The sequence below is a fragment of the Sphaeramia orbicularis genome, chromosome 22, assembly GCF_902148855.1.
Source record: "Sphaeramia orbicularis chromosome 22, fSphaOr1.1, whole genome shotgun sequence".
Lineage (NCBI taxonomy): Eukaryota > Metazoa > Chordata > Actinopteri > Kurtiformes > Apogonidae > Sphaeramia > Sphaeramia orbicularis.
The window spans coordinates 11,372,569-11,507,930 of record NC_043978.1 but is presented as its reverse complement, the minus strand read 5'-3'; the positions used below and the strand labels follow the sequence as shown (position 1 = coordinate 11,507,930).

The 135,362-nt window shown below is 37.8% G+C and overlaps 2 protein-coding genes and 1 long non-coding RNA gene across 8 annotated transcripts; 1 reads left to right on the top strand and 2 right to left on the bottom strand.

Moving 5' to 3' along the window:
• Positions 1-5,105: 5,105 nt before the first annotated feature.
• exd2 (exonuclease 3'-5' domain containing 2) lies at positions 5,106-24,261 on the bottom strand. Of its 2 annotated transcripts, none has more exons than XM_030127384.1 (10): positions 24,150-24,261; positions 20,998-21,069; positions 20,455-20,899; positions 17,815-18,071; positions 13,976-14,102; positions 12,646-12,956; positions 10,643-10,749; positions 9,019-9,154; positions 8,135-8,503; positions 5,106-6,304 (listed from the first exon to the last, which is right to left on the bottom strand). In XM_030127384.1, exons 3-10 carry the CDS (start codon positions 20,863-20,865, stop codon positions 6,088-6,090), a joined length of 1,935 nt encoding a protein of 644 aa, XP_029983244.1. In that variant the 5' UTR covers positions 20,866-20,899; positions 20,998-21,069; positions 24,150-24,261; the 3' UTR covers positions 5,106-6,087. The 2 variants fall into 2 exon arrangements, with proteins under 2 accessions (XP_029983244.1, XP_029983245.1); XM_030127385.1 differs by having other exon boundaries at positions 20,470-20,899.
• Positions 24,262-27,292: 3,031 nt separating this feature from the next.
• On the bottom strand, positions 27,293-130,447 carry numb (NUMB endocytic adaptor protein). Of its 5 annotated transcripts, none has more exons than XM_030126109.1 (11): positions 130,292-130,447; positions 70,432-70,568; positions 55,725-55,799; positions 42,953-42,985; positions 42,184-42,258; positions 38,368-38,508; positions 37,747-37,951; positions 36,553-36,852; positions 34,382-34,525; positions 31,064-31,210; positions 27,293-29,526 (listed from the first exon to the last, which is right to left on the bottom strand). In XM_030126109.1, the coding sequence occupies exons 2-11, from the start codon at positions 70,555-70,557 to the stop codon at positions 28,709-28,711; spliced, it is 2,064 nt and encodes a 687-aa protein (XP_029981969.1). In that variant the 5' UTR covers positions 70,558-70,568; positions 130,292-130,447; the 3' UTR covers positions 27,293-28,708. The 5 variants fall into 5 exon arrangements, with proteins under 5 accessions (XP_029981969.1, XP_029981965.1, XP_029981967.1 ...); XM_030126105.1 differs by having other exon boundaries at positions 130,288-130,417; XM_030126107.1 differs by lacking the exon at positions 31,064-31,210 and having other exon boundaries at positions 130,292-130,417.
• LOC115413334 (uncharacterized) lies at positions 40,892-64,519 on the top strand. The gene is made up of 3 exons (XR_003934451.1): positions 40,892-40,930; positions 41,895-41,896; positions 64,396-64,519. It is a non-coding gene; the product is annotated as an uncharacterized LOC115413334 (long non-coding RNA).
• Positions 130,448-135,362: the final 4,915 nt, after the last annotated feature.

Here is a 135,362-nt window from a genome sequence, read left to right as displayed (position 1 = left end):
GTGTTAAGAATACTGATTCTTTCATTCCAGTGGGAGCTGTGAGTGGGTGATGATGACCAACGTCAGGACCTGAGTGACCCAGACCGGGTCCAGAATGGAACGGTGATGACTGGGTCAGAACATCTCCACTACAGCAGCTGTGGATGGTGGGCTAACGCTGCCTTCATGTGCTATAGGAATTGTGGTAAATACTAGTTACAAACTCAAAAATCGGACATGAACGCCCCCTTGTGTCGTATTTTCCACTGGAGAACTTTGATGAAAATAACCTTTGACCTTCTCAACACGGCTGAGAGCAATGAGGGATTCATTGCGAATTACAAACAATGATTTTATTAACGTTCTGCTGCTGTTAGATGATGGTTTTCTACATTTACAGAATACACAATTTGGAAAAGAAAATTGCCAAAAAAAATAAATAAAAATAATTAACACGTCCAAAACTGTTTTACCCAAGTAGCAGGTTCTGATAAATTATGTGTCAGCCATATTTCATTTCGCTACGACAACAAAAGCACTTGAACACAACGCACTTAGATTTCGAATTCACAAGAGGAAAGGATGATCTTCCCAATAGCACCTGAAGGCAGCATAAGGAACCACCATAGAACATCAGTGGAACGAACTGATAAACCCGTCCCATCCCTCCTCTGTCTGGTCCCACGGAGGCCGGACTGGAGAAGATCTGCTTCTGTAGATACTGTTGGTCTGTTCTAAACACTTTACCCTGGAAATGAACCAGATCTGGAGATGAGCTGACCCAGTGATCTGTATCTGAGGCTACGTTCACACAGCAGGTCTAAATGCACAACTTGGATTTTTGGGTGAATTACAATTATTTTTGTGTGCGCGTTCATATTACGCATTAAATGCGACTTCTGTCAATTTTCAGTATGAAATGAATGTGACCCTGAAGTGACCCACATGCACTAAAGAGGTCCTGACGGAATACGTGACCACGCAGACACGCACTGTGTTTACGGAAGTAACACGGAATTGTAACGTTTGTCGCATTTCAATGACGTAAAGGTCGGATAAATGCGACCTGGCCGTTCAGACTGAAGTTGTATTGCAAAATATCAGATATGTTCGGAAGAGGATTAGGGCCACTGGAAAAAAATAATTAAGGTCCAATATATTTTTTTATTATTATGAGAAAAAAGTCTGAATTCTGACTTTTTTTTAAAATCAGAATTCTGACTTTTTTGTCAAAAGTATTTTTTAAAAATATATTGGACCTTAATTTTAATTTCTCAGAATTCCGTTTTTAATTTTTTTTATTATTGTTTTGAGATTAAAGTCACAATTCTGAGAAAAAAAAAGTCTGAATTATGACTTTTTTTCCTCAGAATTCTGACTTTTTTCCTGAGAATTTTGACATTTTCCTCAGAATTTGGCCTTTTTTTAATCAGAATTCTGACTTTTTTGTCAGAATAATATTAAAAAATATATATTGGATCTTAATTTTAATTTCTCAGAATTCTGTTTTGATTTTTTTTATTATTGTTTTGAGATTAAAGTCAGAATTCTGAGGAGAAAAAAAAGTCTGACTTCTAACTTTTCCCACAGAATTCTGACTTTAATCTCAAAATTTCTGACTTTTTTCTCAGAATATTAATACTAAAATATATTGGACCTTCATTTTAACTTTCTTTTCCAGTGGGCCCTAGTCCTCTTCTGTAGATACGCATCAGATTTAGGACCACATATGAAAGTGTCCGGGGTCAGATTTGAAAAAAAAATCACATTAGTGCTGTTCAAACTGTTTAACAGATCGGATACGGTCACATATGGGCAGAAAAATCGGATTTGGGTGACATTTACCTGCAGTCTGAACTGTCTCTACTGTTGAAGGTTTTCCTGTTTCTAACACGTCGACTTGGTGTCTTTTTTATTATTTATTCATTTATTACATCTGGTGTCTAATATCTCCGCCCGCTGACCGGTCCCAGTGGAATCAGATCATCTACATTAAAACCACTTGTGTCACTTATTTATGGCTGATCCGTGAACGTTGAATCACATTTGTCGTTTTTTTCTTTCTTTAAATGTGAAATCGTCTTTTGTCGGATTGAACAAAAGCAGTTATAATATGCAGTAACTTAGTGTTGAAACCTCCGCAGTCGATCAGGGTGGACGCACGCCAGGGTTTTCAACTGAATTTGTCTGAGATGGAACTGATTGAAGCCAAATCTTCGGGTGCGTTTCCGCCCTGACGGAGGTTTCGCTGTGATGCAGTAAAGATGTCAGAGTGTCGTTCACGACGCGGGATCGCACTCAAAGGGGGGATCGTCTCCACACGTCGCCATTTGTAGAATTATTTTCACGTGTTTCCCAAAGTTTAACGCTCGAGGTTTTATCTCCAGAGGTAACTTCGACCGAGTCCCCGTTGGCGAAGTCGCCTCACGTGCCATTTGTTACCATCGTGTTCTGCGTAAAGACGCCGACGAGTAGGAAAAGCGCTTGGATCACTCCTGCATGTTGAGCCATTTGGGTATTGATCACTCTTATTTGTACCGTGTGTGTTTTTGTTTCTGTTTCTGACTGAACTGTGAAACCAGGGGAGCTCATCCACCGATCGTAACTTCAGCTACGAAAACATTTGACTGACAGATTGTTCTGATGCCAAAATCAAGAGGCCTTAATTCAGCAAAACTAGATTGTAAAAAAGAAAAAAAGAAAAAAAAAAAAAAAAGAATGGAAAAAAAAAAAGTCATTCCTGACAAAAAAATTCAACTTAAAGACTCCTGAAAGTCACGAGTGATTCATATATGAAATGTTAAGAAAACCGCTTTTGTACTCATTTTTACAGACTATTTATTAAACTGTGATTTTGTAAGAAATAAAATAAAAGAAAAAAGAATCGTGGTCGTGTGTTTAATGGATTTGACTGTTGAACTACATTGGTTTCATGTGAACTTGGTCAAAATTAATAGCGAAGAGAATTAGTAATTTCAGCTTTTATATACACAGGTATTTGTAGTAACTTTTTTCACTGTGTTTTTTTTTTTACTTTGTTTAAATGCAGTGACAACAAACTGCAAAGTGTAATAAAAAAAAAGTGGTCAAAGTTTTCACACCAGTCAATTGAAATTTTTTTTTTTTACAGTTAATTGACAAATTTTAGAGTGAAAGTTGAAGAAACTAGTTATTTTGTTTTAAGACACAATGAGATGAATATGACATAAAAATAAATATAAATAAAACCAAGATTAAACCAGTTGAAACCACCGTAATGTCGGCTTTTATAATTTAGTGCTAAACTTCTTTTTCCAGTGCAGTTTAAGCTGTTTTTTCAAGACTGAAACCACATTAAATCTGGTTATTTGTGGTTCTCAATTAATGGAAGAAGATTAGGGCCACTGGAAAAAAAATTAAATTAACATCCAATATATTCTTTTTATTATTAATCTGAGAGAACAATAATCAGCCTTTTTTTGTCAGAATTGTCAGGACAAAAATAAAAAAAAAAATTTAAAAAAATTGAAAGTCAGAATTCTGTTTTGAATATTTAGGCCCGAGCCGAGTAAAGCCGGCGCAGGGCCGACTGAGTCTGCAGTGGGCGCATGGGGACGAAATCACCAGTGACGCAGCCGCCTTTCTCCACTGTCACCACTCTCACACATGTTCACATTCACGGCAGTCAGACCTTCAAGAACATGTACATGACATGAGCACAAACCACATATTTACACCTGCTCAGAATGAATGGGAGTTAATGGGCCACACCCAGTCGGGGTCAGTCACATGTATGCAAGTGAGACCCTGGACCCCACAGACCTGTGTGGGACCTCCAGAGCTGTCAAAGTCAAATATGTGGTTTCCATGGAAATGGATATATCGTTCCTGCTCAGATTATTAATATTTTTATAATTTTTATGTTTACTTTTCTTTCTCCTACCCTTTGAGCTCAAAATTTGACCCCCTGAACATTTACGAAAACTCACCTAATTTTGCGAAGTTTTTTCAGAAATTTGCCTTTACAAAAATTGCCTCAGTTCAGACATACGAACACTGATTTGGTGTTTGTATGTCACTCAGACGTCCATCTCCCAGGTCTACATCAAGGTTATCGTTAACAAAAACTAACGAAATGACAAAAACTAGAATTGTAGAAACATTTTCATTAACTGAAATAAATAAAAACTATAATTAAAAGAAAAAATAACTGAAACTGTATTGTGTGTTTACAAAACTAACTAAAATGGATAAAAATTATGGATAAAATTCCCTTCGTTTTCGTCTTTGTCAGTGTCGGATTGATATGAAATCGATTCATTTCCCTCAAGCAATTTTAGCTGCTGGCACCATATGATATTTAATGGTCCATCACTTCTGGTCACTTGTGGTTTCCAGTCGTCTTCTGGTCCCCACTCTACCTGCAAACATGGAGACTAAAGTTGGGAGAAAGCAGAGTCCTGTCTGGGATTTATTTGAATATGACAGAGAAGAAGAGAAAAGATATAAAGAAACTAAAACTAAACTAAAACCAAGCATTTAGAAAATAACAAACTAATAAAAACTAGCAAACCTGCTCTAAAAACTAATTAAAACTAACTGAATTAATTTTGACTTTTTTTTCTCTAACTAAAACTAAACTATAATGAAAAATCCAAATTATAACCTTGGTCAACATCCTTTCATTGGAAAAATATTAAATTTTGCTCCATAACGCCCCCTACAAAATTACCTTTACTAAAATTGCTTCAGTTTGGACATACAAAAAAACAATTTGCAATAACTGTTATTTTATGACTTTCCTTTAGACCGTCACTGCTGTTCAAGTATTTAATGAAGGATACTGAGTTTTTATTTTGTCTATTTTAGTCCAAATTGTTGATATTATGTGATTTCTGTGGTTTGGACAAACATCCAGAGGTGATGTTTTATTTTTACTGTGTCTTCCAGGGGGTTTAGTTGTAGGTTTGTAGCTTTTCCTCTGGTACAGACTGGAGTACACTGTGTGAAAACACCCTTAAGGACCATCACATTTAAGTCTGTTCTCTTTAAGGTCTATTTAAGACTAAGGATCTGAACACATAGAACCATCACCTCTGACCTTTGACCTCTCCTGTTGAATCTAACAAACCACCAAACGACACATGAATAATACAAATATGACTTTATTTCTTTTTTAAATCACAATTTGAAAACAACCGTTCGACACATTCACATGAATAAAGCAGCAGCTGTTGGAGTTCCGTTAACCTGCTCTGTGAACACAGCGCCGCCCTACTGTCAGAGTCGGCTCAGCGCTGGCGCCTCGTCATCACGGTACAGGTTGGATTCTGGAAAACGACGTCATATTCAAAGCTTTGAGCTGAAGCGAGGCTGCGTCGTCGAGTCTCTGGTCGGGTCGGGGTTTAAGAGGCGCATTAGAACATGAGCCATGAGGGAGCCCCGCCCACCGCGAGAAACGGCGACGCAACGGCAAAACAAAGAAGAGGGAGGATGAACGAAGGCGGCCAGCGTTAGTCCGTCTCTGCAAAAATAAACAGGAGATGGGTGGCGGCGTTCTGGACAAGCGCTCTGGCCCAACGGCGCCGCAGCACCGGACTCAGTTACAGGTCGGTGTCAGGGGCTTCTGGGAAAAAACATCAGTCACGTATCGACTTAAAACAGGAGCAGAAAGAACGGCGATGTGAGGTCGAAATGAAACGACCTCATCTCCAAAGCAAATCATTTCATGTCACCATGACGATATGAGCCACAGACCTGCAGGGGGCGGAGCTTCATTCAGTTCAGGAAGAAGGAGCAGGTCGCGGCGTCTAAAAAGCAGTTCAATATTATAACCATTTCATAAATAATTATACGTTTAGTGTCATAAAAAAGTGTCTGTACATGATCACATGAGGTCCAGTGGGGCAGGTTCTTCGGGGTCAGTGCTGGTTTCAGGTCCAGATCTGGTCCTGGGTCCATCAGTCGGACCAGGTGAGTGCGTTCCCTCACACACTCGTCGTGGTTGTGTCTCCACAGGACGTCGACGCCCACTGTTTGTGTTTGAGCTGATGGACCCGAGCCTCCGCCGGTCTGGGATCTGGACCGCCACCTTGGTTCTGGTTCCGGTCCGTCCTTCTTTGTTTGGACTCATTTCAGTTCGATGTGGACGTCCTCGCTGTACCTGCGGAGGAACTTCTTGTGGTTGTGGTCGACGGACCAGAGGGGGGGGAGGTGGCGAGGCCGCATCGTGTTCAGGAAGTGCTGCCTCCAGCGGCGCTCCAGCTCCATGAGGCCCCGGAGACCCTGGTTGGCGTGAGCCTGGACCACCTTCAGACCATGGGGGACGTAGGCGTCGTTGAAGATCCTTCAGAGGAGAGAGACGTGGTCAGACGGAGACTGAAGCGGCGAGGACGTCATTGGCCGATAACTATTAGAACTACTTATTGGGTTTACATCGAACAAAAAACTAGGATCATTAAACAAACAGATGGCGTGAAGGTCGACATGTGACGTCTAAGAATTTAACGAGTGTAAAAGAGTCACAAGTTTGATTTGGAAACTTGATAAAGTAATAACCTGTTTAACTCTTAAAAATCTGTGTATCATTCGTTCTTTTCATATTTAATTGAGGATCCACAATCGGAAAACGAAAAAATGAGTCATTTTATTCTTAATGTACAAATTAAAAATAAAAAACGAGTCGTCATTCTTTCGATTGTACGCACAAATGAAAAATTGGAAATTAGCAAATGGACCAAATGTGGGGTTTCATGTTGACATTTTTGATATCCAATTTGTTTTGACCCAGAAGTTCCTGACTTGATGGTGTGTTGTTCTGGACAGTTGTGGGTTTGCTAGTATTCTGTCTAATGCATTCTGCGATAATGGAGAATTTGGTGTTATTCAGAGGTAGCAAACGTGTTACTGTGAAGGAGGACGACATGACAACTGACAAAGTGTCCAGGATCTTCCAGGTATTGTTGTTTTGTCTAATACAGTGGATCCATGGCAGACAATCTAAGGAGAAGACACTTCAGTAACACATGAAGAAGTCAGGAACTTCCAGGTCAAAACAAATCAGATATCAAAAATGTCACCAGGAAACCCCACATCTGGTCCATTTGCTTATTTCCAATTTTTAATTTGTGCGTACAATCAAAAGAAAGAAAAACAACTTGTTTTTGATTTGTACATAAATAATGAAATATAACACGTCGTTTTTTCGTTTTCCTATTGTGGATTCTCAGATGAATATGAAAAGAATGAATGATACACGGATTCTTACAGACCCACGGGTATTTCTGTAGTGAATTCCACATTTTCACATCTAACATTAAGTGATTTATCACCATTTATTATACAATAACCCTCTGCATTTTTCAGCATAAATCAGGTATTTCCTTGTATTTAATTCACTGATCATATAGATGTTCATTAAACAGAGTAAACTCAAAGGTTATTCTATCAAAACTGTAGAAAAACTGTAGAAAAACTGACTTTTTCACTAAATCTCTCATTAACTGAACATAAACCCAGTGTGTCCATCCACTGGCACTGATCCAACTCCATGGGTTTTACTGGTGAATCAATGTTTCCATTTGTTTATTCATTTTGTTGCTCATTTTCTCCATGTAATGTATTATTTTGTACAGTTTTTTTTAAGTTAACTTTTGTTCATCTTAGGGTTTTTTCCTTCAGATTTTATATTCGTTTTTGTTCTTCCTACATTTCAATATCACGAGAACATCTTTCATTAATGTTTGTTTAATGTATTAGTTCAATATTCAGACATTGCTGTTGTTATAATATATAATAATATACAATGCTGAACTGAAGTTACAGCTAAAATTAAAATATTGACTACACACCCAATTCCAGTTTTGATCATTTTATTTCTAGGAGCTGAAACCAGAACATAATCATTTTGGAATCTGTTGTGTTGCTTTATGTCTTTGACACTAGTTTCAATCATTTATTTTCACGTTCAGCTTTTCTTTCTTGGAGGTTGAGTCGTGTTGTGTCTATTTTCTGTGATTGTAACTGAAGTGTTACATATTTCAGTTTCAGTTCAACTCATGTTGGATCCTGGTTCTTTTCAGCCTTGTAGTTCTGGGTTCAACTCAGACTCACATCCCGACTTGAACTCCTGTGTTTCCATCAGATGACCTCAGTGACCTTTGACCTCTGGACTCACCTGGTCTCCAGCCCTGCGACCTGCTGCAGCGCCTCCTTTGTCAGCTCCTGCTCCTCGTTCAGGTTCAGGAAGTTCTTGATGGCCTCCTGCAGCTCCTGCCGTCTGGCTTCGGGGAGCCCGTCGCCGGCGGTGAGCAGGGCCCGGGCCGCCGACCGGACCCGGCGCCGGTCCGGGTCCTCCAACAGCCGCACGCCCTCCTCGCAGCCCTGGGGGGCGGCGAACTCGTCGGCCAGCTGCTGCTTAAGGAAGCCGTCGTGGACGTTGGAGGCGGCGTGGCAGCTGGAGCAGAGCAGCAGGATGTCGTGGGAGTTGTGGTCCTTCATCTCAGTGGGGAAATGACGGCGGTACTCATGAGGAACGATGTTTTTCCTGTGGAGTCGCAGGAAAATAAGATTCAAATCAGAGTCTGTATACGGAGTCGTAGATTACTCCCATGGCAATTTACCCAGGGTGCACCTGGGTAAAAAACAATGTGACGATTGGCTAAGTGGAGGAAGAAACACACCAGGTGGCTGGAATGATCTTCACCGTGGTGTAATTTATTTACAGTGTTTGTCCAAGTAACAGAGCCGTTAGAGCTGTATTAGTAGAAAACAAAAAAACAAAACAAAATGAAACCAAAAATAAAAAGATGAGATGGAGTGAGCATCAAATATTTAAGTAACAAAAGGAACAAAAGAAAAAGACTAGGAGACACAAAATGCATTCTAATCTGTAGGCCCAATATGTAAATATTTCTAAGGATCCAAAAATAATGAAAATACTGTGTGTGTGTGTAAGTATATATACACATACACACAATCGATTTGAAGAAGGAATGTATAATTTTCTCCAAATGTGAAGGAGAGAATGTGAGCTTGAATGAACGGTGGCGTCGTCCTCACCTGATGTATGAGTCTGCTTTCCCACAGACCACACACAGGTTCTCCTTGGCCGTCAGGTAATAGTCCTGCTGGGAGTCTGGACGTCCCGATGGCTCGAACAGCAGCCGGACCACAAACGGGTCTTCACTATGAAGGACTAGAACAGACAGACCGACACCAGGTTATAGACAGCACCGATTCAATGGAAACCACAGCTGTCCAACTCCGGTTAGTTCAGGTTCCACATTCAATAATAATTAAAAAAAAAACAAAAACCCAATATGACCTGAAGTGGATCAGACCAGTGAAATAATAACAAAATCACCTATAAATAATAAATATAAGCTTTTCTCTTATGTTTAATAGTAAAAAAAGTAAAATTATATTATGAAAATATTTCCATCTAAAAACTATTCTTTAAAATAATGTGAATAATATGAACCTGAAGTTTCAGAAAAATCATTTTAACAATATTCTGCCTCAGTTTATCATTTACACATGTACATTAGTTATGGACGGATTTGGATGAAAATTTCAGGAAATGTTGATACTGGCACAAGGAACAAATGACTAAATTTTGGTGGTGATGGAGGGTGGGGTGGTGGGGGTGACTGATCTGCCTTGGCGGAGGCCTGTGCTCTCCGAGTGCTTTTCTAGTTTGTAAATGCAATGTAATGTAAGGTCATGTAATTCTGCTTTAAGATTAAAACACAGATAAAGTTTTGTTAAATTGTGTTGTTTTTAAGTTAAGATATGCCTTTATTTGTCCTACAAGGGGAAATTCCAGGATACAGCAGCGAAGCACAAAAAGCACACAAGAGCAGAAGTGCAAAATCAAAAAATAAAGACAAATCGACAAAGCTATATATACCATTTACAGTTGTGCGTATGTTGATTTTGCTGATTATCATTTTGTTGCTTATTGTGTTCATTTATAGAGTTTAGTTCATTTTTATTCATTTTGTTCCTAATTCCATTAAATTTTTGTTCATATTGATTATTTTGTGCAATTTTAACAATATTTTGCCTCAGTTTATCATTTACACATGTACATTATAACTTACAGATGACAGTGGCTCTACAAATTCATAAAACGCATAGGAACAAACATAATATTGATAAAAAATTGCATATTCCTCTTAATACATTTCAGGTTTTTCATATTATTAATGTTTTGTGACAGTTTGTAAATGTAAACACTGTCACATAATTTTACTTTTTTTATACTAAAACAAAAGAAAAAAAATGTGTATTTGTCATTATTCCTAGGTTTATTATGATGGCATTTTACTGATTTGACCCACTTTAGACCACACTGGTCTGCAAGTGGAACCTGAACTAAGCCGAGTTCGACACCTTTAACTGTTAATGCCTTCAGTGCAGGTTTTGCCTTTGGACCCTGTGGTGGTCTGGTTTTGGACCTCGGGCCGCATGTTTGCCATCCCTCCTCTAAACAACAAACTCTAGTTTGACGAAGTGGACATTTACAAACTCTGAAACACCCCACTGAGTCTTTGCTACAAATGTGTTAAAGCAACAAGTTGGAAATAAATAAACAGAAAAGTCAAACTCAGACTAAATCCTCCTCCTTCAGATCCCTGATGTGTGGGCGTTCACTGGTGTCCTGTTCTTTTACATCATTCACCTCCTATTCCTTTATCCAGGTACCATTTGGCCTTCTTCTTGTCACAGGTGCACAGGGGTTGGCCGTCGGGGGCGTACAGGAAGCAGTTATCGTAGAGAGGGGACTTCCTGTAACGAACCAGAGGAGACACTTTAACATCTACAGTAGCGGAAAAACTTATTAGACCACCCTTGTTTTCTTCAGTTTCTTGTTCATTTTCATGCCTGGTCCAACTAAAGGTCCATTTGTTTGGACAAACATAATGATAACAACAAAATTAGCTCGTAGTAGTTTAATTTCAGAGCTGATATCTATCCATTTAACATGTTTTCTTGATAATAACCAAAATCACTTCAGTTCTTCCATCAATATCTGTGGCATCGTACTGACAAAAACAGTGCTTTTAGACACGCCACGTTTTCTTTTCTTTCTGTTTTAGTCACATGATACACACAGGAGTTAGGACTGGATTACATAACCATTGTTTTTGATGACTTTGGATCTTCTAATAATTTTTCCCGCGACTGTATGTTACACACTGAAATTCTGATTAGACTCCTGTATTTATGCTGCCTTCAGGTGCTGTCGGGAACATGAGCCTTTCCACTTGTGAATTTGAAATTACAAGTGTGTTGTGTTCAATTGCTTTTGTAGTCATAGTAAAATGAAAAATATCCATTTATCATGACCTGCTACTTGAGTAAAACAGTTTTGGATGTGTTAATTCATCTGAAACAGCATTTAAAAACATTTTTTGCACATTGTGTACACTATGTACAGGAAGCTCTTTTAGAGGTAATTCTTTAGCAAGTGTCTTTTAGAGTATATACAGGGTGGGGAAGCAAAATTTACAATATTTTGAAGCAGGGATTGAAAGACAGTGTATGACCAATTAGTTTATTGAAAGTCATGAGAATTTATTTGCCACAAGAAAATGTACATAATAGAAAATGTTTTTATTCTATGTGTCCTCCTTCTTTCTCAATAACTGCCTTCACACGCTTCCTGAAACTTGCGCAAGTGTTCCTCAAATATTCAGGTGACAACTTCTCCCATTCTTCTTTAATAGTATCTTCCAGACTTTCTCGTAATAGTTTTGCTCATAGTCATTCTCTTCTTTCCATTATAAACAGTCTTTATGGACACTCCAACTATTTTTGAAATCTCCTTTGGTGTGACGAGTGCATTCAGCAAATCACACACTCTTTGACGTTTGCTTTCCTGATTACTCATATGGGCAAAAGTTTCTGAAAAGGTATGGATAATAGTGTTAGGTATGATTATGACATCAATATATGTTTGGTTTCAAAACAACTGACGTAGTGCCTGCTGAGAAAAAACAACTAAATGTTCATTGTAAATTTTGCTTCCCCACCCTGTATACTAAACTTAAAGTCAACCTGGCTACTAACCCACTGTTGTGTTGTGGTCTGTTTTTTGTCTTGCTGTATGTAAAGCTGCTGAATACTTGAATTTCCCTTAGGATTAATAAAGTATCTATCTATCCATCTATCTATCTAGTGTGTTATTTTGTTCCATATTTTGTTCATTTTTTTCTCTACCTTTGTGCAATTATTTACCTTTTTAAAAAAAACATTTTTAAAATTATCTATATATCAAGCTGACATATTTTCCATTATTTTGTCCATTTCTATTAATTTAGTGAGTTAATTTTGTTCTTTTTGTTGCTTATTTATGTTTATTTTTGTTCCTTTTCCCATCTCTTTCTTAGCTATCTATCCTGTCTCTCTCTGTCTTTCTCTCTCTGTCTCTCTCTCTCTCTATGTAATCATCAGCTACAGCAGCAGAACGTTAATAAAACCATTGCTTATCATTGCCCATGAATCCCTTGTTGCTCTGCCATGTTGAAAAGGTCAAAGGTTATTTTAATCCAGTGGAAAATATGACATGAGGGGGCGTTCATGTCCAATTATTCAAGTTCCTCACTAGCATTTACCATAATTCCCACAGCACTTGAATGCAGCATTAGACTCTCGGGTCTTCGTCTGTCCGTCTGTTCTAACCTTGTGGAGTACCCGACGCCCAGCGGTTTCCTCTTGTTATTCTTTCGAGGGTCTGGGACTTGCTGATCTCCAGACTCTTGGTTTTCACATGTTGCCAGTTTCCTCGTCCTGCGTCTCCTGTCCCCGTCGGCGGCCTTGTCGCCTCCGTCTCCTCGGCCCCTGAAGGGGACGTCCACCAGGCCCTGGCAGCGCGACGCCAACTCCGCGTAGGAGCGTCCGCTGGAAGAGGCGGGACCGGCTTCGGAGCCCAGGCCGAGGAGGCGGAGGAAGAGGGCGATGGAGACTTGGGCGTCTCTTGCGGCGTACGTCATCTGGACGGAAAGAAAACCAACAACGGTAGAGTTAGACTGAAGATAAGAGCATTTCACACAACACATATGATGAATGTATATTAGATACACCATGTGGACAAAAGTATGTGGACACGTTGAATTCAGGTGTTTCTTTTCTGACAGGGCTCTGGGATATGAAACAGTAATGACTAATGTCAGAATATAGTTTTACATTATGGGATAAATATCATTGCATTGGTTTGTTTGGTTTGAATTGTTACCTTTGTTTCCAAAATGCCTCAGAGATGGTTTGGACTTAATTTATGTCAACATTGTTTTTTTTTTTTTGTTTTGTTTTTTATCCATGACTATGATTTTAAATGTTCAACTTCTAAATTTCAAAAACATATTTAGTTTATTTTTAAACCACATTTTTACTGTTATTAATGAAGTATAAAAACTAAAAACATTTAAAAAAGCCTCTAATCCTGTGCATTTTTAATACGGATAATGTTATTGGTTGTTTCATCTCTAATGTCAATGTCTGTGCAAACTTAAAATAAATAAACTTGGATTTTCTATAGAAATTTTACTTTTAAACTGTTTTTTTAATTTCAATTTTTTTTAAATCCATGACTATGATTTTAAATGTTCTTCCTCTAAATTTCTAAAATATTTTTCATGCTCTGACTCAATAATAATTTTCTACCACAACTAATCATCTACTTTCTTCACATCTCACTGAGGAAGAAAAATCTACCATTAAACTTTAAGGAAATATTGATGTTTTTATCTTAAATCATCATGAACAGGACATCTAACAGCTGTAAAAATGATGTGTCCCAATATTTATGTTCATATAGTTTATAAACATCAATTCCCATCTAATAGTGAACAAAGGCTGAGGTACAACTGTTCTGAGGCAGGTGGAATTATGGGATGTGGAGGGTAATGAACAGTTTAGTCCCAGTGTGAGTCTGACAGGAATGACTCTGTAAAACCTCTGCGTTCATCTCTGTTGACTGAAGTTCTGAACCGACAGTAAAACCACCTCCTACCTGCTCCACCGTCAGCTGATCCGCCTCCCAGTCACTGCATCGCAGCTCCATGGATTTATCCAGAGACACGTTCAACAGATCCGCCGCCAGGGACTTCAGACTGAGGCCGTTAGTGACTGGAACCTGCCTGGAAACAGAAACAGAACAGACATCAGACGGTTTATGGAAGTTACACATGAAGAAACAGAAGATCCAGGCTCTGACACTGAGGTTTTATGTTTCTAATACCTGATTTTTTTTTTTTTTTACTTAAACTTTTATTGGTTTTTCAACAAACAAATCGCAGCGCCTTCCGATTTGCTGCAGCCAACAACTGGAACGCTTTACGAAAAACCCTCAAACTCACTGTTCTCACATCTCTCAATGTCTTTAAACAAAACCTGGAACAAATTTTAGTTGACTGTTGCACCTGTTGAGTATTTGTCTCTCACATGTCTCACTGTTATTGTTGTAATGTATTAATTAATTTATTTGTTTCTGTAATTGTTTAACCTTGTTTTTACTTTAAGCTCCCTCACCCCCTTCCCCTCAAAGAGCCATTGCTCTTTCATCAGGCTGCATTTGTAGATAATCTGTTCTTAAATGCTTGCTTGGGTAAATAAAAGTTAAACAAATAAAATAAAAATAAAAAAAGAGGCCAATGCTTTGACTTACATGTCGATATATATACCTGTTCAGAATGTGTAGAAAAAATGTAAAAATTTAATTAAGTAAAAAAAATTAATAATAATAATAAAAAATTACAACGAGAGAGGGATTCATGTCACTCCGTGAGGTGAGGGTGCAAAGGATAAAATCAACAAAATCAAGTCCACTGGGACCATCTATGGAACATGGGCCAAAGGAAACATAGACCATTCATGTTGCTCCAGTTTGTCCCAAGTTTCTGGCGTAGTGCAGGGGTTTTACAAATAGCGTCCATTATGTTCGTCCACAGTTGTTGTTCCTTATTACGCATTTCTGAAAGATTAGACGCAGCTCCCTCCACAGAAATCGTCTTCAGAAATGTTTGAAGCCAAAGTCCCTCTGTCAGCTGATCAGCACCCTTCCAGTTCGTTGTTATCAGTCCAGTCTTTTAGCAGTCATGTATCCAGGTGATAAAATTTGTGGAGTTTGGACCAGGTTTCTGCACCAGTATAATTCAAGAGGCGCAGTACTGGATCACAACCAACAGTACATCTAAAAATCTTTCCCAGTTTGTAACATTTTCCTAAAAAGTTTTTACCTTAGTACAAGCCCGTACCATGCGATAAAAAGTACCTTTCTCTTTTTTAAAATGCCAACAAAGATCAGAAGTAATATCTGGATCTAATAAACCTCTGCATGGAGTTATGACAAAAACTAATGAACCTGAGATACGAAGAGTCAAAACACAAGAACTAAATGTCATCAGCCTCCACCTCAGACAGTCTTATTTTTAATCACCTCAGTCAAACCCAGACCTAGAATTATAGAGTTTACAGACGCAGATGTTATTATTCATATTGGAGAATCTAGTCATTTGCATTTTGTAATGAAACAAATATGTAATAATGGGTTGGCTAATTTTAACTTGTATTTGTGTTTTTGCAGTGCTAAAAAAAACAACATTGTTTTGTATGTAACTTTACCTTCACATTCAAACTTTTTATCACCAGGTTTAAACTGAAGAAAAATACCCTCATCTTCAACACATTAGAAACTGTATTTTATATATGCTCTCATACACACATACATACACTACAAACAAAAAGTTAAGGATATTTTCAATTTTTGGGCTATTTTTTTCAGTTGGGATTCTTGCACAGCGCTTTTTACATTTTTGTGTGAATTGAAACATTTTTTTTAATGACCAGACATAGTTTTATTTAGAAATGGCAAAAACTACAAAAAAAAAAAACTACAAAAAAAAAAAAATAAAAATAAAATAAATATCCTTAACTTTTTGTTTGTAGTGTATATATACACACACATACACACATATATGCTTTTATCTCCTCATGTTTGGACAGGTTTCATCTATACAAACCTGCATAAATACACCATAGAGCGCCATCATGTGGTTAGGGATCATATAAAAAAAAAAAGTCACATATGTCATTGATACATTTTTTGTTGCATATTGTGACGTTCAGTTCCTAAAACTCACTGTACACACACAAGAATGACAATGGAGTTTTAGAAAATCTACACTTTGGAGTTTTGAGAAATAATGGCATTTACTGACTTAGACTAGAGTTTTCATGTGGATGAAAGACAAATGTATGAGAGTATCTGTTTTTCCAGATATCTGATACGTATATAGACGGCGTAAGACCATCAATTAAACCTCGATCACGCCAGGAACTTGGATTCTTCTGTCAACGAACATGATTGTGTGACATTGGCAGTGAAATAGGCCAAGCCTGTTTTTAGTAAAATGACCTAAATCTCCTTATGATGGCTCGACTCTACTGTTTATAGAACACAATGATGACTTGGGAGATATTTTAATGGTTTTCTGGATATTTTAATGGACTACTTCCAAGGCTCTGGAACACGCTGCACAGTCCACTGACAACTATAAATCCCTTTAAAGATGCACCTATTTGCACTGACTTTTAATACAAGGTGTGTGACTTATATTCGTTTCATCCTCTGGTTGTGTTTTTAGATGCCATTTATCCTATTATTGTGCATCTGTTTTTATCTATGTTATCTTATTACTAGTTTTATCAGATCTTGTATTTTTACCTGTAACCTTGTACAGCACTTTGGGCACTTTGCGTCATTTTAAGTGTGCTAGAGAAATAAACTTAACAATTAAAAAAAACAGACATACAAACACTCAAAAGGAACACATTGTGACATCCACTGTTGTTTAGCTACTATTACTGTCATTTGTATTATTATCATCATTATTATTATTTTAATGTTTTGTTGTTTTAAAAGAAGGGGGGAAAAGAAATCAAAAAGTGAAACACTGGAGACATACATTAAAAACAATTGTATAGTTTTGTTCTTTTCTGAAAATAAAATGTAGAAAAATATAGAACAACATTATAAAATGTTATATGTGCATGTAAAACACAAATTCTCCATTACAAAATGAAATAAAAACTTGAATTATAAAAAAACCAAACAAACAGATGAAACCTCTTGTTTTTACCCACATGTACCCCCACCACCACCACCTTCTATATGTCCTTTTATTACATACATATATCCTTACATGTTGTACACATTTCTCATCTGTAGTCTAGAGTTAGCTTTTTGTATATTCTAGTAGTAATTTGTGCACATTTAACATTTGATCTCTGTAGTTTTCAAATATTGCCAATATTCTAAGTATTTCATGATACTTTTTAAAGTCTTTTTTGCACTTGAAGCGTTTGGTGCTAAACAGATTTTCATCGTTCCTGTAACTGTGACAATAAAGATCTGTTCTCTTCTTGATTTGTGTATTATTGTCCTGAAATGGACAGTTTATTTTTGTTTTAAGATGTGCATTATTACTGCTACCAAAGGAACAGAGTTTATTTTGATGTGAAATGCTGTTGATATGTATAACATTTTTGGGTTTTGTGCTTAATCAGAATTTAGTCTGATATGTGTAGATGTATTTTTCAGATACTTATGGGATCTGACATAAGAATTTAGGGTCGGTAGAAGGATGGGGGAGGGGGCAGGAGATTATAAATTAAACTTCATCCCGCTCCTTTTCGAATGTTTTCCTTTCTTTTTATATAAATCTTTTTGTCGTCTGGTTTTAATGTTATATTTGAAATAAACAAAAAAAAAAAAAAAAAAAAAGTTAATTTTAGTGCTTGTGTAGATGCAGTCAAAGGAGTGTGTTGTTCCCAGTGCAGAACAGACTGTACCTCTGTCTTAAGGCCAGGTAACGCAGGTCGACCGTACACGCCAGCGCCAGGCCGTAGTCCCGCGTCAGGCGTTTTCCGTCTTCGTAGCACCCGACGCCGACTTTCAGGACGTGGGGGTCACGGAGGACTTCCATTAAACTGAGAGGGAAGAGCTGCTGGCCGCTGCGAAACGACGGCAGCCTCACCAGGACGGTCAGACCGGAGTAGGACGCCATCTGCAGGAGGGAGACGGCCGACGCTCTGCCCTTCACAGAAACCTGCAGGAAACGGCAGCTACGTCACACCACAACGTCGACCATCTGCAAGGAGTCATTTAGGATTTTTAAAAGGAAAACTCCACCCGTCTGACACCCTAACACTGGTCTGGATCATCAGATTTATGAGTCAGCCTCCTCTGAATTCTTCTCAGTGTGACATCTATGTTTACATGCACACTGATATTCCTCCAATATTCCACATCTGATATTCTGAATTTAACAGTGTCAAACAAAAGGCACAGTCTGAACACTCAAATTATGCATCTTCTGATTAAAACGTGTAATGTACTGATGTTATTCTTTATAATGGGGATGTCAAACTCATTTACTTTCAGGTTCCACACACAGACCAATATGACTGCAAATGGGTACGACCAGTAAAATAATAACATAACAGCCTATGAATAATGACAACTTCTTAAGCAAAATAAGTTCAGTTTTAATATTCTGCCTCAACTTACCATTTCTACATGTGTATTATACAGATCTACAAAAGGCACAAAACATTTAGAAACGGGCAGAATATTGTTAAAACTGCATTTAATTTTCTTTACACATTTCAGGTTCATTGTGAAAAGATAGTTTGTCAATATAAATATTCTCATAATTTAACTTTTTTTTCCTCATTAAACCAAGAAAAAATAACTAAGTAAATGAAACCCATCTGGCTATGTTTATTCTGGGCAAACCAGATCATCCTTTGGAGGATAATGTATATCCATTGTGGTTACCTGAATGCAATTGCTGTGAAATTTAAGATATTGAAGGAGAATGGTCACTCCAAGGACAAACAAACTTTGTTCCATGATCTGAGTCTTTTCATTTTTGGGACTCGTTTTGCCTTATGGGCTGGTGAAGTCCATCTTTTGGACTCAAAACAAAAACCGGAATGACATTTATGTCTGTTTTTTTAACAATGTTGATCTGCTGGTGAATTTACCTGTTCATTCCAAATAAAGATACAATTTAAAAAAAAAAAAAAAAAAGAAAATCTGCAGTCATTATTTATAGGTTATCATGTTATTTTACTTTAGAACATATGGTCTGAACGTGTCCCTTCAGCTAAAACTAGTTCAACCCCTTGACTGTTCTTATCTTCAAAGTAATTTTTGCACTTTGCAAATTCAACAGGCCGGATTGGAACCTTTGGTGGACCGGTTTTGGCCCACGGGCCATATGTTTGACACCCCTGCATTATAGGAACATTACCTGAATAAGTTTACAGCTCATTTGTTTCTCTGTTAAATTTGTTCGTGGCCCTTCATCTGAGAATAAAATTAAAATCAAAATATAAAACTAAATGTATAAGTAGGAGGAGGAAAAGGAACTGAGGATATAGAAAGACAAATGAAAAGAGGAGGAACTCTGTGTTGTATAAAAACCAAATAACCACCAGTTTACAAAGTCAGAAGGAGGAGAACACCTACAGTTAAACACCAGGACAGATTTGGTCATTAACATGTTTTGGGTGTGAAGCAAATGTCACAAAACTGACCTCTGACCTTAAGAACGTGGTTGAAAGAGTGAAAAAGTGTCAGTCCATCAAATTCCACCAAAAAAACAAAATGGCAGAGAAGCACCACGAACTACACTAATCAGAGTATGTACGACATCATAACTGGGAATATTCCTGAAATATTCGGTTTCACTTCAAATATCAGTGAGTCCATTTACATTCACACTAAAACTCCGATCATTATCTGATTTTTGGAGTTATCAGATTATTATTGATTATGTAAACAGTATAATCTGATCTGTTTTATCAGATAACAGCAGTAATCTGATTATGAGAGATCCGATTAACCCAATACTCCGATGTCTTCCTGCATGTTTACAGGTTAATCTGATTTATTTAGGCCTTTTACATTTGAAAATGTTGAAAAAATATTAAAACTGTAGAACACGGAAGTTGCATAGTCAAACATGAGTAGAAGACAATAACAGGAGGTTAGATTCTACCATCTCTATGTATGTACGAACTCCAAAAGAAATCCCATAATAGACTAGAGCATCTAAACCAGGGTTTTCAATTATTGCATTTCTGAAGTGCATGTAAATGTATCAGATCTTATCATTACTATTATCTGATTACGAACAGTTATGAGATTTTTATAGTCATGTAAACAGACTCACCTGTTCCGGAATAAAAGTACATCTGAATATTTAGTGCATGTAAACGTCGTCAGTTCTGAAATGAGCAAAAAATGCTGAAGTTGAAAATGACAAATGTTTTTCTTGACCAAATGAATTTATGGTTTGTAATTTTAAGTTGTGTTGTGAGTGAAGATCAAAATGTTCCAAAAGTATCTGACTTTCAACAGTGTTCTGTGATTGAGGGTGGGTTTTTCCTCCTTATATGTAAGAACATGCTGGTATTTCTTACGCCGTTGCTCTTTACCCATTCACAGTCCAGTCCCAGAACAGGGAAGACTGACAGCTCCTTCTGCATCAGCGGCCACAGCTGCTGCCATTCCTCCTCTGAGCTCACCATCACCGGTTCCACCCCCAGCAGCTGCACGGAGGAGGGGATGAGGATGGGGGAGGGCAGCTGGGTGCTCTGACTCTGCACTGCCTTCAGCTCCTCTGCTGGATGATGCGTTGGCGTCGTGGGTTGATGTTCCTCAGCGTTTCGCTCCTCTTCCACAGGATGCGGAGCTTCCACAGGTTCAGCCGCCTTCTGGATGGAAGGCAGCCTCTTCCTTTTGGTCCGGTACACTCGCCATGCGATCAGCCCTCCTAAGGTCACGCCCAGAACTGTGGTCACGACAGCAGCTAAAGGTCCTCGATGAGACATGACGACTTCTCCTCAGCAGCGTGAAAAGTGATGACTTGCAAAACAGAACAAACGACACCGGTTCTGTGACGGTACATTCCCAAAAGTCTATCGGTTTAAAAAAAAAAAAAAACAAACAAACTGATAATGTACCTTTTTCTTTGTCAGTGAGTGGTCATGTAAACTTGGCTCTAGTCTGGAAACATGGACAGGAAATGCATTTCTCTGAAACAAAAGAAGTAGAATAGAATAGAATAGAATAGAATAGACTTCATTGTCATTGTGGGTTCAGTGTTACTCCAGTCAGTGCAACAATATGAATAAAAAAACCAATACGTCAGAAAATAAGAATAGAGCGAATATAAAATTACAACATAACATGCCCACACTTTAAAACCCTCGGCCTTCAGTCCATTCCAAAGTTTTTGCACATATGGAGGATGGACAGACAGACGATGAACTGATGACAACACCCTGTGGCAAGGGCCGAGAGTAAAAAAAAAAATGTATAATATGAAAATAAAACTTTTTACATGAAGTAAAACAACAGAACTAAAGAATGAAAAAAAAAGTACATAAAATATGATGAGACACAATATTAGCAGCGCATAAACAATATTAACAGTGTGCATAAAGTCTACATTTATGCAAATATTCTACCTCTATTGACAGAGTAAAACCTGGAAAATATGCCATTTGTTTGGACTGTTACAGCTGTGTGATATGGGGATATATAGATGTACATTGTGTGAAATAGCAGAACCACTGAACCCCCCCCACACTGTCCAGGCCCAGCCTCAGGCATGTGAGTTTCCAAGCTGACAGCATGACCCACATGGATCATTCAGATCAGTGTATGTCTTTAACTTCTGAAGCTGTAGTTCCTCAGGTCCTCTCCTGGACTCACCACCCCTCCCAACAACAGATACAAGCAGAGTAATCAAGGTGAGGAGGACAATGTGACCCAACTGCATAATGCACAGGTCGAAAAATCCAGAACAACCACCTGCCTGGGGTGTTCTGACTTATACCATTCTGTTGGTTTACACCATCCACTTGTGCAGAATATTCAGGGCTCAGGACTAATGGGTGTCAACCTGCCAGAAACACCTCATCAGGATGGAAAATCTAGAAACTTGTGGTTAAAAATATTTCCACATATATAATTTTAGAGTGCAGAATGCCGATCTCATCTCTGTTGGGAAAATGGCAGCAGGTAAAGGTATTTATGAGCTCAAGTGCAGGGTTGTCTAAGGGTAGTGTTAGAGGAGGTGGGCAAAAACAAAGCTGTTGTCTTGTTTGAGAGCAAAACAGGAACAATAGAGTCACATTTCTTAAACATGTCAAGATTCTGAAATGTGTTGCTTGAGTACCATAACAAATGACACAGCTGTAGGGGGTAAGAATTTTTCTGAGCCCCAGAGTTTTTCATACACTGCTCCAGAGGATGATCAGGTGTTAACTGTTGAATTGTACTAAATTAAATCTATATGGAAACATCTCAGCTCAGTCACTGTCACCTGTCTGTATGATAAGGTCCAGCTGGAGGATCATCCATCTCCCTGTCCTCATCTGTCCCTTCATCTTCTCACCTCCTCTTTTATTCTCTCCTCTCAGGCCCGACACTAGTTCACACCTACAGACCACACCAGTCCAGATGCGGATCTTCAACACATCCATAGCACTGTACTGTGGGAGAGGGCAGTCAGTACAGTTGTAAAATACCTTAAGTTTTTCCCTAGTGTAGTACTTAATGTCTTGTGTACAGGGATGTAACCTGTTTATGTTTGTGTCCTATTGCTTTATGCATATTTATGGTACTTGATAAACCTGTTTCTGTCTTCTATACCAGAAAATATCAGGTCTGCTGAGAGTCTGAGTTCTCTTAAGTCAAGGTTAAAGACCCCCCTGTTCACTGCTGCCTTTGTCTAAAAGGCTTTTACTTTTTAAATTTTATATTCTCCTACGAAACTCTGCACTGCAACTCTTACTTTAATATGTGTGTGATTTTATATTTTTGGGTTTTATGTGTTGTTTTCTTACTTGCTGCTTTTAATCACCATTTACATGTTTCTTTTATAATGTTTTAAATGTGTTTCTTTTCCCCTTATCATTGTATTTCCTCAAATGGAGACTGCAAGGTGCCGTACAGTAAAACTGCCTTTGCTCGGTCTGCATTCTCAGTGAAAGGAGCTAATCTGTGGAACCTCCTCTCCATTTAAATAAAATCTTTGACAACCTTAGGTTTATTCAAAAAACTTACAAAAAAATGGATGTGCCAGAAACAGCAGTGTACTCCTGTTTAATGCTTGTATAATGCTTATCTGTTTCTTTGCTTTAACCTGATTATTTTCTTTCCTATACCACAGTTTTGTATGCAACATGTCATTGTCTCTTCATTCCTCTCTGTATTTTAACTTTTCATAAAAGCCCATCCAGGAACCGGTGCTGCAAATGAGCTTTTGCTATAAGCACTATGATGCATGCATGGGATTGCTGTGTTGCAGTTGGTCTGTCTTTTGTATCTGTCCCTATCAAATAAACCAAATAAATAAATTTCAATGTCCTGTGTGAAGCACCTTGAATTGCCTTGTTGTTGAAATGTGCTATACAAATAAACTTGCCTTGCCTTAAAATTTAATCATGCTTTTAGATGTAAAGCACTTTGGGCTTCTTTATGTTGTTGTAAAGGGCTACCATAAATAAACTTTGATTTGATTTTGTACAACTCCAGACTGAACACATTTCTAAACACCTCTATCGTTGCTAATTAAACACTAATCTACCTGTCACATGTCAGGTGTGCAGGTTAGCATCCTCACACGACCTGTTCGGTAAACCTTTAAATTAGACACCCACCCTGCTCATGTCTACGTCCTCTAACAAAGGCGTCAGCTGTTGGAACACTGTGCTCGTTAATTGCAAACCAAAGCGTGACAGTTCCACTCCTTGGGCTAATTAATGAGCTAAATAATAGCATCGAAGACCCCAAAACCAGGTTGTTATCATGCAAACCTCAGGTGTTCAAGGTTTTATGTCAACTTATACAAATGTTAACGCCTATAAAATGAGACACAAAGGATAAATCCCATCATCTCCTTCTCTCTTTACTCGGTGTTTATTTTTCATTATTCGTTTCTTTATCACGGCTTTCCTGTGGCTAGCTTGTAAAGTTGGGTTAGCCAAGTTAGCTACCACTAAGTTAGCCCATAGCTCTGCTGCTAACGGTACAAACGGCTTTTCTGGCCTCGTTTACACGTATTTTTGACTCCTTTGTGATCTATGAGAAGTATTTCAACTCTTACCTTTAGGTTTACATCCAAAAGCACACCGGTTAAACGCTCACAGACACTTGTTTCTCTTTAATGAGCGGATCCACGTCTTCCGGCCCCTATTTATAACAAGCGGCTGCACCGGCTCCGGAGCCCCGCCCACAGCGCCACCTGGTGGATGGAGGCCGCAACTGCACCCACTCATTTAACAGGAAAACAGGATCCACTGGAAAGATATAGGTTTTACTAAGTTTTAAGAAGTTCTAGTAACTATACGATTAAAAAAAAAATATATATAGTAGCTTTATCTTAATTTGGACTGCATCTTTGCTGTGTTCACTGATTTAATGACTGTATCTTCTTGCAAACAGCTCAGATGTAGATGTTGAAGAATGAAAAAAATAATGTGATAATTTGTCTGACACCCTACACCAGGGGTGTCAAACTCATTTTCATTCAGGGGCCACATTGAGCCAAATTTGAACTGAAGTGGGCCGGACCAGTGAAATAATAACATAATAATATATAAATAATGTCAACTCCAAACTTTCTTTTATGTTTTAGGGCAAAAAAAGTAAAATTCTGCGATGAAAATGTTTACATCTACCACCTATCCTTTAAAACAATGTGAATAACATGGACAAACTGAAATTTCTTAAGAAAACTAAGTGCAATTTTAACAATATTATGTCTCACTTTATCATTTACACATGTAAATTACAACTTACAGATCACAGTGGATCTACAAATACACAAAACATTTAATAACACTGGTCTATAGGGAAAATGCTTAAATAATAAAAGTAATGAAATTTTACCACATGAAAGTCACTGATAAAGAAAAATCAAGTCAAAAATGCTGGTTGGCTGAACTTTCCCAGATACAGCCTTGGGTCAAAATGTGAAATTCAAGAATTAACGAGAGAATGGGTTTGACTCAAAAGGAATATTTGTCTCAGAGCTACAAGATCTACTTCAAAACACTGTCTGCACATTAGAATACATTCACTTTACAGGTTCTATTTAGTGGAACATTTATAAAACTATTATATAAATGTACATAAACCAATATATATGTGTAATAACACTAAATCATATACCTTGAAAACATCAGCAAACCGGCACTTTTGTCATTCATTTTCCAATTAATCTTATTAAAATACATAACATTTAGCACATTTAATCTCTGAAGCAAATCATTTCGAAAAAATTGTAGACCAGTGTAACAGGCAGAATATGGTTAAAATTACACATCACACATTTCAAAATGTTTATATTTGTTGAGGTTATTCGTGTTTTGGTGAAATGATAGTTTATTTTAGTGTAAATACAGTAAAATGACATGAAAATTTTTACATTTACAAAAAGAAAAATTTGGAGTTGTGAGTATTTATAGGTTATTATGATAGGATTTTACTGATCCAACCCACTTGAGATTAAATTGATCTGTATGTGGAACCTGAACTAAAATGATTAATATCTTAGTGTAATTTTTGCATTTCACAAATTCATCCCAGGGGCCAGACTGGACCCTTTGGCGGGCCGGATTTGGCCCCCGGGCCGCATGTTTGACACCTTTGCCCCACACTCTTTTCTACAGTAAAGATCAAATCTGAAAGAACACCATAAATGCCACTAAAGTCAGATGCTGAAGCACACATTGTTACTTAGACATTTCAGTCACAGTGAACCTTTAAATTCACAGAAATAACAGAATTATCACCACTTAATTAAATAGTAGATAATTACAAAAAAGGTCCCAAAGCCAATAAACAGAATTAACTGACCTTATAACCCTTAAAAGTGCAGCTTCTTCCTTTGGATCTCTAATTTATATGGTTCTCCTGTTGTACTTTTGCTCTTAACTTTAAATAACGACTTCTTTTCCCCACTTTTGTTCAGACATTTTCAGTATTTCCTCCTATATTTTCCAGTGACAGCTGAATTTCATCTAATGTAAAAGTCCACTTGGTGATCTTCAGTAATACATGTTAAGAAACCAGGAAAAAAAAAAACCATTTGTGCAGATAATATCTCAAATTTGCTTTTTTTTTTTTTTTTTCTAAACCAAATGTACCAAACCAACATATAAGACGTTACAGTTACAAACAAGAGAAAGAAACAAAGAAGACAAAATGATGTAATATTATCATGTTTCAGTGGTAGAAGCCACCAAATGTTTGGACTTTTTGTTGAAAAAAAAATTACACAATTTGTTGGATTTTTACCTAAAAATATCTCAATATTACAGCTGCACCAATTTAGTTAGTTTTAGACAATCTGAAACAATATTAATAATAATAATAATAAGAGTAATTCAAGAAAATTCCGATTCTAACTTCAGAATTTTCTTCCTTCCTGGTTTCTTGCATATCTTTAGGTTATGGATCAAACACCTCTGCACCTTCAACAATGAACTGATGAACTGAAAAAATAATCCTGAAGTGCAGCCTGACATCACACTCTAAACCAGGGGTGTCAAACATATGGCCCGTGGACCAAAACCGGCCCGCCAAACGTTCCAATCCGGCCCATGGGATGAATTTACAAAGTGCAAAAATGACACTGAGCGTATTAACAGTCAATGGTGTCGAACTGGTTTTAGTTCAGGTTCCACATTCAGACCAACATGATCTAAAGTGAAATAACATAATAATCTATAAATAATGACAACTCCTAATTTTTCTCAGATTTATTGCAAAAAAAATGTAAGAAAATATTAGCGTTTTAAAATGTGAATAACTTGAACAAATATGAAACACCTGAAACGTCTAAAGGAAATTAAGTGCATTTTAACAATATTCTGCCTGTTATTACATGTTTTGTGTCTTTGTAGATCTGATCTGTAATGCACATGTAGAAATGATAAACTGAAGCATAATATTGTTAAAATTGAACTTATTTTTCTTTTAAAAAAATCAGATTTTTCAGGTTATTGACATCTTTTTTGTTTGAATAGTTTGTAAATGTAAATATTTTCATAATTGAATGTTTTTTTGCACTAAAACAAATTTCAGAAGTTTGGAGTTATCATTATTAGTAGGTTATTATTTATATTATAATTTTGCTGGTCTGACCCAGTTGAGATCAAATTGGGCTGAATGTGGAACCTGAACTAAAATGAGTTCCAAACAGATCAAACATCGCAGTTTTCAGTAAGAACACAAACACCTTCGTCCTCTACCACCATCCATTTATTCAATCTTTTTTCAATAGATCTCCGAAGAAGTGGAATAAAGTAATGAAATAATTACAAAATGGAAAAATAGATCAGAGAATAGATCATATTCACAGGTTTGATTTAAAAAAATAAAAATGATAGAGAGAAAGCAGACAGTGAGAGATGAAACCGTTTGATCTCCCTGTAGTTTTTCTTTCTTTTTTCTTTTCCTGCAGCGGCTGTAAGCGGCTGCTGCAGAACCACAACCGACCGACTGACCAACCCACGGCCAACGCCCGTGAGCTCATGTCGTCTACTTTAGTGCTTGTGCAAAATAAAAACAGAAAAATCAACTACTTCAAAAATGTAAAAGGAGGCGAGGAAACAAGAGATGGAACGATCCGCTGCCTTAAGATTAAAAAAAAAAGACGGTTTCCAAAAGAAAGAGCATGACGATGAGGACAGAAGAAGTAAAATGCTAAGTAGTGATGTCGACTAAAATATTAAAAGCGAAGCACAAGTAAAAGAGGCAACCAGTCGGGCACCACCACCATCGCTAGGTCCACATTGATTGTTGCTGCAATGATACCCTATTTACAGTGAGATGCTTCACATCCAATCACAGGATGCAACAGACGGCAATAAAGAGACTTCTTCAAAAATAACATAAAAAAAAACCTAACAAAAAAAAAAAACAAAACACAAAAGTAAAGCAGCTGTCCCTTCACAAAATCTCTTTACATCACATTAAAAATTAGCACTGCTGTGAGCTTTGTGTACAGTATAGATTCTTTATAGAGATATATATATTTTATGTATAATATATACTGTCTTTTCTTGTATACACGCACATATCTCATTGTAGCTAGCCTGTGCCTTTGGCAAAGATTACTTACAACTCTTCTGTTAGACTCCAAAGCTATTTAAAATATACTTAATGCATAAAAATAAAGATTTTGGCATTGTCTCATTTTATTCTTCTGATTGGGAAGTTATTAGTGAGAACTTCTCATGTGGAGGCGGAGCTCTCGGTGCTGCAGTTCGTCTGCCGTTCGGGTCTCGTCCTGTCGACGCTCGGAGCCGGACTGAGTGAAGGCGGAGGCGGGGCCGACAGGGGGGCTGGGCGTGGCCGACAGGGGGCTGGGCGTGGCTCGGCACAGGTGTTCCACAGGGTAATGAGCTCCACAGCACAAACAAAACGTTACAGACGATGCTAATGAAATGTCCGGGGAGCTGCGGCCTGTACGGTTTTATTTTTTTTCTGGCGTCGCCGCCTGTGCAGAGTTGCGCTCCCTGTTGATTCACCCAAAAGGCTCCCGGGTCGTCATCGGCCCTGCAAGCGTAGTCCACGGTAACAGAGACTAGAGGACAGAGGCTGGTCTCCCATGGCTGACGCGGCCGCTGCGTCGTCCAGTAGTCTCACACACAGTCTTCAGAGTTGGATCTCAAAGGTCTTGTGCAGCTCGGTGGAGAACGGGTTTGTGGGCGAGGGCGTGGTGCGCTGGCGGGAGCGACTCTCCAGTGCCGCCCACTGGGCCTCGAAGGCGTCCTCCGGCTGCTGCGAGGGCGGGGGCTGTGTTGCCGGGGACGACGGAGCCAGTTGGGCCCAGTTGTCCGCCCCGTTGAAGGTTACGCTACCGTTGGATGGCTGGAGGGAGGCGGGGTTTATGGACTGCGGGGGCTTCGTGAAAGGGCTGACGTTGCCGATGGCCGGCGCGTCGTGCTGGGGGGTCACGGACGCCGGGATGGGGAAGGGCTGGGGCTGCGTGGCCGAGCCAAACACGTTGGCCACCATCTGCGAGGGGGTGATGCCGACCACGGGGACGCTGGGCTGGGGGAACGCCAGCCCGTTGGACATCGGGTAGGAGGCCGGAGCCTGGGCGTGGAAGGCTGGCTGGCGCGGGGGCAGCATGGGCACAGCGGGGGGCAGGGTGGGAATGAAGGCCACGGGGGGCACGGACGCCACGGGCATCGGCACAGGGGCGGTGAACGGCTGGGCGGGAGGCGGGGCGGTGAACGGCTGGGCAGGGGGCGGGGCAGTGAACGGCTGGGCAGGGGGCGGGGCAGTGAATGGTTGGGCGGGAGGCGGGGCGGTGGCCATGATGGGGTTGGGCTGCGGGGCCCGGACAGACTTGGAGACTTCCTCCAACCACCGGTCCGCCTCCGACGGGGTGCGTTTGTGGGAGGACGTGGCCGGAGAAGAGGTGGGGGGGACGACGATGACCGGGGCGGGGGATGACCAGTCACCTCCTGTTGGTAAAGGAGGAAGGAAGGAGAGAAAGAAAAATGACAAAACTGACAAATATATGGAAACAATCACCTCAAATAATGGAAAAAAAAAAACCCTCAATAATTGTCTGGTTTTCTAAAGTTTCACTCTGAACGACAAAAACAGACTTTAAAATTTTGTTTTGTTTTGTTTCACCACTGATTCAAAATACACAGTATTTGTTCTGTGAACAAATCCTCAAGGTGCCATATTTCTATTTTTTATATAGTTTTTTTTTTTTTTTTTTTAAACTCTTTATTTAACGAGAATAAAGTCATAATATAATGAGAATAGTCGTTCCCACTCATCGAATATTGGAGAACTTAGAACATTTTGTGAGGTTCCACTTTCATTTGGGGTTTACACACAAAGGCCAAATACTGAGCCTAGTAGCCCCGCCCACCATCAACATATTATCATTAGTCGAAGGAGTCTGAGGACAGTTTGCACACATTTGGGTTTGTTTTGTCATAAGAACCAAACTGATTTGGAGCAAATTGCCTGTTTTGTGGAGGAAAAACTGACGAAGTGGTCGTCTGCAGGACGATCGGTGGTTCCACCAGAACTATAGGGTTTGTTGTTTCTGAAGAAACTGTGAGGATTTTACTGCGAGTTTTGGAGTCCAACAGAAGTGAAAGTTGCTGCTTTGCTTGTTGCATTCGCTGTTAAACCGGAAACTGTCGAATTTTCAAAATATTACATCTTTGATCTCATAAAAGTACAACTTTATTCTCGTTAAATAATGACTTTTTTAAAACTACGACTTTATTCTCACTATATAATGACTTTATTCTCCAAATATTACGACTTTATTCTCGTAGTGATTAGGGGTGTGTGTTGGCAAGAATCTGGTGATACGATACAAATCACAATACTAGGATCATGATACGATATATCATGATACTGTTAAAAAAGCAATTTTTTGTTTGTTTCTTTTTTTTTTTTTTAAGATTATTTCCTGGAAGAATTGAATTACACCAGAAATATGCTCAAATACTAAACAGTTTTATTTGATCAGAACAGGATCTAATGCTATATCACAAAATTTGTCTAATTCTCCTAGTTTTGAAAGGAACTACCATCTGCCTCTCAGACAGTAAAAAGTGTTTTTAGGATGCTTCAAATAACCATTATTTAATAAAACAGTGTTAAATAATAATAAATAAAATATACACAAAAAAATGGATACAGTAGTTTTTAATACTGATACAGAATTGTGAAATGAAATATCACAATATATTGCAGAACCGATATTTTCTTACACCCCTAGCAGTGACACGCCTTTTTACTTTCTTATATGGCCCTAATACGCCATCGTACAAATATTAAATCTAACATAGTAGATAAATATTGCACCTTAGGCATGAATTGGACCCTTTGGACTTGTCCACACACCCAGGTCATCGTTCTGTCGTGTCTAAAACGTCATAAACAGTGTCTCCGTCTCCGTCCTACAGACTGTCTAATGTCCCTGTGGTCTACGTCCATGTCCGGCCCTGGTTCTGCATAGACCCTTACCTGGCTGGATGGGGGCCGGGGCCGAGGCCGGGGCCCCCGCTGGGGTCTTGGCCCAGGGGTTAGTGTCTCGAGCAGGCAGGGCGGGGGGCAGGACTGGGGGGTTAGCGGTAACGGCAGCGACAGAGAAGGCGGGGGCGGAGCCGTTCACTACAGCAGATGAAGAAACAGAAGCGAGTAGAAGCAGGCGTGTTACAGATGAGGAGGATTAGACTCAAACAGACATGCTCAGATGGAAACGGCGCCGTTACTCAGCAGCTCCGACAAGTGTTAATCACACACAACGTCAGTGTTCTAAAGCAGGGGGGTCAAACTCAGCCCAGCTCAACGTCCAACAGGCCGCACCAGTAAAATAAGAACTTATAAATAATGACTACTACACAGTTTTCTGTTTGTTTTAGTGTAAAAAAAGTTAAATTACAGTATAAAAATTTTCCATTTACAAACTATTCTTTAAAAATGTGAATAACCTCAATATCCACAAACAACCTGGAATTTCTAAAGAAAATGTAGTTGAATTTTCACAATATTCTGCCTCATCATTTCCACATGTACATGAACTGACAGATCACAGTGGATCTACAAATACACAAACCATTAAATAAACAGGCAGAATATTGATAGAACTACACTTATTTCAGGTTTTTCATATTTGTTATTATAAATTATATCATTAAACTTGTTGTAATTTGCCTCAGTATTCCACTGTGTTTATAATGAGGTGATGTTCTTAATTTCATGACATTTCACTGATTTTTGGATCATTTTTGTTTTGTTTGGATCAATGAGGAACTGATCAATAAAATAATCTACATACCTGAGACTGGAAAAGTTGTTTAATTAATATTATGATAATTACTCCTACTGTCACTAATTTGCATCATAGTTATTGCATGTGTTATAGTCAAATTACCAACCTCCACTTAATGTAACATCTGCTTGACAGTAACGACACAAACCATTTATTTTTATATGATTATATATATTTAGACTGTAAGGGCTTAACTTTATCATCAACACATCTTGACTGCCTTCTGTGTAATTTTTGCACTTTGCAAATTCATAGTATGGGCCAGATTTAACCCTGTGGAGCAGGGGGTGTCAAACATATGGCTCATGGACCAAAACTGGTCCACCAAAGGGTCCAGTTGGGCCCCTGGGATGAATCTGCCAAATGCAAAAATTACACTGAAGATATTAACACTCAAGGACGTTAAAAATCATATTAGTACAGGTTGCACACTCAGACAAATATGATCTCAAGTGGTCGAGTCAGTAAAATAATAATAATAATAATAATAATAATAATAATAATATTTTTTTGTAAATACTATCATAAATACTATCATAATAACCTATAAATGATGAAACCTCCAAATTATTGTTTTGATTTTAGTGTGAAAAAACTAAAATTATGCAATTAAAGTGTTTACATTTACAAACTTTCACAAAAAATGTCAATAATCTAAACAACCATGAACAACCTGAAATGTCTTAAGAAAAATAAGTGAAATTATACCAATATTCTGCCTGAAATTAAATGTTTTGTGTATTTACAGAGGAGGATTAAGGCCACAGGAAAAAAAACATTAAATAAATAAGGTCCAATATATTTTTAAAATTGTTGTTCAGAGAAAATAGTCAGAATTATGACTTTAATCTAAGAATATTAATACAAAAATATATTGGACCTTAATTTTTTTTTTTTTTTTCCCCCAGTGGCCCTAATCCTCTTCCGTCATTTGTAGATCCACTATGTAAGTTTTAAGGAACATGTATAAATGATAAACTGAGACAGAATATTGTTAAAACTGCCCTTATTTTGCAATAAAACAGACATATTTGTAGTATTTATTTCTATCTTATCGTGCTGTTGTGTTTCTGGTCTGATCCACTTCAGATCATATGGGCTGAATGTGATCCTGCTTTGGAGGCCGGGTTTGGGCCGTGGGCCGTATGTTTGACACCCCTGTTGTGATGAGAAAATGTGAGCGGGGACAAAATCAAACACAATCATCAAATCACTACAAGTCTGTTTCTTTTGTATTGAGTTGAAAGAACCCGGAGATTCAGCCAAGACTGACCGAAAAAAACAAACAAATAAATAAATCAAACTGGCCACAGAAAACTACTGGCAGTCGTCATCGGCCAATATGTGCATCCTCATTTCACTGCTAATTATAAGGTTTTATTTTCTGGAATGAGAAAAATAAGCGGTTGTTGATCAGACTAATTAAAAACACAGTCATCTATAAAAATGTGTCCTTTTAGTTGAACATGATTTTCATTTTCAAACACAGATTCAACAGTTGCATCAGAGCAAAATGTTCTGTCGACTCTAATCAAATAAAGACACATTTTATATTAGATTATTAATAATATAATAATCAAATAAATGCTGGCAAACGAGGAATTAAAAAGCCTTTTAAAATAAGCAGTTTTTCAGGCTTATTAAATGTAAATTCAGTTTTTAGTTCCACTATATGTTCTGTGAAATTATGTTTTCGTCTTTTTTTTTTTTTTTTTTTTACAAATATGTGAGTGACTGGACCAAAAAATGACAAATAATGATATGATAATATTAGATTAAAACATTATGTTGTAATATTTTAATCATCCTTGTGTGAATGTAAGGCTGGACAATATATGATTATTATTATTATTATTAACTATTTTCTTTATTATCTTGACATTTAAATATATCTTCATAATTATCGTTAACCCTTTAGGCACCGGAGTTTTGTTTTGTTTTGTTTTTTACTTTGATATTAACATTCCATAAAGCTGTCTGTTTCATTCAGTTATGTTGCTTGGCACAATATTACAACTTTCATGCTTAAAGGCTTAATAATTAGATAATTAATTATAATTATTAAATAAATATTATTATTTAACGATAATGATTGTTTTGATGATAAAGAAAAGTGCAAAACCACCAATAAAAGTCAACAAAACAAGCATCAAATCATGAAATGATGAAACTTCAGGTGTATTTTTTTGTATCTGACATTTTCATTTTGGTTTTTTTTTTAATGAATTATTTGAAAACATAAATAATTGTCTAGTTTCCTAAAGATTTCACTCTGGATGACAAACATAAACCTTAAAATTAGAAAGAAATAACTTGATGTGGAAAACTCTGCTCTTTTTTAAATAATCTTTCATATATTTATGTAAAAAATGTTTAAATATATTACTCCAGTGCATTAAAGGATTATAGGACATTTGTCCATATATTATTAGAGTCTTTTGGTAAATATTGGTAAATACTGTTTAAGTCCAGTTTATCTTCAGTGGAGGTTTTGTTTTGTTTTTTTTTACCTGGAGCTACAGGAGACTGTGGGGACGAGGCCGGTTTGGGCATGGGGGCTGAGGTGAAGGGGTCCTCTGGGGGTCCGGGGAACGCCGTGGTGATCTGAGAACACAGCGAACTGATGCTGTCGCCCTCACCCTCCACCTCTGGGACTGAAGAGGAAACAAGGAGAGGCAGAAAAGATGAGACTGGGGTCTTTCTAGAACACATTAGAGTAGAGGTCTGCATTGGCTGAGGGGGAGGGGTGGAAATGGGCGGGGCAGAGAGCAGCAGAGTGCAGTCGGTGAGAGACATATGGAAAATTTTTATTACTTTTAGCAGCATTTTGTGTCTTAATTGTTTCATATATATATTTATTTTTTTATTGATCATTTCTTTCCCGCTACTTTTTATTTTACTTGAATGGAGCAACTGTAATCCCCCTGGAATTAATAAAGCCCTTTTTATCTGTATTTTTGTAGTTCATTGATCTATCTATCTATCTATCTATCTATCTAGAGAGAGTAATAACTAAAAAGAAGAAAAGACATTTTTTGACACTTTTATTGCAAAAACATCATAAACTAGAAAAGCACTCGGAGAGCGCAGACCTCCGCCAAGGCTGATCAGTGCCACCCCCAATCACCACCAAAATGTAATCATTTGTTACTTGTGCCAGTATCAACATTTCCTGAAATTTTCATCCAAATCCGTCCTTAACTTTTTGAGTTATCTTGCACACGGACGGACGGACAAACAAACAAACAAACCAACCAACACCGGCAAAAACATAACCTCCTTAGCGAAGGTAATAAATCCAGGCCTGTTATAATGGTGGTCTTAAAGGGTTGTAATATGCCATGGAAATATAAATGTAAAAGCCTGTGGTTCTAAGAATACATCCACTATCATTTTCCTGCCAGAATATACCGTGTAATGTAGTGAAATCAAAAAGCAGAACTACGCTGAGCTTTACGATGGAGCTTCTTCTGCCTTTAAGCGAACACCTCCAGAAGACAGCTGGATTTCTACAGGATAAAGTTACTAAGCAACTGCCTTTGGTACAAAACGTCCATCAGTTGTCAGGGAGTCGACTCTGATCCATTTGCTGTTCTGCTTTGTTTTTACTTTCATCATTTCTGTGCTTTCCCACAGGAAACTGAACCCTGGAAGTGTTCCTGGATCTGCTGCTGTTACCGTGTGAATCTGCTTCTAATGCGTTAGTTCAGTAAATGACACATGAATCTGAGGGTTTACAACAGGGTTAGTTTACTGACAGGTGAGACTTTACTTACACACATTTCCTGAAGTAGACATGTCCCAAACAGCTGAGTGCTTTTGTTTTTAGCGTCACTGAGCAAAACATTCACGATGGCTTGATTCAAGTGATTTAAGAGGACATTAGACTTCCCCATCTACACTTCACTGAGTGTTTAGGGAAATAGAATAAAACGTCTATTCTGTAAAGCAGGTTTATGTCTAATTACAGGTGTTTTCATACAGGTAGGGAGGGTGAATATGTGACTGACAGCTGAGGTTACGAATCTATGATCAGACACGATTCCTCAGCTCTACTCATCAGAATCAGAGTCTGAATACTTTATTAATCAAAGGGGAATTTATTCTGTTACTGTTGCTCCGTACAAATATAGAAGTTACAAGAAGAAGAAGAAATTACAAATTATACACTTTTTCATTCATTCATTCATTTTCTGAACTCGCTTTATCCTCACTAGGGTCACGGGGGTCGCTTGGAGCCTATCCCAGCTACATAGGGGCGAAGGCGGGGTACACCCTGGACAAGTCGCCAGTTCATCGCAGGGCTGACATATAGAGACAAACAATCACTCTCACATTCACACCTATGGGCAATTTAGATTAACCAATTAACCTATTATACATTTTTATTTACAAATTTTTTTCTTTTACGTTTCTATTGTTGTGTATTTTTTATGTTATTGTTTAAACTTCAATAAACATATTAAACTCTTAGAAAATAAATAGATTTTCTGTGTTAAAGTCCAGTCAAAGTCAGTGTCTGAACTACAGCAGTGAAATGCATTTACACTGTTTGTTTTTATTTCATAGACTTAAAGTGTTTCTGAGCAGAAGCAGATGTTACTGTTGTTTTCCGTTCTGTTTTACGGTGGATCTCTGACCGACATACGTGACGCCGCCGGCCCCAGGACACTGAACTCACCTGTGTTCTTGATGGGGAAGTCGGACTTGCGCTGCATGGTGGAGGGCAGCTCGTTCATGCGCAGCGACAGCTGGCGTTTGAAGGGCGACGTCTTCTGGCTGAGGGCGGGGAAGCCTCTGAAGGAGCCCTGCCTGGCCAGGGCCTCAGCGGGGGCGTGGCGGCGGGGGATGGCCTGAGGCCCCAGGCCGGGCACCGACAGAGGGGGGGAGGACGACGGCGAGGGGGAGCCTCCCGACTGGTGGGCCGACGAGTTGGTGATGCCAGCGGCCGGGTTCACCGCCACTTTGACATCGGTCTCCGCTGTCGAGACGAAGGAAACGTCCAGACAATGAGAACCGACAGAGACAGGAAGTGAATATTGGAAATGTCAAACACAGATCAACACAACCTGAACATAAACGAGGCCGTTGTCTCTAAAAACCACCAGAATGGAACCATGTGCAGATGCAGATTCAGCCGTTTTAAGTGTTGGAATTTAACTCGTACGTAAGAGTTTGGTTTTAATCAGCTCTATATGTAAAGCGTCAAGAGATAATGTTTGTTATGATTCAGTGTCAAATAAATAAAAATAGACTGACTGACTTAATAGATCCTCATGCAATCACTTCCAAAAATGTGCAATAACCCTGCAACTGTGAATTATGTGCAATAAGTGGTGCAATAATCTGTTCTGCAAAAACAATGTGATTTTTATTGAATATTTATCTAAATATAAATGCACTACTTTTATAGACTTAAGTTCATAGATATGCATACTGTAAATATTGTAAATATTGTGTCTATTCATATTTTATATCTATTTTTTTATTCGGCTTACCTCTGTTCTTATCATATTTTGTAAAATTTCACATTCAATTTTCTTCTTTCTTTCTTGTGTTTTGTTTGATATAAGCTTTATAAATGTTATTCTTCATAATTATGGCTCTAAAAATATCAGATATAATTGTAAAACACTGATGGTTTTAATGCAGAATGAGAACTTTCACTTTCAATGCACAAATTTTGCCAATAATATTTATATCCTTCTTCTTAAATAAGGTTTTGACTGCAGAACTTTGACTCCCAGTCCAGTATTTTCATCATACCACACTGGTTCTGCTGTAACTTCAGTATTTCCTTGGACACAGACATAAATACGTGGTCTTGTCTGTATATTTCTGTTGTTTGTGCTGGATCCAGACACAGAACACAGACCTTTTTTAGCATCCTGTAGCTGCCTCATGACTTCCTCCCGCTCTGCCGCCTCCGTTGCCGTGGTAACGCGGAACGAGCCCTCGCGGGTGAAAGTGGTTCTGTTGGCATCGAAGGTTGCCGTGACCCCGCACTCCTTCTCCCGTTTCTGTTTTCGCTCCAGACAGGCGGCGAATGCGCAGCCAACGGCGTGACTGAGGCGCTCCCCCTGGAAAACGACGGAAAAAAAGTCAGCGTAAAAGGTCTTCTGCAACAAAAGGACGTTAAGTAAGGGCTCGAGTACATGGATTTACACCACCCTATACATCACATGTATGATTTATAAAATAACAAAAGGTGAACTGAACTGTTTACGACACTGACACACTGAGGATTACAGAATTAAAGGACATTTATAGAAGATCACAATCAGGAAAAAACTAAATGTCAGATTATTGGGGTGTATTTTATTCTGACGGAAATAAAAACAGCGACAATGACCCTAAGTTTTGTTTAGAATGGGTCAGTTATGTACAGATAATAGACGAAGGCAGTGATCAATCAGAGTGGAGGATTTAACAAAGTCATGTAAATATAAGAATATCCATTTTTATATCCGCTGTGTTATTTGTTTTCTGTTCTTACTGAGTCTTTGATGGCCATGAAACAGTGGCAGATCCAGCGTCGCGTGGTTCCGTCCCTGCAGATGTACGAGAACGCCCTCTCAAAGTTCCGATCCGGGGCGCAGAACGACACCTTCTCTATTGTCTGGTCCAGGATCAGGTCCTGCAGAGACAACACGCCTGTTACCGTAGCGACACAGACTAAGGTTTAAGTCACTCTCAGTGTGGAGTGGATTCACACCGTGGGCAAGAGGTAACTCTGAGGAGGGAACCCTGGACCCTGGACATCTAGTGGTTCATTAATAAGGGGTCGTTAATGAACGTTTTCTCCATTTCCTCATGAATATCACATAAACTGTTTTCCTGTAAAGAACAATTCTCTAAATATGAAGCTCAGCTCAAACCTCCATTCCTGGTTTTTAACCTAATAAGGATTATCATTATATTTTGTTTGTTGTTTTTGCAATAAAAGGTTAATAAAATGTCTTTTTTTCCAGTTCTTTTGCACCTTTTCAGGAAGAACTTTACTTTCAATACGTGTCCATTAATTATCATTATTATATGTAATAAATGCTTAAAACAATGTGTTATAGCCAAAAATAAAAAAAAAACACACTTGACTTTTTTTTTTAAATCATACTTGTTATGAAAAACATCTGTAAATGTTCATAATGACTCTTTATAAGATTATAGAAATAAACTTTCAACTATTTATCATGTGCTCAAACATTTTTGTTTGTCCAGAGCATGGGTCAGTGTATCTTTACCTCCGCCAAGAGGTATTGTGATCACTTTGCTTTGTGTGTTTGTTTGTTTGTTTGTTTATTTGTTAGCAAGATAACTCAAAAAGTTATGGACGGATTTTGATGAAATTTTCAAGAAATGCTGATACTGGCACAAGGAACAACTGATTAAATCTGCCAGTTCGTACAAAATCTGGACATTGCAGACATGCTTCCTCTACAAATGTCTATGAACTCAAGATTTCCTATGAACTGGAAGATTTGTACAAGCCCATCCTTCATAAGAATCTTTGTGACCTAGGCATCAGTGTTCTTTCTTTGAAAATGACAACATCCGGTCTCAGAAAATGAAAAAAAAAAAAAAAAACCCAGCTATTTTTGGTCCATTTTTCCATTTCTGTCAGGTAGCAACTTTCTTTTTCATTATTAGAAAGAGAAACGGAAATCAATCTGTTTTTTTTAAACTTGATTTATCTGTTTTGACACTGAAAAAGAAATGGGGAATTAAGAGCTGTTGTGTTGGTGGTGGGGTTCGCTGCTATGTGGTCGTGGAATATGGATGATTTTAGACTGTTTGAGACTCAGACAGGTGAGGGCTATCCACATACACGATAGATGAGACTATGTGAGCTGAGTATTTATGTTTCCTTATAAAACACTCATGTTTCTTATTTTCTTCTTGTAATACTTATAATTTTAGCATAATGCGTGACAGACTTCACAGGTCATGATGCTGCTACATTGCAGTCACCATTGTCACTTTACTTCCACCTTTAGCTGTTACTGCTGCTGTCTATTGTACATATTCAGAGGCTTATTTTATTATATTTTAGCGGATTTTCCTGCTACTTTTTATTCTACTTGAATGGAGAGACTGTAACACCCAATTATTTCCCCTTGGGACAAATAAAGTATTCTGATTTTATGGTAGTTTTAATTCTTTTTAGCTTTTATAAATTTTATTTATCAGGGTTCGTACACATTTTTCAAGGTCAAATTGAAGCACTTTTAAGGGTTATTTTTCAAATTTTTCCAACACAGCATCTTATACATATTATTATATACAAATACTATATACTATATACTATATACAAATATTATACAAATACATATCTACATGAAAACATATACTCAGTTTTTTTTTTTTTTTCATTTTTTATCACAAAAATGTACATTATATTATGCGATAAACATCTATAATTATGTTTCATAATAGCAGACACAAGTCCATAAACCACAAGCACACAACATACAAAATAAAAAGGATAAAAAGAATAAAAAAGAATAAAAAGGAGATACAAATATTAAAGACTTTAGAAATTAAAGGAGAACACAGAGTTTTATCTGAAAAAAGGGAAGGCACTTGGTATTCTTCAGACACACTCACACCAAGACAAAGATTAAGATAAAACTGTACCTGGAGTCGACCTGAGAACACCTGGGAAGTTTATTTTTTGTCATAAAGTGTTATTTTTCTAAATGTATCACCTCTGTAAGTAGCTTTGGCTTGAGTTAATATTAACAATAAATAAATAAATCACATCACAGAGTTATAATTGCAACCACTTTCAAGCAGTTTTCAGACTCTGAAAACACACACTGAATTTCAAGCATTTTCAAGGATTTCAAGCACCCGTACAAACGCTGTTTAATATTTTATCTTATTTTCATGCCGTAAACACCGAGACCTGGGTAACTATATTTCATTCTACCATGTTTATTGATTTAATAACAATAATAGGGTTTCTGCAGGTATCAGCAAATCTAATTTAATGTCCTTTTTAATGCCACTTTAAACACATTTAAAGCCCATGTCCAACTGCAGATACAGTTTTATATATAGTTTTATGTCAGTTTACCGTCCACAGGCTTTAACCAGGTTCTGAACAGTTCCTCCTCCAATCACTTCTGCTGAAACTTGCACTTTCCCTTTTTTCCTACATTTGCTAATATTCCCTCCGCTCTTTCGCCACAGCATAAACACGCTCACAGCACGTTGCACTCCAAGCATCCGGTGTTGTGACTTCGGGTATTGGCCATAAACAATAGCCAATTAAAGAGTTCCACCTGTCAATCATCACACTATACTTCCAATCAAAATTCTTAAATGTTTATATAATCAAAAGAAATCATGAACCTTTTTTCCATCAAGTGTATTTAATTTTTTAATGCCTCTGGACATTGAATTTAATGCTTTTTAATGCCATTTAAGGCCTTAATTTTCACTAAATCTATTTAATGCCTTTTAATGCTTTTTAACCCTTTCATGCACGAATTAAGAGAACCTTAATCAAAATTTTTTCCTGAGCATTTTTATTCCTCTTTAGGCATGAAAAAAACAATGTGATAGAAAATTTTCTTCTGAAAAATAAATTTTAAAAAATAAAATAAAAATAATGTTTAATTTAAAAATACATTAAAAAACGTAATAATGAAAAAAAAAAAAATCTTATGAACCTATTTGTCATGAAGTTGCAAAAATATCCACTCAGCTGGACACCACACATTTAATTTTTGACACACAGAAACATGTATTTACTGATAAATTGTGTGAAAACTGTGGGGAAGGCTTGTGATTCTGGGGGTTTATCCTCAGGAGATATCTACATAATGTTACCTATTCATGTCAGAAAAGACATGTAGTGTCTTAAAACTTTAATAAAGATATGTGTGAAAAAAAACAAAAAAACAACGAAAAGAACAACAAAATCCATGAATATACAAGAGAACAGCTGTAGAATAGCTGTCCACTGTAGTGACCACAATGCATGAAAGGGTTAATGACCTGCAGAAACCCTGACTACAGCAGTCTGAAGGTGAACTTTGTCGCAGTACCATCGCAGTCCAGCAGGTGTCCATCTAACCTTAAATGAGTTACTGTTTGCTTAAGTGGTATCTGTTCCTGCAGGTGCACTGAGTACATAATATGAGTAAAGCAGGCCCTTCAGAGGTCACGCTGGCTTCATTACTACCATTATTAACTACTGGCTTCTTCCTCTTCTAAAGCCACCGGAGCTCAGCTGACTTCCTGTGGCAGCTCCTTCTTTTTGATTACGGTGTTCCCGAGCCTGTAATCGAGGGCTGAGTGGACTTACCTTTGTTTTATCGTCTACAACGCGGAGGCCGTCTGCCGACACCCACAACACAGCCCGCACCGCCTTCTTCCCCGCCTGCAAACAAACACAACAAGGACAAAACCCAGTCAGAAACAAGGGCTCCATTATCCACTTCCACCATGAACCCTCAACATCCGTACCTTTCTTTGGTACTTTTTAAAAATGTTTTTAAAAACATAAACCTCAATCACACACACACACACAAAACCACACCTGTAAATAAAGAGAAAGCACCAGGTAAGAGACAAAAAGAGAAGATGTCGTGTCATTCAGTAGGACCTGTATTCTTATCAATAACAGAAACAGGAGGGTTGGTATGAGAGTTGGTGCAGTGATGCAGTGGTGGTCCCCATTTGGTTAGAACAATAAGTATTTGTGTGCATGTAAAAAAAAAAAAAAAAAAAGAAGGAAACATTCACATAAATATCTCATTGTTCAGTTCTTGGTTTGTGGAAGAAGGGCTGAATGGAGAGAAGACACACCTGTTAATATAAAAACACACACTCACACACACAAAGTGCCCCACCCCAGGCTTAAGCCCCGCCCCCCGTCCCCATCTGTCCTCAGACACATGCATCTTTGTTCGTCTCCATCCACACACACACACACCCCCGTTTGTGTTCGGTTTCGTCCCGACTGGTGTGATCAAAGGGTGAGGTGTTAACGTGAGAGGAGGAAAATAATAGTAACAAAGAGGAGGCTCTAATAATAAGAGAAACACTCAAGACACACAAAGCAGAAAACTTACTTTTGCAAAGAATCCTTTGAAGAATTTCCTGTCCTGGAAGTGGATGTGGTAAAAGAGGAGGGCGGGTGAGAGGGAGGGAGGGAGGGAGGGATGAGGGGGAGGAACAAGGCATGAACATGTTACCTAGGAAGTCTAAACACACTGTGTGGAGCCCACAGGACGGCTCTGATTCTGTTGGTTTGGTTGGATGGAGGTGGAGGCGGGTTATGAGTGAGTAAGAGAAGACCATGGATCTGTGTTCACACTGATGCGGATCCATCAGAACTGGTGCAAACGGCTGTCATCACAACCAAACAGCCACAAGATACTCAAACATGGGCCAGTTTTAACCATTTTAATCTAGATTTTTTCTGTTGACGTTAACTCAGCTGATACAAAAATAGTTCTAATTTATTAAATGTATTTGCAGCAAAAAAAAGAAGCAGTTAAAGAATGACAGTTGGATTATTGGTGTAAAAATAATCATATAAATCATATAAATATGATATACACAATATATAATATTACTAGTATAGACTATATATACTACATATAACATTAATAGTGTACATGGAAATTGCTATTTTGTCATGATCATCTTGATTTATTAATGTATTTGCCCGGATATTAGTTCCTTGTACATAAAAAATGTTTGATTTTTTTCTTTGGCTCAAAACAAATAAATGAATGAATGAATATAAATCAATAAATTAGAAGTTAACCCTTTAGGCGTTGGAGTTTTTTTTCCAAAAGGAAGCAGTTAGAAAAGCATGACTGTTGTACTATGGGTGTAAAAATAATCATAAATCAAACAATATTCAATTTTGATTCAGTTTCAAGGTTTCAAAAAAGCTGCATCTTGGAAGTGTTTAGAGATAAAGTCAGACTGTAAATGAGAAAAATATTGGGTCTGACCCAAAGTTTATGATGGAAGGAAATGTACTCATCTAATTCACGTCACAGTGCGGCGGCCATATTGGATTGCGTGTCTTAGTAAAATTGATCTTGGAACATATTTACATGGAAGTTTTATTTGTGTTTTTGTTTTTTTGCAGTAAATATACATATCCATAAATAAATAAATAACTACTGTTCATATTATGATATAACAATTACTTTTTTTGTTATTATTACTACTTAATTTTTTCACTACTACTTTTTAATGTAATCTATAATCTATTTTCACTACTGTTTTTATCATTATCATTATTACTATTTTTTTTTCTTTTTTGTAATATTTCTTATATGTATATATTGGTTGTTGTGATGTTCCTGGAACCTTATTTTCCTGACGGATCTGCCCAAGGAATGAATAAAGTTTTATCTGATCTATTCTAATCTAATCTTTTTTTGTTTTGTTTTGTGCAGGATTGTTTAGAATTTATTTTGGCATGTCTAAAATTTGTTAAGGTACTTTGAAGAACTGACAGGGGACTTTGTGATCAGTAGAAAAAGATGGGGTAAGGGGGTGGGAGTATATACGTTGTACTTCATCCTGCTTCTTTTTGAGTGTTTTGTTTTTTTCGTTCTTTTTTTGATAATTGAAAAAAAAAAAAAATCTAATCTAAAAATACAAGATGAATCTGTGTATAAATAAATGTTACTTCAAAAGACCATAAAACAACTGTAATAATATAGGGGATGTTTTCAGTATCATTTTCCTGAGTTGGAATTACACCACGGTTCTGTAATAATTATGATTTTCTATACATTTCTCTCACATCTCATATGATTCTATAGGCCGTAAAAGGCCTGTATATGTTCATGCTTTTTTGCGTGGCTTTTTGGGACAGCACTTTGCTCCAGTTCTGCAGAATGACCCAGATACGTAGTAAAGGGTGAGACTGTTATTATCACTATGCTGATCACTGTTAGTGCAACCAAATGAAAGCCAGTAAAAACCACAGAACTGTTCCCTCCTCACAGCAGGAAGTGACACCCCAACACGCCCCACCCCGCCACCGCTGCCGCCGAGCCGCACATATCAGCACCCGCTAGGTTTTTTTTCCACGATTAAAATAACCACGACGCACGGTGCCAAGGAGATAAAGACGGCAGAAGTTCAGGTGTGTCTGCGTGGACGTGCAGAGGATAATCCCAAATCCTGTTTGATTCTGCTTCCTCTCATGTTCAGACACAGACGAGCTCGTTCTTTTGTTGTTCAGCAGACAGAAACAGATTCCCGCAGACGGCGGTTTGACCCCTGAGTCGGGCCGGTGACTGTTCTGGGGTCAGCCGGAGTCAGGGGTCAAGTTTAGGCCACGTAAGGAACCCACAACCAGACCCGAGCCCGGTATTAATCCTCCCTTCATCATCCCCCACTCCCTGGAGTTCCTGTCCTCCCTTTAAGCTGTGAAAGGAGTGCCACTCTGCTCCTGTTACACAGCCGTGGTGGAGACAGCGCTCCGAGCACCATGTTAATGCATGATTTAACATGTTAACCAGCACTGGGGATTCATTTGAAATGAGCTAAGCACTTGTTAGTGTGTGTCTGTATTCACTATGTGGACAAAAGTACGTGGACATGTTGAATCCAGGTGTTTCTTTTCTAACAGGGGTCTGGGATACAAAACAATAATGACTAATGTCAGAGTAGAGTTTTATATTATGGGATAAATATCATTGCATTGGTTAGTTTGGTTTAAATTATCTTTGTTTCCAAAATGCCTCAGAGATGGTTTTGACTTTACTTCTCTCAACATTGATTTATTTTTTTAATCTATGACTCTGATTTTAAATGTTAAATGTTTTTTCCTGCTCTGACTGTAAATAATAACTTTCTACCACAACTAACCATCTACTTTCTTCACATCTCACTGAGGAAGAAAAATCTCCCATTAAACTTCAAGGAAATATGGATGTTTTTATCTAAAATCATCATGAACAGGACATCTTACAGCTGTAGACATGATGTGTCCCAATACTTTTGTCCATATAGTTTAGGAACATGAATATTTCCTTAAAGTATCAGAGGGTCGTGTTGAATTTGCACGGAAAATCTGAGCTTGGTTATTATTTCCAAAGTTTGCCCAGATATTCTCATTGGAGACAAAACAACCAACATTATCAGTATTAAAAATGCACTGGATTAGAGGCTTTATGTGTTCATATACTTTATTAATAACAGTAAAACTGCTGTTTAAAACTAAACTAAAAATATTTCAGAAATTTAGAACCACAACATTTAAAATCAGAGTCACGGATTAAAAAAAAAAAAACGTTGACAGAAATTAAGTAAAAACCATCTCTGGTCGCTTTTTCATTGGACACATCTGCAAAACTTTACTGATATTTACTAAAATATTGAAAAAACAGAAGTGCATAATGTTGGTTTTTCCATTAAATCACAAATGCGATGATTTGTTTATTATCACAAAATGACACGAGAAGTCATTCCATAAACATGGTGACAAATGTAAATATTGTGTTGATTTACAGATATATTCATTATTATTAAATATTACCCCTCTATCCTGTACTAAATTAAAAAATGATGTGGTTTCCTGGTGTGTCCACACATACCACACCATGTTTGTTTTAAAACTCTTCATCTCTTATTGCAACATCCATCAACATCCGTTTTTTTTTATATATATAGATTTATTTTATATATTATTTATTTATATATTAGCTTTTCCATTGCAGTTTTCTGTGGTATACCAACTGTGCTACGCCCGAAAAACCACCTCTTGCCAGCGCAAAAAGTTCACTAATCAGAAAGCAAGAGTTTTGGCGAAATTGTCACTTTTCCATTAGGTAAATTTTTATGTGCAAGTTATATTTTTGCAATTTGAGGGTCAAGGGAAAAGTGTCTGAGGCATTTTGGAAGCAAACAGAACTATTTTACCCAAACTAACCACTGCAATGATATTCATCCCAATATAAAACTATATTCTGATGTAAGTCATTATCGTTTTGTTAGAAAAGAAACACCTGAATTCAACGTGTCCACATACTTTTGTCCACATAGTGTATATCTGTGAGAACATGCAGATGATGGTAGAGCCTAGGTGGTTAGTTTCAGGAGGCTATGGTTAGGGCGGGGGGAACAGAATCTATAAGGTTAGGACCACTAGAATGGGGGGGCAGTGTGGGGGAGGGGCATTCGGAGGCATTTCTCTGCAACACCACAATAAAAACCTGCTTAAAAAGACAAAAAAGTGTGACACGGACACAAAAACAAGCACAATATTCACGCATTGAAGAGTCTGTAAACTACATTCAACTATGAAACTACAGTGAGGGGGAAAAAAGCTTTACTGGGCAGAAAGAACAGCTGAGTTATGAAAGATCAAGGTGAGACCAAGAAGGCAACAATGGAAGAACTGAAGCAGGAAATGTGGTTTTTATCCAACAAACCTCACTTGTGCATTGAAGATAATTGCAATGCAAAACAGCGAAGGCACATTGTAGCTGTGAATGGACCCGATCGGAACAGTAAAAACTACAGCCTTTCACTGCAGGTTTACAGTAAATTCCCCCCTGAACGCCTTCAAGCACCGGCAGGATGTGCAACCACTCACACATCTTACACAACATCTGTCACAGGCCGACTTTGTGCAACCTCACCTCGTTTTCTACACACATCACAGAGTAGAGCGAGAGAGAGAGAGAGAGAGAGAGAGAGAGAGAGAGAGAGAGAGAGAGAGAGAGAGAGAGAGAGAGAGAGAGAGAGAGAGAGAGAGAGAGAGAGAGAGAGAGAGAGAGAGCATACGACCCCGAACGACACAGATGTTATGTTCTCTGACAGATCATCGAAGAATTTAAGCCCGAGAGCAGCAGCAAAGCCCAGTTCAGACCGAAGATTCAAAACAAGACCAAGGTGGAAACTCGCGAACCGTCCAGAAGAAATGACAGTTCATACAGACGCCACAAGATGAAGAAGTGACTGTACCCGCTTCCAGCTTTTTCATAGATGAATATCCTATGCGGCATCTTAAAATATGAACGAGGACAGCGAGTTATTTATTCCAGGTGTATTTGTGCTGTTGACGAAACGCTGGAAAAATAATAAAGACGGTGGAGAGTTTCTCCTGTCTGTGCCCACAGCTGTTCAGTTATTTACAGGTAGATGATAATGAGAGAAAACTCAGACTATGACATGGGAAAACTGTAAACTTCATCAAGTATTTAACAAGAAAACAGTTTCAGTGCCGCTGTATGTCAGCGTCATGTTCTATGTGAATCAGTACCAGTTGAATGTGTGAGGTTGTCAGCTTCTGTCCTATGTTCCAGTCCTGTGGTCTGGATGCACATCAATCTGACAGTAGAAGTGGGCGGGACTTTCACTGGAGGAGAACTCAACTAATCCAATCAAAGTCCATATATGACTTCTAGTGATCAGTAGGAACTAGATTGATATCTGTAACCATTTACATGATATAAACCATCAAAATATGGACCATTAGAAGCAGGGGTGCCGCTACCACTTACGGGCCCCATGAAAGCATAATCATTGTGGCCTCTCCAAAAATTAGCTATCTTATCAACCTGTTAGACCAGGGGTGGGGTGGGGGTAATGTATGTGGGGGTGCGGCCCATGAATGACATCACTTACGTTAGTGTGAAAATGAAACCGAAACTTTACATTCTATTTAACATCACCGTTCGGCCCCTGACTTCTACACCTCTCTTCTACAGCGGATCTTGCACAAAATTTTAACAACTTCTACTACATCCACTAGGCCCCCTACACAGCTCTATGGGCCCCCCATAAATTCTAGGCCCCATGAACTTGTCATGTTTACCCCCACTTTTCAGCGCCCCAGATTATAAGTAAAAGCACCTATTTAATATTTCAAAAACTCATCAAAAATCTAAATTTCTCAAAACTGTGAACAGACTTTGTAGACATTGTCCCAAGGAAGATACAAAATTTTTTTACATGAATCCGACCAGTAGTTTCAGGAAAGAAGATTGTTGAAATCTAGACACTGGTGACCTTGAGTTTGACCATTCACAGTCACTCAAGGTCAAAGGTCGTGGACCCAACTGAAAGTCCATATATGACTTCCCATCAGTGATCAATAGTAACGATATTGATATCTAGAACCATTTGTATGTTGTAAAGCATCAAAATATGGACTATTATAAGTAAAGGCACATTTTTAATATTTAAAAAATTTAAAAATCTGAATTTTCAATTCAAAACATTTAGTAAGAGGCATTATAGTTTTAAAATTGCACTTAATTTTCTTCAGACATTTCAGGTTGTTCACATTGTTTTGTTAAAGGATAATTTGTAAATGTAAATATTTTCATAATTTAATGGTTTTTTTTCCAACTAAAACAAAGTAAAATTTGGAGTTTTCATTATTTATTGGCATAATATAATGTTATTTTGTCCACGACAGAGTGACACGATGGAATTGTTATTTCTAGATTAATATACTATTATTATCATTTTCCTTTATATCATGTTGGTCTGAATGTGGAACTTGAACTAAAACCAGTTCAACACCCTTGACTGTTCATATCTTCAGTGTAAATTCATCCTGTGGGCCGGATTGGAACCTTTAGCGGGTCAGGCTCGGCCCACGGGCCACATGTTTGACACTGCTGGTCTAAGGGTTAAACATGGACCTCCAGAACCAAATAAAACAAATGATAATGGAATGATCCTGTCAGCGTGGGCCTCTCCCACTGACACACTGATGACACAGGCCGTCATCGAAGTGATCGGTGTCTGATATCTGTGTCAGTGACGGCGGTGGAACTCTTTCCACATGTCAGCATCTCCTGGTTGTGCGCTCCACCCCATCTGCATCCCAGAACCACTCCGACTCAGGACAGTGACTGTAAAAACACTCCCGTTGCTCTAAGACAAAAAAAAAAAAAAACACACCTCCAACCCTGGGCCGGCGGCCAACAGAACAGGAAGTGATGTCATGATGACAGTGCATAAGGGCAGCTTGGAGGTTGACGGTGCCGCAGTGCAGCCGCCGCCTCCTCCTCCTCCTCCTCCTCCCTCTTCTTTTTCTTCTCCTCCTCCCTCCTCTCCTCCTCCTCCTCTCTTCTCCCTCTTCTTCTCCTCCTCCTCCCTCCCTCCTTATCTTCTCCTCCTCCCTCTCCTCTCTCCTCCCTCCTCCTCCTCATCCTCCTCCTCCTCCCTCCTTTCCTCTGAGTCACGGGTCACAGAGCTGTGAGAAAACTCTCATTACCGCCCCAAAGGCTTCTGGGAACACAATGGAGTCACCCCAGAGCCGTCACACACACAGATAAACATCGGCTGACAAGTGAGACCACCAACACCCTTTCATCACAGACCATGTAAAGGAAAATCCAAACACACATACACATTATTTACATCATCTTCCTACTTGAAGCACTGACTCTGCCAGATGATGTGGCTCCTGTCTCCATGGTTCTCCTCCATGGTTCTCCTCCATGGTTCTCCTCCATGCTAACTGCCTACAGGTTTCGGGCCTCCTCCCTGAACCATTCAGTTACCAGTTAGTGGAATTAAGAGTTTATTCTTGTGCAACATTAACTCTCTTAACCAGTGGGAGCTGTATTTAGTTGCCAGGCAACAGTTGGCTTCTTAAAGAGTCAGTGAGGATGAAATGGGAGCAGCGCTAATTGTGCATTTGTTTAAGGGTGCAGTGACCCGAGTCCGGTATCCAAATCCATCTATGACACAGATAAGTGGCATCAGGGCCGATTAAAATGGATGCACCAATCTGATACTGATATTGGATACTGGACTGAAATCGACTCAAATATCTGGACTCAAATATCAGTTTTAAGTTTTTCTGCATCTGTGTATGTGTGTGTGTGTGTGTGTGTATTATATTTTATTATAATGAAAGTTAGTAGAATGCATGGAGCTATCAGCTAACAGCAGTGTTTCCAAAGAGTTTACCTGGGTGGAATTATTACATACATTAACTACCATCAAAGTACGTGGACAGTTAGGGTTAGTCGTTGCAGCTCTATTTTCACTATATGGACAAAAGTATGTGGACATGTTGAATTCACACGTTTCTTCTTCTAACAGGGGTCTGGGATACAAAACAATAATGACAGAATATAATTTTAGATTATGGGATAAATATCATATTGATTATTAATATTGATGTTTTTATCTCAGATCATCATGAACAGACATGATGTGTCCCAATATTTATGTCTATATATTTTATAAACATCAATATTTCCTTAAAGTTTAATGGTAAATGTTTCTTCCTCAGTGAGATGTGTAAAAAGTAGATGGGTAGATGAGGTAGCAAATTATTATTTACAGTCAGAACAGGAAAAATATTTGAGAAATTTAGAGGAAGAACATTTAAAATCATTGTCATGGATAAAAAAACAAAAAACAAAAGAAAATTAATGTTAAGGAAAAAGTCAAACCATCTCTGAGGCATTTTGGAAACAAAGATAACAATTCAAACCAAACTAACCAATGAAATAATATTTATCCCATAATATAAAACTATATTCTGATATTAGTCGTTATTGTTTTGTATCCCAGACCCCTGTTAGAAAAGAAACACCTGGATTCAACGTGTCCACATACTTTTATCCACTTGTGTATGACTTTGGCAGTTATATTCTGAGAATAATGATATGCAACTCCAGGGGTCAATGGAGCCTCAAATTGACATGAAATCAATGTAGATTAAAGTGTAACTAAGAAATGAACTTGTGTCAGAGATAAACCATCATCTCTAGGACGTTAAATGTCTGCATCCAGATTAACCCATAAAGACCCAGTGCTTCTTCTGTGGCAGTTTCCAAATTATTTTTTCTATCTATTTATTCAGTCTTAATTTATTTATCCCCATCTCTTACTATATTATCCTCTGTACATTGTGTTTTTCAGTATAAATCATGTCTTTTCCTGTATTTAATTTTCTGATCATGTAGTTGTTCATAAAAGCTCAGATTACAGTTGTGTTCTATATCAGAATCAGAGAAAACTGAAGAAAAGGTGATTTTTTCAACAACATACATCATCATCATCAAACAAGCGTCTCCGTACTAGAGCCCGACCGATTAATCTGCCGACCGATTAATCGATTATACTGTAGCATATCACAGATTAATCAACATCAGCCAATATGTAACTGATTTATTAACGTTTTTGCTACGGAGATTCTGTCGCTTGCTGCTCTTGTGTGTGTGTGTGTGTGCGCGCGCGCGCTGCCCGGAAAGTTAAAAGAACAGTAAAGCGTGTCAGTTTCACTTTCACTTGGACAATCACGAAATCACAGAGTGCTACCCACCCCCTGCGCTTCGACAAGGATGGACCGCTAACCCCCCCCCCCCCCCCGACTCTGAACGGGAAAGTTATGTAAATTATCTTTGTGAGAGAAACAAAGATTTATGCAAATGATAATCCACCTGTTCACAATTATCTAATACAAGATTATTATATCCTGTGCAGATCAATATTCTTATTTCATATATTGGCCAACATATCAGTTATCGGCCAATATCGGATGTCGGCCGATATTTTGAATATCGCCTTTTTTTTTAGCCCCCCAATATCGGTATCGGACCTGAAAATCCCATATCGTTCGGGCTCTACTCCATTCACTGTCATTGATACAACTCCGTGGGTTGTGCTGGTGAATCAATATTGTAGAAGATGACGGCGTTTCTATGGCAACTACGGAGCCTCTGAACATCCAAATGGATCATATCTGATGACCATGAAAAGATGAAGAACTGTATTTTACACCAATTACTTACATGTATTGATAGGATTAGTGGATCCGCAGGTATTAAACAGTTTAGATCAGTAGATGGTTTTGGTCGACGGTGGATGTTTGGGTCTTTAAGAGTTAAAAGTAAGAAATAACAACAGTGGAACTCATATTATGAAGGTAGCTACAGGCACTTTCCCACCCTGCTTACAAACACAGACCAGTTCAATAAAGCTGCCTTATATACAAATGCCGCCGCCACCAGGCAGCGAGGAGGAAATGTCATTATGCTGAGGAGGTTCACGCCGCCGTGGCCCGTCGGAGGACAGGAGGCAGGAGCGTCCGCCTCTCCTTTGAGTCGGCTCCATTTTGTCGGCCTTGTTAAAACCACTGTAACTCAATAAGACCTCGTGGCCTCAGGCGACGTGCGGACCATGTGACCTCAGCAGGCACCGAGCCGCTGTGTGCCGAGCTTCTGGATGTAAACATTTGTTTGCTTTGCCTCCGGTTGCAGGTTTTCTTTTGTGCATATATCATTCACCAGCTCCAGTGATGGATGATGATGTACTCTGACTGTGTGAAATGACAAAAATAAAACACACTGCGGGTCTGTTATATTTAGGTTTCATTCATATTCAGTCTTTCAGGCCCTTTTTGGTCGTTTACGTGTGGTTTTAATTCGTCCCACAAGTGTTTAAGCGGTTATATTTTGCTTGTAAATTGAAGAACTGACTCATTTTACTCAGTTTTATTCTGATTTATTGCAGGTTCCATGGTGTGCGAAGCCATTTGATTCCTGCACAAGAACAATAACTAACACTGAGTGAAAATGAAACTGCTTTTACCTGCAATTCTAAGTTCATGTTGTTCCATGCGCTTTTTATCATAACTCCATGTCTTTAAAATCACTTATCTAAACCATTCTTCATGCATGTGTGTATTTGTTCTATTGTGTCCTTTTGTTTTTAGGTTTTATGTGACTCATCTGTGTTGGCATGTGCTTCTGCCTTATCAAATTGCCACATTTTAACCGCAATGAAGATGTACTTTTATGGCTCGCAGCTCAGAGTACACTCATAAACTACTCAACTGCTGTGAAGCATGTTTTACAGTTTATTCACAGCTCACATATTCTTCAGCAGCTCATTCAGTGTGACATGAGAAGTGACTGAAAGGCCCTCTGAATTATTTTACGAAGCAGGAGCGAGTGGTATTGATAACAGGATGAACGTGGCGTGGATTCTCACTAAGTGTGACTCATCTGTGAGAGTGAAGGCTAATTAGAGGAGTCTTCCACCTTGGATCCAGCTCCTGTCAATGGTTCCTCATACAGTCTCCTCCTATGATGTGCAATAACCTACAAAATGTGAATCATGTGCAATAAGTTGTGCAATAATCTTCTGTTCTGCAATAATGACGCAATATTTATTCAATGTTTATTAAAATATAAATGCACTGTTCTGATATAGACTTGGGTTCACAGGTATACATACTGTTAATACTGTTAATATTGCATCTATTCATATTTCATTCATCCATTCATCTTCTGAACCCGCCTCATCCTAACTAGGGTTGTGGGGGCGGAGCCTATCCCAGCTACCTGTGGGCGAAGGCGGGGTTCACCCTGGACAAGTTCATCACAGAGCCAATATACAGAAATGAACAACTAATCACACTCACATTCACACCTCTGGATAGTTTAGATTAATCAATTAGCCTGTTAGTGCATATGTTTGGATGGAGGGAGGAAACCGGAGTATTCATATTTCATGCCTATTTTTTTTTTTTTTTTTTTATTCTACTTAGCTCTATACTTATCTTACTTTTACAAATTTTATATTCTATTTTCTTATCTTTAGTTCTAGTTTTTGTAATTTTATATTCGCTCTATTCTTATTTTCTGTAGTACTGCTGTTTTATTCATGTTGTTGCACTGAACACACAATGACAATAAAGGCTATTCTATTCTATTCTATTCTAGCTGTGATGTGGTAATCCTCACCGAACAGATTCCGATCGCACCGATACTGATCCCAGAGACAGACCTGCCGACTCAGGTCTGGCCTCGACTTCAGACGATCTTCCACAGAGGAGTTTACGACCCGGGTGGGGTCTTGGCAAACGACTGACAACATGGAAAAGCCATTGCTCTCCCTCCCGTCTGCTCCCCCCCCAAACTGGAATTTGTACTTTTTGCGCAACTCCTCCGGAATCCGCCGCAGCAGGAAATACATGCGGGCCTATCTCCTCAGGCAGAGAGAGTTACAAGAGAGGAAGAGACGTAGAGTGTGGACCTCTGAGGGTGGAGACCCAGGCAGGAATAAACAGGGGAAAACGCTAAAAAGAACAAAGCTAAGGCTGCAGGGTGATAGATGGAGGCCTTTCACGAGACAGGAAGTGTTAGAAAGAGGCAGGTGGATATTGAAAAGGGAAGGGAGAGAGCAGATAGAAGGAGCTAGAACGTCTACGGAGCTCTATTATTCTAAAACCAGAATGTCAAACTCATTTTAGTTCAGGTTCCACATTTGATCTCAAGTAAAATAATAGAATAATAACCTACAAATAATGTCAACGCCAAACATTTCTGTATGTTTTAGTGTGAAAAAAGTCAAATTACATTATGAAAAGGTTTACATCTACAAACTATCCTTTAAAAAACGTGAATAAGATGAACAACCTGAAATCTCTTAAGAAAAATAAGTGTAATTTTAACAATATTCTGCCTCAGTTTATGTACATTAGAACTTACAGATCACAATGAATCTACAAATACACAAAACATTTACTAACAGGCCAGAACAAGTGCAAAAAAGTCAAATTAAATTCTGAAAGTTTTTACATTTACAAACTATCCTTTCACAAAAATGCAAATAACCTGAAAGACTTGAAATTACTTGAAAATAAGTGCATTTTCAACAATATTATGACTTGGTTGATCATTTACATACATGCATTATATATAGATGACAGACTTTGGAGTTTGGACCTAAAATGAGTTTGACACACTCAATTGTTAATATCGTCAGCGTCTTTTTTTTTTTTTTTTTTTTTCCACAAATCCATCCTGCGGGCCGGACTGGAACCTTTGGTGGGCCGGTTTTGGCCCACGGGCCGTATGTTTGACACCCCTGTTGTAAACCTACCGTCTTGAGCCGCTTCACAGCGTCCTCACAGATGTGCATGCCTCTGGACTCCTCCACCTCCACATGTCCCAGGTACTGATGGGTAAAAAGAGAGACAGGACAGAGACTGAGTAACGCCACGACACAATCACAATCAGAAACAGAATCAGAATGCTTTACCATCATAGATGCACTGGAAAACAAAATGACACTGCACTGGTCGCAATAAAAACACATAGATACAACACTAATGAACAGGATAAAACAGTATAAAAAATGGTGCTGCTGCGATTAGTCGACGTAATCAACCTTGAAAATTAATCAACAGCAATTTTTTTAGTCGACGAGTCATTTTACTATTGACCGCCTATTTATTTTTGGCCGTGGCACCTGAGAATCATGTTGGCATTGGCGCCTGCAGTACCCCAGAGAGAGAGAGAGAGAGAGAGAGAGAGAGAGAGAGAGAGAGAGAGAGAGAGAGAGAGAGAGAGACCCCCGTCTTATAAGTGTCTTGAGTTTCATTCCCCCACCCTTACAGTTCATCCCCCCAGTCCACAGATCGGGTTGCACCCATTCACACCCCCCCTTTAAATTAGTCATTTAGATTTGTCGACTAATCGAAAAATTTGTTGAAAGATTAATCATTAGAAAATAAGTCATTAGTGGCAGCACTATAAATATTCCTAAATAAATAATGGACATAATGACATCAGTGATAAAAACTACACCAGTTCCATCTTATGTTGCTGTATTGCACAGACTACAGCATAAATATTGTACAGTCCAGGTTAGAGCAGGGGTGTCAAAGCCATGGCCTGAGGGCCAAAAACCAGTCCAACCAAAGGGTTCAATCTGGCCCTTGGGATGAATTTGTGAAATCCAAAAATGACACTAACGTGTTGACAGTCAAAGGCGTGAAAATCATTTTAGTTCAGGTTCAACATACAGACAAATATGAGTGGGTCAGATCAGGAAAATACTATCATAACCTAGAAATAATTACAACTATACTTTTTTTCTTTTTGTTTTACTGTAAAAATGTAAAATTACATGAAAATGTAGACATTTACAAACTATCCTTCTGGAAAAAATATAAATAACCTGAACAAATGTGAACAACATGAAATGTTGTAAGATAAGTAAGTGTAATTGTCCCAACATTCTGTCTGTTAAATGTTGTGTGTATTTGTAGATCCACTGTAATCTGTACATTTTAATGTACACGTGTAAATGATAAACTGAGGCAGAATAGTTAAAACTGCACTGATTTCAGGTTGTTTATGGTTGTTCATGTCATTCACACTTTTCAAAAGATACTTTATAGATGTAAGTGTTTTCATAATAAAATTTTCTTTTTTCACTCTTATTATTTTACTGACCCACCCAGAACATATTGGGCTAAATGTGGCCCCTGAACTAAAATGAGTTTGACATGCCTGGGTTACAGTCAATAGAGTCAGTGTTGTCCAGTTGTAGCTGAGATCCACTCAGCATATGGCATTTTTTGTATGTATTTCCAATATTATGTGTGTCTGTTCAACAGTTTGGTAAAAGCTGTCCTGGAATCTGACTGTTTTACATATAAGGCTTCGGTATCGTCTTCCCGAGGACAGAGCTCCGTCTCTGCTGAGCTTTAAGACGACAACTATAATAAAGTGTATCTGGAACCAGATCAGGTATTTAAATGAGTCCAGATTGTCTAATATCCCCTGATACGCCGGTGCCTGTGATTTATACATCTAATTAATTATAATGACCGTTTGGAGGTTAATCTCAGTTCAGTTACTCCCAGGCTGATGCTTAATTTTGTCCACGGTGAGAACACTTTGTTAAGGAATACAAATGGGCGAGTGGGCGGACGCTGCGGGGGGGGGGATTCCACAATGAAAAAAAACAACAAAAACAAGCCGGTATTCACAGAGGCTTAGTGTGGTCAGCATCAGATAGGAAATAACCAGGAAATATCTACACAAGGGGAGGTTAACATCTGGTCAAAAAATTTAAATTACAATAATCTACACCAAATTTATATTTTTGGGCAGGTAATCACTTATATTTTCAGGAAAATGTATTTTGAAAAAATGAGAAAAAAATTGTGAAAAAAAAAAATAAATTGAGTGTGAATGTTTGTAAAGTGACCCAGTTTAGTGCCGTCATTCTGGGCTCATACATAAACTCTCATAAATAAATTAAATTTATTCCAAATACATTGATATTTGAGCATTACATTATTTATGTCATATTCTAAACAGTGTTTAAAATTAATAAATGCATATATCTATGCAAAATACCTTTGAATATAATGTTAATATTATTTGTATGTTGTAAATATTGTAAAAATAAATGTATATGACATTGAGAATTGAAATAAAACATGTTTAATTTGACATTTACTTTTGTTGTCCATCTGTGATGCTGCCATTTGTCTAAACTCTTTCTATTTAGGTATGATCAAATATTTTTTCGTCAAATCAATTATTAGGTTGTAAAATAGACGGTTTAAGGTATACACTGAATACATTTGACGATGAAAATGTCAGGGGAACGTCACTTTGGAGAACTTTGGAATTCTTGCAAAAAATAGACGTTAATTTTTTGTCCATCTGTGACGCAGTAGTTTTTGATATTTTTAATTTAAAAATATTTGAGACTAAATTTTGCCCTTTGAGTCTGTTTCAGATGGCATTTAGACCTTTACAGTTATGTGGAATATTTGTCTTAAACTTGTCTGGTTCAAAAGTTATGAATCATAAAGCAGTGGGCGGTCCATCCGTGACACCCTTGACCTCGCCCATATTTCAGGTATCAGTCACTAAAAGGGTGGGGGGGGTGTCTCTGTGGTGTGTTTGTGCAGGACTTCCTGGGTCAGATGTTCTGTATGCTGGGGGAGATCCTGGGCCCGACTGGCAGCAGACTGGAAAGGACGCTCTAGTAAGTGTGAACAAACACCGCATCGTACCTGTTCTAAAGATATGAGTAGGGGTGTGTATTTGCAAGAATCTGGCATTACGATACAAATCACAATACTAGGATCACGATACAATATATCACGATATATCATGATACTTAAAAAAAAGGCAATTTTTTTGTTTGTTTGTTTCTTTTTTTTTTAATTATTATTTCCTAGAAGAACGCACAAATACTAAACACATTTGTATTTGATCACAACAGGATCTAATGGTATACCACAACATTTTCCTGTGTTCAAACTTAAATTATGTTTTACAGACATTACAGTTTAAGATCCTACTCAAATGTTCATATTCTATTAGGCCATAACGAACCTCCTAACGTTATTTTTGTCCCAAACAAAGGAACTAACATCTGCCACTCAGACAGTAAAAAGTGCTTTTAGGATGCTTCAAATAACCATTATTTAATAAAACAAAGTTAAATAATAATAAATAAAATACAAACAGTAAAGAAAACCATGAAAAAAATTAATCTCTGCCATATCTGCATTTGAATAAATACCTAAAAATATCGATACAGTACTTTTTAATATTGATACAGTATTGTGAAAGGAAATATCATGATATATTGCAGAACCGATATTTTCTAACACCCCTAGATATGATGTAATATGATAAAGGAAAAAAAATGGTGCTGTCATTCGATGGTGAGGGGACCCCGGGTCTCCACACGTTACATTTACATCTATTAGTTTTGGTGATTTTTATATCACATTGCACAATCAAACCATCTGCTATGTTCTACCTTTGTTTTCCAGGGTACCATTGGGTCATTTTACAGGTGTGTATTTTCATCTCACACATTTAGACTTTTCCAATTATGTGTAATATTTGTCTTAAACTTGTCTGGTTCAAAGGTTATGAATCAAAACGTAGTGGGCGGTCCATCCGTGACACCCTTGACCTCGCCCACATGTCCTCAGTAAAGCATGTTGGACCCACGCCGTCATCCACATTATTAATAGTCAAACTGATGTGAATGGGTTTAACTGACTGAATGAACGGAAAAAGCCTCCTCCTCCCCTATGACCCCCCCTTGACACCCCCCTCCCCCCTTCCATCCTCCAGGACCTGCAGCGGCATCACGTCCTGCTGCGTGTCACTCCAGAGTCACAACCCTGACCGGCCCACGGGCCATTGTACGTGTCGGTCCGCAGAGGAAGTCCTTACCCTTCCTTATAGATACACACAGAGTGGGTGACGCTGACCCCCCACCCACCGACGACCGCCCCACCCTCCGGCCCTGCTATTCTGAGGGTGTGACGCCACAGCTGTGAGTCACACTATTGGCGTGGAACATAACGCACACGTGCACGTAAAACGCACAAAAAGCCAGACGACGCTGATGTGCGGCGGCAGTTGTGGGAAGTGAGGACAATGCTAATGGCGGCGGCACTAATGGGGGGGGGGGGGTCAGCCAGGAGACATGAAGGAGGTGAGATGAGTAAATGCACAGGAGGCCTGTTGTGTCTCATCTGATGGCGTTTGCGGCTTTGTTTCGGTCGCTGCCAGTCGTAGATATTCCGCTTCTGAAATACAGGCTTGTTTTGCGTCCCACTCTTGGATTAGTTACACTTAGCGTTAATCCCACAGTGGGCTCGGATTAGATTCAGTTTATATATCATCACCGTTGTGTAATTGTCCTGTTCCTGCCACAACACTTTGAGTGTGTTCAGGAGGGGCTGATGGTGGATAGTAGGGGTGAAAGAAAATATCGGTTCTGCAATATATTGCGATATTTCATTTCACAATACTGTACTGATATTAAAAAGTACTGTATTGATATTTTTAAGTATTTATTCAGATGCTGATAGTGTGGAGGTTCATTTTTGTTTTTCTTTTTTGTGTATATTTTATTTATTATTTAACACTCTTATTAAATAATGTTAGTTCCTTTGTTGGAATTGCACAAAAATAATGTTATGATGTTAGTTCTGAACTAATCGAATATGAACATTTGAACAGGATCTTAAAACATAATTTAAGTATTAAGACAGGAACATTTTGTGATATAGCAGTAGATCTTGTTCTGATAAAAAAAAAAAAAAAAATGTGTTCAGTATTTGTGCATATTTCTGGTGTAATTCAATTCTTCAAGGAAATAATCATTTAAAAAAAACACAAAAAATTGCCTTTTTAACCGTGTCGTGATATATCGTATTGTGATCCTAGTGTGATTTGTATTGTATTGCCAGATTCTTGCCAATACACAGCCCTAGAGGATAGTGTATTTACATTCCTTATTTGTCAAGAGAGTTCACACCTAAACCCCAGGACCAAAAACTGAGAGGCTGAAGGAAAGTTTTTACCCATAATTCATCTGTCTGTGAGGAAAAACATTGCACATGCACCTTATTCACATCTAGACGACTGGAAATGGTACATACATACTAGAGCTACTTTTTTTTTTTTTTGGGGGGGGGGGGGGGGCAGTTTATGAAAATATTACAAGTGAAAGGTACAAATACTTAAATACTTGAATATGTTACGAATGGGAATGAATTTGCAACTATACTCACAATGACTGATGTTCGTTTTCCCCAGTGAGTGACTTTTAATTAAAACCAAAAAATAAATTAAAATGCCATTTTACTTGTATTTCAGTGTAGACCAAGGTGTTTAACGCATTCCAGTTCAGAGGCCACACGCAGCCCAACACGATCACAACTGGGCCGGACCAGCAAAACAATAACACATAAAAGCTACTTATTTATATATACTGTATACATTTATATTTACATATCCTCTTGAGACCCAGCGATGCATTTTTTCAGTTTCACAGCTTTACTTAAAAAAAACAAAAAAAAAAAAACCCACTGTTCATAGCAAAGAACATTCCATAAAATTATTTAGATAAATAATAAAAATGAACAGTGTCTGGAAATGTTTTTGCATCACGCTGTTTGCAATCAAGACAATTATTTTATATTAAAACAAAAAAAGCTGTCCAATTCAAAGGACATGCCATTAAATGTAATAAATAAATACAATTACATTTAACTGAATTAAACAGTATTTGGAAAAACTGTTGCATCATGCTGCTTTCCAATCAAGACAATTATTTAATGTAAAAAAAATAAATAAAAATTAAAATAAATAAATAAATAAGCCCAAACTTTTACTTTTCTGGGTTTCAGTAGGCTATTACCTTGAGTGTTTCATGTCTTTTCTCTCTTTTATTATTGGCTGCAGGTTCAAAAATACATTTAAGTGTGTATTGTACTATGTATAACTGTGCATGTGACTAATAACCTTATCTTATCAATCAATCAATCAAATTTTATTTACATAGCACCAAATCATAACAAAAGTTATCTCATGACACTTTACTTTTTACTTTACACTTTACTCATGACTCTCATGCCTTATCTTAATTTATTTTATCTTATCTTATGGAGGAATTTCACCTACAGATCAGTATAAACCCATATCAATATCAATTTACATGCGCTGGCTTCATTAGTTTAAACCCACTGAATGTAATCCACGTGGATTTGAGGAATTAATTCATTACATTGGCCACGAATCACTTTCAGAAAAAAAAAAAAAATCTGTTTAATTCACAGGTCCAAATCCCAGCAGGTTTACAAAACCGTTCTGTAGAAATAACGCTTCATAAAAATGCACATGTTCATTTCCATACAAATGAGTCTATGCAAATTAAACCTAACGAGCACGTACAAATTCAGTTAGGAAAAAACACGAGGTCTAATCAGATCTTACATCATCTGTAAGCCTCCAGCCCTGTCATACCGAGAGGAAAAAGGAAAAAAGGCACATATTAAAAGTCGAGATCATTCGTGAGCATTTCGGAGGCAGAGCGCGACTAATTTGTGATTTATTTGACTGTGACTGAATATATTTGATTAAAAAAAATCAAACATGAAAATAAAGACTTCATATGTCAGTATACATTTACAAACTGTTGTTAGTGTCAAATACATCGATGCGGAATTTGAAGTAAAGGAACATATCATTAGCCTCATAGCATAACTGTCTAATTTTATTTTTTTATTTTCTAAACCTTTATTTAATCAGGAAAAACAGATCCAACTGAGATTAAGAACCTCTTTTTCAAGGAAGTCTTGGCCAAGAGGCAGCATGAAATACAACCCACACTTACATCATACAAACATGTACAGGACAAGTTGTTGTTGGCCGATGTGCCCTTGAGCAACGCACTTACCCCTCCCCCCATTTGCTCCCTGGGTGCCTGACACGGCTAGCCCACTGCTCCTAGCATGCAGTGTGTGTGATGCATGATCTAGTGATGGATTAAATGCAGAGGACAAATTTTGGTGTGTGATGCACGTTTACGTGTGTGACAAACTACTACTGACAAAATAAAGATTCTATTCTATTCTATTCTATTCTATGAAAAACAAGTGAAAGTTATTGAGTAAGTCTGTAGCACTTTGAGTTTGGTTTTAAAAACATTCAAGGAAATTAATTCAGTCCATTTCCAGTCTTTTAGTAACATATTCCACGTGCAAGGAGCAGATGAGCATAAATGGACAAAAGTATGTGGACACGTTGAATTCAGGTATTTGTTTTCTAACAGGGGTCTGGGATACAAAACAATAATATAAAACTATGAATTTGTCGTTATTGTTTTGTATCCCAGACCCCTGTTAGAAAAGAAACACCTGAATTCAATGTGTCCACATACTTTTGTCCATATAGGGTATAAGTTAGGCAATTATGCTAGGAGGCTAACGCTATTACATACTTTTAACCCATTAAGACCCAGTGTCAGTTTTGTGTCAGTTCCCAATCAATTTTCCTCTCTATTTAACCTTTCTTAAGTGATTTACTGTCATTTATTATAATATTATCCACTGTACTTTGTATTTTTCAGTCTAAATCATGATTTAGAAAATACTTGAATGTATTTTCCTGTATTTAATTTCCTAGATTTAATTTAGATTAGATTTATTATATCAAAACTGAAAAAAAAGTGGCTTTTTTTGTCCATATAGTGTATGACTTATGTTATTATGCTATGAGGCTAACGATATGATATAAAATATACATTATAACAATAACAGGGTTTCTGCAGGTACCAGCAAATCTAACTTAATACTTTTTAATGCCCTTTTTAATGCCACTGTAAACAAATTTAAAGCCCATGTCCAACTGCAGATACAGTTTTATATACAGGGTGGGGAAGCAAAATTTACAATATTTTGAGGCAGGGATTGAAAGACAGTGTATGACCAATTAGTTTATTGAAAGTCATGAGAATTTATTTGCCACAAGAAAATTGACATAATAGAAAATGTTTTATTCTATGTGTCCTCCTTCTTTCTCAATAACTGCCTTCACACGCTTCCTGAAACTTGCGCAAGTGTTCCTCAAATATTCGGGTGACAACTTCTCCCATTCTTCTTTAATAGTATCTTCCAGACTTTCTCGTAATAGTTTTGCTCATAGTCATTCTCTTCTTTACATTATAAAGTCTTTACAGACACTCCAACTATTTTTGAAATCTCCTTTGGTGTGACGAGTGCATTCAGCAAATCACACACTCTTTGACGTTTGCTTTCCTGATTACTCATATGGGCAAAAGTTTCTGAAAAGGTATGGATAATAGTGTTAGGTATGATTACGACATCAATATATGTTTGGTTTCAAAACAACTGACGTAGTGCCTGCTGAGAAAAAACAACTAAATGTTCATTGTAAATTTTGCTTCCCCACCCTGTATAGTTTTCTGTCAGTTTACCGTCCACAGGCTTTGACCAGGTTCTGAACAGTTCCTCCTCCAATCACTTCTGCTGAAACTTGCACTTTCCCTTTTTTCCCACATTTGCTAATATTCCCTCCACTCTTTCTCCACAGCATGAACACACTCACAGCACGTTGCATTCCAAGCATCCGGTGTTGTGACTTCATGTATCGGCCATAAACAATAGTCAATTTAAGGGTTCCACCTGTCAATCATCACACTATACTTCTGTAGGATCAAAATGATTAAATGTTTATATAATCCAAGTAAATTGTGAATAACAATACTTTTTTTCCATCAAGTGTATTTAGTTTTTTAATGCTTCTGGACATCGAATTTAAGGCTTTTTAATGTCATTTAAGGCCTTAATTTACACAAAATCTATTTAATGACTCTTAATACTTTTTAATGACCTACATCAGGGCTCTCAAACATGCGGCCCGGGGGCCAAATGCAGCCCACCAAAAGTTCCAATCCGGCCCGTGGGATGAATCTGCAAAGTGCTAAAATTCCACAGTTATTTCAGTTCAGGTTCCACATACAGACCAATATGATCTACAGTAAAATAATAGCATAATAACCTATAGAATATAATGACTCCATATTTTCTTCTCGGTTTGTTGTGGAAAAAAATAATATCACATTATGCCTATAAATAATGACAACTTCAAATTTTTGTCTTTGTTCTAGTGCAAAAAATAACATTAAATTATGAAAATATTTAAATTTACAAACTATCCTGTAACAATAAAACATGAATAACCTGAACAAATATGAATAACCTGAAATTTCTAAAGAAAATTAAGCACAGTTTTAACAATTTTCTGCCTGTTACTAAGTGTTTAGTGTCTTTGTAGATCTGATCCATAATGCACATGTAGAAGTGATAAGTTGAGGCAGAATACTGTTAAAATTGCACTGATTTTTCTTAAGAAATTTCAGTTTTTTCAGGTTATTCTCATCTTTTTTGCTTGGACAGTTTATAAAAGTAAGTATTTTCATAATTTAAAGGGGTTTTTGCACTAAAACAAAGACAACAATTTGGAGTTGTGATTATTTATAGGTTATTATGCTATTATTTTACTGGTCCAGCCCACTGGAGATCAAATTGGGCTGAATGTGGAACCTGAAAGAAAATGAGTTTGAGACCCCTGACCTACACAGTTAAAACTGCATATGTTCTACTGAGAAATCAAACATAAAAATAAAGACTTCTTTTGTGACAAGTTCACATAATAACTCTTCAGTAGAAATGCTCATGAATGATCATGACCTTTAGTATGTGCCAGAAAAAAAACTCTATTTTTCCACCTTGAATTCCAAACAACAATCTTTTAGTTTAGAAATCAACATCCACATGCAAATGCAAATGAACACACAGGTTTGTTAAAATAACGTGGAAACACACTGATCCGTATGTGGAATGAGGAGCCCCAACAAGAACATTAGAGGCTCAGTTCACACTATTTGGAAGCCGTTTCCCCCCAGAATCCCCCCTTTTTTCTCTCTCTCTTTCCCACACAACTTTGACACAGCCGTCCTCCTTCTCCTCCCTCTTCCCTGCATCTCTTCTCCACCCCTCTATTAGTCTTTAGTGCAGCACTGATAATTTCAACTTACTCCAACCCACTCATGACCGGGCTCCTCGGAGGCACCTAGAGCAGGAGGAGGAGGAGGGGGGAGGAGGAGGAGGAGCATGGTAGGTTGCACCGGCACAACCACAGCCAGTGCTAAGAGGAGGGGGGAAAAAAACGGTTGTGCTGCAGAAAGTGTGTGAGGCTGCAAAAGTACGAAGGGAAGCACGTTTATACTGTTAATATGGTTCATAGATGGACATTCTGTTTTTACTGTTAATCTACATCTATTCATATTTTGTCCGTTTTTATTTTTTTATTCTACTTCCCTCTGTTCTTCAGCGTTCCTACACATTTTTCAAGGTCGAATTCAAGCACCTTTCAAGCACTTTTAAGGGTCATTTTCACATTTTTCCAGCACAGAACCTTATCACTGGGGTTAAATCCATATCTACAGGAATATATATATACTAAGGATTATTTTTATCACAATGATGTACTTTGTATTATGCCATAAACATCTAAAATGATGTTTCATAATAGCAAAAAAGTTAAGAAATTAAAGGCGAATGCAAAGTTTTATCCAAAAACACAGAGGCCACTTGGCGTTCCTCGCACACACTCACACCAAGACAAAAATTCAGTTAAAATTGTACCTGAGCCGACCTGAGAACACCTGGGAAGTTGGATTTTTATAAATGTGTCACCTTAATGTACATAGGTTTGGTTTGACATCTAACCTGGCAGAGTTAATACTAATAATAAATAAATAAATCACACCACAGCGTTAGAATTGCAAGCACTTAAACTAAAATTATTATTGATTAATATTGAAAGTTAAGGTGCAAAAGAATTGGCCAAAAGGACATTTTCAGACACTTTTATTGTAAAAACGTGATAGTTTGTAAAGGATCCAAAGGCTCTCATTTACAGATGATGGACGATGACATCATCCATGGGGTGAACGCCGTCTGCCAAATTGATTAATCTGATCGTCTACAGAGCGGCTGTTAATCAGCAACGACAGCGCAGAGGACAATGAGAGACGCTTTATGGGGTCGTTGTGGAGAGGAGATGTGCTTGTGTTCATAGACGGGTAAAAACTGGATCTCAAATCTGGGCCGTTTTACATGAACCCTTTAACCCCTGATGTGTCTGTGGTGAGCATTCTGAATGTATGATTTATTTTAAATATTTCAGAAAAATTCAATCGTTTGCTCAATAGGAAAAATTTCAAATTGCGTTGATAGAATAGACCTTGTTCTTTCCATAGACATCTGAGCATGCTCAGTTCACCCCCCCACCACCTGTGGAATGGGGGGTCAAACACAGAGCAGTGAGTGAGACCGACTCACTATAAAAACAGACGGTTTGGACTTTTTTTTTTTTTTTTCACACCAAATTTCCTTGTGTTTTGTTGTTTTTACTGTTGTTCCTAGTGTTGTGGAGATTTTCCTTTCTTTTTTTTTTTTGTTTACTGTGTTTTGACTGAGTTTTGAGCCCAAAACAAAAACTACTGGGCCCAAATTCAAATATGTGCTGCTTATTTAATTTATTTGACTTCATTTTAGTTTGTTCTTCACATATTTTTTCGTGTTATTTATTATTTTGTAAATATTTTATTCATTCTTGTTCATTTAGTTGCATATTTGGTTTATTTTTCTACATTTTATTTTTCTGTTTTCCTATTTTTCTTCAATTTTATTCAGTTTGCGGATTATTTTGTTCATGTTACTTATGATTTTGGTAGTTTCTTATTCATTTTTGTTCATTTCATTGATCACTTTGGCTGTATTTCTTCATTTTGTTGCTTATTTTCTTCCCTTTTTTTGACTGTGTAACTGCTTTTTGGAGTTCTAAACAGGTGTCAAAAAGCAACTGAACTGATTAAAAAAAAAAAAAGAGCCCAAAACATAAACTACTGGGCCCAAATTCAAATCCTTGTTGTTGTTCAGTGTGTTCCAGTTCACAGTTGATGTTCAACATCCTAAATCTCTTATTGATGTACTCAAAAAGTTATGGACGGATTTTCATGAAATTTTCAGGAAATGTTGATACTGGCACAAGGAGGAAATGATAAAATTTTGGTGGTAATTGGGGGGGGGACACACACACACACACACGACACTGATCTGCCTTGGTGGAGGTCTGTGCTCTCTGAGTGCTTTTCTTGTTCCACCTGTTTTGACTAAAACACAGTAAAAAAACCACTGAAGAAAAGGAACACAAGCACATACACAGCAGCTTTAATGAACCTGAAACAGATGCAGAGTCACAGCAGCACCTTTACCTGGAATCATGTCTCAGGGGTTAAAGGGTTAACACACACACAAAACATCTAAATATACCAGATCAACATTGAGACTTTGTGTCTGTTGTAAGAGCAGACGCTCCACCCTTCATCACGTTCTTCCACCTTAATAACATAATCACTTCCACCTTCCCTCACTGACGGTATTTTCGATTCTCCTTCCTCCTCTGAAACCGGAGCCTACAGCCTCACAGGTCACTCAGGTCGGTTCTGCAGGGACATATTCCATGGCCGTTCACACCACCTAAAACCTCCTCTTCAGATCTTAAAGTTCTCAGTTCTGCTTTACTGAGGGAGGTGAACATTTGGACTCGTGATGAGAGGAAGTGGACCGTTATGCTTCTGTTTGCAAAGTGAAAGGTTTTGTTGACAGAATACAGTGAAGTGTCCACTGTCCACTGAGTTTTCTACAGGCACTGCTGAGGATTACAGCTGCACACTCAGAGGGTTTACACCACACTTACAACTAGAAAAGCCCTCGGAGAGCACAAACCTCCGCCAAGGCAGATCAGTCCACCCCCGCCCCACCAATCACCACCAAAATTTAATCACTTGTTCCTTGTGCCAGTATCAACATTCCCTGAAAATTTCATCCAAATCCGTCCATAACTTTTTGAGTTAACTTGCTAACAGACAAACAAACCCAGATGAAAACAGAACCTCCACTGTTCCTTGGTGGAGGTAAAAATGAATTATTACTTTAGTCCGACTAAAGCTGGACTACATGTAAATGTGTGTAATAGTCAAGCTAACACACCCAGATAATGTAATTAACCCATAAAGACCCAAACATCCACTGGCGACCAAAAGCATCTACTGATCTAACATACACTATATGGACAAAAGTATGTGGACACGTTGAATTCAGGTTTAGAGAAGCACTTCCATCGACAGCATTTCAACCTGTAGTAAGATTTAGACTAAAAACCTAAAACTAACAGAAGTGAGTCCATGGAACAGTTATTTTCATCATCATGTACTGGATGATCACAGACTAGCTTTAATATTTCATTCAAGTCAATGTGAGGGTTGTAAACATTTATCTCCCGAATCGTTAGCCTCGTAGCATAATTGCCTAAGTCATTCACTATATGAACAAAAGTATGTGGACTTGTCTTATAATATTCACAACTTTTACTTCTTTCATAACCAGTTCATCAGACACTATGTGGACAAAAGTATGTGGATACATTAAATTCAGGTGTTTCTTTTCTAACAGGGGTCTGGGATACAAAACAATAATGACTAATGTCAGAATATAGTTTTATATTATGGGATAAGTATCATTGCATTGGTTAGTTTGGTTTAAATTGTTATCTTTTTTTCCCAAAATGACTCTGATATGGTTTGGACTTAATTTCTCTTAATATTGATGTGTTTTTTTATCCATGACTATGATTTTAAATGTGCTACCTCTAAAATTTCTAAAATACTTTTCATGCTCTGACTGTAAATAATAATTTTCTACCACAACTAACCATCCACTTTCTTCACATCTCACTGAAAAAGAAAAACCTACCATTAAACTTTAAGAAAATGTTGATGTTTTTATCTCAAATCAGCTCTGGACATGATGTGTCCCAATACTTTTGTCCATATAGCTTAGAAACTTAATTTAAGAAAGATTAAATAGAGAGAAAAATTCACTTGGGAACTGCCAGAAAACAACCACCGGGTCCTTATGGGTTAAAGTGGGTCTACTCCTGCTAACTGCCTAAAACGAACTAAAATTACCCTGATGTAGCCTGAGACTAAGACACAGTCTGATTAAATGTCTTAGTTGCCTGTCTGCAGAGAGACGCTGTATATATTTACTAACCGCACATGCTGTGAATTATGTTGTTTTCCAATTATAAAGAGACATTTCATAATTTTGCACTTTATACTTGATGATTTAAGCGTTAATCTCTGAGAGCAGAATTCCACCGTGCACACACATCCCACAGATTAGCTTGCAACCTAGATAAAAGCTGTGTTCACAGTCTTTGAATGCTTATGATTAATCACAGGCAGCGTCCTTGGGGAACCAGCAAGTTTCTCGGAGGTTTGTATGGGTTTGTGTGTGTCTGAGATGTGTGTATGTGTGTGTGCGTCAGCGAACGAGCAGGTGTGTTTATGTGTGAAGCAGAGTGGGTAGAGTCACCTTGACTGCGAAGCTGCATTTGCCGCTGCGGACCGCCTCCTCGTCCGTTTGCCACTGGTGCGGTCGACTCGACTCCGGCACGTACACGTCTTTCTTCCGGCGGAAGCTCTGCCGTAGCTTATTCATTGCTGAGCCCCCTGTGAGGAGAAAGAGACAGACACAGTTAATCCCAGGGTGGAAACTGGGCTGTAGCAAAGCAGCAAAGAAGCACAACTGACTCTGAATCTGAACAACAACATGGAAAAATTAAATAGAACCAACGCCGCTGTAGCTCACAGGCAGGTTCTATCAAGAATCAATAATAATTTTTTATATAGTAACAACGTGTGAGGTTGTCAGGTTCTGTTCTATGTTAGAGTCCTGTGATCTGGATGCAGGAGATCAATCTGCCAATAGAAGTGGGTGGTACTTTCACTGGAGGAGAACTCAACTAATTCAATCAGAGTCCATATATGACTTCCATCAGTGATCAGTAGGAACTATATTGATATCTGAACCATTTACATGTTATAAACCATCAAAATATGGACCATTATAAGCACAGGCACTTTTTTAATATTTCTAAAATTCCTAAAAAAAAAATCTAAATTTCTGAAAACTGTGAACAAACTTTTTAGACACTGTCACAAAGAAGATACATGAAAAAATGAAATGAATCAGACCAGTAGTTTCATCAGAGGAGATTTTTAAAAAAGAAATTGCTAACGAAGACGACGTCTTCACAGTAGCTCATGTCCCATCAGCCGGTGAGATATAAAAAACAAAAAAACAAAAACTGAAATATGAAGCAACTGAAAATGTCTAATTTCACCAGTTCATGTGCTACTGATACTGCATGTCAACACAGAAATGAGTCAATTTCCTGTGTTTGGCGAAGAACCAGAAGTTTCACACATGTGATTGATGCAGATCAGATTCACTTTCATGACTTCAGTTAAAAAACAAAAGCCTTTGTGAAGCAGACAGATGTCGTCTCTGACAGAGGAAGAGATTTAAGACCATCAGTCTGGTTATGCTATTTATCAAAGCAGCCTCATTAAAGACAAAAAAAAAAAGTAATTGTGTAGTGGTAATTTATCTTCCAAAGATTGAATTATCATCTTTACTTGGATCTTTAATGTTGTTACTGTATCAGAAGGAACTGGATTTAGAGCATTTAGTAGAAACAGCAGTGATAATTAAACAGGTCCTGGTTAAAGAGTTCATCAGTCTGTCAATTTATCTGCGAACAAATACAAAGTACAGACAGACTGTAACATGTACGAGAAGAACAAAGTGAACAAGACGAAAAAGAAAACAAATATGAAGAATTAGAACATGAAGATAAAGATGAAAAAGATAGAGATGAAGATGAAGATGCAGACAGAAGAAGACGACGATAAAGACGAAGAATTAGATAAGGACAAAGCAGATGAATGAGGACAAAGGAGAAAAAGACAGACAAAAAAGAAGAAGACGAAGATGATGATGGAGAACTGGAAGATGAAGATAAAGATGACAAAGATGGAGATGAAGATGCAGACAGAAGACACTGATGAAGATGAAGACGAAGACAAAGAACTAGATGAGGACAAAGAAGATGAAGAGGATGAGGACAAAGGAGAAAAGACTGACAAAAAAGAAGAAAAAGAAGATGAAGAGGAAGAACTGGAAGATGAAGAAAACGATGACAAAGTTGGAGATGAAGATGCAGACAGAAGACACCGATGAAGATGAAGACAAAGATGAAGAATTAGATAAGGACAAAGGAGATGAAGAAGATAAGGACAAAGGAGAAAAGAGAAAAGAGAGGAACAAGAAAACAAAGATGAAGATAAAGATGACAAAGATGGAGATGAAGATGAAGACAGAAGAAGACAACGATGAAGATGAAGACAAAGAATTAGATAAGGACAAAGAAGATGAAGAAGAGGACAAACGAGATGAAAGCAGTGGAGAAGATGACGATGACAAAGGAGACGAAGACGTGAATGAAGTAGAAGAAAAAGAAAAGGAATCGTCCATAGTCTTGACAGAATCAGTCTGATTATTTCTGTGGGAAAAATGAACCATAATATAATATATTCTACAACATATCGTTATCCTCATAGTATAACTGCACAAGTCATACAACTATATACAGACAAAAGTATTATACCCAAGGAGGGTCTGGAATACAAAATGATAATGACAAATGTCAGAATACAGTTTTATATTGGGATAAATATCATAGATATTGATGTTTTTATGTCAAATCATCATGAACAGGACATGTTACAGCTGCAGACATGATGTGTCCCAACATTTATGTCCATATAGTTTAGAAACATTAATATTTCCTTAAAGTTTAATGGTAGATTTTTCTTCCTCAGTGAGATGTGACGAAAGTAGATGGAAATCAACATTTACAGCCAGAGCATGACAAATAGTTTAGAGATTTAAAGGTAGAGCATTTAAAATTATAGCTAGTCATGCATTTAAAAAAAAATCAGTTAACCTGTGGCTGTGTGTTATTTGTGTCATGATCATGGATGCTGTCTGTCCATATGTGACGTCTGTTTACATCCCTGTCTGTGGTTCTGTGCTCATGTATTGTGTGTGATTTATTGTATGTGCTGCTTTTGTATGTTTGGATTATATGTGCTGTCTCTGTATGATTATACTCATGCTTCACAGTTCTCTTTTATCTTTTTTGATTTATCTTGTCTCTTATCTGTCTCAACGCTCTCTTTTTTATTAATGTGCTGTAATATATTGCTTTTTTTAGGGGGCCTATTGTCATCACGCTGGGGACTGCAGCTGCCCCTTTTTACTGTTACTGACACAGTTAATTAATTGGGATTGTCCATGATACAATAAACTAAAAAACTAAGTGTTGAGAGAAATTAAATAAAAATCATCTCTGAGGCATTTTGGAAGAAAATTTAAACCAAACTAACCAATGCAATGATATTTATCCCAATATAAAACTACATTATGACTTTTGTCGTTATTGTTTTGTATCCCAGACCTCTGTTAGAAAAGAAACACGTGTCCACATACTTTTGTCCATATAGTGAATGACTTGGGCAATTATGCTATGAGGCTAACGATTGGGGAAATAAATGTTTACAATCCCCACATCGACTTGAACGAAACATTAAAGATAGTCTGTGATCATCCAATACATCAGTGGTTCCAACCTTTTCTGTCTCCTGACCCCATTTTAACATCACAAATTTCTGGTGACCCCAGACATTCAAAACAGAGACATTTTTTTTGCTAAAATTAATTTGTTTTTGATTATGCAATAGTTTGCTATATATGTTGCAAATACAGGTTAATTTTAGAAGACGTTTAGTCTATATAATGTATATTATTCTGGACGGAGGCAGTAAAGCCAGGTGTAGATTACTGCAAAAAGGGAGAGTCTGATTTTCCTTGGTCAGGATATGTACAGTCAGTCCAGCTTGGATTTACAAGGCTGACAATTAATACTGAACAAACAAGAACTCAAACTATGAATTATGAAAGAGCTGCAGCATCTGAAACCGACCACAATGAACATTTGACAGATAAACAGAACCACAGTGCTTCAGTTTCAGACTCACAGTTTGTCTTTTATGGATTGGGACTGTGTCTCTCAACCCCCCATATATTTTTAATTAGTAAGTTTTTATTCTATTTTTATCAATTATCAGTCAATTAACAGTCTCCTTTCCACTGACTCCTTGTGGGAAGTTAAAGTGTTTTTTTACGATTGTGTTTTTACAACTGTTTGTTTTTTTAAGTTTGTGGAGAAGGAGGACGGCTGTGTCAAAGTTGTGTGGGAAAGAGAGAGAGAAAAAAACGGGGGATTTGGGGGGAAACGGCTTCCAAATGGTGTGAACTGAGCCTCTAATGTTCTTGTTGGGGCTCCTCATTCCACATACGGATCAGTGTGTTTCCACGTTATTTTAACAAACCTGTGTGTTCATTTGCATTTGCAGATGGATGTTGATTTCTAAACTAAAAGACTGTTGTTTGGAATTCAAGGTGGAAAAATAGAGTTCTTTTTCTGGCACGTACTAAAGGTCATGATCATTCATGAGCATTTCTACTGAAGAGTTACCATGTGAACTTGTCACAAAAGAAGTCTTTATTTTTATGTCTGATTTCTATCTATCTATCTATCTATCTATCTATCTATCTATCTATCTATCTATCTATCTATCTATCTATCTATCTATCTATCTATCTATCTATCTATCTATCTATCTATTACTAGAAATTACAGGTGACCCCATTTGAATTCCAGTCGACCCCACGTGGGGTCCCGACCCTAAGGTTGAAAAACACTGCACATGATGATGAAAATAACTGTTCCATAGACTCACGTCTGTTAGTTCTAGGTTTTCAGTCCAAGGTTGAAACACTGCCGATGGAAGTGCTTCTCTAAACGGTGCATGTGTGTGTTTTTGGCTTTGGCAGGAGATTAAGAAGCACAAAAAAAAAGCTGGGAGCCAATTAAAAGTTGCTGATCCAAACTGGAAGTGAGAGGTGCATCCATCATTGAAAGTCTGGCTCCGGTTCATAACCTGGCAGAGCAGAACCCACTGGGCCGTGGAAGTCCCACCTCCACCACGTCCACGGAGAAGACACCCCCCCCCCCCATTTAACAGGTTGGACCCAGTCCTTTCTGAGCTGGATTAGAGGCGTGTAATCCGGGACGGCTGAGTGTCCGCACACACAGGACCCCAGAACAACGGCCAGTGGAACGCTCGTGCACCTACGAACCGTGTGTTTGCATAATGAAGGCCGTCCTGTGAGCCGCTCTGGGCTGGATGGAGACGCTGTGTTTGAGGTGAGGCTCTTATCTGTCCATGCCAGGCCTCAGCTCTGTGGGCAGCAACACAATCAAGCTTTTTCAGCCCTGACCAGACCGCCGAGACGCACACAAACACATCACACTTCCTGCTGTCATTAACCCTTAGATCAGAGCTGTCCAACATAGTTTAGTTCAGGGGCCACAAACAGAACCAGAGGATCTCAAACAGGACGGAACAGTAACATAAGAAGATAATAACCTGGAAATAATGACAACTACAAACTTTTCATCATGTCATTTTACTCCAAAAAAGTAAAATGACATGAGGAAAATGTTTACATCCAAAAAACTATCCTTTAAAAAACGTGAAGAACATGAACAACCTGAAATTTCTTCAGGAAAATAAGTGTAATTTTAACAATATTATGTCTCAGCTTATTATTTTACACATGTACATTAAAACTAACAGATCACAGTGGATCTACAAATACACAAAGATGTTTAATAACAGGAAGGTTATTCACATTTTTTTTTTGTTAAAGGATAGTTTGTACATGTCAACATTTTCATGTAATTAAACTTTTTTTTTTTTACAATAAAACAAAGACAAAAAATTCGGAGTTGTCATTATTTATAGGTTATTATTCTATTATTTTACTGTTCCGAGCCAGTTGAAGTTCAATTGGTTTGTATGTGGAAACTGAACTAAAATTATTTCAACATCCTTTATTATTAATATCTCAGTGTAATTCTTGCATTTCACAAATTCACTCCTTAGGCCAGATGGGACCCTTCGGTGGGCCGGTTTCAGCCCACGGGCCGTATGTTTGACATCCCTGCCTTAGATGCATAAGTGGGTCAAAAATGACCCTGTGAGGTTGTTGTCTTGCAATACGTTTGTGATGAAAAGTTAAAAATTCATAGTCCAGGTATTCCTCAAAATACATGTTACTGACATCATGCTATTTTAATGTTTAACTTACATTTTATAGATTTTATGAAATTGTACTTTTTGTATTAGTGTCCCAGGCTTCCACAGGTGGGTCAAAATGACTCGCATTCATTTACAATAGAATTACATCTGTACCTTTGATTCATTCATTCAACAAAAAGACCAAAGAAGGTGTAGACACAATGAACCAGATGGTTTACACCTACACCTGCTACCATCACACAAAGGTTTAAAAAACATCATAAAACTGTTAAAAATGCTAAAAATATATATTTATATTAAAATTAGAAAAAAAATTCAACCATGAAATCCGTCTTTCACGGACCAAAATGCAATAAAAATTATTTATAATATGACAAAAGTGGAATAAAAACAAATCGATTTTAATGAGGGTCATTTTGACCCATTTATGGATGAGTAGAGGGTCCAGACACTCGTACATTTACAAAGAGGCTGGTAGAGGACCACTGACCAGCTCACCTAACGCCTTCAGTGTACGCCGATGTGTTACTGCACCTCACATAACCCAAGTGAACCTAAAAAAAGACGTGTGACTAAATTAAACCTGCTTGGCTGCATTTTGTGAACTGAATACGCCTTTGAAGACGTTGGTTAGTTACTTGGCCAAATAGGTGGTAATGTGTCCTGTGAGCCACCAGCCAGAGTCTGGGGAGTTTTGGCTGAGACTGCCTCTGTTCTCACATGATCTGTAATGGAAACTCTGACTTTTGTGCACTTCAGTTCAACTCCTGAGCCTTACTGGAGACACAAAGTCAAAAGAAAGGCTATAAAATGAGGCTGAAATTATAAGAAACAATGTGCAGACAACATACTATGTCAGGGGTGTCAAACATATGGGATGGGGCCTAAACTGGCCCCCTAAAGGGTCCAATCTGGCCCCTGGGACGAGTTTGTGAAAATGCAAAAATTACACTGATGATATTAAGAATCACTGGTATTAAAATCACCTTCAGTTCAGGGGTCACATACAAACCAATGTGATCTAAAGTGGGTCAGACCAGTAAAACACTATCATAAAAACCTAGAATTAATGACAACTCTGGCAAATAATGACACATTTTTCTTAGTTTTACAGCAAAAAAAAGTAAAATTACAGCATGAAAATGTTTACATCTACAAACTATCCCTTAAAAATGTGAATAACATGAACAACCTGGAATGTCTAAGGAAAAATAAGTGTAATTTTAACAATATTCTGTCTGTTATTAAATGTTTTGTGTGTTTGTAGATCCACTCTGCTCAGTAAGTTGTAATACACATGTGTAAATGATAAACTGAGGCAGAATATTGTTTTATTGTTAAAATGACACTTATTTTTCTAAAGAAATTTCAGGTTGTTCATGTTATTCACATTTTTTAAAGGATAGTTTGTAGATGCAACATTTTCATAATGCAATTTTACTTTTTTCACTGTTTACTGGCCCAGGCCATTTTGAGATCCTATTGGTCTGTATGTGGCCTCTGAACTAAAATGAGTTATTTTTGTGCGACTACATGACAAACATTACAACGTACAGATCACAGTGGCTCTACAAACCCACAAAACATTTAGTAAAAGGAGTAACATTGGTAAAATTGCATTTACTTCTCTTAAGACATTTCAGGTTATTCACCTTTCTTGTGAAAAGTTAGTTTGTAAATGTTTTACATTAACCATCCGTAGACAAAAACACTGGTTTACGTTCATCTATAAAGCTCTGCTGGGTAAACTCCCAGAATGCCTCAGTAATCTTCTTTCTGTTAGCTCTAGTAGTTTTCATTTATGTCCCTCCAAGGGGTTTCTTTTGACTGTTCCCCGAGTTCTGACAGACTTTGGAAAAACAGCATTTTCCTACCATGCACCATGGTTGTGGAATAATCTTCAAAAAACTGTAAAACTACACACATTCATTTCTATTAATGATTTGAAAAGTATCATGGAGAATGCAGTGAAGGAGGAACGTCACTGTTTTTCTTGATGCCGTTATAGTTGAATAGTTGTTATTGTGTTTTATTGTTCATTGCGTATCATGTAAGTGTTTTATATTGTTTGGACTCTGGACGGCTGCTACCTTGGCCAGGTCTCCCTTGCAAAAGAGATTCCTAATCTCAATGGGACTTCCTGGTTAAATAAAGGTAAAATTAAAAATAAAATAAAATAAATGTCAACATTTTCATGTAATTTTACTTTTTCCACATTAAATCAGAGAAAAATTTGGAGTTGTTATCATTTATAGGTTATGATGAAAATATTTTACGTATCTGACCCACTACAGACCAAAATAGGGCTTTTGTAGCTGTTTTGCATTTCACAAATTCATCCCACCCTTTTGCGGATTGGACCCTTTTGCGGGGTGGGCCGTATGTTTGACACTCCTGCTCGAAGTCTTACTGGAAGGGACTCAAACACAAAACTAGAGAAATGAAGTAACAGCAGGTATTAGAATGTGTCCAAAAGCTAAATGCATCTGCAGATGTGGAGATAAATGCAGCGAGTCCAATACCGTCGCAGCGTCCGTGTATGGATTTGGCTGCGCTCGCTGACAAACAGGTTGTAGCCTAAAGTAGGGAGAAGTGTTTTCAAAACAAGACGGCTGAGTGAGAGGGAAAAATATTGCTTCATCCCTCTCTCCTCGCTCTCTCGTAACACTCGGGTTTATTTAGGTCATATCATGTTTGGGCTCACTGCAGTGCCAACGACAGGCTGCGGAGTGAAGAGGAGGAGCAGCAGGAAAACACATTGGTCTGCAGCGTCTCGGCTTCTCTGGTGCGACAAATTAAAGCGTCCGTTTCCACAAAGCTCGGCGCACGTTTGCAGTAACATTCTGTCACATGGAGTTCAGCCGTCATGCCTTTACTAAGACATCTTAACAGCACAAGTGTCGTCTCTTCCACCCAAAAACTAGTTAGTGTGTTATATTCAGAAGTTTCCTAAGGTTAAGGGTCTATGTGTAGTATTTATGCTTTGAAATACGTAAAAAAAAAAAAGACCTAAAAGTACCATTAGAGTTCAGAAAAAAAGAGCTGTGAAGACCTGCTTAAGATACAAATGTGTTGGATTGTACAGATATGAAGTCAATTTATGTCCAGCGAGAGGCCGGGGGATTTATGTGACCACTAGAGGGAGTAGTGAGTCACTCTGCTGGTCTAACATGGTGAGGAAAACTAACACCAAAGCATCAGAAAGTGACCAGATGGGATGAGAACCATTAAGAAACAACTTTTAGAGTGATAAAACTAGAGTCATTGTGTTGTTTCCATTGGACTCAGCTGTAAATGTAAAGAATGGAGTTTAATGGTTAAATGTCAGCATTTCTTTTACACAGGTGAGTTTGATTCTAAGGCTTATGAAGGTATGAAGTTATTATGGGATGTTTTTATCTTTGCTAAGTTGCCGTTTGTTGATCCACGGTTCAGACTAAACTGTGACAGTTCTGACCTTGTTTGCTGGATTCAAACAGATCTTTAGTTCAGCTACTGACAACACAAACCCAACAGAAAACAGGTGATTAGTGGTTTTACTGTGGCTGTTTTCAGTCTAAACACAGAGCTAAGCTAACAGAGCTATAATGTAAACTATCAGCTGATGCAGCACATGAACATTATAAGACACAGTGTTATTTTAGCAACTGTTAAAATAAGTGTCTATGAGTTTTAGTTTATAGAAGAAAACTTAATGATTCCATAATACAGATGTGGAAACTATGAGCTCTGTACTTTATTCAGTGACTGATTCAGTCTGTGGATACATAGGGTGGATTCGTTGGTGGTTTTGTCTTAAGTGTGTTCTGGTACCAGACTGACCCCTGGTGGTCAGAATTTGGAATATCAATACGACATAGAACCCCTTTAATCTGTTAAACCCTGAACCATTTGTTTCTAGTCCAATTAATTTCAATGTAACACAAAACAATGGATTAGCGAAAGAAGCTTCACTCATATAAAACCAAGTTCTGATCATAAAACAGCAAAGGTAAAAAAATAAAACAAAAAAACAGTGAAGGTGAGACAACATTCGTGCTCATCACTTCATAAAGAGGCTTTCATTCGTGTTCGTCTTTGTCTCGTTCAGTGAGTTTTATTGGTAGAGAAATAATCCTTCTACTGTTGGATCCGCTTAGCGTTAGCTTAGCGCTGCAAAGTTTGTCTCATTGGTTTGCATTTTTAATAAATTATTCATGACATACACTAGTCTCAGACCGTTAGCTTGTTTTAGGTATTTGTCCATTTAAGTGTATGTTGTTTGACTTCTTTGACTTGTGTACTGTTTCCCGAGAATATTTTTTTTACGTTTTAGCTGATGTTCTCATTTTGTGGATGTATAGAATTTATAGTAGACGAGTTTAAGAGACTACACACAGACAAAACAGCCCACCTTTATACTTTAGCCACAGCTTTGTCAAAAATCTGACTCGAGCTGCAAATATTAACATTAATTAGCCAGTTAATAGTTAATTTAGTCCTTTAAATGGCCAGACAGCTTGTTTAGCCAAGACGTAATGATGCACAGAGATCTTTAGTGTGATACTATGTGACCAGGACTCTTGAAAATTTGCCAGTAATTTCATTTTCTTTATATTTTTCACAAAAGCAGCGGTTGTGTAAAGCTTCCCGAAGGCTTGCTGGTAAAAAATGCGATGAAGTAACCACTAACTTGCATGTAACAAAACAGATTTTTGGAGATGTGGAAACATTCCTGTTTTATTTTCACCTCTCAGGTCAATATTGACCCTTTCATGTCCCATAGGCTTCAGTCTCATCCTCAGGCATTTTACAGAAACCTACCCAGAAGACTTAAACATACAGTTATTCTACCGCCTGCTTTCAACCCCCACACACCTTCTCTCCTGCATCCAGTGATCTAAGGGAGATAAATGCGGAGCGAGAAGAAATGGAAGTGAAAACATATTTTTATGTGTGAGGGAAAGAAAAATGTTTGTTTACATTGAGCGAAGCCGAGCATACGGACCTGCAAAGTGTGTGAAATGAGAATATTCACAGGGCTGCGGTGTGAGAAATGATGCCAAAATGTACGATGTTCGCTACGAGATGAAAAGAAGTCTGACTCACTGAACAAGACGTTACTGCTCTTAAGGGACGACATTAAGCTCAAGGCTCGTTCTTCATTCTTTCTACCCTTTATATGACTTTTAGACTGACACGTTGATGGGATGAATCTGTGAATAATCTCAACCGACAGAGCTCATCAAGTTCTTTGAGACCTCTGCATGTACCTCAAATAATGCATGAAGATTGGTATTAAACTGAAGCAATGAACTACAACTGCAAAACTGAGGTCTGAGTGAAAAGACAGGGATTAAAATATGACATTCAATCTGGCCTGGTGCTTGGTGGGTGGTGGGTGGGTCATGTGAGGTGGGTTTAACCCCGTGTCTGGAAAAGAGCCAGAATGTGAAGAGGAGGAGGCGATGGAGTGGCGCTGAGGGACGGGAAAGATGGACAAGGGAAGGTGAAAAGAGGGTAAAAAGAGGGAAAGTTAATGAGGAGGAGAGGAAGAAAGAAGGAGGACTAAGAAGCAGAAAGGAAAAAGTAACAAAATAGTTCCAATATCCCTGTATCTCAGCAGCATTTTCTATTAGGAATCAATGTCAGGTTCTGTCTCTACGTTCCAGTCCTGTGGTCTGGATGCAAGAGATCAATCTGCCAATAGAAGTGGGCGGGACTTTCACTGGAGGAGAACTCAACTAATTCAATCCAAGTCCATATATGACTTCTATCAGTGATCAATAGGAATAATATTGTTATCTGTAACCATTTGCATGTTATAAACCATCAAAACACGGACAACTAGATGTAGAGGCAAATTTGTAATATTTAAAAAATTCAAAAATCTAAGTCTGAAAATTGTGAACAAACTTTGTAGACATTAGTCACTTTTCCATTGACCATCAAACTGCGCAAATATAACTTGCACATCGAAATTTACCTAATGGAAAAACGACAATTTTGCCAAAACTCTCGTTTTTTGATTAAAAGTTTTTGCCCTGGCAAGAGGTTGTTTTTTTTTTTTTTCGGGCGTAGCGCAATTGGGATATCATACAAAACTTTTTACACAACTAGTCACGTGAATTAAAAAAAAAAAAAAAGGATGTTGACAGATGTTACAACAAGTGAAAAAGAAAAGTTTTAAAACAAACATGGTGCGGTATGTGTGGACACACCAGGAAACCCAATCATTTTTTAATTTAGTATGAGACAGAGGGGTAACATATAATAATAATGAATATATCGGTAAATCAACACCATATTTATGTTCATCGACAAGTTTATGGAATGACTTCTCGTGTCATCTCGCAGTAATAAATAAACAAATCATCGCATTTGTGATTTAATGGAAAAGTGGACATTACGCACTTCTGTTTTTTCGACATTTAGTAAATATCGGTGAAGTTTTGCACAGATGTCCAATGGAAAAGTGACTATTGTCCCAAGGAAGCTACATATCAAATTAACAGAGAATCCAACCAGTCGTTTCAGAGAAGACTGTTGACATCTAGACACAGGTGAACTTGAGTTTGACCCTTCAAGGTCTCTCAAGGTCAAAGGTCATGGACCCAAATCAAGGTTCATATACAACTTCCTATCAGTGATCAATAGTAACTATATTGATATCTCTAACCATTTACATGTTATAACCCATTAAACCATGGACCATTATAAGTAAAGGCAAATTTATAATATTTCAAAAATTTGTCAAAAATTCAAAAATCAGTTTCTCAAAACTGTGACCAAACTTCGTAGACACTGTCCCAAGGAAGATGCATAAAAAAATATGAGATGAATCTGACCAGTAGTTTCATCAGAAAATATGTTTGAAGACATTGCATTATTAGTGTTTACTAGCTGTTCTAATTGACTTAAAACTGTTGTTATTAATGAAGTCGTATGGTCGGAGGAAAGGCATTAGATGCAGACACAGCTTCTGTCACATCACATACTTCATGATCTTCCAGAGCGTCTATGGCACCGGTTTACAGAGATCCATCTGTGTTATCTATTCAACAGAACCAGGCGAAAACTAAATATAGATGGAGGGGCTTCTAAATGTTGCCGTTTGTGCTCCGACAACAACATCAGAAATCAGCGCTCTCCCTCTGAGAATAGAGTTGTTTTCCACATACGGCGTCTGTTCTGCTCTGAATTGGGGTTTAGAGAAGTCACTGTGTTGGAGACGTTTATCTGTTGACTAACTCTTTGACAAAAGACTTGTTGTTATTGTCAATCCCTCTCTGAGTCGAAGACAAGAGGCTGACTTATTGTTTTGGAAGTTGTCAGCTGTTGTTCAATGTCTCGGCTTGATGTGGTTTGTCAAAATCGTTTCATAAGGATTTTAATTATTAGAGATGACCGCGATGGGTGGATTCATTTCCATTCAACTGTACAAAACCAGCTGCATGACACAAACAGAAAATATCACATTCACGTCACTATTTCCCCGTCGTTTTTCCACCATTCGAGATTTGACTTTGGCTTTTTTTTTAACTGACATTATCTTGTTGCACCTACTTTTGTTGCTGTGTTTTAAGGTGCTTCTTAACTGGTGGGTCGCACACCAGTGGGTCGTGGGCCTTTGTCTGGACAAAAAATAATGTTAAGAAGCCAATCCTGTGCTTTATTAGTCCAACAGCCCGAAGGTCCCATGGACTATTGGCAGGGGTGCCGTTACCAATTATGGGCCCCATGAAAGCATAATCGTTGTGGACCCTACACAAATTGACTATCTTCTCAATCTGTCAGACCAGGGGGTGGGGGGTACGTACGTGGGGGTGCGGTCCATAAACAATGTCACTTACGATACCGTGAAAATGAAACTGCAACTAAACATGCTTTCAACATTCGCCTCCCGACTTCTACACCTCTCTTATACAGCTTACACAAAATTTTCACAACTTCGGTATCCACTGGGCCCCCTACACTGCTCTATGGGCCCCCCACAAATACTGGGCCCCATGAATTTGTCATGTTTACCCCCCCTTATCAGTGCCCCAGACTATTGGTAACAGTTGTCAGTCGTCTGTCCGTTGTCCACTGCCATCAGAACCAACCTCTGTATTCCGCCAATACTGAGTTTGTAAAGCATCAAAATATAGCAACATCGGGGGCGCTAGTGAGCAGGCAATGGAGTAGGTTGCAAGATTGGTGAGCTCTGCAAAAAACTGTAAAAAAGTCATATTAAATGCCATTTTGATTGGCAATGCGATACGCCTAAACCATCTAAGACTATATTGCATCATCAAGTCGGCGCTCTTTATTCCTACAAATGTAAATGGCGCACAACCTACGCAAATTCAAGTACACGGGTAAACCTGCTACTACCAACAAGCTACAACCTGACACAGCTAGCAACATTCCTGATACGTCGGAGATGACTGAGCAATCCGAAATAATGGAGCTCAAAGCTGATCTACAATCATTTATTAAAACTGAAATGGCTGCGCTTTTCCAAGGTGAGCTGAAGAAGATAATAGCAAGTGAGTTTGATGCAGTTAAACTGGAGCTACAAGCATGCAAGCTAGAAATGGCTAATAGCACCTCAGCCCTTCGCTCAGACCTGGATACAGTTAAGACCACCGTGTCGGACATTGAAAAGGGGCTCTCTGACTGCTCGGACGACATCACCATGCTACAAAATACCGTTCAAAAACTGGAGAAGAGTGTGGAAACGCTGCAGGAGAAGTGCTTAGACATAGAGGGACGAATGCGGAGATCTAATATTCGTATATTAAATGTACCCGAAGACGCCGCAAGCACACCACTCTCAGTTTCAAAACTACTCAAAGAAGTCCTAAAGCTGGACACAGATGTGCTGATTGAAAGATCTCATCGCACTCTACAGATGCAACGAGCAGACGGTAAACCCAGAACAATCATCGCAAAGATGCATTACCATCAAGACTGTCTGGATATTCTTCGCCGGGCACGGGAGGCTGGAAAGCTCTGCCACAACGGTTCAACCATTTTCATCTTTCCCGACTACCCACCAAGTGTGGCCCGCGCCAGATCAGCTTTTAACGAAGTCAAAAAGCTCTTACGGGGACGGGAAGGTGTTCGATACGGGATTTTCCATCCAGCTCGACTCAGAATCACCCACAATGGAACGGAAAAATACTTTCAAGATGCAGCGGCGGCTCTGACCTATGTGAAAAACAACATTCTGTAAGGCAGCCCGTATGCTACGAGCGCAGCTTCATTACTTCGTTCTTTTTGCTTTTTGTTTTTTTTATTGTACTCTTTAGGCATCTTTTGTGTCATATCATTCCAGCTGGGTGAGTACATTATGACTGCACTCTAATCTGACTTTTCACCACTGATCCTGTAGGAAACTGTGTAAGTTTAGCTGTTTGAAGTTAACAATGTAACAGCAGAGGCCGTTTAATTTTGCTTTCATCAGTTTGATGATGTACTAGCTAATAATGAACGTTAATGTAATTGTTATTTATGTACCTGTTTTGGTTTTGGGATTCTCTTTTTCTTCAGATATGACTTGGATTTAATTTAAAATATATTATGCAGAGTAACCTGCAAAACTAGAGCTCTGACAAACACGTAATGTGTGGATATTGTTGTAAAGGGTTAGTTTATCACCATGTTTTTGTTGGTGACAGTTGGGATTGGGTACCTGTTGCACCTAAATTAATATTGTTTTTTCTTTGTTTCATTTACTTTCTTATTAGTGAAGGGATTGTCTCTTGTATGTTTGGATCTAACCACATTACTCATCTTATATTCTTTAGTATAATTTTACTCAAACGCTAATGGCTAGTCCATTAAGTTATATCCCATCTAATATCTGCCAGGTAAATTTTGTCAGCTGGAATGTCAAATCCCTGAATCATCCAGTTAAACGAAGAAAAGTACTCACACACCTGAAACAGTTAAATGTAGACATTGCTTTTCTCCAAGAGACACATTTAAACACGTTTGACCATTTTAGACTTAGAGGGGGCTGGGTGGGACATTTATTCCATTCTAATTTCCATTCTAAATCCAGAGGTACAGCTATTCTTATAAGGAAAAATGTATCATTTACCACGTCAAAAGTGGAAACCGACTCAACCGGTCGCTTCATAATAGTTGTGGGTAGACTAAATAACACCCCCGTTGTTCTGGTAAATATATACGCCCCTAATTGGGACGACAGCGCATTCTTCACTGGAATTTTTTCCAAGATACCAAATATAGATACTCACCATCTTATTCTTGGCGGTGATATTAATTGCGTTTTATCACCATCACTAGATCGTAGTTCACCTAAGACAATACAACCAACTAGGTCAACTAAAGTGATTAACCAACTTCTCAAAACTTATGGAATGACTGATGTCTGGAGGTTTCAAAATCCTGGTCGCAGAGGCTATTCTTTTTACTCACCAGTACATAATAGTTTTTCACGAATAGATTATTTTTTTGTAGACAGTCATTTATTACCATTGGTCAATAAATGTGAATATCAGGCAATAGTAGTATCAGATCACGCACCACTGGTAATGACTCTAAACTTTCCGATTCGGTCTTGTAGAAATAAACCATGGCGATTCAGTTCATTACTTCTTTCTGACACGACTTTTGTTAAATTCATTTCAACTGAAATAAATGAATATTTAGTACGCAATCAAACTCCAGGAATGTCCTCTGGTTTAATTTGGGAATCATTAAAAGCCTATTTAAGAGGCCAGATTATTTCTTATGGAGCTAAATTAAAGAAAACTCAACAAGAGCAAGTTAAAAGAATCCAAAATGATATTATACAACTGGATGAAATTATGTCTCATTCTCCATCACCTGATTTGTTTAAACAACGTTTAGCTCTTCAAACCGAATTTAATTTATTAACTACAAAACAAACTGAAAATCTTTTAAATAAATGTAGACATAAAATGTACGAACACGGTGAGAAAATAGGTAGGATATTGGCTCACCAATTACGACAACAACAAGTCGAACAGACTAGTCCAGCGATTAACACTGAATCTGGAACTAAACTAACAGAGCCATTGGACATTAATCAGCGGTTTAAAGAATATTACTCACAGTTATATACGTCTGAGTCCATTGGTAATAAGCAACTTTTTGATTCTTTTTTCAGTAAATTTAATCTTCCCACCATTGACAAAAAATTTGCACAAGACTTAGAGAAGTCATTCTCAAAAGAGGAAGTTATGAAAGCGATTGTATCAATGCAAAATGGAAAATCACCAGGGCCAGATGGCTTTCCAAGCGAGTTTTTCAAAAAGTTTTCAGTTGAATTGACCCCAATTTTACTTTCCGTCTATAACGAATCTTTCACCTCTGGTCAACTCCCAGAAACAATGAGACAAGCTGTTATATCATTAATTCACAAGAAGAATAAAAATATACTGGATTGCAGTTCCTATCGGCCTATCTCTTTGTTAAATGTTGATAGTAAAATCTTTGCCAAAATATTAGCGTGTCGATTAGAAACAGTTCTACCCACAGTTGTGTCTGATGATCAGACTGGATTTATTAAAAATCGCTATTCATTCCATAATATTCGAAGACTTCTTAACATTCTTCACAGCCCCACTCCACCCAATATCCCAGAAGTGATTTTGTCACTAGATGCTGAGAAAGCATTTGATCGGGTGGAGTGGGACTACCTTTTCTACACTTTAAAAAAATTCGGCTTTGGTGAAAAATTTATATCGTGGATTAATATTTTATACACTTCACCTGTTGCAGCAGTTCGTACAAATGATAACCTTTCATCCTTTTTTCCACTTAGGCGTGGAACCAGGCAAGGCTGCCCTCTCTCCCCATTATTGTTTGCATTAGCAATTGAACCCCTGGCAGCTGCAGTACGTAATGATGTCACAATTAGAGGTATACTAAGAGAAGACTCTGAACATAAAGTGTCACTGTATGCGGACGATACTCTTTTGTATGTGTCTGACCCATTAAAAAGTCTACCGCAACTGCTTACTCTTCTGAACGCTTTTGGGAAAATATCGGGCTATAAAGTAAATATGCAGAAGAGTGAGCTTATGCCTATTAATTCTGTAGCCAAACAAATTGAGTTAAGTTCTTTGCCATTTAAATTGAGTAAAGACAAATTCAAATACCTAGGAGTGTGGATTACTAATAGTTATAAACACCTGTATAAAACAAATTTCCCTCCATTAGTAGATTCAATAAAACAAGATTTTCAGCGCTGGAACACACTACCGATATCCTTAGGGGGCAGAATAAATATAATAAAGATGAATATATTACCCAGATTTCTGTATCTTTTTCAATCTTTACCCATTTTTTTGACAAAATCATTTTTTTCACTTTTAGACAAATTAATATCATCATTCATATGGAACGGAAAAACTGCGCGCATTCGGAAGAATATTTTACAAAGAAACAAGGAACATGGGGGTTTGTCATTACCAAACTTTCAGTATTACTATTGGGCAGCCAATGCACACGTGTTGTTGTATTGGCTTAAGATTCCTCTTAACAACTGCCCTAAATGGTTGAGTCTTGAGAACGTATCATGCAGATCTGGTTCTTTATGCTCTTTGCTTTGCTTGAAATTACCTCTGTCTCGACCTATCTCTGAACTGTCTTTAAACCCAGTGATCAAACATTCATTTAAAATATGGATGCAGTTCAGAAGAAGTCTATCATTGAATGATTTATCAGTCTATTCGCCTATTGTAAAAAATGTTATGTTTATTCCATCTGTCACTGATCATTCTTTTGATATTTGGGCAGCAAAAGGACTGAGAACACTGAAGGACATGTATGTTGATGGACTTTTTGCCTCATTTCAGCAAGTAAAAGCCAAGTTTCAAACTCCAGACTCTCACTTCTTCAAGTATCTCCAGGTCCGCAGTTTTGTATCTTCTTCGATCAGCTGCTTCCCTTCCCAGCCACCTGACTCACTTCTCGAAACTATTCTGGACATAAATCCACATTCCAAGGGGACAATTGGCAAAATATACACTGTAATCAATTCCTCAAATTTGGAACCCTTGATATGTGTTAAAAGAAAATGGGAGAAAGAACTGGCCACAGAATTTTCTGAAGATGTATGGCAATCTATACTTCACAACATTCATTCATCCTCAATCTGTTTAAGACATAGAGTAATTCAATTCAAAGTGGTTCACAGACTGCATTGGTCGAAAGTGAAGTTGACAAAAATTAAATCGGATTTGAATCCTACTTGTGATCGTTGTGAAGCTGAACCGGCCACACTGTCTCATATGTTCTGGTTTTGTTCAAAACTGAAAAACTTTTGGCAGTCTATATTTAAATTTCTTTCTGATGTAACAAGGTCTCATATTGAACCTGAGGCAACAATTGCAATATTTGGCATTACATCACATTCTTTTTATTTTAGCCAAAAATCTAAAAATCTAATTGCCTTCACCACTCTTCTAGCTCGTAGACTAATACTACTATAATGGAAAGATAAACACCCTCCAACATTCAAATCTTTCTAGATCTTTTACATCATTTAACACTGGAAAAAATCAGATATTCTATAAGAGGATGTGCCAATAAGTTTTTCAGTACCTGGCAACCTGTTCTGAATTACATAAAAAAGGTAGATCCCTCACTTATTTTACAATAGTCTTATTAAGTTTGTGACTAATATCTGTATTCCTTATTTATTTAGCATTTTTATTGTCAATTATCCCTTTTTTTTTTTTTTTTTTGGGGTGCAACAGGGTGGGAATGTTCATGGGTTTGGGTTTAAACACAAAAAAGAACAATGACTGTATTACATTTTCTCTGTGACTTGATATGTAATAAAAAACACTTTGGAAAAATATAGCAACATCATTTATTGTATTTTTAAGACCTTTGAGTGTCAGATTTAAGGAATAACTATCATTTTTAAGGAAAATTAACCCATAAAGACCCCAACATCCACTAGTGACCAAAACCATCTACTGATCTAATCTGTTTAATACCTGTTGATCCACTAATCCTATCAGTACATGTAAATAATTGGTGTAAAATACACTTCTTCGTCTTTTCATGGTCATCAGATATGACCCATTTGGACGTTCAGAGGCTCCATAGTTACCGTGGAAACACTGTCATCTTCTACAACATTGATTCATCAGTTAAACCCATGGAGTTGGATCAATGACAGTGGATGGAGACACTGGGTTTATGTTCAGTTAGTCATATATTTTTTCTGAAAAGTCACTTTTTCTTCAGTTTTCTCTGTTTTTAATATAATAACCCTCAACTATAATCTGAGCTTTTATGAATGATCAGTGAATTAAATATAGGAAAATGACCGATTTTTACTGTAAAAAGACAAAATACAGAAAGTAACATAATAAAAAATGGTGATAAATCACTTAAGAAAAGTAAAATATCCTCCTGAGACCCAGCAGAATAAAAGTTTTGGCTTTTTTACATTAAATAATTGTCTTGTTGCTAGAAGAAGTTCAAAAATTCGCCAGTAAAACCCATGAAGTTGGATCAATGACAGTGGATGGACACACTGGGTTTATGTTAAGTTTGGTTGAAAAAGTCACGTTTTCTTTATTTGTCTCCGTTTCTGATACTATGACAATTAACTTTAATCTGAGCTTTTATGAACATCTACATGATTAGTAAATTAAACATGGGAAAATACCCGATTTTCATTGAAAAAATGCAAAATACAGAGGATAATAAAATAATAAACAGTGATAAATCACTTACGAAAGGGTAAATAGAGAGAAATATTTATTTGGGAACTGACACAAAGGTAGCACTGGGTCTTCATGGGTTAAGACAGTAATTTAGGGCTTTTTACAGATCTGTGGACACCTTGATTACACCATTATTAACAGAGGCATAACATGAATAGAAAGCGACAAAAAATAAATCAAAATTAGTCATTCAATAAACATTCATTACAGGTCACAAATCATTTCCTCGACTTCTGGCGCTGAAATGTCAAACAAAAACCAGCTCCGAAGATGGGTCACCTTTCCAAGCTCTTATTTAGTTTTCGGATTGTGTAAAGGAGCCAGTGGAGGACGGGGGAACATGGAAGTACTGAGGATGGGAGGGGGGGTTGTAGGGAAAGGGTAGCAGGTGGGGGGGTGAAGCCTTTGGTGTAGGGGAGCAGGATCTGATCTCTGCTGGAGCTGTCACGGCCACTATGGTCTGGTGCCGCGAGGCTCTTTGGCTGTTCCCCCACCAGCACTAATGAGGACAATTACACAAGGACCATTTATACTCTCTTTGTGCTCATATACACTGAAACAAATGGCGGCAAATGACGAAAAACAACAAGCAGGGAGCTTTCTATGGACCCTCACATGCGGCATTTTCACCATGTTCGCAGGATAATTACAGACATGAGTGAACACACACAGTCGGCGCTGGTAGTAGAAGGTGAACATGTGACTGATACATGGAAAATAAAGACACATGGAGGGAAAGTGGAGTTGGAGTCGGTGCTGAAGGTGGGAGGGAACGACGCTGCTGGCTGTAGATGTAACAGTATTTAAATAATCTCTCCAGGAATGAAAAACTGATTAATCCTTGCAGAAGGATCCTAGGGATGAGTACAGCGGTTGGGTTTCTGACTGGGCTAAGGGAGGGAAGGGGGGAGGGGAGGAATTGGGGGGGGGGGGGGGGGGTGAGAGCGTGAGAGCAGGAGGCAGAAAAAGAGAGAATGGGCAGCGATTCAAGACAAAAAGGCCCCACTGTCTGCTTTCATGACCGGCCCCACCACTGTGCCAGCCGATACCCTTCATCCCATTTTACACCGCTGTGTTCAGGGAATTCCATGTTATCTGTGTTTAGACTCAGTTTGTAGCCGAGGAGTGACAATAAGATAGGGCGGCCCTCGAGCGATGAGACCCACCGTCTATAACGCATGTACGGTCAGCGTATCGGGGGCCGGGCGCCGTTATCAGGGTGACTCGGAGGCGATAGCGCCTCTGTTCAGCTCCCGAACCGCCATATGAAGGGAGAATTTGAAAAATGCCGTTAGCATGGTAATCCAATTTTCCAGGCTTCGGTTTGCGGCTTGGTATGCTCATGTATAAAAAAAAAAAAAGGGGTGGGAGGGTGGGGAAGGGGTGAAAAAAAAGAAAAAACACAAGACGAAAATCTGGATGAAAGTGCAGAGCATCACAAGGGAATGGCCCAGAGAGGACCCAGGTTTCCACGACAACACCAGGGGTCAAGGGTCAGAAAGTTTAACTATTCCCTAGAAATGCACGACAAAAGCGGCTAAAACAGGCCCACCAAAGGATCCAATAGGGTCTGGAGGATGAATATGAGAGGTGTAAGACTTATACTGAAGACGTTAATGGTCATTTCGGTTCAGGTTCCACATTCGGCCCAATGTGATCTGAAGTGTGTCGGACCAGTGCAATACTATCATACTATCACAAGTTAAATTTAGAACTTTTTAAGACTACTTAGAACAGAATTCAATGCCAATTTCACAGCCACACTGGGAAAAATTCTTGAGGCCTAGAATTTAGAAAAAAGTATTTATTTACATCAGTAGAGTTTGAATGTTACCAACATACTGTCCACAGAACTGAATATTCTGTGATCATTTCTCACCGGGCGCTTCAAAGTTAGCCAATAATTAGTTCCTAATTCTAATACAGATCGTCAGATTGGAACTAGTGAAACTGAGTCGACTGACATTCTTTCTAGTTTGGACATTTCCTAGACACATTTAAACATAATACAGCAAACAAGTTTATGGCAACATAATGTAAGTCTACCTACCACATCAAATTTAATACTTTTTAAAGACTTTAAGGTAACGATTAATTCATTGATTGATGTATTTATTTTGAACATGAATGTCAAAACAGAAGAAAATAAATAAACAAAACACTTAAACATAAGACATATAATAGATATTTGAAAAGGAGTGAGAAGAAGTGTAACTTATAAACTCCCACCCCTTCTACTTATATAATTAAAAACAATAATAACCTTCCTAGTCCAAATGCAGATTTATACATTCAAGACTTTTAAGATTTTGAAAGACCCCACGAGAACCCTGTTTATTACACTAAAACAGAGAAAAACTGTGAGTTATTATTATTTATTGGCTATTATGTTATTTTACTGGTCCAGCCGCTTCAGATCCAACCCTGAACTAAAATGAGTGCGACACCCGTGATCTAAAACATACTGTGTAGCTACAAATAAACTAAAGTCATGTACATTTACTGTTCAGGGCTGCAGATGGTATATCTACAGCAGTGTCCTTCATTTACAATAACCCCTAAATGGGATATTCTGGGTCAAACGGATCAATAAGACATTTTATTACAGTGTACCAGTCAGTGGAATATGACCTTATTTATTATGTGAGGTTGGATACACTTCTACTCGACATGATTTATTTTGTTGCTTAATAAATCACACTCTATACCAACATTTTTTTATTATTCTGTCATTGTGGGTGATAACAGCAAACATGACAATACTGAATGAATGACTCCAACCTCAGAAAACAGAACTTGTATCTAAAAGAAGAACAACTTCTGGAACATGAACAGGCACGAAACACTTTGCAAGTCATGCTGCAGACCGGTAAAACAACAGACACCACTAACCTCTTAAACCACCTAGACAGGAACCATGTCAAACAGCACTGAGCCTCTACAGCACAGTCGAGTCTCAGAGCAAACACTAGACTCCGACGTCTGCATATTTACTTACACGGTTAACTGAAAACTGCACAAAGGTTCCAAACGAAAGCCGAAAAACAATCATTCATTATTGGTCGAGTATATAATTGAAAATGTAATGAGAACGAGGCCTTTCCATGCGGTTGTTTTATATTTTGGTCATATCGCTGAGCCCGTGGGGATGTCTTTAAATACACTGGCAGACATAATTGGAGCATCACACTCTGATCCATAATGAAAACAATGATGCATAGCCACAGCGGTACAGCGGATGGTTTGTCTGTTTGCTGTAGTCCAACACTAAGCGGAAATCATTACTAGCACAAGAGACAGAGAGAGGGGAAAAAAACTGTTAATTGCCATAATGTCCATGTCTAGATCTTCATCTTAGTATTACTACTCTTACTACTTAAATTTGTTTTCTTAGCACATTTCACCTCGTAATTTACAATTTGCTCTGACAGTGTAAACTAGGGGTGCAACGGTACAGTAGCCCACGGTTCGGTCCGTACCTCGGTTTTGGGCCACAGTTTCGGTACGTGTTTTGTACATAAAGAGAACAGTTTTTTTTCTCCTAAAATTATATTTTTACTTTGTTTGTCAGCAAAAACTGAATTTCACAGTAGGAAGAAATTCTATCACTGTACTGAATAAAATAACACTATCTGTGCCAAACAACAGAACCCTTTCTATTGACTACTTTTATACAGTCGTGTAAAACACACACGTGCAAATATTAAGGGCCAAAGGGGGCTTTTTTTAAATAAATAAATTCCTGTTCTGCATAGGAATGTAAACCAAAATGGCGGTATAAAAATGCCACGCCTATCTACCATACTCATTTCCTTGTAATAGCGTGTCACGGTACTTAAAAGTGAGTTACTGTGTAGAGTTTGTGCTAAATCATGGGTCAGGTTGCAGGTCTAATGTACACAGATACAGGTGGGTGCTGGTTTTGGAAAAGTGGCGGACCCATGCAGGACTCTGATGTGTGTTGAGTCTAAAGCTTCTCTGTCCACTGTCTGTCACAGAGGGGTGGGGCTTCCCCACGCTGCGTGCTCACATGCAGTTCCATTAAGAGAGAAAGAGCAGTATATAAAGCACCAACGCAAAATCAACTGCAAAACTGAAATCCTAAGGTCCATAAGGGCGGACTGTCCCGTTCTGGGGCGGACCGAACAGTACATGGTTTTCCCCGAGTACTGTTGTATCCCTAATGTAAACATTTGTTTTGTAATGCAAGTAAAGCCTTTTTGAATTTGAGAGAGAAAGACCGACACACACAGAGAGAGGAAGAGAGAGAGATCTTTATCTTTATTTTAATATTACTAGTCTTCTTAAATTTGTACTCTTAGCACATTTCACCCTGGAATGTACAATTTGCTTTGGTAATGTAAACATTTGTTTGTAATGCCAATAAAGCCTTTTTGAATTGAATTGAGAGAGAGAGACACAGAGAGAGAGAGAGAGAGAGAGAGAGAAAGAGAGAGAGAGAGAGAGAGAGAGAGAGAGAGAGAGAGAGAGAGAGAGAAAGAGAGAGAGCGAGAGAGAGAGAGAGAGAGAGCTGAATAATGAAAATAAAGAAATGGGGAAAGCCTCTCAGTATTACACAATATATTCCTGAACAGAGTCTATTTCTGTCGCCTGAGTGGGACCGATGAGGATTCAGTACAAATGGGTGGCAGACCAGAGAGGAAGGAAACAGTGGGATTAGGAGTGCCTGTTACTGTTTGCATGGCTCAGGCGCTCCCCGTCTGCCACTGAATTATTTCAGAGTCCTTCAATCTGTTCCCTGCCTCCAGCGAGACACGATGACCCCCGTTTCCTGACGGACCGGGGGGGGGGGGGGGGGGGGGGGCGACTCTGGAAGCCTGGCTCAGACCAGGGGGCAGTGCATTCTCCAACTGTGAGAGCATGGGTATCTGGGTTGGCCATCTGCGTGCACTAAGGCGTGTTTTCTGAGTATGTGCCTAGGAGGGTGGTATTAAGGGGCAGGTTCATGAGCCAGCCGGCCATTCAACCCCAGGGGGGTCACATCACTTTGGCCAACAGCTGAGGCCACGTCTAAATGCCAGGGCAGTGGCGTGGCAGCAGGGAGTGACACACCACTGTCACTGGATCGCCTCCCCTCCGGCGAGCCCCGGCCATGATTCATAGACTGAACGAAGTTGGGCCTGGTTTATAACAGGAGGACACACGGGCTACAATCACACCCCAGGACAGAACTCCATCTACAACTGGAGGAGAGGTTCAGGAAACAGGACAGACACCTGCTGTGAATATTACTGAACATTAAGGCCATAACCTGCAAACTGTTGAATGAAAAAGCACCGACACTTTGGGAATGGACAGAAATAATACATCAAGTCTATGTTATGGAGAGGAGAACGTTTCTTTGAAATATTCTTCTGAAAAATGTGAAAAATGCTGGAAAAAGTTCCTGAATCAGAGTTTACACTTAATATTATCATCTATATTATAACAGTCAAGTGTGTGCGTGCATGTGTGTGTGTGTGTCTGGAGATTCACACAAAATCCGTACAGAGCTGACTGCTGCAGTTTGTCATACTTATGCATTTTGGGTAAAAGAAGAGACTAGCAAAAACAGTAAGTTGATAGGACCAATATTTTGGGAGATATTAGTAATTTTGGACTACAATAGTCTTACAATCACGTTGCTATGGCCAGAACGCTTTGGCAGTGACTGCCGGACAAATGCAGTACAGCATGAACAACATACACAACAGCATGAAAACTACCACATCAGCACGCTTTAGTGTTATTATTATCATCATCATCGTTATCATTATCATTGACCTTTATTTAACCAGGAAAAAAAACTCATTGAGATTAAAAATAAAAAAAAATGTAAATATTAAAGTCAAAGTGTACTAACCAATATCCCGTAAATCTGAATATTTCAGGTATTTCATTAAATCACGGAGTTGCAGTGGATTAACCTGTTGTTGCTAGCATGGAAAAGCTATGTGATGTATAAAAGACAACTAATAAAGGGAGGTCTTTTGCAAGTGTCCTGGTCAAGACAGCAGCAGCAGAAGCTCCAAACAATAGAGATCTGATCCATACATCCACACTAAACACACACATAAAACACTAAAATAGAAACATACAAGTAAAGTTCAGTAATTGCTGGTTCCATTCCTTTTCTATTCCCAATGGTAATTCTAATTATTTGTTCTAATTTGGATGTGGTGAACTGTCTCACCTATTTGTTTTTTCTCTTTCACGTATTAGTCTACCTATTTTCCTGTATTATTGTTTCTTTATATTGTTAAAATGCAAAAATGTCCAATAAAAAGACAGTAAAAAAAATGATCATACTTAATCCATATCTGTTGGTACCATCTGATTTTTTTGTTTCCTTGTGGACAATACATTAGATTCCAGCACAAATCGGCCTCTGTACTGAAAACAAACACAACAAAGGCAAAGATGCTATTGTGCTGATGTAAACAATGAAGGACACGGTTATAGCAGATTCACTTCAGATGAAACCAGGACAAGAACGAGGACAAAGACTGCGATGGCTGCTTGTGTCTGGACGTGTGAGGAAGTGGAATTTAGTTTTCACAGACTAAATCGTGCCAGTACAGAGCTGTCAGGTTTCTGGAACTGCCAAAAACTTTAAGGCTTCTTAAGACAATTATGAATGCAATCCCAGAACTGGTTCACATGCAGCATGGTGACGCTCACACTGTGAAGACAGAACAATACTGGCTGCGGTTTTGTGTTTTCCTGGCTTCGGTTCAACTCTTACACCTTAACACCTGAAACTCCTCACATTTACTTGCACGAGCTGCAGCCAGATTCAGACTCAGGCTGCGACTAAGCATCAAAGTCAAATAAATGCATAAAAGCTGACATTTTAACCTGTTAAACCCTGGTCCGTTTGTTTCCAGTCACTATCATTTCCATGTAACACAAAAAAGGAGCTTCATTTATATAAAAACATGTTATCAGATAAAGTAACACAACATTCCTCATCATCGCTTCATAATGCGACCTTCATTTTCGCATCAGCGGGTTTCAGCGTTAGAGAAATAACCCATTGTTCTGCTGGATCTGTTTAGCGTTAGCTTAGCGCTGCAGAGTTTGTCTCGTTGGTCTGCAGTTTTATTACATTATTCATAACCTCAATTTGTGCATTTAAAAGGATGTATAAATCCAATATAAAAACAAAATATACAACTTTATCCGAATAAGTGAAAATCTAGTTGTAGAAGAATGCATAAAACAAGATATTATTCTGTATTGCCTATTTGTAATTAATTAATACAGACTATCATGATTAGGAGATATTATCATACTTATTAATGATTGTATTTGTAGTAAATAATGAAAGGCATATAAGTATTATAGTTTATATTAAAAAAAGGTTGATTATGCAAATCTGATTGTGTGTGAGCTGACTAAAAAACTATATGAATAATTGTATGGATGCTTTGTGTTATTGTAAAACTATATAGAGAAAAATTGTGTTAAAGCAAAGGAAGTGGAATTAATTTAATTATCAGTTTGTAAAAAGGGGGTGGAGTCTATAAGTTGTACTTCTTCCCAATCCTTTTTGAGCACCGAAAAATTTTGTTTGACCATGTTGTATGGTTCTGTGTTATCTGATTCTATGAGCTCCAAATAAAACTACACTAACTAACTAACTAACTAACTAACTAACTAACTAACTAACTAACTAACTAACTAACGAATATATGCTGATGTCAGAGTGTTAACTTGGTTTAGATATTTGTCCATTTAAGGGCTTATTGTTCGAGCTGTGTTCTGATTTCTGAAAATTAGTTTTGTTGAATTTTGGATGGCTGTATAGCATTACCATGGCAACAAAGACAGCTGTAAGAGATGAAGACTTTATTAGGCTAATATTTTAGTTGTAATATCTACAAAATATCAAACAGTGTGAAAACATCATAAAATGTAAGACGATGTATAAAAACCTTATTTTCCACAGACATAGTAACAATGAACAGAAGTACAACAGCAATAGTTAATGATGGTATGTAAAATGTCTTTTTTTTTCCAGTAATTTAAGAACTGTCCTATTCTTTTTTTATGGACTGTATATATTAGTGATGTAAATTTGGAGTTGGACAATATAAACTGGGCTTCTTCCTATTTAATTTAGGACATATAGTGTTGTTAAAGAGACACAATGGCATAGCTGTACACTGGATGACATTGTTTTTCTTTTTTATTTAATTATTGCCTTCAATATTTTGTGTTCTGTTTAAATGTGTAATTTCCTTTTGTTCACCTTCATAACTTATTCCTACTTACGTTCGAAATAAATTTAATCATTATTATAGGAAACTTTGCGTATCAATCTGACACAGTGATGTAAAAGTCATATTTATTTTGATTTAACAACGCAAATAAGAATAGAAAAGGCTGGATTCCATACGATTCCTATTTCTTTAAAAGAGGAGACTAAAAAGGTAAATCTGGGGCATTTTTCCTGCAGTCCAGTATGACCATAGCTGACCAAAGAAACATCCTGTAATGGTATTTTTTAAACCATGTTTCATAAAATTTTACCAGAGGAGACGGTTTGCCAAATAGAGTGGACTTTCAATTAAAGGAATAGAGCTGTAAGCAGTAAATTCACCGTGGACGTGGACGGGCTGCTGACGGAGGGGTTTGATGCAGCGCTCTGAGTGCCCCGGTGCCATCAATCCCCTCGGCAGAGCGTTCACTAAACAATAAGTACTCGCTCATGTGACGGCCATGGACAGTCTTTATAAACCACTGTGAGGTTGTACACCGGTCGAAAAAAGTGAGTTAGATTGATCTAAAAAAAAAAGTCATGTTTCTTGTGTGGAATCATCTTTGTTGAGAAGATAAAGATGTCATCCACACTGAGATACTTTAGGAAACAAAGCAAAACTGCAACACGGCATCCTTGACTTGAAGAGTGAACTCTGAGTAAACCTCAAGCAAAAAAAGCTACTCATGGAAACCACAGTGTTTACCTTTCCCCCTCAACATCACTCATAAGAACAAATAAACAGATGTGGATACACTCACATCAACACACACCTGTCATACATACGACAGGACAGTAAAGCTGTGGAATTATTCTAAATACAGTGAGTATAGAGAGAATGGATTTTTCTCCTTATTTGACCTTTCTTAACTGATTTATCACCATTAATTATAAAATTATCCTCTGTGTTTTGCATTTTTCACGGTAAATCATGTATTTTCCTACATCAGTTTCCCAGATTTAATTTAGATGTTCATGAAAACTCACAACAAATTCAAAGGTTATTATATAAAAACAGAGAAAACTGACGAAAAAGTGACGTTTTCAGCAGAAATATCATTAACTGAACCTAAACCCAGTGTGTCCATCCACTGTCATTGATCCAGCTCCATGGGTTTTACTGGTGAATCAATGTTGTAGAAGATGATGTTGTTTCCACGGTAACTACGGAGCCTCTCAACGTCCAAATGGGTCATATCTGATGACCATGAAAAGATGAAGAACTGTATTTTACAACAATTATTGACATGTATTGATAGGATTAATGGATTGACAGGTATTAAACAGTTTAGATCAGTAGATGGTTTAGGTCACCAGTGGATGTTTGGGTCTTTAAGGGTTAATTTCCCTTAAAATTGATAATTAATCCTTAAGTTTGACACTCAAAGGTCTTAAAAATACAATAAATGATACTGCTATATTTGAACGCTTTACAAACTCAGTATTGGTAGAATACTGAGGATGGTACTGTTAGCAAATGTTTTTCATGAACTAGAAGAACTGACTTTTAAGGTAAAATACAGTCTAAAAAGATCAAAATTGCTCCGACCAAATTAGTTTCATCATTAGTTTCATATTTATTGAGTTATATAGTGTTTAGTCTCTGTTATGCATTTATGTATTTAGGTATTTACTACTTTCATCAGTTTCTAATAGTTAAATTGAATTCAGACATTATGCAATTTCAATGTTAATGATAATGTTGTAGAAGATGACGGTGCCACCAACCCCCTCGGCAGAGCGTTCACTAAACAATAGGTATTCGCTCATTTGGCGACCGTGGCGGACAGCCATCTTTATAAACCACTGTGAGGTTATACACCAGTCGACAAAGTCACAGACATTTTGACCTAAAAAACAGTCATATTTTTTGTGTGGAGTTATCTTTGTTGAGAAGATAACAATGCTATCCACACTGCAACGTGATATCATGACTCACGTAAATATACACACACCACTTTTAATTAGCGCATTATCTGTACGCATTATAAGCTTTCAACACGTCTGTTCACGCCGCGTCAAATACCACAAACTGAGGGTTAGGGTTATGTGAACCGGAGATCTTGGCCTAAATTGACACGTGATCAAATGGCGTGGAATAACACGCGAAAGGTTGAAAATGCGTACATATAGCACGCCAAATGCCGTAAGAACTGGCGTGACATACAACGTGATTTCATGAGATCAGTCTCCACACTGAGACACTAAGGCAACGAAGCAGGAACAGGGCTCCTACAGGTTTCTACAAGTTACATTTCAGACTTCTTAAGAGCTTTTTAAAAGTACTTAGAACAATTTAATGCGTATTCCACAGCCCTCCCCTCCACTCGCTTCAGTCAGGTGGAGAATGACTTTTTCTCCAACCAGGCATTATTAAATTTCAACTTCCTCATGCATTCTTTTCCTTGTGAGCATTCTTAAAGTTCCCAAAGTCAGTTTTCTGACGCCTGCGACACAGCTGCACTTGTTGGGCTGAACGTTCTGTGATCATTTCTACAAAGTTAGTGATAATCGGTTCCTAATTTTAATATAAACTGTCAGGGTGGAACAGGTGGAAGTGAGTGGACTGACTTTACTTTCTTTGTAGCCTGGACATTTCACAGACACATTTAAACACAATACAGCCAACAAGTTTATGGCTAAATAACTTAGACCTAACATATCCAATTTAAGACCTTTTAAAGATTTGAAAAATGTATATAATTTATTGCATAAATAACACAAAGATGCTTAACGAACCTTTTCAAAGACTTTACAAGTGAATACTGGTTCCAAATATTAGGTATATAAAATCAAAATTGTAATAAATTAAAACTATACTCAAATATTTGACATAAAAGCAGATCTTTACATAGGCGTTTTCTCACCCCACCCCACCCCCACCCCTCCCAGTTTCTGCATCTGGTTCAGGTGGAAGTCATTCTCACCCTAACCTGTAATGCTAATGCACTCTGTGGATTAGAATCCGCAAATTCGGCCAGTTTTATTTCCGTATTGAAAAAGGACAAAAAAATGACGACGATACGGTCAGAAATATAACACTTGCTTTATATCGCTATAATAATGCTAAATCACTTGTCTGCAGCTTCAAAATGTCATATTTCTGGTTGTATTTCCTCTATCAACATCAAATAAAAAGTGGGAGAGTGTTTCAAGTCCGAACTTTCGAATGCAATTGTTCCCAGTGGCCTACATGACTGACTTCCGATGCCACGACGTGTTGAAAATGTCATTAGATTCAGTCATGGAGCCGTGACCGTGGACCCCTAAGGGTTAAGAAAAGTCAGACTTAAGGGCCGGACTGAACCATTCTGAGGCCCGTTTTTTGGCCCGCCGGCCGTATGTTTGACACCCCTGCTTTAAGGTATTAAATGTAGATTTGTACAGACTTCTAAGAGTTTTTAAGACCCCGTGGGAACCCTGAGGAAACTGCAACACGGCATCCTCGACTCAAGTGAACTCTGAGTAAACCTCCAGCAAAAAAGCTACTCTGTGGTGTTTACCTTTTCCCCTCGACATCACTCAGTGCAGTGAGGGGAACATATAAACAGATGTGGATGCACACTCGCATCAACACACACCTGTCATACAGCCGCAAAAGCAAACAGAAAACTCAATCTAAAAGCACAATGCATCAGACACAAGTGCAGCCGTTCCCATTCCCTGCAGCAGAAATGGCTCTTTTATGAAGCTGAGGAGTTCTGAGGGAAGTGCCATTAGTAGAGTTTCACCAAGGTGGAGAAATAAGGTCAGATAGGACCCGGTGAATACACTCCGACTGCAGCGCTGACCTGAGGAAACACAGCCGCCGCCGTTACATATTCACCAAGCCTCAGCAAACTACGGTTAATACATGATCTATTCATTCTACTTAGGGTCGACTCACAACAAAAAAGGGAGAATTAGCACATTTATAGTCTCCGAGGCAGAATGCTGACCTAAGTTCACAGTTTATAGCTGCAGGCGGTGACTATGCTCCAAAACCACAGCAAACTAATTCATCAGAACGCCCGCTGACAGGAAACTGATAACTGATCATTATTCTCTTATAATCTACTGAACTAGGAGCAGTTTAACCCATAAACACCCACAGCTACTTTTCTGGCAGTTCCCCAATGAATGTTTCTCTCAATTTAACCTTTACTAAAGAGATTTATCACCATTTATTTTCATATTATCCACTGCATTTTGCAATTTTCACTGTAAAACATGTATTTACCTGTATTTCATTTCCTATTTTAATTTAGATGTTCATTACAACTCTGTATATTCAAAGGTTATTTTTATCAAAACAGACAAAACTGACTTTTTCAACAAATCATTAACTGAACATAAAACACAAGTGTCTGTCCACTGTCATTTTATTTTTTTCTTTGCTAAGTGATTTATCAGTATTTATTATAATGTCATCCTCTGCATTTCGCATTTTTTTTAGCATAAATTTGGTATTTTCTCATATTTAATTCAGTGAACATGTAGACGTTCATAAAAGCTCAGAGTAAATTCAAAGGTTATTAAATCAGAAACAGAGAAAACTTGAAGAAAATGTGACTTTTTCAGTAAAATATGTCATTAACTGAACATAAAACACAAGTGTCTGTCCACTGTCATTTTTTTTTTTCTTTCCTGAGTGATTTATCAGCATTTATTATGATATTATCCACTGCATTTAGCAATTTTTTTAGCATAAATCCAGTATGTTCTTATATTTAATTCACTGGTCATGTAGAAGTTCATAAAAGTTCAGAGTAAATTCAAAGGTTGTTATACCAAAACAAGAAAATGTGACTTTTTCAGTAAAATATAGCATTAAATGAACATAAAACATTACTGTCCATCCACTGTCATTTTTTTGTCTTTGCTAAGTGATTTATCACCATTTTTTATAATATCATCATCGGCATTTAGCATTTTTTAGCATACATCTGATATTTTCTTATTTTTAATTCGCTGATCATGTAGACGTTCATAAAAGTTCAGGGTAAAATCAAAGGTTATTATATCAAAACAAGAAAATGTGACTTTTTCAGCAAAATATATCATTAACTGAATGAAAAACAAGAATTTCATCCACTGTCATTGATCCAACTCCATGGCTTTTACTGGTGAATCAATGTTATAGAAGATGACAGTGTTTCCATAATAACTACAGAGCCTCTGAATGTCCAAATATGGTCATATCTGATGACCATGAAAAGATGAAGAACTGTATTTTACACCAATTATTTACATGTACTGATAGGATTAATGTATCAACAGGTATTAAACAGTTTAGATCAGTAGATGGTTTTGGACACCAGTGGATGTTTGGGTCATCATGGGTTAATTCTCCTTAAAATTGATAATTAATCCTTAAATCTGACACGCAAAGGTCTTAAAAATACAATAAATGATACTGCTATATTTGGACGCTTTACAAACTCAGTATTCATACAGGTTGGTGCTGATAGCTAATGTTGTTTTTCTTAAACTAGAAGAACTGACTTTAAGGTAAAATACAGTCTAAAAAGATCAAAATTGCTCCCACCAAATTTGTTTGATCATATTTATTGAGTTATGTAGTGTTTAGTCACTGTTATGTATTTTGGTATTTACAACTTTCATCAGTTCCTAATGGTTAAATTGAATTCAGACATATTGTGTTTTCAATGTTAATGATAACACTGGTCAACAACAAATTTATTGTTTAAGTTTTTTGAGCTGATTTAGGATAATTTTGGTGTGCTGAATCCAAAAATCACATTAATTTTGCTCAATCAGGTCAACTTTCTGAACTATGCTACATATTGGCTTTTTAACATTTTTGCATACATTTATGGGCATTTTCACATCATATGATACAAAATTCTTTCATATTTCTTGCAATAAACGAGTTCTGAAGATTTTACTTTTGCCAATTTATGATTAATGTTTTTTTTAATATTACAGGTGAATGAAATGGCTTCAACTAGAAGATCTTGCAAAAATAAGCCTGACGTATTCTGCTACATCTGCAGTGAATACACCATTGTACCTAGGGCTGTGCAATTAATCGAAATTCAATTACGATTTCGATTATTACACGCAACGATTACAAAAATTATGTAATCGAGAAAAAACGATTATTAATTTTGAGTCGTTTTAATTCACACGCACGCAAGCTACCATGAGCTGCTCTGCCCCGCCCCCCTCTAAGCTACTGCTGCCAGCTAGCCGGCAGGTCCACCCCAAGAGGAAAGTTGTACCTAGCGACCTGGAAAAACGGCAGGAGAATCACAGCAGAAGTGCTTGGTAAACAAAAAAGGCAAGTCAAATTCAATTGTATGGAATCACTTTGGGTTTGATGAAGAAGAAGAAGAGCAAAAACACATCACGTGCAAAAAGTGTTTCGTAGTTGTGTCCGCACCGACCGCTAACACAACAAACCTTTAAACCATCTAAAGTTTAACCACCGCCACCGTTATCATAATCTTATGAAAAACTAAAACACATAAAAACAACTCTGTCTACAACTTTGTCTGCAATGCAATCTTCAGTTTCCGAATCTCTTTACGCTGCAACTCCCGTATTAACCTAACCTAACCTAACCCTTATAACCCTAACGTACGTATTCTAGATGGCTGATGTATACAGAAGGCCTTAACTGAAACCTCACGGCACGCCACTGAATTTACTATGTTTCATACTACATTGAACATACTGGAATTTATAATTTGCACTTTACGTGAGCTTTTTTTTTTTTTTTTTTTTTAAATTGCTACAGTTCTATGGCAAGTCCATAGCAGTTTAATTACAGCGCACTATTTATTTACAAAAGGAAACATACTTGAATGTACAGTACACTTATTTGCATTCAAAGATTTTTTTGTTTCGTACAAAAGTGAACATACTTTGTTTTAGTGGTTAAAAGCTTTATTTATGTTTAAAGAGTATATTTTACATTGTTTTGCAAGAAAAAAATAAACAACTTTAAAGTTAACAAATAATCGTTTTTAATAATCGTGATTTCAATTATTGCTAAAATAATCATGATTTTTTTTTTTTCTATAATCGAGCAGCCCTAATTGTACCTAACAGGAATCAAGTCACAAGTTTCATAAAGTGTGCTTACCAATCTTATTTTGGTATTAATTATTATATTTTGTGAGAAGATCAAATTTTTCAAAATCAAATTAGCAAAAAAACCTGACCTGATTGAGAAAAACAGATGTCATTTTTGGATTTAGCGGTGCAAAATGGTCCTAATTCAGTTGAAAAAACCTAGACAACTTGCAAAAAACATTTTTTTGTAACCCAGTGTAATTAATCCTTAAATCTGACACACAAAGGTCTTAAAAATACAATAAATGACACTGCTATATTTGGACGCTTTACAAACTCAGTATTCATACAGGTTGGTGCTGATAGCTAATGTTGTTTTTCATAAACTAGAAGAACTGACTTTAAGGTAAAATACAGTCTATAAAGATCAAAATTGCTCCCACCACATTTGTTTGATCATATTTATTGAGTTATGTAGTGTTTAGTCACTGTTATGTATTTAGGCATTTACTACTTTCATCAGTTTCTAATGGTTAAATTGAATTCAGACATATTGTGTTTTCAATGTTAATGATAATGTTGTAGAAGATGACGGCGCCATCAATCTCCTCGGCAGAAAGTTCACTAAACAATACATACAGTCTAAAACCATAAAAAACATAAAATACAGTCTAAAAAGATCAAAATTGCTCCCACCAAATTAGTTTGATCATTAGTTTCATATTTATTGAGTTATACAGTGTTTAGTCACTATTTACATGTATTGATAGGATTAATGGATCAGGTATTAAATATTTTAGATCAGAAGATGTTTTTGGTGCCAGTGGATGTTTGGGTCTTTATGGGTTAAGGTCATAACACCGATACGTATTTGGAGAAGTTGCTGAAAGTCAGCGTTCCCTTTATTACCACAAAAAATGTCAAGCCGCAGCCCCGTGGCGAGCGCAGAGAAACCACTTTAACCACAAACTATATTCCCCCAGAGAAGCTCGGTCACATACGATCACATGTCTCGCCACGTTGGGCGCCGACTGACACACGATTTCTGTCAAGTCAAACAGGTCTGACGGCGAGTTTATTCAGAGGGGAAGCATGTAAACAGGCAGGCGGCAGACTGACAAATGTGTTTAAGGCTGGGTTTATGCGCATTTGTTGGTCTGAGCATTAGTCAGCGCCGGTTAGAGATCATTTCCTCCGCACCGGCTGGAACGTGGCTTCTGACTTAGAGAGAGCGCACGGTAAGTGACGCTGGGGCTGGGCTTGAAGTGAATTCATTACTGCAGACGTGCACATGCTCCTACCATCCCCCTGCTGTAAAAGTCCTTTCGATATTATCACCAATTCCAAAGTACAGGTTAGTCTCAAGGAAGTGACTGCACACAAGAACAGCCGCCTCTTTAACCCTTTAACCCCTGACACGTTCTGAATGTAGGATTTATTTTAACCCATAAAGATCCGGTGCTCCTTATGTGGCTGTTCCCAAAATAGTTTTTTCTCTATATCCTCCTGAGAACCAGCAATGCATTTTTGTCCTCTGTAGGGGACAAGAGTTTTACAGCTTTACAAAAAAATAAAAAAAATAAAAAAAAAAAAGAAGAAGAATATTCCATTGAACAATAAAAATAAAAAAATATACCTGAAAAAAACTGTTGCATCATGACATTTTCAATCAAGACAATTATTTTGATATCAAACTGGAAGAAAAATCCACTCTCTTTAAACATTAAGATGCCTTTATTAACATGGCACAGTCATATCTAGACTGAAAAAACACTTCTACGCGTTTCGGCTTCAAGCCTTCATTAGGAAGTTACTTTTCTTTTCTTTTCTTTTCTTTTTTTTTTTTTTGGACTTCCTGTTAATCTTAATAAAGGCATTTTAATGTTTAAAGAGAGTGCCTTGGTTTTTTCTTCCAGTTTTTCATCTACTTTATGAATCCCTTTTTCCAAAGAGCACCTCGAACAAACTCTCTTTTTTTTTAGTCTGAGAAGCATTCCTTCCCATGAATTTTTGAACTTCTTCTGGCAACAAGACAATTATTTAATGTAAAAAAAAAAGCCAAAACTTTCACTCTGCGGAGTCTCAGGAAAATATTTTACTTTTCTTAAGTGATTTATCAACATTTTTTATTATATTACCCTCTGTATTTAGTGTTTTACAGTAAAAATCTGTCATTTTCCTATATTTAATTCACTGATCATATAAATGCTCATAAAAGCTCAGATTATAGTTGAGGGTTATTATATTAAAAACAGAGAAAACTGAAGAGAAAGTGACTTTTTCAGAAAAATATATGACTAACTGAACATAAACCCAGTGTGTCCATCCACTGTCACTGATCCAACTCCATGGGTTTTACTGGTGAATCAATGTTGTAGAAGATGACGGTGTTTCCACAGTAACTACACAGCCTCTGAACATCTAAATGGGTCAAATCTGATGACCATGAAAAGACAAAGAACTGTATTTTACACCAATTATTTACATGTACTGATAGGATTAGTGGATCAACAGGTATTAAACAGTTTAGATCAGTAGGTGGTTTTGGTCACCAGTGGATGTTTGGGTCTTTTTGAAGCTGTGGAACCAGTTGCCTTTAGATGTTAGACAGGCTCAGTCTCTGCCTGTCTTTAAATCACGTCTAAAAATTCACTTTTTCTCATTGGCTTTTAATCAATGAGTGAGATGTTTCTTTTTTTATTTCCTACACTGGTTTTATCAGATTTTAATTTGTCTTTTTTTATGATGGTTGCATTTTGTTGTTCTTAGCTTGCTTTGCACCCTGTGTTATCACTGTTTTTACTTACTTATTTACTTATTTAATCCCTTGTTTTATGTTTCCTGTACGGCACTTTGGCCAGCTGTAAAGTTCTTAAAGTGCTTTATAAATAAAGTTGGTATGGTATGGTTTATGGGTTAAATATTCATTAAAATTCAACCATTTGCTCAAAAGTAGAAATTTCAAAACCTGCTGACAGAATAGACCTTGTTCTTTCCATAGACATCTGAGCATGCTCAGTGCACCCCCCCCTGTCACCTGTAGGGGTGTGTATTGGCAAGAATCTGGTGATACGATACAAATCACAATACTAGGATCACAATACGATATATCACGATATATCATGATGCTGTTAAAAAGGCAATTTAAAAAAAAAAAAAAAATTAAAATAATTATTTCTTTGAAGAATTGAATTACACCAGAAATATGCATTAATGATATCCATATTTCTATTTGATCAGAACAGGATCTGATGCTATATCACAAAAATTTTCCTGTGCTCAAACTTAAATTCTGTTTTACAGAAATTACAGTTTCAGTTCCTGTTCAAATGTTCATATTCTATTTGTTCAGAACTCAGATCAGAACATTATTTTTGTGCAAACCCAACAAAGGAACAAACATTATTTAATAAAAGAGTGTTAAATAATAATAAATAAAACATAAACAAAAAAGAAAAACAAAAAACAAACATGAACCTCCACAATATCTGCATTTGAACAAATACTTAAAAATATTGATACAGTACTTTTTAATATCGATACAGTATTGTGAAAGTATCGCGATATATTGCAGAACCGATATTTTCTAACACCCCTAGTCACCTGTGGAATGGGGGGGGGCCACAGAGCTACTCCTTCCTCTTTGTCTTTTTCTGTTATTCTACCTGTTTTGACCCTAAAACACACAGTGAAACAAAACCACTGAAGAAAAGGAACACATGCACATACTCACAGCAGCTTTACTGAACCTGAAACAGATGCAGATTCACAGCAGCACCTTTACCTGGAATCATGGCTCAGGGGGTTAAAGGGTTAAAGTTTACTAGTAAAGTTGCATTTGGAGTGTTTGTAAAGTCTGTTTATTGGACTCAGTGCAGTGTCCTCCTCCTTCTCCCTTCTCTTCAGTTCATCCAGCCCATAGGAGCCATGCCCTGCAGCTGCCAAATGACTCTTCCCCTTAAAGCTGCCCCAATAACCAGGCACCCACTCGCAGCCATGTAACCGGTCCTACAGCCGCAAGCAAAGGCTCACATATTATCAATATTTATTGATTAAATGCGGTTACAGTTGCAGGATCACAAGGACGAAGGCGGTCGAGGGGTTGAAGAAAAACGACAGAGGGAGAAGGAGGGATGATGCAGTGATCAGAGCCAATTAACTTTCTCCCCAAATGAGCTCTGAAGCTGCTCCAGGAGGAATAAAGCTGCACAGGGATGTGTGGAGCGAATACAGAACGGGAAGGTTATATTTGGCTGTCGATGGTCGTTTTTTTGACTATACTATAGCTCAAAGGATGTGTTTTTGGATGCGTTACCGTTCTGAAAAGCCCCTCGGAGCCTCAACTGCACACTAAAAATGGCAAGTTTGAACAAAGACGTGTATTTTTACGCGCTGTTCCTTCACTTCTACATGTGCAAATGTTGGACACAAACAACAAGTCTGCAATGCTACTTGAGCTGCACAATATATCATTTGAGCATTGTCATCGCAGTGTACGTGTGCGCAGCAGTCACATCGCACATCGTATAACGCCGCACAACAATCCACCAACCACAATCGTCCTTAATCAGTTTGCCAAGGCAGACCACGCCCCCTGTACATGGAGTGAGTCGCTGGTAACAACATTGAAAAATAGGACCAATGGCCCTGTAGCTTACCGGCCAAATTAAAAGCTTTGGGAAATGTATCCAGATGCCGTTTATTATCACCCAGTTCTGTGTATTTATTCTATTACAGAAATAGCCCATGTTTTGGTCATATTCCAATCAGATCTGTAAAAAATTCAAATTCCAACTTGATATCATTGATACTGATTTATTGGATCAATCCACTTCCTATCTCTTATAATGGGAAAATTTTTCAAAGTCGCACCAAATCCAGAATCAGATCCAGATCGACATAATTTCAATCCCTTGTGTTGACATCATCATACAGAAGCTGTATACCAAGTTTGAAGTCAATCAGAACTGGAGTTTCGGAGGAGAAGACGATTGACATTTTTTCCCCATAAGAGCCCATGTTAAATTTTCTGTAAGTTCCCGGATCCAGAAGAAGATCCTGATCAGCATGTGGCCATTATGTTTTGGTCATCTCCCCATCAGGGCTGGACTGTAGAAATTTACACTGGATATCATTTATATTTACTGAGTTATTGCATCGACCCACTTCCTATCTCTTATAAATGGGGACATTTTTCAAAGTCACACCAAATCCAGAATCAGATCCGGATCCAAATAATTTCACTAACTTTTGTTGACATCATCATAAAGAAGCTGTATACCAAGTTTGAAGTCAATCGGAATTGTAATTTCGGAGAACAAGACGATTGAAATTTTTGTAACGGACGACAGACAACGGCTTGTCTGTCGGCCTGTAAGCTAAAAATGAGCAACAGACAGGAGAAAAATCACCAAAAAACAAAGACTTGGTGCCAAAAAGAAAAGCAACATCAGTTATCTGGAATTATTTCGGCTACAAGAAGGATGAAACTGAAACGTGTGTTCTGTGTTGACAGTGCCTTACACCTGTTGGCACAACAAGAGGAAACAAGTAATTAGTTTGACTATTTACGTTGGCACCACACAGCTATTATATCCTCCTGCATATTTTTTTTATCGCAATGTGTATCGCAGGGTTAAAAAAAATAAATAAATTAAAAAAAAAAAAATTGCACACATTGAGTTCATTTGCCTCCTACGTTGCATGACCTACGATGTGACTATTGCGCACACGTACATTGTGATGACAGTGCTCAAACGATATACTGTGCAGCTCTACTATAGGCTATTTTTCTATAATTTTACTGGTTCGGCCCACTTGAGATCATATTGGGCTAAACGTGGCCCCTGAACTAAAATGAATGTGACACCCCTGCCTTAGAGACACTCATCTTCAATCTACAAGCACAGAACGACGACAGTAAATATCACACAGTAGAAAACCCTCTCTATAAATGAACACTGGCAAACCAACACTCCACACATCCCCAATAATGCCGTCAGTACAGTGTGGTTCATGTATTTTATGAGTCCAGACAGATCCTCTTGGTCGGTAATCTAAGCGTACAGGAAGCGAGGAAGGCCCCGCAGCGAGGAACAGTGTCAGGAGATGTGTTCTGTTCTGCGTGTTCACTGAGTGATGAAGGCCTGTCACTTTTCACTGCAGGGGCTTTAAACACTGCACTGCTGGTTCCTGACATTGACGCGCACTTTGACACTTCATGACGCATCATATACACTTTTCAGAACACGAATGTCACTCAGACACACCTAAACATAGACGCATCGGAGGAGACGTCCTGTTAGAGCAGGGGTGTCAAACTCATTTTAGTTCAAGGGCCACGTACACCCGAGTTTGATCTCAAATGGGCCGGACCAGTAGAATAATAACATACAAAGCTATGAATGAAAGTCCAAATTTTTCCTCTTTGTTTTAAAAAGTAAAAATGCAGTTTTACTAATATGACACCTCAGCTTCTCATTTATACATCTGCATTTCAACTTACAGATCAGTAGTCACTTTTCCATTGATCCTCAAATTGCATGAATACAACTTGCGAATAAAAATTTGCCTAATGGAAAAACGATTCAAAACTTGTTTTTTTGATTAAAAGTTTTTGTGCTGGAAAGAAATGGATTTTCAGGTGTAGCACAAATGGTATATCACGCAAAACTGCAAAGGAAAGACCTTTTTCAGCAAACTAGAGTCACGTTAAAAACAAAACAAAAAAAAAAAACAATAATACTAGCAAATGAGGCTACTGGTATTATTATTATTATGTATTTTTGTATTATTACAACAATTATTATTTTCCCCCTCACTCCCCCCTCTCTCTTTTGCACTTTCATTCACACCCCCCTCTTCCCCTTTTCCCTATCACCCCTAACCAAGCCATTTTGTTTAGTTGCTATTTACATTTATGATCCTTTTCATTGTAATATGATGTTGTCATTGTTTGTCAATACTCTGTCATTGTTGTTGTTTTTGGTTTGTTTGTTTATTTGTTTGATTTCCTCTTGATGTGTTGTTGTTTTTCTGCCCACACTGTTTTGTTAACTATCACTAATAAAAAAAAAACAACAACAAAAAAATAACAACAAAAAAAACATGTCGACGGACGTTACAACAAGAGAAGAAGAGTTTTAAAAGACAGATGTTGCAGTATGTGTGGACACACCAGGAAACAAATACTTTTTTAAATTTAGTACGGGATAGAGGGGCAATATATAATGATAATGAATATATCTGGAAATCAACACCATATTTACGTTCGTCGCCATATTTATGGAATGACTTCTCGTGTCATCTCACAATAATAAATCAAGAAATCATCGCGTTCGTGATTTACTTGAAAAACCAACATTACACACTTCTGTTTTTTCAATATTTAGTAAATATCAGTAAAGTTTTGCGCAGATGTCCAATGGAAAAGCAACTACAGTGGATCTCTAAATACACAAAACATTTAGTAACAGGCAGAATACTGTTAAAATTTCACTTATTTTTAGGTTGTTGTTAGGGTGTTTGCTCTTTATCCAAATAAAAATTCCAGACTTTTTCAAAACTGCTATTTTTTTCCCCCTAGGCCTTGACTTTATGTTCTTTTATACTTGCGTTCCTACTTTTTTGGTTGAGATTGTACCCTTTGTGTATAGTAGAAAAGTTATTTTTAATAAATGTATGAATGAATGAATGCATAATTCGCAGTAAATTATGTTTTACCGACAGAAACATTTTCAAAATATATGAAAATTAAAAAAGTTTCACTAGAATCATTCCAGTACCAGCTAATGGTTTCCTCATGTATTTCTTCACTTATAAGGTTATGTGCCTTTGATCATACTCTAAAATTCTATTATCAGAGAAACTTCTTTCCATAGTTTAAGACTTTCTCAAAAAATTCCAGACTTTTCAAGGTCTGGAAAACAGCGTATCAAAATTCCAGACTTTTTAAGACTTTCAAGACCTTTGCAAGCGCCCTGGTTAGTGGTTGTTTAGATGGTTCACATTTTTGCGAAAAGATAGTTTGTAGTTGTAAACATTTTCATCAGGTAATTTTACTTCTTTCACACTAAAACAAAGAGAAAAATTTGGAGTTATCATCATGTATATATTGTTAAGCTCTTATTTTACTTGTCCGACCCACTTGAGATTGAACCGATCTGTATGTGGCCCCCAAACTAAAATAATTTTCAGACCCTTGATTATTAATATCTTCAGTGTCATTTTTGCATTTCATAAATTCATCCCACGGACCAGAATGGACTCATCGACGGGCCAGTTTTGGCCACATGTTTGACACCCCTGTTAGAACAACACAGATCAGATATAGACAAACAGAAGAGCTCGAGTGTAAACGAGATGTAAAAGAGGCCGAATGGAATAAAAATGGAAATTAGTGGAAAGGACACAGAGGGAAAAAATATTCACAGAAAAATCAATACGGCACAGAAAAGGCGCTTGGTGGTTTGAGCTGCTGAGTCGATGTGTGGTCAATAGTTCGGCGTTCGGGCTGGTCAGTGTGTGCCGGTGTGTGTGTCAGTAGCTGTATTTGTGTAGCAGCGGGAGTGATGAGATGATGGAGTGGAACAGGAACTTCCTGCTGAGTGAACAGACATGCAATCACTACACTGCCCCGCTGACCGGGCCGAGGCATGCCGAAATACCACGAAAACACAGAAACGCACACGCATTTCACAGCTCACCTCACCTGCCCTCCAGGTGAACTGCAGCGAAAAACACACAAACTTCACTAAAATATCCGAACGGGAGAGATTTCTGTCACCTGACTCCGAAAATACTCTTTGTTCACCTATAAAGAGGAAAAAGGAAACTGGAAACCAGAAACAGGAGCCCACATGATGCAAGGCATTGGGACTGACGTCAGGAATCAGCCAACCAAACTGGTCTTGTGAGCGTGAATGTAAAGGGAGCTGTAGTATTGAGTGCAGCTGTTCACTCATTTCAGGAATTCTTTTCACGTACCTGGGCTCTGCTCTTTGTTTCCTGGTTGGGCTATTTATCAAGAGCAGGAGGATGACTGTAGAATACCAAGTTACGCAACAGATTAAGTCAAACTGCTGCTGCTATCTGGTTATTTACCCTGCAGATTTATGGTGCAGCTCACACAGTCAGTGGTGGTAGTGGTGGGTAGTGGTGGGTGGTGGTGTATGTGTGGGGGGGGGACTTCATTTCAGGAAAATAACATTAAGATGTTCCACACCTACAGCTACATAGCGTGTGTGGGGATGTTATGTTGCTTAGCAATACTGGACAGCTCAATGGCTGGAATTGCATTAGCTGTGTGGTTGAATTAAATTAGTAATCAGAGCACTGCATCTGGGACAACAGGGAACATTTCAGCCTTTGCCCGTTTCAAAGAAAAAGAAAGTAACTCCAACCAACGTGTCACAGCATCCGTGAAGGTGTGAGGTCAGACAATGGACGCTACGAATGCCAAGGAAAATGAGATCACATCATGACAAGTTTCTCATTGCACAATGCCATAATTCAGCCCTTGAAAAAGATGTGTTTATATAAGCAGTGGTCTCCCAATGGCAAGTTAGTTCATGTGCTTTTGTTTTAATCATTCGGTGGTTGTGGCTTTTATTTTCCAAAATGTTACACAACTCTCTCCAGTTGTAATATGAACAGAAGTTATCCTAACATGTGACGCAGCTGAGCAGACTATGAGGCCGTTTCTTCTGAAACTGAAGATGGAAATCACACATCAATCAGGAAATAAAGTGATTTTGCAATTGTGGGCTTGGACACCTGTGATGAGGAAGTGTGGTTGAGTCACGTTGTTACAGGAATTCAAAATATAATCAATCAAGTCATATTCATTTTCCATAAAAACGTCTTCATAAAACTGGTGCTGCCTACATTCACCACAGTACTGAAGTCAGTATGGCTGGTAATATTTAAAGGACATAGTAATCACTGTTGATCTGCTCAGGTGCAGATGTTGGTGACGTCCAAGTCTGGAGTCTTTATTATATAACCTATAGGAGTTATTTCTATTCCAAGACTGAGAAAGGCTCAAGACTTCTAAAGGTTAACTTATTATTTCTACAAAGAATCTTTGACTGTGTATATTTACCCATAATACACACACAGTACCTAGCATTAGCAATTAGCATAAGCACATAGCACACATTAGGAGCAGTGAGCTGCCATTGAAGGCATCTGGGTACCAACTCCAGACCCTCATCAGCAACGTGGTCAGGGGAGAATTAACCTATATGTACCGGTTTTTAATAGCAGGGGAAGCCAAAGCACCCAGAGGAAAGCCACGTGGCATGGAGAGAACAGAGAACACACAAACTAAACCTTATTAATATGAGGCAGAAGTGCTGACCACTATGTCCCCCCACACACACACACTTCTGTTGACAGGTTTTCATTGCAGACAACTGACCAACACACAGTCCAGATACTCACTGGTAACATGAACACTGAAACCTGTATGATACATGACTCAAGGCCCATTCATGTTCATTTTACAGACGCAAATATGTTTGTCCTTTTCGAACGGTGTCAAGCATCACTGTGGTCATACTAAGAAGGCACCAGAGGGTGTCATTATTAATTTAAATACTGGCCAAATACCACAAAGAAGAGTAAAGTTTTTTGGGAAGAAGAAAAAAGTCAATAATAACAAACATGGCAACAACAGAGGAGGTTTCACTAATGTGGATACTAATGTTGGTATTCAGACAGGTAGCTGTCATAAATATGTCAGTAGTAGTTTTTCAACAACTCACACTGTTGCTCTTTGAAATGTTCCGACATTTCTGGAAATTATTCTCTTTAAATTTCAACACTGCCCCCACAGTTCCTGGTGGTACTTCTCCGTATTCTCCACTGGGGTTCGTATCCACTAACTCCCACATATGCGTGTGCGTCTCTAATGTGGAGTATAAATGGGCCTTGAGTTGTACATGAGTTGTACATGGGTTCTCCAGGGTACTTTGCTAAGTCACAGGGCTACCAGACCACAGCTCCAGGGCTTGAACTTGTGACCTCACATTTATCTATTGATTTTTGTAGTTACAACCATATTTACACAAATTGTTTGACCTGATTCTTCTGAACAGAGTAAGGGCAGGACAGCCATGCCATGTCATTCCTTCTGAGAAAAACAAAAATACTAAAGCCAACAGACCCGTCTCCTCTTGGCCACAATCTGGGTCAGGCAGGAAGACAGATGAACAGGCAAATAGGCAAAGACTGCAGAGCATCAGAGAATGGAAAATTACCAAGGCTCCACAACCAGCTGGGCACCTTTGATCAGCCAGAGCCCAGGCACCAATTACTGGGGGATAATGGTGGGTCCTCAGAGGCCTGACGAGCTGCAGGCACTGTGGGCACAACGGGTCAGTGACCAGCAGGCAAAGGCCTGGTCAACAAGGCGCACGGAGCCAAAAGCCGATGGTGCCCCTCGCTGAAATGCCGCATGAAGGCGGCCAAACGGACAAGCAGCACAGCGAAGCCATTGTTCCTCTCCTGTCGACTCAGCACAGTGGCACTCTCACAAGCCAGACATCCCTCGGCACAGACCGCAAAGAGTATGTGAACCTGCTACTGCACAAAAAAAAAAAAACACACATCCACATTTGCTCTTTATCTGCAGTGCAACATACGTCGAAACAACACATGCTGCTCATACACCTGTCCCTGTAACACTGAGATAAACAAAAACGCTGCAGTGCTTCAGGCAGGACTTTGTGCACAGTGATGCAACACACAGGAAACACACTCCTCACCAGCATTCGACACTGATAAACTCTTTTATTACCTGTTCCTGATGTATCTTGCGTTATCTAAGAAGAATGTGGACTGAAAAAGCAAACTCTATCGAACTGTGGCCTTTCTGGCAAAAGCAACACGCGCTTTTCCTCTGGCGGGCATTGGACGAACAGGCCTAGCAGGTACCGGTGATGAGTGAAAAATAAAAACCAAGACTCTCTACTTGAGGTAGAACATGATATTCACCTCATTAATAATTGACATCTTTGTTGCTCTGTGAAATGGTCATCGATTAGGCCTGGATACAATGTCAACTCTGATGTCAACAACGCACTGACCCCAAAAGAGTTCACAGACCCCCCAACAATAACTTACATTACAACTGCAATAACAAAATGACTCAATTCCACAACTAAACCCGTGTCAGAACTGAGACTTCTGCTTACTCAGCCCATGCAGTTATCTAACAGTAGCCAGTGGACTTTGGATCGGATACAGTGTGGTTACACAATAGTGAATCCCGGTCCAAGTCGACCCATATGGGACAGAAGGAGCTTCCCTGACCACGACTCAGCAGAACAGTCTTTAATACCGACACAGGGATAGAGCGTAAACAGAGGACAGGAACGTAAACGGCTGTTCTGTCAATAAGTGTAAGAATAAAACACGACATAAAACCTATAAACATGTACTTTCTGTCACAGATTCAAGGCACATTTTTGCCCTTTAAAATACAACTCCGACAGAATCACTGAAAATATCTTGGGTTTCTGAATTTCTTGTGGTTATATTCTTATCACTACATCACCCAGCAGGAACAGCGGTGGTTACCAGGAAACCAGTGCCACGGCAACAACATAGAGAGATGATGGTAGGAGGAGCCAAGAATGACTGAAGAGTGACTGAAGTACAAATCAGAACAACGCCAGAGACAACGTCCGCTTCAAACACTGGAAAGTGTGCATCATATGTACAGAAATAACACAAAAACACACACAACTTCGCTTCATGTTCAGATTTTTTTTTTTACAGCAGTCAAGCACTGGGACTGACGAGAGGGGTGGAGTATTCCGGTTTTACAAATTCACCAGTGGATTCTGAACTCTTCCTAATCACATCACACAGTATTTGACTTGAATAAATGTAAGTTTAGATTGAACCATCAAAGCAGAACCAGGCATTTTCATCTTGTTTTGTCTTTTACTAATATTTTGAAGCCCGTCTACAGACACAGATTAATTTTAGTGATCTTCTAGCGTACACTCACTGAACTGTAACAGATTCACAGGTAATCATTCATATTAATAAGGTAATAGTAATATAAAAAGGTAATGATCACCTTAACCTAAGAAATATTGCCATTTACCATGAAAAATAAACACTAACTAATCCTAATTAAAAAAAAAAAAAAAAAAAAAAAAAAAAAACACAATTTTTGTCTATATCACCTAGCTCTACTTTGAGGAATATCCATCCTTATGTAAATAACTAAATTAAATCATAATAAATATGTAATTGCATGAGTTGCCATTGAGAAAATCTTATTTCCAGAGACAATACTAGTTGAACTTGATGCAGGAGATCAATCTCCCAGTAGAAATGGGCAGTACTTTCACTGGAGGAGTACTCAACTAATTCAGTCAAAGTCCATATATGAGTTCTATCAGTCATTAATAGGAACTATATTGATATCTGTAACCAATTACATGTTATAAACCATCAAAACATGGACCATTAGACCTAAAGGCAAATGTTTAATATTTCAAAAATTCATAAAAAATCTGAATTTCACAAAACTGTGAACAAACTTTGTAGACACTGAACCCAAGGAAGATACATATAAAATATGAAATGAATCCGACCGGTAGTTTCATCAGAGACAATGTTTGAAGCAATTACTAATGAATATGACGGACACAGCGCCTTCACAATAGGTCTGTGAGATAAAAGAATGAAAAGCAGTAGAAGATGGCGGTTACTCATCTTGTTGCATTGTTCTGAACTGGCAGGAAATGTGTTCCGTACAGAGTTTTCATTTTGTCTCATCAGAACCGGGCTTTATTTTCATGCAAAGTTACTAATTCTGGTTGAGCAGCTTAGTATTGGTCACCATCCAGTATCCAGCTGAGTTCTACCGATACCAACTGGTTGTAATGCCTTCTACTGGCACCAATTAATCACCAAAAACCCGATTAGTGGGCCTTAGTGGGTGTGTTTCCCCTCTGCCTGTCAGTGTTATCTGGTGAGGTTCCCACCCTGCCGGTCACTCCGTCCTGGGTCACTCGTAATTAAAGCAGAGATCAGAGGGTTGAATAAAGCATGAGCTGTTCCAGCCCACAAGGCTCAGGTATCACTCTATATAGGGGCCCGGGAGACAAAAGGAGCCTCTGAGCCTTGGTCTATACCAGGGTGGAGGGATACACCTTCTCCCATACAGACAGAGACACATCCCAACCCCCCCGACACCCCCCTGACGCCTCCGGCCCTAATCCACACTTTAAACAACCAGGGCAAAAGTAGAAGCTCAAAGCCCTTCGGACCTAATTAAGAGCTAAAGATATTGTCCCAAATGGCGACACTTAAAGAACTGCGTTGGAAGCACAACACACGTTCACAGAGCACTGTTTTTCATTCTGTAAATGATGCTGACGCGGCCGTATGGCGGCGCTAAGAAAAGGCCTTCAGGTACGAACGCTGCGCCGCTGGTTTTTTTCTATACACCCCGTCATCGCACAAATTTAAGAGAATAACATGAACACACACGTTGGATTGGTTTAGTCAGCAGATTTTTTTTTGCTGGAGAACATGTTCTGAACATACAGCTTTTATTCGTGTATCTATGCAAATACAAAACCTGGCAAAAACACAAAAAAAAGCTGTAATATTTAACCTTTAGCTTTAATTATGGCACACATTCCTGATACTAGATCTGACAATCTGAGTCAACCCCAGATCATAAAACTGCCCCCACAGGCTTGTACTGTAGGCACTAGGCATGATGGGTAATCACTTGTTAAAACTCCTCACCGCATCAGTTCAAAGGTTAAAGAACTGAAACATTTTAGTCACTGCAGTAATTATCAACAGAACAGGGGTGTCAAAATCATTTTAGTTCAGGTTCCACATACAAACCAATACGATCCCAAGTAGAACAGACCAGTAAAATAATAATACAATAAATAAATAATGACAACTGCAACTTTTCTGAAGTGAAAAAAGTCAAATTACATGATGAAAATGTTGAACTATCCTTTAAAGAATGTGAATAACATAAACACCAATATCCTGCCTCAGCTTATCGTTTACACATGTACATTACAACTGACTTAGAGCGGATCAAAAAAGGCACAAAACATTTACCAACAGGCAGAATATCGTTAAAATGTTTAAGTAAAATCATTTTTGGTTCACGATAAATCCATATTAGACCACTACTAGTGTAGACTATGGTTTACGTCATTTATATACTGTCAATATAGTAATAAAGTCTAAAATGATGTAGAAATACAGACTAAACCTCCAGAAACCACAGAAAACCATCAGACTGTTTAATTCCACCTTAAAACCTCATACTTACATTTACAAAACAATATTTTTGCACTTATTTATGTATATTTAATTATCATGTTGATAATATATTGTCTAGTACATATTGTACAAATTTCTGTTCAATTATGTCTTAATAGAGTGTATATTTTGGATGGACAGAAGATGATTAGGGCCACTGGGAAAAAAAAAAAAAAAAAGATCCAACATAAGTCAGAATTCTGAGATTAAAGTCTGAATTCTGACAAAAAAAGTCAGGATTTTAACTTTTGTCTCAGAATAATAATAAAAAATGTATGTAAAACTGTCAGAATTCTGAGATTAAAGTCAGAATTCCAAGATTAAAGTCAGAATTCTGACTGTTTTTTCAGCATTTTAACTTTTTTCTCATAATAATAATATGTTGGACCTTTTTTTTCCTCAGTGACCCTAATCCTCTTCCATAAGTATGTTTGCGTATATATTCATCTTTTTTATTTTTTATTAATTTTGTATTGACAATTTCTTTCCTGCTACTTTTTATACTTGAAAGGAGCAATTGTAACATACAAAAATTTCCCACTGGGATTAAAAGAAAACTGGTTGTAAATCACCTAAATTTTATATCATATTGTGAATTTTGATTCTACTTTAAAAGATCATCCTGTGATCTTCTGACCTGATTGATCAAACCTAAATCAGAGTTTAACAAAGACAACATGAGCAAACATGTCAGATTGTTTTACCCAGCGGGCTTTTTTTTTTTCCTGCAGATCATGTCTTGAATGTACAGGTTTTATGTGAACATAAACGCACCTCATAATGTTTAAGACGAGGAATTTTAGGCTTAAAAGCAAAGTGGAGGATGAACATTTATCAGGCTGTCCCTGTATGTAATAAAGTAAAATAAGACTTGGAATCTCCTCTGAAGTCTGGGGTTAATTAAAATATCACACAGCTCATGACATCAGATCTGTTTTAAGGGGAGGGGAGGAGGACATTTAACCCTTTGAAGACGACTGTGTCTCCAACGCACAGTTTTACATCCACTGTCAATCAAATGACTGAAACTCCTGAACTGTTCGCATTATTGAGAATACAACATCTAAAAGCTGAAATTGGGTTCTTTCTATTGGTCTATAACACATTAGGGCAGAGGTCTGCATTGGCTGAGGGGGAGGGGTGGAAGTGGACGGAGCAGAGAGCAGCAGAGTGCAGTCAGTGAGAGAGAGAGAGAGATGGAAGGATTTTATTACTTTTAGCGCCGTTTTAGCGGCGTATTCTTATAAATAACTGTTTATAATAGTGCTAGTGCAGTTTTGAAGTGTTCTACTAGTGGGTTTTGCCATGTTTTTGTCAAGTTAAGATTTTTTGTCCACTGCTTTTATCTGTATCTTCCCAGTTCATATAGTTCATTGATAGTTGTATTCTAGCTGTAAAATAATACATGGGCACAGAATGCTGTAGGCAAACAAAAATGTTTGAGCATATAAATAAAAATAATGGATTAGATTTCTATAGCGCTTTTCAAGGCATCCAAAGCGCTTTACATTATTGATCCATTATTCATTCACTTTCACATTCACACTGGTGGTGGTAAAGTACATTTGTAAAATATATAAAATAATTAAAAGTTTATTTCTATAATCTCATAAAATTTTGTTGCCGTTTTAGCAAGATTTTGTGGTGAATTCTTGTAAATAACTGTTTATAATAGTGATAGTGCTGTTTTGCAGTGTTCTACTAGTGTATTTTTGTCAAGTTTGGTTTTTTTCCCACTGTTTTTATCTGTATTTTCCCAGTTCGTACAGCTCATTGATAGTTGTATTCTAGCTGTAAAATAATACATGGACACAGAATGCTGTAGACAAACAAAAATGTTTGAGCATAAAAATAAAAATAATGGATTCGATTTCTATAACGCTTTTCAAGGCATCCAAAGCACTTTACATCATCGATCCATTATTTATTCGCTTACATATTCACACTGGTGGTGGTAAAGTACATTTGTAAAATATATAAAATAGTTAAAAGTTTATTTCTATAATCTCACAAAATTTTGTTGCCGTTTTAGGAAGAATTTGTGGTGAATTCTTGTAAATAACTGTATATAATAGTGATAGTGCTGTTTTACAGTGTTCTACTAGTGTGTTTCGCTGTGTTTTTGTCAAGTTTAGCTTTTTTCCCACTGCTTTTATCTGTATTTTCCCAGTTTGTATAGTTCATTGATAGTTGTATTCTAGCTGTAAAATAATACGTGGACACAGAATGCTGTAGACAAACAAAAATGTTTGAGCATATAAATAAAAATAATAGATTAGATTTCTATAGCGCTTTTCAAGGCATCCAAAGCACTTTACATCATCGATACATAATTTATTCGCTTACATATTCACACTGGTGGTGGTAAAGTACATTTGTAAAATATGTAAAATAGTTCAAAGTTTATTTCTATAATCTCATAAAATTCTGTTGCCGTTTTAGGAAGATTTTGTGGCGAATTCTTGTAAATAACTGTTTATAATAGTGATAGTGCTGTTTTGCAGTGTTCTACTTGTGTGTTTTTGTCAAGTTGAGCTTTTTTTCCCACTGCTTTTATCTGTATTTTCCCAGTTTGTATAGTTCATTGATAGTTGTATTCTACCTTAAAATAATACATGGACATAGAATGCTGTAGACAAACAAAAATATTTGAGCATATAAATAAAAATAATGGATTAGATTTCTATAGCGCTTTTCAAGGCATCCAAAGTGCTTTACATTGCTGATCCATTAATCATTCGCTTACATATTCACTCTGGTGGTGGTAAAGTACATTTGTACAATATGTACAATAGTTGAAAGTTTATTTCTATAATGTCATAAAATTTTGTTATGCGCATATACAGTTGTTTTTCATTTAAACATGCTAAAAATTCAAGTTTGTTTTTCTTTTTTTTTTTTATTATAACACTGTTTTAAGCATTTATTACATATAATAATGATAATTAATGGCCAGATATTGAAAGTTAAGCTCTTCCTGAAAAACAGTGCAAAAAAAACCCAAACATATTTCCTGACACTTTTATTGCAAAAACAACATTAAGAAATCTAGGTTGCCCATTATAATGGTCGTGCTTATAGGGTTAATTCAACACCATGTAAAGGGGGTATTCACAATAGAAGACAGATGATGTTTTCCTGTTTCCTCAGTCAAACACATGGGTTAGTGCGTGTAAACACAGTCAAAGGCGCCGCTTAAGTCTTAGTTTATCATCCAGGTCCATGTGAAAACCAAAGTCACAGATTTGTATAACCCGCTGCTTTCTGTTGTGAGGGATAATACTCAACACACACACACACACATCAAAGTTGAACCCAACTCTGCAGCACTGAACTGAACCTATTTTCGGCGTCTTACATTGAAACGGGGTCAGCTGCACATGTGAGATCTAAACCCTTGCCTCTGGTTGGATCTTCTCAGAGTGTCTCTGCTGGACCCGGTCCCAATCAGCTCAGAATATGGGTGGCACGTTGATCCGGGGCAGAGTTTACGCCCTCCTTCTATCGACGCAAAGAATGGAACTATCTGCAACTTAGAACTGTGTGGTAATGATGCCAACGAGAGCATCCATCCTCTGCAGAAATCATTAGGATAATTTTTCAGACGTCCCTTGGGTGCACACCAATTTTCAGGCCATTTTCTCTGAACTTAACCTTAAAGAAAAAGTTTACTTCCCTGCAGTTTTCAGACATACATCTACTCAAAATACCCAATTACCAGTGCACTTAGCTGGATGAAAGTGTCTGCGCTGGAAGTGGATGGTTTATTAAACACCGTTTTGGTAAATTATCATCCCACATGCAGAGTTTTGGCAGGAAAAGAGTCAAAACAAATGTTGCACAAGTTGCTCTGAGTTTATTTAAGTGTGATTGGCTTCACAAACTCCAGAAAATTTACACATTAGATGGAACGTGTTCGCCTCAAATATCACACTTTACATAGAGAAGAGCCAAGTGTTAGGCATGACTCCAGCTTGTGTGTCATTCTCTGACTTAATCGCACACTGTAAACACAATAAACGGCTGGAAACAGCCTTAACCCATAAAGACCCATGACTACTTCTGTAATAGTTTACAAATGAATTTCTCTTTCTCTTTAACCTTTCTCAAATGATTCATCACCATTTATTACAATATCATCCTCTGTATTTTGCATTTTTCAGTGAAAATCACATATTTTCCAATATTTAACTGACCTATCATGTAGATTTTTTATACAAGCTCAGATTAAAGTTGAGGGTTATTATATGAAAAACAGAAAAAAATGAAGAAAAAGTGACATTTTCTGCCAAATCTCTCATTAACTGAACATAAACCCAGTGTGTCCATCCACTGTCATTGATCCAACTCCATGGGTTTTACTGGTGAATCAATGCTGTAGAAGATGACGGTGTTTCCACAGTAACTACGGAGCCTCTGAACATCCAAATGGGTCATATCTGATGACCATGAAAAGATGACAAACTGTATTTTACACTAATTATTTATATGTATTAATAGGATTAGTGGATCAACAGGTATTAAACAGTTTAGATCAGTAGATGGTTTTGGTCGACGGTGGATGTTTAGGTCTTTACGGGTTAATCCAGGCATAGATCAGTTGTTCTGTTATTGTTTGAGGTAAAAATGCTGTTTTAGTCATGGTCATCTGGTGGATTTACAGAGCGATAGGACAGTAAAGCAGTGGAATTATTCTAAATACGGTGAGTATAGAGAGAATGAATGTTTCTCTCTATCCTTTCTTAAGTGATTCATCACCATTTATTATAATATTATCCTCTGTATTTTGCATTTTTCACTGTAAATCATGTATTTCCCTATATTTAATTAAGATGTTCATGAAAACTCAGAATAAATTCAAAGATTATCATATGAAAACAGAGAAAACTGAAGAAAAAGTGTCATTTTCAGCCTCTGAACTTCCAAATGGGTCATATCTGATGACCATGAAAACATGACAAACTGCATTTTACCCCAGTTATTTACATGTATTGGTAGGATTAGTGGATCAACAGGATGTTTGGGTCTTTAAGGGTTAATGCAGCCAGACGTGTGTTCTACACCAGTGATGGATCAACACCGTCAGCTACTTCACTGAGGAGTCTGTGATAAAACTGTAGCCGAAACAAAGGATTATCATGACAAATAAACAAGACAGGTGATGCAGAGCAGACGGATGTGAAACACCAGCCCTTCCTGTCATCTTGTATCGACTCCGTTACCTCTGGACTGAAAGCTAAACTGACGCTGGCGCTCTGTTTTCACAATAACGGCACCGGGCCCGACTATCTCACCGCTATCAGGGGACAGAAGTGAAGCCCTTTGATTGCGCTGTCATCGGGCGGCAAGTTTATCTACCCACGTTGCATCACTACTCTGCATTTACATAGAGCGGCTTGTTGCCAAGACAGGGCCTCTCCTCTGAGAACAGCGCTCGGTTCACCCACAGAGTGAATCACACACAAGGCTTCGGACAAAGACTGGCCTTGCATTCTGCTACTCCCTCAAACAGCTGACACACTCCAACAGCAGTGGGTTTGGAAGCAGGTTTTCATGCTCTGATGCTGCGAGATGAGCTAAACCAACAGACACTTACAAGAGTTTTAGGGAAAAGATGATGTGTATTTGTGTGGTAGAGTCTCACAAATAAAAGTCATGTCCACAGAGTTAGAGCATCAACATGTACGACACAGATTAAACAACTTAAATATGACATGTACACCAGCTGTGTAACTGCTGAATCTAAGGCTACCTAAGACTATAATTCTACTGTTTTCACATGCTGTGAACCCACAGCTCAAACAATGATGAGGCTAATTTATGTTTCACAGGCTAACGATCGATCCGGCTGTCGAAGAAGGAAATAGAGCTGCTGCACGCAAGCTTGGCATCAATGAATGGATGGTGAGACGTTGGAGATGGCAGCGTGAAGAGTGGGTGCGGCTTATAGTCAGGTGCGACCAATAGTCCGGAAAGTACGGTAATCTAAAAATGTACTGAAATAACATCAGCGCACATCATCTATCAATGCTGCAACGTGATAGCATGACTTGCGTAAACATACATGCCACTTTCAATTGCCGTGTTACCTGTATGCACTATAAGCTTTGCGCGTTTCTGTTCACACTGCATCAAATACTATACACTTACGGTTAGGGTTATATGAACCAGAGATCTTGGAGTAAATGAACAAACATTCAAATGGCACTGAATAACACGCGAAAGTACGAAAACACGTCAAGTGCCATAAGAACTGGCGTGACATACAACGTGATTTCATGAGATCAGTCTCCACTGCTGTTACAAAAGTGGAATTTATGTGTAATAAAAGTGGAATTTATGAGAACGGAGGAGAAGAAGAATGAGCACCCGGTTATGACTCAGTGAAACAGGCCAAATTCAGACGCAAATTCTGCAGAAAAAGCTCAAGGTTAGCAGTTTTAGCTTCATAAACACACCTGTCACACTGATCATTGTGTCAGTTCACGCTGAATTCCAATTGGATATGAAGATGGCCAAAGATCTTACTACATTTACTCATGTTTCATCTGAGACGGCCCAAAAACCACACAATGAAGACCTGGTTTTATGATTAAGATCAGATGGGAGATGTACACAAACAGGGCTGGGATATATGAAGATACAACAGTAAACCATGCACCTATTCAACGCTCTATCAGTGATTTAATTACCTCACAAATCACAGCCTTTATGGCAATACTTTACTCTGAAAACCACACAGTGTTCATCCAAACTGCATGGACGGACGAGGACATTTGCATGAATGAAACACAAACAAACACACTTAAGTTAAAGTGAACGTGACAGAGAATAGAGTCATTGTAAAAGAAGGAGGAGAAAGACAACATGAGGAGCTCGGACCTAAAAGAGGAGCTACTTCCATCCAACAGACACTGAAGTCTGACAAGAAAAGAAAACCGTATTTAATTACACTGAAGAATAGATTATTATGACACTAATAACACTGAATACTGCACAAGGGTATTATTTAATAACAAATATCAGAACCAAAGGTGTAAATCTCAACATCATGACTGGATGCGTATTAACCAACTATGTCAGGTTATAAAACTGTTAATGAACTGAAAAACTGAACCTAACTTTTTAGAGATGTGGGTGAATACTGGTGCTGTGTAGACTGTTCAGGTCATCTATGTCTCTGGGGCACAAGGGAAATTATCATTTCAGTTCTTAATAAAAGGAGAACAATCACCAAAACTGAACAACTTAATGAACAAAATGAACAAAATAATGGACACATTAGGATGGAATCAATAAAATGACCAGAATGGTGAGGAAAAAAAGGAAACAACTGGAATGAAATAATAGACAAAAATGACCAAAAAAAAACATCAGCACTAAATTGGGAAAATTCTGAAAAATTATCAAAAAATTTAAGAAAAGCATAAATAAAGTGAACTAAATGAACTTCATTATAAAAAAAAGAAAAAATAATCAATAAATTAAACTAGAAAATCCCTACATCAACACAAAGAGTAAAAATGACTAAAACAGTCAATAAAATATATTAAAGTATGCAAAAGCACTACATTATAAACAGCACAGTTTATCTGTTTCCAAGGCCCAAAGGAAATGATCGCTTCCGTTCTGTGGTTTCAAAAAGTACAGTTTAGGAAATGGTATTGAAACTAATTTGTTGGTGTCACTATATACAGTTTCTGAATGATTCCCAGCACTATCGCTTTTTTTAGTACGATACAGAGAGAGTCGACACAAGAGGTTTCTGTTTACATTTAGTAAGAAAAAGCCTTTTAATGGTGACTATCTAACCTAAAACGTAAAAAGAAACAAGCCTTTCAATGTGGTCATTTTACATTAAGTATTTATGTGTTGAAAGAAAATGCTAAATCATGATTATGTGTTATGAAATGACCTGTAAGTGTATATTTACAGTCAAACCATCAGCTGAAAATGCAAAAAAGTCCAACGCAATCTGATCAAAAACCTAACAAGCCGGAGTGTATTTTAAGCAAATCGAAACAGCCCTCAGTCTATCTCTTTAAAGTGTCCATGTGGAAGGTAATCTGACCACTGATGTTTATCTGATCAGGGATGGCAGAGCAGCCTGTGGTTGTTCTAAGCACTAAACTCCCATAGAGCTTAAAGGTCCAGTGGTGATAACATGACCAAATACCAAACAGTTACAGCACATTATCACACTTAACCAAAATTCAAGAGTGTTAAGACCATGAGTCACAGTTTATGTGCTCATTGTGATGGTTGTGGATGGTGCCTGGTGCTGAATGAGTCACTGGAGCAGCTGGATTGTACTAAACATATGTGTGATTTGGAGCTGGTGACACATTTGGACAAACTTGCCAAGTCACTAAACTTAACAACACAGTCACAGCAGGATGGAGGAGCAGCCATGAGGGTTACACAGGTGAAATGCGACAGACGTGACACTTCAACCCCAGCTAATGTACATCCCATTATGTCAGTCCGAGTTAGGTGGGTTGTTGTGCTTAAAGTTAACCAGGTAAGTTGAGTCTCGTTAGCTGCTGACTGCTGTTAGCTTGCTAACTCACATCTTAGCCTGTTCGGTGGATGAGAAGAAGCAGCTTTTCCTTCTTTCTGTGATGGTTAGCAACTCCACGGCTCGGTTTTAACCCTCCCTGCCTTCTGGTCCGGTTAGTAACCAGGCTAAACGCGGTGGAATTGAGCCCATACGGGTGGCTCCTGAGCTGCGGAGCGGGCGGGCGGACGGTGGCTGCGTGTGCCGCATCCGAAAAAACACAAGCTAGTGCCGCCTAGCCTGTCAAGCTAACACGCTCCACCGGAGGAGCTAATTAAAAACACACCGACTCACCTACCTGTGCGACCCGCTGCGACCCAGAAGATGGCCCGGTAACGCCGTCGCCTATCCCTCCCGACCCGTGCCGAGCCAAAATAATTCAAATTCCACAGAAAGAGCCTAGAGAGACGCAGGTCCAATCGCTTCAGACACCGCCGCTGAATGGCTGCGACGCGGACGCTCAACCAAACTTCCTCCTTAGCAACGGACCGCCCACGAGACACCTGATTGGTCCGCGGCAGCATGTCAGCCGTGATCGATAGATGGAGTCCGAGCCAGGACCGAACCGAACCGAACGGAAGCACGAATCGAACCGAACAAAGCCGAACTAGTGAAGAGTCCTCATTTAATAAAAATGAACAGATTGACAACAAAATGAAGAAAACTATTAATAAGATGAAAATAAGTTAATGATTTAAAATAAGTATTACATCATAAAAAAATACTAAATATTATACCAATAAAATGTTAAATATTATGTGATTTTAACCCTTTCATGCATAGGTCACTCTAGTGGACAGTTCTTCTCCAGCTGTTCTCTTGTATATTCATGGGTTTTGATGTTTTATGTTCCATATCAGCCGACGCAGTGAACACTTACGCACCATCCCATACGCTGACATTCAGACCATTACTGTAACTTTGCTGTTCTTGATAAACCTGATCCGCACGAACATGTTTAAGTGTAAATCAATTTTTATTTGTCGGACAAGAAGGTTTTTTTTCTTTTTTGCATATTATCTCCATGAAGTGAGTAATTACTAGCATTAGAATATGTTAAAATGTGAGAAGACATCAGATTAGCAGCATTAAAAATGTTTTTATTTCATTGTTTTCATATCACTTTCTGATATTGGGTTTGAAACACATGTTTCTTTACTTCAAAAATTAAATGCATGGATATTTTTGTAACTCCATAGAAAAAAAACTCGATCGCATTGTTTTTTTCGTGCCTAAGGAGGAATAAAAACACTGAAGAAAAAAATCTTGACTAAGGTTCTCACAATTCATGCATGAAAGGGTTAAAATTCAATTTTAAAAAAGTCAACAAAATTAACAAAACTGAACAAACAAGCAACAATAGTGGTCAGGGTAATCGACAAAATAATCAATAAAATCAACAACATAAACACCAACTTAACAAAATGACCAGCAAAATGAAAAAAGATATAAAATAACTAAATAAAATGAAAAAAAAAATGAAGCATTTACACTAAAACAGCAAAATAAGCACATCAGATATATCAAAAAGAAAAAAAGAAAGTGGGAAGAGACAAGACTACTAAAAAATACATCAATAAAATGAAAAACATGGACATTAAATCAGCAAAATGGAACAAGAAATAGTCAATAAAATGAACAAAAATTAAGTACATAATCACCATAGACCAAACCAAGACCAGATTTATGGCTCAAATGTTACCGGCGATGCCTCCTGTTTCCTGTGAGAAGCAGAAGTTTTACATCAATAAAATGTTATAAAGATAATAAATAAATCTGAACATGCATCATAAATAAATGTGGTGTGGATGTTCCCAGACCCACATATATACGTTGACTGTTGAATTCCTCATTATAACCATATAAGTTTTAATTATACAACATTTTTGCGCACTTATTTATGTGTATTTCTGTAATTATTATATTAATATTATATGTCTTGTGTCTTAATAGAGTTTTTTAATATGTATATTTGGTATAAAGCTATGTATATGTTTGTGTATTTAGAGCTATATACATTTTTTTTTCTTTTTTTGTTGCCTTGCTAATTTCTTTCCTTCTTTTTCTTCTACTTGAGTGCAGTGATTATAACACAATGATTTCCCTCTTGGATTAATAAAGTATTGTGGTTCTAATTCTCATATATGTCCATTAGAGATGTAACAACATGAAAATTTCATTATTGTGACCAAAATTATCACGGTTATCATTATTATCGCGGTATTGTTGAAATTGTGCTCAAAATGTTCAAAAAGTCCTAATACACACACTGAAATAATTGAACCAAGTTGCAGTTTGAAAAAAAAAAAATGCAAAAAAAAAAACCAAAACAAATAAAATAATTAGCACAATGTACTTTCTCTTGGCAGAAACATTCAAATATTAACCCTTAGTGGTCTGAGCCTTTTTTGGCCGTTTTTCAGTACTTTTGATTCGGCCTTTATATACTATATAAACAAATGTTTTTTTATACCCATGTTTGGGATCTTTTTTTTATCAGCACAACTTCATCTATATCATCTGCCTATTATTTTTTCACTTTAACCTACTATATCAACATAAAAGGACAAAAAACACAAAAAATATATAAAATTTGATTTGAAAAATGTATGTAATTTATTGCACCAAAGATGCTTAACGAACCTTTTCAAAGACTAAAAGTGAATATTGGTTCCAAATATTAAGTATTTAAGATTAAAATTGTAATAAATTAAAACTATACTCAAATATTTGCCATAAAAGCTGATCTTTACATAGGCGTTTTCTCCAGAAAAGTGCAGTAATCAAACACTTTTATCATGATAATTAGAATTTAAACGGTAATACTAAACCATCTGCAATTTTACCGCAGTTTATCATTGTAGCGGTAATCGTTACATCCCTAATGTCCATGTGTAGAGTTAAATGTGAGCTTTATGCAAATGTAACTTTAAAGTGGACCATCCAGTTTAGACCCAGTCCTTCCAGTGTGTGGTGGGCCTCCTTTGGTCCTGGTCTGGGTCCACGTCTCCTCCTGATGATGAAACTGAGCCGTGCTAAAAGGCCACAGGTTTATCAGCATTAGGCTGCATTCCTCACATAACTCCACTAAGCTGCACCCAGGCCTGTTTTATGACCTCCGAGCTTTGACTAAGCCAACAGCCAAGACAAACGGAGGCTGAAGGAGCCGTCCGTCCTGTTGGACTGAGAGTCTGCAAGTCACTGTTGGAGGATGAAGATGATGAAGATGATGATGATGAGGATGATCTGTCAGTCTGTCTCATACTCATTATCCCTGTTCGTCTGTATGTCTTTATTTCTGTTTTACTGACACTTCCTTCTCATTCCTGATGTCATCAACTCAGTGTCCTTTGTGACTTTTCTTGTTTTGTTTTTTGTTTTCTTTTTTTTTTTTTTCATAAATGGTCATTCATCATCCTGTCAAGGTCACCAGGATCAGAGCCTGTGCAGCTGACTCCAGATCAGTAGAGACACACTGACCTCTGCTGGTCATCATGGAGAAGTACAACAGGCGGGCTTGGTTTGAATCCTCTGGTTCAATCATTCATTTTTCTTTTCTTTCTTTCTTTTTTTTTTTTTTTTTTTTTTTTTTTTTTTGTTTGTTTTGAGCAGAAGGAAAAAAAATCCAACATTTTTTTTGTGTACAAGGAACTAATATCCAAGCAAATACATTAACCCTTTCATGCATGGTGGTCACTCCAGTGGACATCTGTTCTCCAGCTGTTCTCTTGTATGTTCATGGGTTTTCTGTTTTAGTTCCATATCAGCCAACACAGTGGACACCCATGCATCCTCCCAAACACTGACATTCACACCATTACTGTAACTGTGCTGTTCTTCAGGAACCTACTATACCAACTGCTGGTGGTTATTAGACTGCAATTAACATTTTCTGAAACAAAAAGGTTTTATATATATATTATCTGCATGAAGTGAGTAATAACTAGTATTAGAGTATGAAAAAATGTGGAAAAAAACCCATCATATTAGCTGCATTAAAAATGTTTTTATTTCATAGTTTTCACACAGTTTATCACTTTCTGATATTGCATTTTAAATACATGTGTCTTTGCTTCAAAAATTAGACACATGGTGTCCAGCTGAGTGGACATTTTTGTAACTCCATGAAAAATAGGTTAATTACATATAAATAAATAAATAAATTTATAATAATAATACATTTATTTCATTTTATTTTTGCATTTAATTTTTTGTTTTGTTTTGTTTTGTTTTTGTTTTATGTGTGTGTTATTCTACTGTATTGGAATGTTTTATTCTATTTATTCTATTTTTAACCCTCTAAGACCTAAAATTATTTTATGGTGACTTCCACATGATTTTTTTTCTACATTTAACCTTTACTAATCGTTTATTCACAGTTTATTATAATATTATCCTCTGTGTTTTGCATTTTTCAGTGTGTAAATCAGGTCTTTTCCTATATTTAATTCACTGATCATGTAGATGTTCATTAAATCATGTAGATGTTCATTAAAGTTCAGAGTAAATTTAAAAGTTCTTAAATTAAAACTGTTGGAAAAGGGACTTTTTCAGTCAAATCCATCATGAACTGAACATAAACCAGTGTGTCCATCCACGGTCATTTATTAGGTTTTACTGTTTCAGTTTTTTCTTTAGTTTTACAAATGCAAAAGTACTTTTATTTATAGATTTAATTCATAGAAACTGACAAAACAATGTGTTACTCACCTCATTTTATCAATTTATTTCATTGTATTTTAGCATTTAATTGTTTATTTTTATTTTTAAGTGTGTGTTATTTTACTTTATTATAATTTTTTACTCTATTCTATCTTTAACCCTTTAAGACCTAAAACTATTTTCGTGGCGACTTCCACATGTTTTTTTTTCTACATTTAACATTTTCTGATCGATTAATCACAGTTTATTATAACACCAGTGCATTCCAGATGTGGTCGTTTTTATGTTGGGGAGAGCTGACTTTTGGGAACAGATCTTCCACCTCCTGGACTTCATCATCATCAGTACTGAGGGTGGGATGTGAAAAGGGGCTGTTTCTAAAATCCACATCCTGACCCTGAGGGACAACACCCCAGCCCCCCAGCACAGATATTTGTTGTATATTCATGCATGCTGTACCACATTTGTCCAGCAGTCGCCGCCAAAGCGTAACATTACCCCATTGTTCTAAGTGTAGGCAACATGATTCTGGGCATAGCAACATGACTGTAAGGCTGTTGAACTCAAACATTACTAATATCTCCCAAAATATTGGTCCTACCAAGCTGCTGTTTACGCTAGTCTGTTCTTTGACCAAAAATATCTAAGTATGACAAACTGCAGCAGTCAGCTCTGAACGGATTTAATGTGATGCCCAAGACACACAC

Bases quoted from the DNA above. Each gene is read 5' to 3' on its own strand.
- exd2 (XM_030127384.1), bottom strand. From the start codon at position 20,865: ATGTCTCATCGAGGACCTTTAGCTGCTGTCGTGACCACAGTTCTGGGC. The intron at 18,072-20,454 runs GTAAGAAATACC...CGTTTCCTGCAG, and splicing joins AATGGGTAAAGAGCAACGGC to GTTTCTGTGAAGGGCAGAGC. The intron at 14,103-17,814 runs GTACAGTCTGTT...TTCTGTTTCCAG, and splicing joins TACCTGGCCTTAAGACAGAG to GCAGGTTCCAGTCACTAACG.
- numb (XM_030126109.1), bottom strand. From the start codon at position 70,557: ATGAATAAGCTACGGCAGAGCTTCCGCCGGAAGAAAGACGTGTACGTG. The intron at 37,952-38,367 runs GTAAGAACAGAA...GTCGTTTTCCAG, and splicing joins TCATGGCCATCAAAGACTCA to GGGGAGCGCCTCAGTCACGC. The intron at 36,853-37,746 runs GTCTGTGTTCTG...TCGTCTCGACAG, and splicing joins GCTACAGGATGCTAAAAAAG to CGGAGACCGATGTCAAAGTG.